General features: G+C 36.2%; 8 protein-coding genes, 3 long non-coding RNA genes and 1 other non-coding gene across 20 annotated transcripts; 8 read left to right on the plus strand and 4 right to left on the minus strand.

Annotated features, from left to right (window-relative positions):
- Nucleotides 1-4903: 4903 nt before the first annotated feature.
- LOC126692047 (DNA glycosylase/AP lyase ROS1) lies at nt 4904-16551 on the plus strand. 4 transcript variants are annotated; one of them, XM_050387463.1, is made up of 21 exons: nt 4905-5070; nt 5596-6159; nt 7231-8976; nt 9093-9503; nt 10323-10413; nt 10510-10778; nt 10869-11767; nt 11869-11948; nt 12165-12249; nt 12333-12424; nt 12495-12563; nt 12694-12730; nt 12814-12896; nt 13334-13765; nt 14090-14126; nt 14220-14277; nt 14450-14589; nt 14942-15007; nt 15107-15221; nt 15302-15340; nt 16108-16551. In XM_050387463.1, the coding sequence occupies exons 1-21, from the start codon at nt 5031-5033 to the stop codon at nt 16221-16223; spliced, it is 5469 nt and encodes a 1822-aa protein (XP_050243420.1). In that variant the 5' UTR covers nt 4905-5030; the 3' UTR covers nt 16224-16551. The 4 variants fall into 4 exon arrangements, with proteins under 4 accessions (XP_050243419.1, XP_050243420.1, XP_050243422.1 ...); XM_050387465.1 differs by having other exon boundaries at nt 10875-11767; XM_050387462.1 differs by having other exon boundaries at nt 4904-5070; nt 5422-6159; nt 10510-11767.
- On the minus strand, nt 16506-19127 carry LOC126692048 (uncharacterized). Its single transcript, XR_007644929.1, has 2 exons — nt 18975-19127; nt 16506-16625 (listed from the first exon to the last, which is right to left on the minus strand). It is a non-coding gene; the product is annotated as an uncharacterized LOC126692048 (long non-coding RNA).
- A 10782-nt stretch (nt 19128-29909) lies between these two features.
- On the minus strand, nt 29910-32863 carry LOC126692049 (uncharacterized). Its single transcript, XR_007644930.1, has 3 exons — nt 32559-32863; nt 31347-31407; nt 29910-30130 (listed from the first exon to the last, which is right to left on the minus strand). It is a non-coding gene; the product is annotated as an uncharacterized LOC126692049 (long non-coding RNA).
- A 6340-nt stretch (nt 32864-39203) lies between these two features.
- LOC126692050 (serine/threonine-protein kinase CTR1) lies at nt 39204-53314 on the plus strand. 2 transcript variants are annotated; one of them, XM_050387467.1, is made up of 16 exons: nt 39204-39998; nt 43445-43746; nt 43842-43986; nt 44621-44724; nt 45514-45722; nt 47761-48171; nt 48302-48342; nt 49242-49310; nt 49427-49527; nt 49612-49696; nt 49831-49929; nt 50279-50347; nt 50460-50591; nt 51862-51956; nt 52039-52394; nt 52988-53314. In XM_050387467.1, the coding sequence occupies exons 1-15, from the start codon at nt 39417-39419 to the stop codon at nt 52145-52147; spliced, it is 2553 nt and encodes an 850-aa protein (XP_050243424.1). In that variant the 5' UTR covers nt 39204-39416; the 3' UTR covers nt 52148-52394; nt 52988-53314. The 2 variants fall into 2 exon arrangements, with proteins under 2 accessions (XP_050243424.1, XP_050243423.1); XM_050387466.1 differs by having other exon boundaries at nt 39205-39998; nt 52039-52244.
- Nucleotides 53315-57206: 3892 nt separating this feature from the next.
- On the plus strand, nt 57207-60824 carry LOC126692051 (heat stress transcription factor A-6a). Of its 3 annotated transcripts, none has more exons than XM_050387469.1 (3): nt 57207-58099; nt 58972-60148; nt 60427-60824. In XM_050387469.1, exons 1-2 carry the CDS (start codon nt 57680-57682, stop codon nt 60103-60105), a joined length of 1554 nt encoding a protein of 517 aa, XP_050243426.1. In that variant the 5' UTR covers nt 57207-57679; the 3' UTR covers nt 60106-60148; nt 60427-60824. The 3 variants fall into 3 exon arrangements, with proteins under 3 accessions (XP_050243426.1, XP_050243427.1, XP_050243425.1); XM_050387470.1 differs by having other exon boundaries at nt 58972-60043; XM_050387468.1 differs by having other exon boundaries at nt 58972-60824.
- A 5490-nt stretch (nt 60825-66314) lies between these two features.
- Nucleotides 66315-69507, minus strand: LOC126692052 (ribosome production factor 2 homolog). The gene is made up of 5 exons (XM_050387471.1): nt 69189-69507; nt 67704-67949; nt 67374-67616; nt 67220-67285; nt 66315-66851 (listed from the first exon to the last, which is right to left on the minus strand). Exons 1-5 carry the CDS (start codon nt 69459-69461, stop codon nt 66732-66734), a joined length of 948 nt encoding a protein of 315 aa, XP_050243428.1. The 5' UTR covers nt 69462-69507; the 3' UTR covers nt 66315-66731.
- A 2162-nt stretch (nt 69508-71669) lies between these two features.
- Nucleotides 71670-72296, plus strand: LOC126690977 (uncharacterized). Its single transcript, XM_050386067.1, has one exon. The coding sequence runs from the start codon at nt 71670-71672 to the stop codon at nt 72294-72296; it is 627 nt and encodes a 208-aa protein (XP_050242024.1).
- Nucleotides 72297-77807: 5511 nt separating this feature from the next.
- Nucleotides 77808-86584, plus strand: LOC126692054 (polyadenylation and cleavage factor homolog 4). 3 transcript variants are annotated; one of them, XM_050387474.1, is made up of 8 exons: nt 77808-78717; nt 80983-81084; nt 81417-81677; nt 82420-82545; nt 82628-83113; nt 83434-84142; nt 84242-85578; nt 86117-86584. In XM_050387474.1, exons 1-8 carry the CDS (start codon nt 78292-78294, stop codon nt 86129-86131), a joined length of 3462 nt encoding a protein of 1153 aa, XP_050243431.1. In that variant the 5' UTR covers nt 77808-78291; the 3' UTR covers nt 86132-86584. The 3 variants fall into 3 exon arrangements, with proteins under 3 accessions (XP_050243431.1, XP_050243429.1, XP_050243430.1); XM_050387472.1 differs by having other exon boundaries at nt 83434-85578; XM_050387473.1 differs by having other exon boundaries at nt 83527-85578.
- A 2303-nt stretch (nt 86585-88887) lies between these two features.
- LOC126692055 (putative phytosulfokines 6) lies at nt 88888-89605 on the minus strand. The gene is made up of 3 exons (XM_050387475.1): nt 89441-89605; nt 89284-89357; nt 88888-89145 (listed from the first exon to the last, which is right to left on the minus strand). Exons 1-3 carry the CDS (start codon nt 89529-89531, stop codon nt 89038-89040), a joined length of 273 nt encoding a protein of 90 aa, XP_050243432.1. The 5' UTR covers nt 89532-89605; the 3' UTR covers nt 88888-89037.
- A 10246-nt stretch (nt 89606-99851) lies between these two features.
- Nucleotides 99852-99932, plus strand: TRNAL-AAG (transfer RNA leucine (anticodon AAG)). Its single transcript has one exon. It is a non-coding gene; the product is annotated as a tRNA-Leu (tRNA).
- A 30402-nt stretch (nt 99933-130334) lies between these two features.
- LOC126692056 (PAN domain-containing protein At5g03700) lies at nt 130335-132187 on the plus strand. The gene has a single exon (XM_050387477.1). It carries the CDS (start codon nt 130452-130454, stop codon nt 131913-131915), a length of 1464 nt encoding a protein of 487 aa, XP_050243434.1. The 5' UTR covers nt 130335-130451; the 3' UTR covers nt 131916-132187.
- Nucleotides 132188-133163: 976 nt separating this feature from the next.
- On the plus strand, nt 133164-138789 carry LOC126692057 (uncharacterized). Its single transcript, XR_007644931.1, has 2 exons — nt 133164-133683; nt 134298-138789. It is a non-coding gene; the product is annotated as an uncharacterized LOC126692057 (long non-coding RNA).
- The last annotated feature ends 5390 nt before the right edge of the window (nt 138790-144179 follow it).

Here is a 144179-nt window from a genome sequence, read left to right on the forward strand (position 1 = left end):
GTCCGTTTAAATTTTTGTGATAATTGACTACTCATCAAAAACTAATGAACTAGATGATATAATATTAGTTTCTTTGGGATGTGATTCTAAAAAAAAAAAAATATATATATATATATATATATCAATTGAAATAGTAGACAACTTAGTGTGTCCAACATCCCATGCTTAGGTCTATAATTAGAAATCCTAATTATCACGAGAACTTTTTTTTAGGGAAAAAACAAGTCTACATATTACTTTCTCTCTTAACATAAGAGTAACGTAATTGAGTAAAAGAATTAGAACATACTCGTACATCTTCAAGTAGTAAGCCATAATGGGTTAAGCTTTCATTACCGCTTCTTAAAGGTTGAATCAGCACCAGGGAATCTCCTTCTATGACAGTATTGGTAATACCTATCTCGGATGAAAATTGGAGAGCTTTTGCAATGGCCAAAGCTTCAACTTCCAAAGGGCAGTAGGCTTGTGGGAGTTGCTGCGAAAGGGAAGCCAGCACCAAACCTTGGTTATTCCAAATCACCACGTCAATCTCAGATTTATTAGCTTCAGAAAGGTGATGTTTGGATAACGCGTTGCGTTTGCTAGTTTGCACGTTTTGCGTTTTCCTCCTTTTTTCTTTTCTTTTTTTTGGGTTTTCACGCGTTTCAGGGAATGCGGTTACTGTTCATGCACTGTTTCATGAACCGTAACCGCAAATGTTGACTTTTCCACGGTGAACAGTGCATCTGTGCACTGTTCACGGACCCACAAATTCTACTTTTCAACAACTTTTTCATTAAAAATGGGTCCCACGGCACTAATCTGGTTTCGTTGGGTCCAAATAGACCACACCAACATAGCAAATAAATTTGGTCTATCCTGCTTCTGAAAAATCCATGCTGCCAAATCCTTGAAGGTCCCAAACTGTGAAGTCCCACAAAATCCAAATAATGCAGCACCCGACCAAACTTCATCGAGTTCTGAGCATGACCAAAGAGCATGAAGTTGATCCTCTAGGGCTAAATGACATTAGTCACATATAGGGTTAATTTGACAATTTACTATTAACATTAGTTTCATGATGTAATATGAACATAATATGTGTCTACCGAAATATATTTATATATCTCTACACAACATATGTATGGAATGAATTTCAAATAAACTAGCAAATAATTTTGTAAGTCAACTAAGATCTTCTAATATTTTTATTAACATGCAAGATTCAAATCCTTCATTCTCCAACTATTGAATAATAATAATAATTCAAGTCAAATTTATATAATTTTTTATATAATATACTATACATGATAGTAAGGTACTAGATTACTACCATGACATTTATATGTCACCTAAAAGCTGGTGCTTTATAATGGTAAGGAAAAGCTGCAAAAAAATGAAAATGAAACACATTTTGTTATCATGTAAACTATATACCCTCTATGTTTTGAGAAGGGGAAAACCATGGGCTCAAGCCAATCAAATAATCCACTAGTTTGTGGAAAAATATTATAGTTTTGTATGTATCTACAGTGGAAAAGGAAAAAAAGAAAGGAAGAATGTGGATAAGGCAATATATTCTATCGTTGCAAAGAGAGGGATTTAATGCCTTTCTTTGGGTCCTTCATCATCCTTTTACAGTGGTAGAGGTAGGCATGTGTTGCTTTCCACTTATTGGAGAATGACAATGTTTAGTCTTGACAAAATAATACATCATGCATATGATGCTTTATGCATGCATGCTTGGGCATGTATTGGTGCCTACTTTAACAGACTGGTATGCTGTTGGAATATGGGCAAAATCTACCTCTGCAATTGTAGTAGTTCCTACCTGTAGTTGACATTATTTGACCCACCATCTATTATGCCTAGTAACTAAGGAACATGATCCTTTTCATTTCAAAAATCTGTTGATTTCAAAAATCTGTTGATTTCAAAATCGATGTCTCTACTACCGACCCCATTGTGGTGTTGAATCCCAAGCGCCAAGTTGAGTCCATTCGCCAGAGGATCTTAGCGTTGATGATCAAGAACTCCAAACTCCAAAACCCCTGAGAAATCTGTTGAAACGGGTTCATCATGTCAATTCGGGTTAACGGGTCAGTTTCTTCTCAATCTCTCTCTCAGCCAAACCCTAAGATTTGTTTTTTTTTGGGGGCGTTGGACTGGGTCAATGCTGCTGCCGTGTCGGTTGGTTAAGGGAGTCCCAGTCTGCTATTTCGGGTTGTAAGGATCTGGTGGAGGGGTTTGAGTCGGGTCAATGCTGCTGCCGGGTCGAGTTAAGAGTGATCGGATCGGTTGGTTACAGGTGTCTCAGTCTCAAGTCTGTTATTTCAGGTTGTAACCAAGTGGATCTGGTGGAGGGGTTTGGGTTTGGACTGCTGGATAAATGAGTCTATATATGCGTCTTAAGTCGGGTCGGGTTGGAATCAGGGCCATTGGGTCGGGTCGGTAAACAGAATCAGCGTCCAAATCAAGATGGATTTGAAGAAAAGAAGGATCAATTTTAAGTCTTTATGAACCCTCATACACTTCCTGTGTGTACATGGATTGAGTTGTTTCTCTCTTCTTTATGAATTAGAATTTTCATTTAGTTATTTTTTTTTTTCAGTTGCAAATGATTTGAGTTAGATAAAAAAATTTTCAGTTATATTCTATCGTTGCAAAGAGAGGGATTTAATGCCTTTCTTTGGGTCCTTCATCATCCTTTTACAGTGGTAGAGGTAGGCATGTGTTGCTTTCCACTTATTGGAGAATGACAATGCTTAGTCTTGACAAAATAATACATCATGCATATGGTGCTTTATGCATGCATGCTTGGGCATGTATTGGTGCCTACTTTAACATACTGGTATGCTGTTGGAATATGGGCAAAATCTACCTCTGCAATTGTAGTAGTTCCTACCTGTAGCTGACATTATTTCACCCACCATCTATTATGCCTAGTAACCAAGGAACATGATCCTTTTCATTTCAAAAATCTGTTGATTTCAAAAATCTAATAATGTACAACTAGCCCATTTTCCCCTTATCTTTTTTTTTTTTTTTTTTTTGAAAGAGATTTTTCAACTTATGGCGTCTACTCCTGATGATAGCTCTTTATCATCAGACCAAGACATCAATTGGTTTTTGGTATATAGCTATTTATCATCAAACCAAGACACCAATCAGTTTTTGATGTAGGCGGGATTTAAACCTCAAATCTCTTATTCAACCATCAGAAACTTTACCAGTTGAGCTAAAGGTTAATGGCTATATGTCTTTGAATTCATACAAAATGCTATATACATATAACAAACTAAATTTGCCATATATAACCTATTAAGAGTCCACCAAATTTTCACATTCCTCTTTAGCTCATTAAGTCATATACAAGTTAACTCGACGAGTTGAAGCAAGCCTTTATTCCCCCCACCCCCACCCCCTCCTATCATTTCCCCCCATTTCATTTTTCTATTTTATCTTAGACATATGTCAATGACAAATTGGTCCATCATTTGCCAACATACATCATTTTTAAATCAAGATATATGCAATCCAAAATATACATAAATATTTGATGAACTGAAAAAATATTTAATAATTATGTAAAACTCATGGTGGGTGACACTTAATTTTACAAAATTTCTCATAAGTCTTAACGGTTTTGCTATAAATAAAAGGAGAGTACATATATATATATATATAACAAATCTTAATTGAAATTCGTGTCGTATTCATATCGTGTCTATTCACTCTCAGACAAGATAAAATCTGGAAACTATGGAAGCATCCAATCAACTAATAGAAAATATAATAATAAAAAATAAATTTTAGGACACCCATGGTAGGCCACATTCTCTTTTATAACTTTTTTCTTCATCAAATTGCACATATAATGCCACAGTTTTCAACTTTTTGCAATAACAATAAAGAATCCTCACCCACGTAAACACAATAAATGTTAAAAGATTGCATGGGCCATGCAGAGTTTTGAACGAAAGAATTAAGTACGTAACGCAGCCAAATGAATAATATAAGTGTTAGTAATATTTTATTCTCCATTCACTAATAACAAGATGCCCTGGTGGGCCACACCCACTTTTGTTGGATTTCATCTGTCAACTTTCAGATATGATAAACTATTATTCTAAATTTCCAATAAAGAATCTTGTTTTTACGTAGATACATACTCTTGACCTTGACCGACGTTGCATGATCCATGCAGAGTTTTGAACGAAGGATTTCACGTAAAGAGCATAAAAAAAAAGTATCACTTTCGGACACTGTTCTTTTACCAATAAGAAAAAAGTATCACTTTCGGACACTGTTTTTTTACCAATAATTTGCACCTAGTACGACTCTATTAGCACACAACAAACGTTTCCACAACCATCCGATGAGAAATCAATAAATTCTTTGTACCTCATTCACCAAATTCAATTAACACCACCAACTTACGAAGTAGATAAGCGTGCCCTCATTGAGAGGGGACCACAAACGGCGTTCTCTGACGTGGGGGCGATAACACGTTTTGTAGCTAACCGACGAATATATAAAAAAAATACACACACACAATACCCTCGAAGGCCCTCGAACACATCGCCAATCCTAACGGTCTCGCCGACGCCGTCAAAACTAGACCCATAATTGACTTTTCACTAGCTCACACGTGCCAAGCGTTGAGGCAAAGTTGCCACGCGAGCATCTTTGATTTTCAGGTCGTTCACGTGTTAAGGTCCAGCCTCGACGCCTCACACGCTGTGCCAATTGGCTAAGCCGATTTTACCATTTTGCCCCCCCATGGTGTACACTTTGTAGCAAAATACAAATAACTTTGACATACACACACATACACATACACGTAGGCCTCTCTCTCTCTCTAATAATTAATTAAACGAAAATTAAAATTACACTACTATACATTAATATGAAGAAAGACTGAGTTGCTTACCGGGAAAAGAAGTTATTCTTCAAAAGAGCACAAAATATATATATATTAAAAAAAAAAAAGCTCTTGCTTTTTGTGTTAGCTTTGATTTCCAAGCTTCATACTTTGTTTTCTTGGTCCCATGTGGTTGAGCCAGATCTCCGGCATTGACTCACTCTCAGGTAAGTCTGATGGCTTAAACTTTTTTTTTTCTTTTTTTTTTAATTTACATTCTGGTGAAGTTTTTAGCTTTTTTTTTTTAGCACAAAATTTCAATTTGTTAAATTGATTAGAAATTTGTTCTCTGGAGTTTATATAATCCTTTACCCATTTCTTGTTTTTTGTGATAAAATTCTTACTCACCTTATTCCCAATTGAGAAAGATCTAAAAAGGTGTTTCTGGGAAATTTATAAAGATTTTTTAGAAACTGGGTTTTTTTTTTTTTTTTTTTCCTTTTCCATTTTCTGACTCTGTTATTTCTCTGCCTCTTCTGACTCACTAATCCAAAATTTTCTATTTTTGTCTCCTCCAGGAGAATCCTTCAAAATGGGGCTAAATATTTTTCACAGTGAAGATAAAATCACCACAGAATTTTTTGGTGATGGGAAGGCTGTTATTTGTTGCAGTTTTTGCTTATAAAGTGTAGAAGAAATAAGGATAGAGAAATAAAGATTAAATTTTCAGCAAAATTTTTTTTTTTTTGAAGGAGAAATGGATGTTAAAGAAGGCCAAGATGGGTTACAAATTGAGGGTTCTTGGATTCCAAAGACCCCTGTTAAACCCATTCTGCCAAGAACAACCACGATCTACACAGACTCACAGGGAAACCCGCTTGACCAAGCAATTTGGTTGGGATCAGACACATTTTCTTCTAATTTTACTCAAGCCTCTCAAGCTAGTGAAATAGTTGCATGTTGCAATTCCTCAAATTGCAGCCAAGTACACAACTGTGTCAACAGTTCAGCTAATAAAAATATTGACAGTGTGGGAGCTTGCTGCATAGAGCCCTTACCCAGATGGAATAATCTCCGGTTCGCCGATCTCCTAGCCCTCGCAGATGCAGCCTCCGCGGCGGCCGGTAATGTAGCACCACCACCACCACCACCACCACAGGGTAATGACAGTGTTGCAACAAATTCTTTCTTGTCTGTCACAAATTGTCAGAATGGAAATTATGCGGCAGATCACAGCTCTGCAAGCCTGTTTGGAAACCATGACCTCCAATCAAAACCGTGGACAAATGGCCACTGCATGGCGGAAGAACCTAACTGTAAGTCTTACTAATTTTTGCTTCAAAAAAATCCCATATGTATACATCCCTTTGAAATGGATCCGTTTCATGTATTCAATTTTGGATTAATTATTATAAATCTAAAATTGTACTGTACTTAGTGCCATATCATTTAAAATAAAGTATATATTTTTAAAAATTTTAAATGACATAACACTATAATACCGTACTAACTCCGCTAATTCACTTTTTAGACATTCACATCTCTAGCAGCTTCTTTTAATTTTTAATTATTATTACGTTACGGTGGAAAAGTGTCATTTAAGTTAAAACTCATTATTTTAAATTAAATATTATAAATATAAAGTATATCTAGTGCCACGTCAATTAAAATTTATTTTAAATTACATGACACTTCTGTAATTTTAAATTTTAAATTACATGGCACTACTGTAATTTTAAATGACGTGGCACCCTACACTAACCGTAAATGAACTGTAACCGTAAAATACCTCTCTTCATTTTACTTTTAATTTTCACAACTCTAGCATCTCTTTTTTTTTCCCCTAAAATAAATAAATAATTAATTTGTTAGTAAGCTACGTTGTGTCATTTAAGCAAGAGCTTAGTACTTTACCTCTAATTACTTAATCACACAATCAAGGAGATAGGACTAGGAGAAAAGATCACAGAAACAATACTAAAGGTTAGTGAGCTAAGAGATTGGGGATATATTAGACAAACTACTGCCAGTATGAAAGGATAAAACATTCTTTTTATTGGTAACTATGGATATAAACATCAGTACTCTGGTAACAACACAATGACTGGGATGCAATTACAGCATGGGTTTTTAGGACAAGCAGCAGATTAACAGAATTGGATCTAACATGAACATTTAAACTAGTTTACTTTACTGCACTGCAGATTATGTGCATGCCCCAAATGTGTTATTCCCTGCGGACTTTAGGGACGACCACATTCCAATTACTCCTAGTACAAGGACAAATTGAATGAGAAATGAAAACTTATGCACACTGTAACAATACAAGTTAAAAATTTTTGTTTTGTCACCTTACTTGTCTGAAATAATTTAATGTTACTCTACAGATGAACTTTGTACCCCTCATCGGCAGTCCTATGATCTTAATTTGCCACCAAGGACAATGTCTGATGCGAACTCTAGCAAGACCAATCCCCAGTTGGCACCCATAACACCAGAGAAGGACATGAGAGTACCAAAGAAATCAGTTTCAGATGTTCAACATTTATGTGCAAACGAAAGAATGGATGAGGAAACAGAGAAGCAGAATGAAGTTGCTGCCACAAGAGTTGACACCAATGAGGTCCAACCCAATAAAGAACTCTCAACCCCTGTTACAGATTCATCACTTGCTGCTGTTTCCACTCCATTCAAGGAGAATGACTTCCCTGACAAGGGAAGCAGCCAAGATATTGACCTGAATAAAACACCGCAGCAGAAACCAAGGCGGAGAAAACACCGGCCCAAGGTGATCACGGAAGGAAAACCAAAAAGAAATCGCAAGCCAGTGACTCCAAAACCTGCCGGTTCCAAGGAAAATCCAACAGGGAAGAGGAAGTATGTACGAAGGAAAGGAATTGAAAAGCCCTCTACGACTCCTCCAGCAGAAGTAATTGGAGAATTTACTGATCTGAAAACACCCAAACGTGCTAGAAAGTCATGCAGGAGGGCTTTAAATTTTGATGTAGAAGGACAAGTGCAAGATGAAAGCTCTACATGCAAATCTTATATTGATTTAGATCCAGATTTACCAACCCAAGATTTTTGCAGTAATGAGGATGAATCGATATCAACAGTACAGCTCAGCAAAGGGGCTGTAAAACACACAGAAGCTGGCATTGCCTATGACCTCGCCCGCTCCATGAATCAGATGCTGAAAGATTACATATCATTGCCTGAAAGGCAAGCCCCAAGCACAACGCATCCTACAAAGACTGATTCCTCACAGGCAGAACTGAATGCTGATTCCCATAAGGATAACAATACAGAAGGGGAAGGTCAACTGATTGCTCATGATGGAAAGGAAAACACTGCAAAAGTCATCCTAAAAACTGACAATCAAATATCACCAAAAAGTCCAAATGATTCCAACTGCAGCACCAGTGCAATTTTTTCAAAAGGAGAACAAGCAAGGCAATCGAAGAGAAGGCATTCTCATGCTGCTGAACAAGCTGATGCCAGCACAACAAACCTAGCCGGGGCTCAGTTTAATATTTTAGACGCATACAATATGATGAATTGGATGCATTTTCCAAATATTCACAAGAAAAAGAGAACTGAAAAGGGACAGAATTCTACCACCTCTAGTTCATCATCTTGTGTTACTGCCACTAAAAATGTTGTGAGAATAGCGAAATGTCCCCTACAAGATGCTGAAGAAAATCCTTGTTCATCAAAAGCCAGCCAGTGGGTTTCTGGTCCCCAGTTTGATGCTGGTACAGTTTCCCTGACAGATGGAGGAAAAGATCTTCAGAATAGTCATCCAAGTTTTGAATGTATTCTAGCTTTAATTCAGACAGAGAGGTCAACAAGAAAGAGATCTAGAGGCCCTACTCGCGCTCGTAACTTGACTTCCCTGACCAATTTTCCAGAGTGCATAACTCACCCCACCAAACAACCTCTAGTGGAAGGTGATGGGCAAACAATTGAGATTCCACAAAATCCTCATACATGCATAGAGGCCCTGGTTGCAGAGATGAGCACAACATTGGCAAGAAAGAAGCGAACCAAGAAAAGAAACTCTGTTGTCGGTTCAGCTTCACACCAGAAATTAGTCTTGTATAATCACAACCTACCCTCTTTCAATTTATCAGGTACTTTTAACTATAACCTCATTTCACTTTTGGCTAGTCAAAAACTTTTAAGTTCTTGAAAACCCACAAAATCTGCCAAGGAGTTATTTCTAATTTCCATAAGCCACTTAATGCAGGTGCTTCTCATGAAGTAACATGGAAGCAGATGTTTTCTATTGATGCAATAGTCGAGCAATTTAAGCATCTAAACATCAATAGGGAAAGTAGTGATTTTTCACTACTACAGCATAATGCAGTTGTCCCCTACAGCATGCAAAATCAAGAGCACAATGCACTCGTCCTTTATAAAAGAGATGGTACAGTTGTACCCTTTGAAGGTTGGTTTGATCCTATCAAGAAACGACGTCCACGGCCTAAAGTTGACCTTGATGAAGAGACTAATAGAGTGTGGAAACTTTTGTTGGAGAATATAAACAGTCAAGGTATTGATGGAACTGATGAAGAGAAGGCAAAATGGTGGGAAGAAGAACGAAGAGTATTCCGTGGACGTGCAGATTCTTTTATTGCACGCATGCATCTTGTACAAGGTACCAATACTCGATCTTGTTCTAAAGCTCTTTCTAAGGGGTTATTTAATATATTTCTATTTAAGAATGTGCACAGTACATTGTTATTCAAGTAAAAGACTATTAATTTCTGATATTTATTCATATTATGACAGAGTGAGTTGGGCAACATGACAAGTGCCATTTTTTTAACAGCCCATTCTTCGAAGAGATGTTTTAGTGCCAACCAGATACCAAATTCTACCATAAATTGACTTGTAATATCCCTAAATGGACACTTCTTTACCTTTGAATTACCGCTAAGCAAATAACCATAATTGAGTCTTCCCAAAAGCAGTGTTAAAGATCCCCTAAGAGGTAAAAGTTTAATAGCAAAAGAAGTAGAGGAACATGTTTAATTTGTGGATAAATGAAGTTAAAAATGTGATAAGATATAGTCAGCCAAAATAATATAGTAACTGTCAACAAGGGAAGAAAAAGACAATGAAATTCGAAGCATAGGATAGACAGCAACCAAACACCAAACCTAGATCTTAAGCAATTTAACCTAGTGTATAAGAGTCTCAAGGAAAAGGAAATGTGCCTCCATTTAAATCAATACAATTAAAAGGATATAAACAATACCTACATGCACTATATCCTTGGAAAATTGCACCACTAGTTCAGAAGCTACTAAAACAAGTAAACGGGGGCAGATGCTTAACTTCCTCCATAATCCAACACAGCCTACTCAACTATGATTGCCAAGGAAACTTTGATGACGGTGATATAATAGAAAGCCTTCCCCTATTTTTTACCCATTGATATAATTCTAATTACAGCAGAATGCTATTTCCACAGGAGATAGACGCTTCTCACAATGGAAAGGATCAGTCTTGGACTCAGTTGTTGGAGTTTTTCTCACTCAGAATGTCTCTGACCATCTTTCTAGGTGAACTTTAGTTTCCAATATATACAAGGAAGTTGATGTTAATTAGCAAAAGTGCAAATGAAAGATCCTTTATTTTATTTCTTCAATCTGTTGCAGTTCTGCATTTATGTCACTTGCTGCACACTTCCCCCTCAAGTCAACCAGCAACCAAAAAGCATGCTATGAAGAAGGGTTGAGCTTTGTAGTCGATGAACCAGAACTGTACATACTGGATCCAGAAGACAGCATACAATGGAAACCAGTTTGTGACCAGAGTTCCATGACACTACATGACCCTGAACATAATGAAGAAAAAGAGGTAGTTAACAGCAACGAATCCCCTGGAGGCAGTACAGTGGCAGAAACAGCATGTTATACAGGAGGAGGTAGGCTAGCAAAAACCTATTCAGTTTCATCTCAAGATTCAGCCTTTTCATCTCAAAACTCTCCACCTGTTCTAACTGCTGAAAACATAGGATCAGGCCTAGAGAGGAACTCAGAAGCAGACTATCTATTAAATGGGTCTAAGCCCAACAGCTCAGATGGCTTGGCTTCTATTGTGGAGCTTCAACAGATGGCTGGATCTACACTGCTAGATGAATTTTACAGTCATGTAAGTGGCAATGCACCTTCTGATGAGAACCCAATGGATGCATGCAATGAATCCAAAGGTATGAATCATGACAACCAAAGACAAGATATAGACAAGATAAATGATCCTCAAAGCTCCCTAGGAGCATCCATGAGCCTTTCCAGTAATTATCATTTGCATCTGACCTCCACTTCAAGAGTGCCAGAAGTTGAGTGCTCTGAGATGTTCAAAGAAGAAACCCAATCTTCTGAGATTTCCCAGAACAAAGATGAAAATAGTGTGAGTGAACAAAGTGCAATAACAGTTGAATCTTCAAGTCAAGATACTGTTCAAAATAAGCCTACAATGAATGTTCCAAAAGCTCCTAGATCTTCAAGCAAATCAGGCAACAGCGTTCAAGTATATGAAAATGTGATCATTCCATCTCAAAGCCAGGTACTTGGGGACCCTAAAACTGTTGAATCACTAGCTCAGGGGCAAAACATTGAAGTGCAACAAAGCTTGCCAAGTCTTTCTGGAGAAACCCAAGATGTTACAGCAATCAGTGAGATGAATGCTGCTACTATAAAAGCAAAGAGAAGAAGAGCTGCAAAGGAGAAAAAAGAAAATGTTAACTGGGATAATCTTAGGAAACAGGTGGAAGCCAATGAAATTAAAAGAGAAAGAACAGCAAACACAATGGACTCACTGGACTGGGAAGCTGTAAGATGTGCAGATGTTAATGAGATCGCCAGCACCATCAAAGAACGGGGGATGAACAACATGCTTGCAGAGCGTATCAAGGTATAAATATAATTTATGAAATATAGTTCTCAACTGTCAATGTGCTCATTAGGGTAGAAGACTATACATACAAAAACGCTTTGACTGAGAAATTTGTGCAGGATTTCCTTAACCGACTGGTTAGAGAACATGGGAGTACTGATTTAGAATGGTTGAGAGATGTTCCACCTGACCAAGCAAAGTAAGCCCACAAAACTAATTCATTTCAATTCCTTACACGAGAAACTCTAATACTTCCAAACACTATTATCAGTATGTCACTTTCATGTTGGTGCAGTATACTATGTACTGAATGTGAATAATTTATTACCTCTTCAGCTTTTATACAAAGGAAAAAAAAATGAAAAACAGACACAGCTATTTACATCTATAAATCAACTCTGAATCATATGTGCAGAGAATATCTGCTAAGCATAAGGGGATTGGGGTTGAAAAGTGTAGAGTGCGTACGGCTTTTGACACTCCACCATCTTGCTTTCCCAGTAAGTTCATAATGAAAGCATAATTTCCCAGAATAGATTTCCAACTCTGTATGGATCTATACTTTTTTTTTTTTCCTTAACAGGTGGACACAAATGTTGGACGAATAGCTGTAAGATTGGGATGGGTGCCCCTTCAGCCACTGCCTGAGTCACTTCAGTTGCATCTTCTAGAACTGTCAGTGTCATTCCTCCTAAATATTACTAATTAAACAAACAGAAAAGATAATGTTATTGTGAACATATAGGTACCCAGTCTTGGAATCCATTCAAAAATATCTCTGGCCCCGATTATGCAAGCTCGACCAAAGAACATTGTAATGATTCCTTCCACTCTAATAATTTCAAATGCATGTCTTTCATATGTTTAGCAATAATAGTAAAGCAACTTCAATTCTTGATAAAGTTTCCGTTGACTGTCTGACTTATTACTATATCTGCCAACAGGTATGAACTTCATTACCAGATGATTACATTTGGAAAGGTCTGTTGAATTACATTTGTTCTCTTTGCTGACCTATCAAAAGCTAAGAATGAACTGGACAACATTCTTTGAAATTTATGCAGGTATTTTGTACAAAAAGCAAGCCAAATTGCAATGCTTGCCCAATGAGAGGAGAGTGTCGACACTTTGCTAGTGCATTTGCAAGGTTTGCATATAATTTGTTCCAAAATTTTGCATCTATATTGCAATATTATTTACACTTAATAGTTACAACAAAGAAGGAATCACTTTCATGCATCCACCACCATCTAGAACCCTCAACATATGTTCAATCTAATAAATTGATGAGATAACAATCAAAAATTAGATGGCCAAACAAACATTCAAGAGCAACAAACAGTTGTAGATACCAAATTTCAATATCTAAAGAGAACAAGTTCATAGATCATGTTTTTACAATAAACAGTGTCCCCCATCACATGAAAACCATCTAGTCAACTCTCTTTTCCAATTTTGTTAACATTGTATGTACTAGGGAAAACCAGAATTCCCCTTCTGCATACCTACCTAAACAACCCCATCACATGGTATGCACATATAGCTGGATTTGGTCAATTACATCACTAACCATGTTGGATGCAGTGCAAGGCTTGCCCTGCCTGGGCCAGAGGAGAAAAGTATAGTGACTGCAACTGAAAACAGACCAGCTGAAAACCCTACTTCGAACATCGATCGACTGGCGCTGCCTCTCCCTCAGGAGTGCAGACAATTAGAAGCAAAAACTGGAGTTAGTAACTGTGAACCTATTATTGAAGAGCCAGCAACACCAGAGCCAGAATGCACTCAAGCAGAAAATGACATTGAGGACACTATAAATGAGGACCCTAATGAAATTCCTATAATCAAACTTAACATTGAGGAGTTCTCTCAGAACTTACAGAATTATATGCAAAATAACATGGAACTTCAAGAAGGTGACGTGTCAAAGGCCTTGGTCGCTTTAACTCCAGAAGCTGCATCAATTCCAACAACCAAGCTTAAAAATGTGTCTCGACTACGAACAGAGCACCAAGTGTAAGTTGACATCACACCTCCAACTAATCATGAGATATTTCAAACTTGTTCATGCAAGATTTTAATTCAATGACAGAATGGATGGTATATGGTTCAAGTGAGGAAATATAACATCTGACCTTTCCAAAAAAAAAAAATTACCTATGTTCACACATATATACTAATAACTCATGAACACCCCTAGTGAAGCATGTGCTAAAAAATGACAAACAAATTAGCTGTACAATACAAGTTTCTCTATCTTTTATTCTAGATGATACAGAGCAACTATTGTATTGGTCAATTACTCACAGAATATACTGAAAGGTTTTTCACCTGATGCAGCTATGAACTTCCAGATTCACACCCTCTTCTGAATGGGGTTAGTTATTCCAACACTGACTTAACAAGGAACATCACTTACCTTGTATATCCATATTCATTCTCAGATTAATTGCTTTTGCTACAATTACAGCTAGATAAACGAGAACCTGATGATCCCTGCTCATACCTTCTTGCTATATGGACACCAGGTAAGCAGACAACACCTAGCCCTGCAATAGAAAACTCCTTTTACGTAGTTGAAGTTTATGTGCTACATTGATCAGAGATGGTTAGAAAGCATATCCCAAATAGGCAATTAGCTAGATACATATTCGCTCCAATTCTTATCATTTCCACTAAATGCTTTCATGTTTACCTCAGGTGAGACAGCAAATTCCATCCAACCACCTGAAAAAAGTTGCAGCTCCCAAGAATATGGCAGATTGTGTGACAAGAAGGAATGTTTCTCATGCAACAGCATACGTGAAGCAAATTCCCAGATGGTCCGAGGAACAATTTTGGTGAGGATATGACTATCAAATGTACCTATTGTGAATTGGTGATATCAAAGTACATCTCTTGAAAAATTATATAGTAATTACTACTAATAATAGCAGCAAACCCCCCCCCCCCCCCCAAAAAAAATATATTTACCATACATATATCTAATAAAAAGGGTCGTACTTGTTACACAAAACTCTCACTTTTGTAGCATTTAGAAGGGGTGATCGGTAGGCAACCTTACCCCAAATTTTTTTAGTAGAGGCCAGCTCCTGGACTTAAACCCACAGTCTATCACTTTTGGGCACTATTCATATATCTAATACCAAATAAAATCATAAGCTAACCAATATTTGAACAAATCATGAACAGATACCATGTCGAACAGCAATGAGGGGAAGCTTTCCACTCAATGGCACCTACTTTCAAGTTAACGAGGTCAAATCCCAATACCCAGATCATTCTGTTACTCTCTGCATTTTAAGCCATATGTCTCCATTTCAGGTGGTACAATTATTGGATATTATTTGTATGCAGGTATTTGCTGACCACGATTCAAGTCTCAACCCAATTGATGTTCCTAGAAATTGGATATGGAACCTGCGAAGGCGAACTGTGTACTTTGGAACCTCCATACCAACAATATTTAAAGGTAAAGATTGTATGCAGATGCTTTTGGTTATATAATAAAGGTCAACCAACGGCACTGAAAATATGTTTCTTGCCTACCAGGTTTAACAACACAAGAAATTCAACAATGCTTTTGGAAAGGTACACGTTAACTCTACCTTATTTAATGTCCAATTGCTTTAATTTGATTATATCTATTTGTCGCTATAATTACATGTACCTTTTCTAGAGTTTCGCACAAGCCTACTTCACTCAGAATTTTTTGTTTCCAAACGTCTTGCACTAAGGACACTAAAAGCAGTTGCATACCCCTCTATATGAATACTTATAAAATAAATAAATGAATAAAATGAACTCCAATTTTGCTGCACTATTTGACTAGCATGTTACATGATATCAAAGTGCTTTTGTGATTGATGACTCAGAGAATCAAAGAGCTTGCATATGTATAAGTCAAAAGCGTAGGTCTCCTATATGTCCTCAGTATATATAAGGTGAAATGGGCACTCAAGTACTTCAGATGTTGGCCAAGAAAAAAATAAAAATGAAATCCCTTCATTCATGCTATTAAACAGAGAGGATGAAAGCACATAGCCATCCTCAACTTCCCTGCTCTAGAAAAAAAAAATACTAGACATCTGAATTAGCAATATACTCTCCAAATGAACAAAGTGCAAGCTCAGTAGCACTAGCCAATACCACCTTACTATAACCTTCTATCTAGGCACAGTAATGTTTCCTACTGAGAAAGCATCTGCAAATGTGCCGAAAATTCTAACTAAACTTAGGCCCATAGGAAAGGCAACCTCTCTTAAGAGAGAAGTTTATCGAATTAGGTCAACGTGATAATTTTACCAGCAAAACTTATGATACTCAGTCGGCTCAAAAGTTACTGAAAATAATTGCAGGATTTGTTTGTGTGAGGGGATTTGACCAGAAATCAAGGGCACCTCGCCCTCTAATGGCAAGACTGCACTTCCCGGCTAGCAAGTTGACCAAGACAAAGGGTAAGACGGATGATTAGTAGATGGTGATAAGCTCAAATGGCTTGACACTAAATCCACAATGTGTAGACGAGTATTTAGCGGCGGAGCATGCAACAGTTCTGACTTGGTTCATTGGAGAAAAAAAAGTGAATTTACGGCAGAATTGTATGATCTCACAGTGACGTGAGCCTGTAACATGTGATTTTCAATGTTGTAATTACTTAATGTCTTGCTCAAATCTTGAGCCATTCTTCTAGAATCAGCAAACATGACAAGAATGTCATATTGTACTTGATAGGTACTTTTTCTTGCGCAAAAACACAAGAGGCATGTGATATAGGTAACTAGAGCGCATTTGCGAGAGCACATGAGAATAGCATAACAGTTAGAGCAGCTATATCAAAATACCCCATGGCCCAGACCATCTCAGTGGCATCCACCTACATATACAAACATACAGACATTTGTATAATAAGCGTCTAGGCAAAGAAAAAGTGTATGTATAGATAAAATTGGTTTAGTAAAATAAAAATAAACAAACAATTCAACACTGTTACCCTTACACCCATCTAATCAAGTGGATATATCATGTAACAAATATGTGCAACATTTCTTAACAACAGATACAGGCAAAAAAAAAAAAAAAAAAAGATACAGGCAAAATTATTTTCACATGCATGTAAAGGAAGTGTTTGTATCCCCCTGCTATGCATGCGAAGGAAGTGTTTGTTGCATCTATCTTATCATGTGCCTTCACATATATTATTTTTCTACATTTTAGTCTGAAGTTATACCCTCTGGTATGGATCTAGATCCGGTAATAGCTCAGACAATTGCACCGTGCAATAGTAATCAATTACGGAGATTGAAAATTTAAAAATTCACTTTTAATCTTAGTCATTGGATCATAAAATTTTTTAACCTTCCAAATTTTTCCTTTTTACCTTTTTTTTTAACTTTTACGTCTCTCAACAACACAACAATTAAACCCCAATGTTACATTATTAATTGACATGTCATTTTTACTACTTCTACTAATGTTATTTTCTATCTTCCTTCAATGATTGTTTGTTCTCTCAACTTAAATCAACTCAATCTTTTTTACTAAAGCATTACCAAACTATCTCAAGTGAAACTGGGACCACCCCTCTTTCAGTGCATTTCCGACCAAATTATACCACATCAAATAAAGGAGAAAGAGCCTGAATAGTTTTTCTGTATCTGGGCTTTCAATCATTCAAACCAGATGCTATAAACACAAGCAGATTTAAAGCAGATGATTGATCGGTTACAATTTTTAACATGATAAAAATTCATCATTCACGGACTAGTATGTTCTCCAGAAAAAAGAGCACTGGAAGCAGAAATTAACGGTGGTAAAGTTGGGATGTAAAGAAATAAAGAGTCTAAGATCGTGCCAACATCAGACCAACCAAAGACACCTCTCCGAAGCAACTCAAAGTAAGACATTAACTAGCGCTTCCATTTCAGAATACGCAATAACTGATTTGGCACATGAAGAATAGCTTGTAGACCCAAAAGCTTGAAGGTTCACAATGAAAAGAAAACTGATTGAAATTTGAAACGTATAGGCATAGTCTCTCTGGTTCAAGATCATACCCTCTAAAGTCATAGAATTCTACTCAAACACATTTCAACCAAGCATATTTTTTAAACCCTTCAAAACATTGGTTTGCCGCACAAATTACCCACTAAAAGATGAATAAAAATCATCAGTGACTGGTGAATATTACTGTTGAAGATATAATAGCTCAAGAGGCCCAAACTCATTGTAGGACTATATATCCATGTGTTCATGAACTTGTGCAACAACAAAACTAATCTTAATCCTATTTATAATGTCAAGTGCTACAAACATAGGTTGGCATATGGTTAGCTACTACATAAATCTTACATTAAGGACATTGTAACATGAAAAATTCAAATAGCAAAAAATTTAGTCAGCAACATCTTTTCCCTGTGGACATAGTCCCGCAACCACATTAATTCTTGCTTCGATTCTCTGTTTTCTCTGTCACTCTCAATTTTTTGAACGACATTTCTAACATGGTATCATAGTCATGTTTCAACAACTTTAACAACTACGAAACAATCAGTCATTTAGGCTGTATTTCTGCCTTGTTACAGATGAACCCCAAAACTTTCCAGACATTCAACTTTCACCCCTTATATTTAGCTAAAGTTTTCAAATATATCTATATAATTCCCCCAAACACCTCATACTTCTTATATTACATTCTTGCATTAGTTAAAATTTATATTTGTTATTACTTTGCCCCCTCATTCTTGAAATCCTAGTTCTAGACCCCGTTTGTAGTAAATGAAAAATCCTTATGGCGTGCTTGGATGGCAGAATTTGAGGACGTGAATTTGGATTTAGGTAATTCAAATCTAAATACTTTGTTTGGATGCTTAAAAAAAATTTAAGGATTTTGATTTGACATATCCACTAAAGATTTTTAAACCTTCAAATTCGAAATTATCGCATTTCAAATATATTGATTTAGAAATATGATCAACCTGATAAATCACCGCGATCATCAATCGTCATGCGAATAGACACAGCCATTCACAAACATTAACAAGCAAAGCAGGTTCAATCAATCACCAATTCAATTGACACAATAAACGACCAGAAATAACAAATAAATATATAAAAATCACAAGCCAGATTGGTTACAAGAATGCATCAAAAGTAAAGAACTGGATATCAAATCGATCGTCGATCGAGATTAATTTAGAGAATGATTGGAGATCAATAAGCGTACCTTATTAAATCTTTCTCTCGCTGAGGCGTTAGAGAGGAGAGCTTTTAGCCTATGTTTGGATAGAGAGAGAGAGAGAGATATGGAGGGAAAGAGAGATGGAGGGAAAATTTTGTAAAGAGAAATGGTGTGGAATTGGGGATCTGTGTGTGTTTGTTTGCGAGAGAAAACTAGAATTTTAGAAGTTTTAGGAATTTGCCGCCTTAGCGCCAATTTTCGTTTTATTTTCCCTCCTAATTTGATTTCTCGCGTCATACGTGGCGAATGCTGGGCTTTCAGTGGACTTGTGGGGAATTTATAAGATCTGTGATATGGTCCACCGTTCTACTAAAAAACTTTTACCTATTTAAAATTATTGGTTAGAAAATTTTTTTAAATAGAAATTAATTACTAACTCAATAATTTTAAATAAGTGAAAGTTTTTTAATGGAATGGTAGACAAGTGACGTGGTCCACCAGAGAACCCTATAATTTCTCGACTTGGCGGGTGGGTCTAGAGTCTATCAATGGCTACACATTTATATCCAATAAAATACATAGGAAAAATATATCATCAAAAAAAAACATAGACAATATAAATTTAATTACATGTTTACCAAAAAAAAAATTAATTACATATTACATCCTCTAAATTTTAATTTATTTTTATATTTTATATTTTAAATTAAATTAAATCAATTTTAATTTCATCCCTAAAATTTTCAAAATTTTGAGAATTTCAACATATGATGTTCGCTCTTAATGATAATTTTTTATCATTAGTTAAAGATATCAATCAGTTTTTGGTGTAGGCGGGAATTGAACCTCAAATATCTTATATAAACTATCAGAAATTTTACCAATTGAGTTAATTGGAACCTACTAAAATTTTCAAATTTTTGATTTATTTACTTTAAATTACTTTTCATTTCTTCTATTAAAAATAAAAACATTACTTTTTAATAGGTAGAAATTCTTGAAGTAAAATTGACGAGCCTATGGAAGCTGACGACTTTGCTTACATGCTCTCAAACGCCTCTAAAACATTAACGATCCATCTTAAAGACTGACGGGCGCACCTTAAGGTCGTCAAGGTAAATAGGAACAATTAGAAGGCATTGACGAACAACAAAGCTAATGAGATTAAGTTGACGGATCTAACATGACTTGTTCTACACACATAAATATATAAAAAAAATATCTTGTGCTTCACGTTTAACTCTAATCAAGGAGAGTACTATAAAGAAAGAACTTCGCAAAATACGCGACTTAAAGACCTATAAGGAAACATCTTCTTAACCAAGATACAGATGTCAACCCTACACTATTATAAAAACCCCAAAATCCTCATAAACTAAAATACGCATAATTCACCTCAGTTCTGGCACTCTAGAGTTATGAGAAGTTTTCTGACTTGACCTTCAAAGGGTCTTTAGCCGGCACCACACCGATGCTCTCCTTAAGGTCTTCTCTTTTTGGTTGCATAAGTACTGTTGCAAGCGCGTAAGGCTGTGCAGCTTACTGGTGATTTTTCGACATCATCACTTTTCATTTTGCTTGGGAGCTTTTTTGTCAATGTTTGTACTTATGTGTCTATTAAGGGACACCTAAGCTCAAAACGACACTTTTTTGATGGAGTTAAAACAACGTCGTCTTGAGCACCGCACTATAAGGTTTATTTAACATTTTATTTTATATATTGTTGTCTTTATTTTTTCTATATTTTTTCCCCTTTCTATTTTACTCTCTCGGCCTCCAAGATCTCACTCTCAACAAGAGCATCTTTCTGCCTAGAATGTCCAATAAGGGCTTCCAGAATGTTTGTGTAGATTACGAAATCCTATCCGATTTAAACCATCGTCTCTCTCGTAATGTTCACATAAATCTCACTCTCACGTTGAATCTAAAGGAGGCAAGGTTATAGTTAAGATACCTAGGACAAAAATATAATTTTATACCCAAGTAATCAGTATAAAGTGCACATGTATGTTTGACAAAGTACGAATTTTCTCTCTATTATTTGTTGTCTAAAACATAAATATGAAATTTGATAATTATGTCCATTATTAATAATTATTTATTATGATTGTATTTGTATATGAAACTAGTATTTAGTATGTTATATTACTATTTAAAGGAAATATAATGTGGCATAATTTTAATGAAATGTTCAAATATGAAATATAGGGTCCGTTTGTATATAACTTATTTTGTTGAAACTGAAAACTGAAAATACTGTAACAAAATAATTTTTAAATGTGTAAATAGTGCCGTAAGACCCATTTTTAATAAAAAAAAAAGTTGCTGAAAAGTGAAGTTTGTGGGTCCCGTGACTGAAAAGTTGATTAAAAGGTGTTGGAAAAGTTGCTGAGATGTGTACTATTCACACTATATTAAGTCAACAATCACGACACAGAGAAAAAAAAAAAAAAATGCTACAACACGTGAAAGTCCAGACATGGACGCAAAACGCATAAATAATCCTATCCAAACACATACATAATTTAAAATTAACACATATATGAATAGGGTTAAAGATACACTCAGTGTAACTCTAAGTGTAGGTTTGGATCCACGTTTGCGTTTTTTTTTTTTTAAAAAAAAAAAAAAACAGCGCCTGGTGCACTGTTCATGTCTCATGAACAGTGCACCAAGGCATATGAACAGTAAAAAAAAGTGAACATAACTTTTTTCATACATTTAAAAATTATTTTGCTACAATGTTTTCAGTTTTCAATTTCAGCAAAAACTAGTTGTATTTAAACGAACCCTAAGTAATATCACACCGCTCATTGACTTGTTATTGAATTTAAATTTTGAAAATTTCATAGTTGGATTGCATATTCTATATATTATTAGAGATGTGCTATGTCCACAACATTTTCACAACAAATCATAGGTGGTTAGTTGTTATTAATTCAATTTTGAACCTAACACTAAAATTACTTTTTTACCCCAACAATAACAACTAGTAACAACCTACCACTTAAGATTTGTTATAAAAATGTTGTGAAAATATTATGGACATATCATTTCTCATGTTATTAACATACACGCCAATTTTCACGTCAATCGAATGTTATTTATTATTATATCTATAAACTCATCCGCTACACATTATTTTAAATTACAAAAATTTAAATTTAAACAATTAATTGATGACATGACTATTGATCTTTGATCGCCTTTAAATTTTGCAAGCATGGAGAATATATAAAGATAAGGGATAATTACATTTTACCCACCTGTGATTTGCCTCTAATTTGGTTTGCCTACCCATGGTTTCATTTTTGACACTTTACCCACCTGTGATTCCCTCCGTTACTCCTCCGTAACCCACCTCTAATGCAGACATTACTCTAACACATAAACTCATCAAAAACAAAATCTAAAACAGATCAAACACTCCTCACTCCCAAAACACACTCTCATCCAACATGCTCACCAAACGAAGTTCACAATGCAACGTGCTTGAGATAATTGACTAAGAAACTCCTGGGTTTTGATCGTGCAAGCAAACCAAGCAAGAAGGAGACACAGTGTTCAGCATTTGAGCTGTTGCAAATAGTATTTTTTCTTATTTTTGGTGCTTGGTCTATTTGTTTTCTCTAAATTGGGTGAGTTCCTGACTTTGTCAGCTTCAAGTTTTGGTTTTCTTTTACTGTCATATGCTCTGTTCATCTGATTTTAGATAGATCCTTTTAATTTTTGAAACCTAGGGTTTTAAAATTTTTTTTCAAAATTGGGTTTTTGTTTGCTATGTCTTCATCAATGTGGAGCTATTGGACTATAGGATTAGGCTTCCTTCATCAATGTGGGGATCCATTGATTATTGCTTTTTTGCTTTCCCTTTCCATGGGTTTGTCTCCCAAAAACAGAACAAAAACTTTTAATAATATTGTCTATTTTTGTGTTGTGCTTTGTGTGGACCACAGGACCACATGATACATACCCAATTCCTGGTATATAGTTAATTACATTTATCAAGCCCATCTCATTTGCTGGTATATAATTAGGGAAATTGAAAGAGAAATTCGGCTGCCTAATAAAGCAATAATCTATAATAGACTATACTTTTCCACATGCAAGCCCATCTCATACTTTATTCTGTTGTACTTTATATGCAGATGGCTGACTTGACATTCAATTTTGAGATTTATCATGGTAGCCAGTTTGTGTGGAACCCAAATTTGGTATATTTAGGAGGTAGTACTTCTTTTTATGATGAGGTTTACCCAAATAGACTTAGTTGTTTTGAAATATAAGATATGTGTTGTGGTTTGGGGGCAAGTAGTACAAATAGATTTCATTATCTTATTCCTGAAGGTAATTTGGAGCAAAGGTTAAGGCTTATAAATGAAGATAATGATGTAGTTTATATGTATGAGATTCATGCTACATGGCCTATGGATAAGATAACACTATATATTGAAGGTGGTAAGGAGCCACTTGCAATTGAACAGCCATTTGCTAATGAGGAAGTGGTAAATGATGATAATGTGCATGAGGCACCTCAGAATGGTGATGATGTGCGTGAGATGCATAAGGGAGGTAGTGTGGATGCTGAAAGGGGTGGTGGAGAATATTTTGATTGGTTGGAGGAAGGGTTTGAGGGGCCGGATTTTGATGATGATATATTTAGAAATGTAGATGATAGGCCATCTACACATGATGGAGTTAGTGGCAGTGCAGCAACCCCACATAGGCCCTCTAAGGGAAATACTCTAGCTAACAATGACCCACATAGGCCCTCTGAGGGAGATACTCCAGCTAACAATGACCCACCTCTTGAAGATGACATGGAAAGTCTAGTAGATTCTGATGATGATCAGCCAGCACCAACTGCTGTAAAAGAACCTGAGTTTAATGTCCAAACTAACATGAGAAAACCAGTATTACATAAAGGAATGAAATTTCCAAACTCTAAGGTATTGAGGGAATATGCTATAAAGAAGCCAGTAAATATCAAGTTCAAGCTGAATGAGAAGAATAAGATATTAGTTTATTGCATAAATGAATGTGGATAGGGGTGTTATGCATCTCAGCTACCTGGGGAGTTGACATTCCAAATAAAAACATTAAATCCAGAGTACACCTGTCCTAGATCCTTCAAACACAGCCAAGTGACTTCAAGTTATATTGCAAAGAAATTTATGTAGAAGTTTGACAAAAATCCCAATTGGAAAGTGGCTGGTGTTTAACATCATGTGAAGCAAACACTTGAAGTTGACATAAGTTACAGTCAAGTGTATAGGGCAAAAAGGAAAGCTACTGACTTGATTACTGGGGATGAACAGCTGTAACATGGGAAGCTTAGAGATTATGCAGAGATGATAAGACTGAATGATAAAGGAAGTAGGGTTATTTTGTAAACTGAAATGGAAGATGAAAATACACAGCCCAAATTTAAGAGAATGTATATTAGGTATAATGCACAAAAAGTTGGTTTTTTGGGAGGTTGTAAACCAATCATTGGTTTAGATGGGTGCCACCTGAAAGGGAGATTTGGGGGGGGGGGGGCAAATACTTGCTGCCACAGCTAGAGATGCAAATGATAACATTTTCCCAGTTGCATCTGCTATTATTGAGTAAGAAAACAAATATTCATGGCTATAGTTTTTGCAGCAGTTTTCAGATGACATTGAGAATCCAGAACAGCGTAATCCAGTCTTCATCATTGATAGACAAAAGGTATGAACTATAATTGTACTAACATATTTAACCCACATATTTAAAGTTTAATAATACATGCCTTAGTTCAATTCAACATGTTTTACTAACATATTTACTTGATCTGTTTTGTTTAAGAATTAAGGCCTTATACTTGCACTTGAGATGTTGTTCCCAACTTGTGAGCATAGATATCATGTGAAGCATATCTATAATAATTTTAAAGTGGATCAGAAGGGCTTGGAGTTGAAGGATGCACTGTGGAGATGTGCTGGAGCCACAACAATTAGGGAGTTTGAGAGAATAATCCAGGAATTGAAGGATTTAGATGTCAAGGTATGAGAGTATCTTGCTGACATCAACCCTGCACAATGGTTTAAGTCTCACTTTAGTAGTAGAGCTTCGCATGAATGTTTAGCTAATAACTCGAGTGAATCTTTTAATGCCATGATCTTAAAAGTTAGGGATAAGCCAATTTTAGCAATGTTGGAGTGGATCAGAGTTAGGCTCATGACCAAATAATACAAAAAGATGAAAAGTATAGCAAAATACACTAGAAATGTTTGTCCTAATATTCAAGACAAATTAGAGAAGTTAAAACATGAATCTATACCTTTCAGTGCTACTCCATCAGGCAGGTTCATGTATGAGGTTGATAATGGTCGTAAGAGACATGTGATTGACTTGGTTAGGAAAGCATGCAGCTATAGGATTTGGGATTTGACAAGACTTCCTTGCAAATATGGGATTTCTACTATTGTTAAGAACCTGGAGAAAGTGGAGGACTATGTGCATCCTTGTTACTTGAAAGAGACATTTATTGAAACTTACAAAGAGATAATATAGTCAATGCTTGGCCAATTTGAGTGGGTTGAGACTAACCAACATGCTTCTGTTGCTCCTCATGTGTATGAACCACTTGACAAACCACCAAAACAAAGAAAAAGAGATTTTGAAGAGCCAAGGAACCCTTATAGAGTTTCTAGGGTGAACAAGACAATCAAGTGTGGGAAATGCCAGAAAGAAGGACATAATGCAAGAGGGTGCAAGGCAAGCATCACTGGTGAAACTCCATGGTAGAGAAGAGATAGACTTGCTAAAGTAAAAGCTGTAAGAATTTCCATGCTTTGAACTATAGTCATTTCCTCATATATTTCATGTGTATGTAACTTGTATAAACCCTATTTGTAGGCACAAGACAGTAGATCTACAACAACAAAGCAGACTGCAACACCTCAAACTGCATCTCAGCCACCAAGTACTAGATCTCAACCTGCATACAGAGTTTTTGGTCAAACTGCATCTCAACCTGCACCAAACAATAGATCTAAGGCAACAACTCAACCTCCAATTGCATTTAGGGCCAACTGGTTCTCTTCATCCTCACAACCAAGCAGCCATACCCCTAGAGAGACATGAGATTCTTTACCATCTCAGGCAACTCTACTAATATCTATTTTGTTTGTTTTTTTTCCTCTTACTTGCTATTGTTGGACCATCTTGCTAACTACTGGATTTTGGTTATGCAGCCAAGTGCATCTGGTGGTAATGGTGCTACTGCTATTGCTATAGGGTTTAAAGGCAGAAAGTTTGGTGTATCAAGGCCAACAAAGATTCAACCAGTTGGTGGAAAAGGCAAGAAGGTTGTTAGCAAGGGCATAAAAAACAATAAATAAAGATGGAATATGTTAAAGTTTCAACCACTTTTTTTTGTTATAATTCCCACAATTAATGTAACTAGTATTTAAATTGGTTAAGTGTCAAAAACAGTATTGGCAATTTTGGTTGAAAGATGTGTATGTCTGATGTGTGGTGGACTAGTAGTTGGGTTTTGATTGTAAATATGTCTGCATGTGACATAAAGTCACAATGGTTGTCTTCACTTTTGGCAGATTATGACATTATCAGGATTTTATTAATGTTAATGTGCATTGACTCAGGATAAAGTGTTTTGATGTCTTGTGCTTGTCTTTACTTTTGGTGGATTTACATAGGTGTATGTATTGATACAACAAATCATGTGTATGTCATGACCATAGGTCCATTTATGGGTAGATGTAGCATAGAACCAAAATCAATATATATGGATCCATTTATGGACAGGAAGTAAAAACAATAAATAAATTACAGAACATTTGCACAAAAACAACACTTTGTATTTCAAGAAATGGATACAATAATCAGGGACTTAATTCAATTACCCAACCACATTTTAACAACCCTCCAAGCATCATGGCAGATGAAGGGTCCTCACCCTTACATTATTGTTCATTGAGGCAAAACACAACGACAACATTACAAAAATGAAAAATAACCATGACAAACTAGTGCCAGCTTGTACAATCTCTCACTCTCTCTAATCCTCTTAAGTTCCTCCCTAGCTTCTACATAAAGCTCATGAGTTTCTCTTTCCCTCTGGTTAGATCTTTCTTCTATTTCCCTACTTCTCATTTCTCTTTGATTTGCAAGTTGTAGTTCATTCTCAAGCATACTTATCCTTTCACGGACAAGTGGGGTAGTTTCACTCCTACAAGTTTCATTATCCACCCACTGAAAGAAGTCACATTTGGGACCAATCTGATCATTAAAATTACAACAGTTAATTTCACAGTTCACAATCAATCGCAACTAATAATTCAATTCAATTCAAATGAAATACACCAATGGAATTGTTTATTACATTAAATTGACTACAATCAAAGAATCTTCTTTTATAGTTACCAGATTTTCAACTTGTTCATAGGGCACAATTCTCATGGGTACATAAATGGTCATCTAAGGCACGGTAGAAACCATTAGTTGTAGACCCATTGCCAATTGATGAAGACATAGCAAGCAAAAACCCAATTTTGAAAAATAATTTTAAAACCCTAGGTTTCAAAAATTAAAAGGATCTACCTATTATCAGATAAATAGAGCATATGATAGTAAAAGAAAACTAAAACTTGAAATTGACAAAGTCAGGAACTCAACCAATCAAGAGAAGACAAACGGACCAAGCACCAAAAATAAAAAATTCTATTTGTAACAGCTTAAATATTGAACACTGTGTCTCCTTTTTGCTTGGTTTGCTTGCACGATCAAAACCCAGGAGTTTCTCAGTCCATTATCTCAAGCATATTGCATTGTGATCTTCCTTTGGTGAGCACGTTGGATGAGAGTGTGTTTTGGGAGTGAGGAGTGTTTGATATGTTTTTGATGAGTTTATGTGTTAGAGTAATGTCTGCACTGGAGGTGGGTTATGGATGAGTAACGGAGGGAATCACAGGTGAGTAAAGTGTCAAAAATGAAGCCACGAGTAGGCAAACCAAAATAGAGACAAACCACAAGTCGGTAAAGTGCAATTATCCTAAAGATAATGTAGTCCAACAATGGGTTTTTCAAAATTCGCATCCAATTAAAAAATATTGAATTGTGTAATCTATACTATTATTTAAGAGGCTTCATTTGTTTGGATTCCTCAATTTTGATACCCAAAATACCCTTAAATTTACTAGTATGTAAAGCTTAAATAGTAGGGTTAGACATGTAAAATTACCAATTTAAAAAGTCCTAAATTTTAGATAAATTTGAAAAAATATTGCCTATAAAATAGGAACACTCCCACTAACCTACTATTTCTAACATAGTTTTCTAATATTTTATTCTAAAAAAAAAAAAAACACAACTAATGAAATACCCTTAATTTAATATAAACTTATCTTTATCTCTAAATCAAAAGAAATGGTTCAAAATCTTAAATGGATAAAAATTGAAAACAAAAAAACCTAATGAAAAAAGCCACGTTGTATAAAAAAAATTATCTTCCACGTTCCTATTTAGGAAAAAAAAATATATATATAACTATCCTACATTTTATAGAAAAAAAATACCCCAAACAACCCTTTTTTTTTTTTTTTTTTTCAAAGTTTAAAAATAGTACAAGTTTTAGATAACTTCACATTTAAAAACTCAAGTAAAATGTGCTAAAATTTCGGATAAAACTACCACTCTCCCACAATCACAAGTTAACAAAAAAATTTAATTGTTCAAAATTCTTTCTTCTTCCTTAACTAACCATCGATATTGCAAGCAAAAAAAAAAAAAAAAAAAAAAAAAAAAGGTTAACAATTGGATAAGATAAACTACGATGAACTTTCACTTAAAAAAAAAAAAATCCGCCTACAAATTCTCATGAACACAACTTCAAACTTCCATCCATTATCATTAAGTAGTTATAATGTTCTCCCTCCATCCCTATCCTTCATGGCAACAACTACTTTTGTATGTAGCCTTTGTAATGAACGTTGTTTTATGTTTTCAGGATAAAAGTTTGCAATCAATGGTAAGGGACATGAAGTCCGTGCTACAAATGATATGCCACCATTTTGAAGTTCCTTCATGTTGACAACCCGACTGCTAAAGTTCATTATAGAGTCTACATTCCTAACAAAGCAACATCATCTCTAGAGGTAATTATTTGATGTCATCTGGATCTAAATATATGTTAGAATGTATCATGGGAGTTGGATTTGGGAAGTGCCTTCCTAAGTTTAGTAAGCCCAGAGTTACGTGTTTAATATTTTAGTGGATTTTGTATAAGAGATCAAAAAATTATTAAAATTTACCAAAAAAATAGAAGAGCCTCTGAGCATGCGCATGAGCATGTGCTCAGAGGCTAATATTACTTAAAGTTATACAAGGTATAATTTGAACCCAACCTTATCTATATATATAAAAAAAAAATTAATAAAGTGTAAAATTGAAATAATTCAAAAGCTAATATGGCATGTGGCATGGTAGTATGAGGTAAACTAAAAGTCAAATGTCTTTAGTTTTGCCAAGAAACTTGTAGTTGAGCTAACACTTATTGATGATTCAAATAGAAATGTCCAAACTTCAATTTTATATGTATAATAGATTATAGGCAATGTCTCTTGCACACACGTATGTTATACATACTGTGGGAATAAATGAGCCGAGTAAGAGTATTGGGTCGTGGGCCATGCTCGAGGTTATAGGGTAGCCCAAGGAGGGTCGAACCATAAGATAAGCATGTGGGGTAATGGGACAAGGACAAAGACAAGTAATGACGAACGAAGGTTGTCTCTCGAGGATCCAAACTGTCACGCCCCAAACCCGATACCCGGATTTGTGACCATGACCGGCATGCTAATATCAAGCCTAAACCTGATATTAACAAGAACCAACTTAACTTTTTTCAAAACTTTTACAAAAGCTTTCCTCATTCTTTTCATTTTTGTTTCTTTACTTAAAATATATAACCTTTCACTTGACATTCAGAGTATCTACATTGTACTCCAAAGAGTAACATAATTCACTAATTGTTCAAATTCGGAATTTCACATAATACATCTCTTAATACTTTAAGGTATATCATTTCATTAGATCCTAAAATAAACAATGCTTCAAGTCTAAACATCATATTGCTAATTTAGGATCTATACATATAAAACTAATCCAGCTCCTTCCAAAACTCGACTAAGGCTCCCTCTGCTCCAAAATAAAACCTGCTAATTGAAATAGTGGAAGGGGTGAGCTACACAGCTCAGTAAAGGTAAGATATATGAGAATTCAATAAGGATGCATGTAACCAAATCATTTCATTCTATGAATATTCGAACAGGAGAACATCTTTTCATGCATAGTATTTTATACTATTCATAATAATAGCTTATACGCTCATCATAGAAAATAATTGTTCTCCTTTTCTTATCGGGTTAATATTACCAGAACCTTTCGGATTAAACTTCTTTCATTTCCTACAAAGTCACCGTATATATATATTCTCATTACAAAATAATTATTTTAACTTAAATCAGATAATCGGCAACTTTGTATTAAACTATAAACATCTTGACTAATAAGAAAACTTTTCTTTATAAACTTCTTCTCATAGAATACTATAACTTTCATGATAATAAAACTTAACGTTTCATAAAAACAGATATCTGATAACTTTTAAACATAACCTGCACTTTCATCAGAAACTTTATCTTTAATGAACAACTTTCTTTTCATCAGAAACTTCTTATTTTCATGAGAGCTTTTAACTTTTCATAATGCATTTAAACAAAATAATTCTCTCATGATTAATAACATAACATAGTTGTTCATATCATATTGGTTAGTTCATATCTGATAAGCTGTACAGAGAATACCTCATCACATTTGGGTGCCCCCGTGTGTATGATATTGTCCCCTTTGGGAGGCCTGATGGCACATCCCCTCCAAGTTTTGTTCCTCCCCGCCGTCCGTACACATTGGGGAGAAGGCCTTAATCAGATTAGAGTTACGGGCAACCCCATTTCCTCTACTTTAAATGGCCTAGAGTTACGGGTAGCCCCATTTCCTCTACTTTAAATGGCCAAACAGATAATATATTTCCATGGAAAGCCAATAATTAACCCCTACTGGCTGAGTTCAAATTATCAGAGGACATAACCCGAAAACATTTAATACTTTACATCATACTGAAATTTCTTCTTTTGCATAACATTTCATAATCATAGCACTTCCATTCTTTTCATTAAACATCATGTTCGTGAAATCAATAATAGCATCAATATGCTTAAATCATATACATAAGTCTTTCGAAAGCTCACGAACATATCTTTGTCAAAATAATGATTACATGCCATATCTCTAATCGAAAACATTTTAATGCATAATATACTTTAAAATAACCTCATGACTTATCAAATGCCCATATAACTTATCCCTTACCTGAAAGTAGAGAAACCGAGAGCCTAAAGTGAAGGAGCTTAGATTTGGATACTGGTAACACCTAAACCATAAATCAAAGCTTATTACTATCCATAATTCTTTACCATAAACTTCACATTCATCTCAAAGCCTATCTCTTAGAATCAAGGAAGTCCTAATCCCACCTCGACGAGGTTCCCACAAACAAAAATACATTCATCAACAACAAGTACAAAATCCTAGAGAAACCAATATTCTTATATTAATCCCATATCTCTAAAAGAGCTAACTTTATTTCAAAAGGTGCTTTAAGGTCAGGGCAATAATGCATGCATAATTATAAAATCTTTTAAGCATGATCATGTAACTATATACATTCATATGATAACATACAACACGCCGGGCAAAACAGCTTCATACATACAACTGTCTCATGGTTTAGAACCCCTTCCTTGAGTACTAAACCTCAAAACAAGTTACACAAAATTAATCTATGATCGAAACATACCAAAAGATAAGCATATCAAATTATAGCTCAAAACATTCACCCTAACTTGATAATTAAATCCACAAAGTTAGGCATGTCCCTTACTATTCACTGTTCTATTCCAGCAGCATAGGCTCCATTTGTAAAATACAAACGGGCTACTCAAACACATCCAATTGTCATGAAATTTTACATAACTACTCCCCTATATGTCCAGTATATACCATAAAAATTTCGGAGTCAAACCATAAACCCATGATTTACTAAAAATCACGCAAGACAGCATACTCAAATCTGTCCCGTCAGAAATTCATGCAACTTATAAATTAAACCATTAATTTTATGTTCATCCAAATGCTGTGAGACCAATTCAATAACAACCAAAAGTGTCTTAAGTTTCATAGGAATTATCCCTAGCATCCAAATTCACTATATAAAATTTAATACATAATTTAACATGCATGAACACAGAATCTGTCACAGTGATAGCTTCAGAACATATTCTTACAAAATCATCAACAAATAGCAATAAGCCTTAATTTCATTTGGGTATTTTTATACCTATAATTAACATACTAAAATATGTTATTAAACATTAAATAAACCATAATATCATTAAACCTTCAAATCACTAAAACAGAATCACCAATTCAACTTCCAAAAACAGAGCAGAGAACAAAGAGGGAAAGTAAGCAAACAATTATACCATCCAAATACACAAAATCAGATGAGGTTTAATTACTTACCCACAACAATTTGAAGCTGAAACCTTAGGGTTAATTTTTTAATTTCATCTTTAGAGAGGAATATATTGTGTTGGTGAGAAAGGGAGACCTGCCATGTAGAAGCAACAGAAGAAGAGAGAAAGAAGAACAAAGAAAGAGGAAAAGGAGTAGAGAGAGAGGGGCTGGACTTCTGATCTGATGCAGTCAAGAAAATGAGAAAAATGTGAAGACTTTTGGGGCAGCAAAAATCAGATAAGAGAGGTGGAAAAATTGGGGTGGATACGTGTATGGCTAGGGAAAGAAATATCCCACCCACTTTCAACTTTCTTGCATTCACACTTATATATATATATATATATATATATATTCTTTGCATTCACACTCATTTACAAATAATAATATCACTTTACACACACACATATATATATCCTTACCTTTATAAAGTTATATCCATCACATTAAAAGAGCATATATGTTCTATAATATCTCATGCATCATACATAGTTAAAACACCAACAACTATAAATATATATATATATATATATATCTCATAACTTAACCACTAAATATAGTTTTGCACATACTAAATATGTACTTATAATACAAATAGCCATTTTAATTATTTATAATCTTTAAAATTCTTATTCAATGACATTATAAAATAATATATTTATTAAATGCTTTGTAAGTAAGTGGCTTAAAATATTAATAACACTTAACCACTTAAACACATAGTTTAATTATAAAAATTGGGTCGGGGTGTTACACAAACTTCCTTAGGAAACGTTGTGGGGGATTGGAGCCCGGTCGCCCAAAGAATAACATGCAAGAGGGGTACCATACTTCTAAGGATAAGTTTCAGATAAAAGAGTCTACAGTGAATTAGGAAATATCTGAGAAAAATGTTCTACACCTAACCAACTGGCTGCATTTATGTGGAAATGATGCTTGAATAGTGATATTAAGTCTTACAGCTACACACAAAGGTTCTAGGAGGGCTCTGATGGAACAAGCATCCAGAAGATCACTTATACAATCAAAAGGTGGAAGACTAGGATTGAAAAGGAATATGACTATATAAAGAAAAGACCTCCGTGAGAAATGGGGCATGGAATCACTAGCAAAACAAATAAAACGGGGAGAGAACATCTTGTACTTGGACAAACTTGAGTGAATATAAAAACACTTCATCCTCGAACTTGACCGAGAAGTGTTATTCCCTTAAAACTGTGTTTTCTTATATTTCTGGCGTGAATCCAATCTATTGTGGCGCATACATGATTTGCTGAGTCTTACCTGTAAGATCTATTATCTAACAAATATATTGTTTTGGATTCGTTAAACCATTGTAGAGAGCCATTTATGGAAGCCTAGGCAGACAGAAAGAAAGCCCAATAATGAGGGCAACAAAGAATTGACAAAATAGATAGCAAAAACCCATTAGGCTCAAGCGGTAGGAATAATGGATCACAGGCCCAACAAATAAATAAATGGGTCTTGAAGAGGAAAACGGGCTCAAAGAAGCCAGGAAAGAAAGAAATAGCATCCCATGGGCAGTGTATGAGGTAGAAAAGTGAGAAAGGGCCACCGCAGGCCCAAGGTAATGCAAACTAAAAGAGTAAGAGGTTTATGACAGACCCATGAACCCCAAAGATAAGAATAAGGTTATTGGGTCGGGGAAGCCCAATGAAGTTAGTAAAAAGCCCATGTGAGTGTGGAATTAGCAAACGGGCCGAGAAAACCCAAAGAAAGCAATCGGGTCGTAGATGCCCAAAGGAAAGCCCAAAGGGACATAGGAACCCACAAATAAAAGTAAAACAGTGCCCATGACAAGCCACTGAGAAAAGGGATAAACGGCTGGCCCAAAAGATTTCCAACATGATTAAATTATTACGGCAGGAATAACAGTCCAACATTGCAAGAAATAAAGAAAATCAAGAGTGGACCAAAGAAATGTAAGGCCCATCATAAGAGAAAGCCTAGCTCTTGAATGAAGCGGGAAATCAAAGAAAAGCCCACATAAAAGATCAGAAAACACGGACGGAGAGCCTCCAGATCATGGTAGACGCATGAGCAGCAGGCAGACTCTTGGACATATCTGAAAGGAAAGCACGCACAAGGCCCAGGCACCACCAGCCTATACCCAGCCAATAAAGGACGTGGTAGGGCCATGGGCTAGAGGTAAGAGGTAAAGGGGGGTATGGTTTGGTGGTGGGGAGAGGGGAAAATATTTATTTTGCGGCTCCTGCCCAAGCCCTTTTAGGAGGTACGTCTTGCTGGGATGATAGACCACCCAAAAGAGGCAAGTTTGAGGGGGAACCGTTAGGTGCATGCCTTGAGAGTAGAGAAAGAAAACATTTATACCGTGGTAGGAAGAAGTGTTACGGTATATTGAGGAACGAAACAAACCTGCCTCTGTCTGGCAAGGGTGAAAGTCGCACAGACCTGGTGGTCGGCAAGTACGCCCAGACCAGACAAAGGCGGTTAAGGGGTAAAACGGTAAAACATTTATCACGACAGGCACTATAAAAGGGCCTTGCTGTGCCCTAAAAAGTGGATAGAAAAACAGAGCATTTACGGAGTAGAAAGAAAAACAGAGTAAAAGGAAGAGAAAAAAAGATAAGAAAGAAAACAGAGAAGAAAAGAGAGAAAAATTAAGGAAAAATGAGAGGTAATACAGTGGGCATGCACCAGTAGATCGATTTCCCTCTCTCCCCTTTCAAATCTTGCTATCTTCCAAAACGTAAACAAGGATTTCATTTTTGGGCAACAACCATTCAGGTCTGACTCCCTCAAAGCCATTAATCTCCACGGCAGAATCCTTTCCTGGGGAATTACTTGCATTGAGAAGAGGCATTCTCCTCTCTTTGGCTTTGCTTCGGCAGGCTAAACTTAAAACTTGATTTATGCCCATTTGATTAGTTCGTATTATTTTCTTTACTTTCTCTGTGATTGACATCATCATGACTGTAATCATACTTTATAAATAGGGATTACATAGCCATTTATTTTAATAGTCAGAATACTCTGTTTTGGTTATTATTATTATTATATCTGCTTGCCGTAACTCGTCTGAAATAGTTCTGCTTGCCGTAAGTTTACTCCTGGCAGACAAGGCATAAGTTTGTGCATAAACCGGTCTAAGTTGAGTTACAATTGGACCGGCCCTAACTCCCTTACTCATAAACATTCGGGCCCATCACCGCAAGAGGCAGCCTAGCCCAACACACCATACATAAAAAAAGCCCCCACAACCATCATCCATTTCTAGTGGGTTGAGGGTCAAAATCTAGTCCTTACCCATCCTATAGAGTTTATACCCCGTTATTTTTGCACATAAATCATGGCTGCAAAAGGTGTGTGACAGACATGCGTGAAAGAGACATTTCCGATAGATTATATATTAACCAAGCCTTTCGGAGGTGGTGGAAAAGGAGGGAAAGGAGTCCACAAAATAAAAACAATGAAGTCCATTTCAGATAAACTGACTCGAATCCATTGTACATTTGAAAAGAAGCCCAAGCCATATAGACCCATTAGAAATAAAAGCGCAAATCATAATATCCAATGCCATGTTTCGCGCACAAAATCCACTAGTCATTGCTCACTAACCTCCCGACAACGATGCCACTAATCCTGTTGTGTCAATGAACTTTAGTGCTTCTCCCCTATTATGACAAATCAAGCTGGCAAACTTCGGTCTAATCCCACTTGGACTATAGTACAGAAAGTTTATTCTTCATTTTCAAGCTTCAACTAGGATCCATCAACCTCCTTAATTATTGTTTTTTTAAGTTGTTCCAATCATTTTTAAATAAAATACTTTACTTAATTAGAATTATGGTTGTGAGTTCCAGTTAGCTAAACTGGTAAAGTATCTAATGGTTAAATAAGAAATTTTGAGTTTAATCTCCGCCTATACTAAAAAAATTAACTGATGTCTTAGTTTAGTGATAAATAACTATCATCAAGAGTGAACGTCGTAAATTGAAACTCTCTTTAAAAAATGGATAATTTCAAAGTGTTTAGCTTAAGTCTCACTGCAATATAGTCCCTAGTTTCCCACTAAGTCCCTAGTTTCCCACTAAGTGAAAATCTTTTGCTCGTCTTTTCCAAACCAAACAAGAAACTCTATTTGATTTAACATTACAATAATTTGTTTCCTATGGGGTACAGAGTATAAGGAGTCTACTTGTTCTTTTTTTAACACTGCAACTAGTAAAGCTTGGGATTTTATACTGTATGGAGATCATGACTTTATGAGTGACAATGATATTTATTGTTTTTTTGTTAAGTAAAAAAAAGAAGCCCATTGAGAAAGAGAGAGAGAAAACAGTAGAGAAGCCACATCAAATTTGCAATATCAGTTTTAATTGGACAATGTTAATTTATACTTGTCTGAACAAACCATGCAAGAAGAAAATGGAACCAGGGCCCGGCGCCAAGTTGGTGAAGTTTGTACTTGTTATGATTTTAATACAGACTACTAAAAGTTGTCATTATAAACTATTAAAGTTCTATCTCTCTACATCTTTAATTTTTTATATTCATTTGTTTGGTTGTTGCTGCCATGTTGGTATATTTCTTATTTTTTTAATTTCTAGATTTATCCTCATCCCTTTAGATTTAGTCTTCTTTTGTAGACTGACTAATATTAGTCAGTACCAATGTTAAATGATGGTTCCCATAAAGAAAAATTAAATTAAATGATGAAAACAATATTAAATGATGCAGTGGGTGGGGGAAGGGTCGGAATTTAAATATCTATAAATGAATTTCACACATATATACTTAGATTATGTTAGAATAACATTTCTATTTGATATTAAAAAAAATGAAGATAATACTAAAACTCAATAGCAAAAGAGTGAAATGCTAAGTACAAAACTAATAATAATTATCACCTATTTTAATTACTACTAAAAAGGGGAGGATTATAAGTGAATACCATTATGTATTAATCAATAGATGACAAATTTTTCTTCTTGGCGCCCTTGGTAGTTTTCATTAATATTACATTGAAATAGTGCATTGAATCTTGAACACTTCATTATAAACATTAAGAGACGTTTAATATAACTAAATTTCATTAGGAGTTAGTACAAAATTGAAGCATTAATAACACACGATTTTTTTTGAAAAAATAACACACGATTTAATTGGGTGCTATTTATTTATTTTGTTCGAAGTAAAGGTAGAAATTTTAAAGTACCAAAACCCAACAGCCGCTCTCTATTTAATTAGAAGTCCATTTAGCAATATTAAGTTTGCTTACAATGTTCCTCAAAAAAGAAAAGAAAAAGTTTGCTTACAAGTTTTTTTCCCCTCACATTTTACTTTAAAAAAACAAACAAACAAACAAACAAACAGACAAACTCTTTCTAAAAACAAACTAACATTTTTTTTTTGGTCTCGTTTTTAAGTTAAAAGGCCTTGAGAAATAAGATATTGAAAACTTTACCAAGAAAAAATAAAAGCTATAAAAAATTAGGGGATGCCAAACTCACTTTTTGATATGCATTAATTAAAGAAATTAGTAGCAGTTTAGTACATAGAACAGTACTTTAGAGGGAAAAAAGAAGAAGATATTTTATTGTTAAGAAGTTTTTCTTTCCTTTTATTAACGTTTGAAGGCCATTTTTTTAAAGCCTAAACTTACGTTGGTTTGTTTGTTTGTGTTTTTTTTTTAAACGTTGTCTAAGGTGTAACAAATTTGATATTATGAACCGCCTTTTAATTTTGTAAAGGCATAGTAGTTTAATAACTATGCTTATTTTAAGCCCATTGTATGGCATTAATTATTACTTATCAAGTAGAACAATTAACAATATTAAAGGGTTTCTTCAAAAAAAAAAAAAAAACTATATTAAAGGGTTTTTTTTTTTTTTTTTAAGATTTAAATAATAAAATACCAAGTCCTTCCATTTCATCTTCTAAAAAAAAAAAAAAAAAAAAAAAAAAAATCCTTCTATTTCAAAGATTTTACGAATTTATTTATTTGTTTGTATTTACTAGTTTTTGCCTAATAAAAAGCTTATGTGGTTTTTAGGGGTATTTTTGGAGTACAAAAAGTGGACACAAAAATTTGTATTATAATTTTATATAGTAATTGGATTCTCAAAAAAATAATTATATATAGAGATTAAAAATCATTCTTTCATTTTATTTTTTATTAAGCCATATTCTTTCCCCTATACTCAATTATGTACTACTATAGGTATTGGATAGATATTGTATTATCTATTTATCCATTCGTACATTTTTCTAAAATTGTAGCAGTACTATACTTAAATTTTATTTTATTATTATTATTTATTTTTTTTGGAGAATCATAGTACAATATATATACTTCAACAAGTACAATAAATAGAGTAAAAAAAAAAAATTAAAAAAAGAAAAAGAAGGAAAAAATTGCGGTGATATGGTCCCATATATGGAATATTATCACACATGTATATATTTCTTCCATATGCATAAATAGACCATTGTCTATAACAAAATCTAGCTGCGCACACGCATGCACATAGACAAACCAACCTAAACAGGAAAGTCCAACGGCCGCGTGACCGAAAAATCGGGCGTATCGGGCACCCGGTACGTACCGAAAAGCATTAAAAAATATAAATTGATTGTGTATTTAAAAAAGAAAAAGAAAAAACAAAAAGAATATTACGATTACGCCACCGAATAAAACCGCACCGCTTTCCTTTCTCTCGCTCCGACAATCGAATTCTAGAGAGAGAAACTTCGTCCACCAAAAATTCTAGAGAGAGAAAGAGACTTCAAAGACCTCCCAATTTCATTTTTCTCGCTCCTTCAACAATGGCGGATTCTAGGGTTTTGTGAGGGGGAAGGAGATTTTGGATTGTGAAGATCTAGATGGAAATGCCTGCTAGAAGATCGAACTACACGTTGCTAAGCCAAGTCCCCGACGACCAGTTCGTCACATCGTCTGCCGGAGCTCCGACGTCGTTTTACGAGTCTTCGTTGTCCGGCGAGTCGAAGAACAACAACAAGTTGAAGGCGGAGAGGCCGTTGGATTGGGACGCGGTTGGTGATCACAGAGGGAATCGGATCGGGAACCTGTACTCGTCGATAGGGCTTCAGAGGCAATCGAGTGGGAGTAGCTTCGGAGAGAGCTCGCTCTCCGGAGAGTACTACGCGCCGACGCTGTCCACGTCGGCGGCGAACGAGATCGACGGTTTGGGAACGTACACGCACGACGACGTCTTCAGAATCGGCGAGTTCAGAGCTAAGGCGGTGGGGAACACCGGCGGCGGGTCCTTTTCTCGGAAGAGCTGGGCCCAGCAGACGGAGGAGAGTTACCAATTGCAGCTTGCTTTGGCGTTGCGGCTCTCGTCGGAGGCAACTTGTGCCGATGACCCTAATTTCTTGGATCCCGTGCCTGACGAATCGGCGTCGAGGTCGGGTTCCGCTGAGACCATTTCTCATCGTTACTGGGTAATTTCCTTTAGTTTGATTTTTGTTTTATGATTACTAAGCGTAATTGTTTCTATAGTTACTGAATTGAATGCTTAGCAAAAGCTTTAGCCAAGTTAGATGTCTTTAACTTTGTGGGCGCATTGATATGGGAATTTTGAATCATGGGTTTAACATTAATGCTTGTTTTAACTGTTATGAGGTATTAGCATAAGGTTTTGTTTTGTGAAAAAGGGAATAAAAGTTGGAATTATGGAAACTAGAGGTGTGTAATTGGGTTGGCTTTAGTTTTGGAGCTTATTTAGCTTATGTACAATTCTTTAAAGCCTCGCCTTTTCTAGTTACAACTTAGTACTTTTGCCGACTTTTAGCAAAGAAAGCAAATCCAAACCAACAATAGCAAGATGGGAGGACTTTATTGAAAACATTGTTGTCGTGTGCAGTGAGAAATATTGACAGTACGAGTGTGTGTGAGGGAACTGTATGGAAAAAAACTACTTAGGTTAATGCAGTTGTAGAGATCATGGTCATTTACATTTTGATTTGAAAGATAGCATTGGATTTCAAGATTGAATTTAAGCAGTGGTAATCTAATCTAAGGCTTCTTCTGGGAAAGATAGCAAGTGCAAAATGGAGCAGCATAAACCATAGAAATATAAGTGTCTGCTCTAGGAAAACTAACCTGTCCTTCCATTATCTTTGAAGTGATCAGGAGTGGTTTTATTGTAAATTTGTACGGGGAAATCAACATCAGCAGCCTTAGAAAGTGAATTTTAATTTTTCTTCTTTTGGGAATTGTAGGCCCGAATTTGATACTCACTATGGTTAAAGGAGTTGGAAAACATAAAAGACTTTACCATTTATGATATGTATATCTATATTTTTATGTTTATCTTAAGTACTTGCAGGTTTTGGTAGGTGTTCTGTAGAGAGAGCAAATAGGAGCTTATAACTATATTAAACAAAGAGAGAGGCAGGGTTGGGGTGGAGGGTTTACTAAAGTGAACTAGTCTAGATAGAATTGTTTTGTGGATTCCTCACTGTAGATATCGAATACTTCACTAATGTAGAAGTTAACATTTTGTAGCGAATCCTGATTAAATACTTTAGATAAAACCTCAAAATAGAAACTGGACAATTGTTAGGAAGGGATAACTGAGAGAGTTATGGAAATTTGAACTGTGACACCGTTCAGATGCACCCCTTCACTAGTTGGGGGGTTGGGTTAATGTAATAATATAGATATTGGTTGTGTCTACTTATCAAAAAAAAGATATTGGTTGTGTCTATCGAATGAGGCTTATAAATCTGTTTGGGGTTGAAACAAAATTTTAAGCATCCATTTGGCATTGATGTAGGGATTAGAGTTTTAGCTGTAGAGCTTTTGATAAATAGCTTTAACTAAAAAGGGATTTAGCGTTTGAGGTATTTGGCAATTATAGTGATAAAGTGCTTTGAAGTTGTTACACTCGTTTGGTAACAAACTTGATAAAGAGCTTTTAGATGTAAGAATTAAGAAATAACAAAAGAAGACATAATAAGAGTGCTTTATTTTTTCATACTTAAACCCAATCAATTCAATTAATGGCCAATGTTCATTTAATTATTATTATTATTATTCTCTCTCTCTTTCATAATAGGTGGGCATCGAGTATCATTTTGGAAAATAAGCATAGTGATTTATGTTTATTCATTATTTTTATTGAAAGCTAAAGCAATTTGCGAAAGAACTTTGACACTAAATGGCTGGGATGTACGTTTCACTTAGGATCTAAATGACTGGAAGTTGGATTTAATGCTGGATTTCCTTCATATCGTGGAATTCAATACACCTTCTTTAGAAAGTGAGAATCGTATGAGATGGAAGTTGAAGAGGAATGGGGATTTTGATATCCGTTCGTTTTATAATGAGTTGAGAGGTCCCTTTTCAGTCGTCTTTCCTTGGAAAGGTGTTTGGAAAGTAGAGGCCCCTCAACGAGTTTCTCTTTTTGTTTGGACTGTAGCTTGGGATAAGATTCTTAAGGGTGACAACTTGAGGTGTAGGGGTTTTGATTTATGTTATGTGTCGTTGTTATGGGGATACTGTGGATCATTTGTTGCTTCATTGTGAGCAGGCTCATCGGCTGTGGAGCTTTGTTTTTAAATCATTTGGGGTTCCATGAGTCTTACCATGAACAGTTTCAAATATTCTCTTTGGTTGGTGGAATTGGCTTGGGAAGCACTCGTCAAGCATTTGGAATTCAATTCCGTTGTGCTTAATGTGGTGTATTTGGAGGGAGCGTAATTGGAGGACTTTTAATGACATGGATAGTTTGTGAGACCAGCTGCTTGCTTCTTTTAGTGGCTCTTTGTTTGACTGGTCTAGGGCTTGGGGACTCATATCTAGTGATTTTTTCCCTTTATTCCTTAATTCTCTTCTTCTTTTTAATTAATTTTCTTCTTTTTTCTCTTCCCTTGTAATTTTTCTGGTCTGCTTTGTGCTCTTTTTGCATAAAGCAGCTTTTTTCAATGTACATCTTTCTTACTTATCAAAAAAAAAAAATTAGCTTTAGCTTAAACCTGGTTTCCAGCTTTAAGTGGGGAGGGGATTATGTAGGATCTTTAAGAATTTAGCACAACAATAGATTTTTTGACAAGTTCTTGATGGATTCTTGAATAATGATTGATGTCCAACGGTTTTTGGTTATAAAAGATTGAATCTTGATGATAGTTTGGGGTTGAAACAGGGGATAGAATTAAAAAACAAGATAAATAAAACACTAGGCAATTGCACCTAGCTTTTCTAAGTAATCACACCCTCAAAGCTTAAAATAAGCTGCTGAAATCTTATTAGAATCAATTTCACTATGAATATCTTGACTACAATAGTCTACAATAAAGCCTTTATATAGGCTATTGTTAAATCCTTTCCTAGAATGACCACGATTACTAATAACAAACAAAAAAGGGCTTAATAACTTCTAAACCAAATAGGAAAATTACTAAAAACAGAAAATATGTCTCATGGGCCTTTGGTACAACTGAGGATAGCCGATTTCAGATTTCTGGAAATTACCAAATTGCCTTATTCTAGTAGAGCTTAATTAAAGCTGATCTGGCAGCAAATAAACAATAAAATAAGAAACGCCCTAAATTCATGCTTGAGCACTAGAACTGGCTTTCCCTCTCCTCTTATAGGTCTTTAAAGTGGCTTCCACTTACGTTCCCCATCAGGGGGTTCTTAAAGCTCTTTAGCAAAATTGCCAACGTGTGGGTGTGACAAATTTTGCTAAAGAGCTTCAAGAACTAGTAAAGTTCTTTCTCCCTCTGTAAATGCAATACCAGACAGGCTCTAAGTATTATTTTCTTTTCCTATGATATACACAACCAAATTATTGATTTTGTAGATGCATGTTATGTTTTGCAGACATAATACATGTATGCATCTAACACTGAGTATCCTGCTTTATTAATCTAACCTGCATCAGGTGAATGGCTGCCTGTCATACTTCGACAAAGTTCCTGATGGGTTTTATCTGATTCATGGGATGGACCCATATGTCTGGACTGTTTGCACTGATCTTCAAGAGTATGGTCGTATTCCATCAATTGAATCACTAAAGTCTGTTGATCCAACCACTGATTCTGCAATTGAAGTAGTTTTGATTGATCGACGTGGTGATCCAAGCTTAAAGGAACTCCAAAATAGGGTCCTCGGCATATCTGGTAGCTGCATAACCACAAAAGAGGTTGTTGATCAGCTTGCAAAGCTTATCTGCAACCGTATGGGGTGAGTTGTTTGAACTACACCTTTTGTCTTCAAATTCCCTGAACATATCTGTTCCCATCATACATTTGTAACCAACTTTTTATTGCTATCACAAGGGGTTCAGCTTCCACTAGAGAAGATGAATTTGTTCCCATCTGGAGAGAGTGCATTGATGAGCTAAGAGATTGCTTAGGATCTGTTGTTGTTCCAATAGGTAGCCTATCTGTTGGCCTCTGCACACATCGTGCTATATTGTTTAAAGTAAGCTCCCAATCTATATATTATTTATTCATTTTGCCTTGCTCTGGAAGTTTTAAGTGTTTTTATTGTTAGAGCTATGTATCTTGATTAAAGTTCAAAATTTGTTCTTCCCTTTGGTGAAACTGTGTGCAATTGATGCAGCCCGAATAAGGCAGCAAAGTTGATGTCTTTGTTGTAAAACAATAGAGAAAGCCTAGAAGGCAGAAAATGGAGTAATTCTAGGAATAATCTAAGTTTTCTATAATAGAATGACTAGTCAATCTTTTATAGAAAACTTTATAAGGGATACAGAGATTGACTAGTCAAAGATATGTAATAAATTCCAGATAGTTTCCAAGACAACTTATTATGTAGTCTCAGACATTCTAGGACACAACTTACTACATAATATTAATACTGCACATTCACATACTCCACACTTTACTTGGATGGTCAATTACAAATTTTCAAAACAAAACTTCTATAGCAATACTGACACAACAAAGGTTAACATATTATTTTTTTTCCTATGTAATCAAGGAATTTAGTTGTCAATTCACCATTTTAGCTACTGCATTAGCAACTCTTAGTGGCTTTTGGTGTTTGTTTATTTTTAATATAATTGAGGGGATCTGTGCAAATATGATCTTTGCAGGTGCTAGCTGACACAATTGATTTACCGTGTCGAATAGCCAAAGGCTGTAAATACTGCACAAGAGATGATGCTTCCTCTTGTCTTGTCCGGTTTGGGCTTGATAGGTATGATTTATTGGTATTCATGGTATCTATTATTGACTTAGTAATGCAATTTTTAACTGTGTTCCTTGGGTTTAAGTCATATGTTATGCAACTTCTCTTGGGACTGTAAGTTATCTATTTTTGTAGTGTTGCAGAATTTATTCCTTCTGTGACAGTGAGTCTGTTCCTGTGAGCACATGTTTGTGTTTCACAATTCACATGAATGTAAGATTAATCTGATCAAGTTGGGTTATGGTCTTATAGAATAATTTTAATGGTTTTGAATTTAGTATTACTTTCCTTTTTGGTCATGAAGTATGAGGTTGGAATTTCTGCTGAAAATGTCTTGTCATCTAATATCTTGAAATTATCTGGAGGAGCTATTGAGGGGACACTGTTCATGCATCGGGTGTCCTGCTTCAGTTTGTTTTAATCTTGCCCCCAAACAAAAGGGAAAAGGAAAAAAGATGCACCTGCCCTGGTTTATTTATGATATTAATAGCATATGTAAATTTACACACACACACACGCACACATATATAACTAAGGACAAAACTTATGTACAATTACTTAGGCATTATACCTTAGGTTCACCAATTAAATTCAATCATGTCACTTATTGGACAATGCAGCCACATTGTTGAACTTCAATGGGGAACTTAAGGTACAACACATAAGAAACTGTACCTAAGGTCCTTTATTAATTACATATTGTCCCCACACACATATTATATTTTTGTGGTCTCCATTTTATAGTTCAGTATTATCCTATTGTTAGAGACTTCATGAGGTATTTCTTGTATATTTCAGGGAATATTTGGTTGATTTGATTGGGAATCCAGGTTACTTATGTGAGCCTGATTCCATGCTCAATGGTCCTTCTTCCATCTCAATATCTTCACCATTGCGCTTTCCACGACTTAAACCAGTTGAACCCACCATTGATTTCAGGGCATTGGCCAAGCAGTATTTCTTGGACTGCCAATCACTTAATCTCGTATTTGATGATGCTTCCACAGGTTAGTGTTCTCAAAAGTAACAATGTAAGCTATATGTTCATATTATAGCAAGTTGTCCTTGAATTTTAATTTAATTTATCTTTTTCCCTAGAATGATCTGCTAATCCTTAGTGTTGTGGCTATTCATATCTGCTATATTGTAATTTGCCTTTTTGATCAATCTGTAGTAAGCCAGCTGTTTACAAAAGAATTCTCTAATGGGCATATATATGCTCACCTGGCAGTAAGAATTGAACTATTGTGGGTTGCTTTCATTTTAGTTTTTTATGCAGTATTCTTAAATCTGTTATTTGTCTGTTCTTCTCAACCTTTCACCGTGCTTCAGAACTTGTGTGCATTAGAGGCTCTAATGGGACAATCTACTGTATAAGGTGATTCTCGTTCATTGTTGTTGGGTTCTAGGCCCTGGATATGTGATCAATAGTTATGTTGGGTTCACTTACTTATCAAAAAAAAAAAAAAGTTACGAAGGGTTCACTTAGACTATAATATGTTGGACTCTTTGCCAGCTATACGTGGCGTGCCATATAAAAGGAATATGAGGAACAATTACATAGGGTTATGTAGTAAGCCAACTGTTTACAAAAGAATTCTCTAATGGGCATATATATGCTCACCTGGCAATAAGAATTGAACAATTGTGGGTAGCTTTTGTTGTAGTTTTTTATGCAGTTTTCTTAAATCTGTTATTTTTCTCTTCTTCTCAACCTTTCACTGTGCTTCAGAACTTGTGTGCATTAGAGGCTCTAATGGGTCAATCTACTGTATAAGGTGATTCTCAGTCGTTGTTCTTGGGTTCTAGGCCTTGGATGTGATCAATAGTTACGTACGGTTCACTTAGACAATAATATGTTGGACTCTTTACCAGCTATATGTGGCATGCCATACAAAAGGAATATGGGGAACAGTTACATAGGGTTATGTCCCATTTTACTTACTCTCGCAGCTCCTATTTATGTGTGTTTTATTTATCTTCAGGTTTTGTTTCCTCTATATATGTTCTACTTTTTTTAAATTTTTTTCGGTGTTTGTTATAGTGAAAACCAACTTTATTTTTGTTTTACACCTGAAAAGTCAAGGAAGATCTGAAATACCTAATGAAAAAGTTACTAATACTTGATGGGATGGGTATTTGGTTGCTTGAGGCCATTTATTTTTATGATGAGGAATTGATGGAAAATTATCTGCTTTTGGGTATAAATGTTTTGATATTCAATCCAGATGACAAGTTGCAGAGACACTGATGCTGGATGGGGTGCAAACTCAATTTGATGGTTGTTAGGGAACTCAAATTTGAACTCCGGGTTTTGGTAATTAGAGAGCATGCATTTGTTTATTAAATATAAATTAATAAATCCAAGGGGAAAAGAGTAGGTAGTATCCTTGTAATGTGACTCACGATACTTGGTTCAACACTAGTCTGTATTTCATTGATAAGTACTTTTGGCTTTCCGGATAATTAGTTTTTTTTTTTTTTTGCCCAAATGCCTATGGTGATAATTATTTGGTTCAAATTTTATTGATATTAATAACTTAATAAAATTTTTGTTGTGCCTTGTTAAAATTTAACTTTTGAAGTCCTAAGTGAATGTAAGTGAGCAAAGATGTTAGCTTATATCTCATCCTCTTTACCATAGAAGGACAAGTGAAAAGTTTGGGTGTGGATCACCTGCTCCTTTTGATAATTCTAGACTCATTCAACTTCTTCTGCAGTGGAAAAAGGATTGTTCATTATCTAGTAGCACATTTTTTTATCGGTAAGTTACATACGCACCCAGTAGGTCTTGAACCCACGTCCTCATCCTCCACCTAGCACTTTTAGGGGGAGGAGGTGCCAATTGAGCTTAAGCTCATTGGCTATCTAGCAGCACATTACAGCACATTTGTTATGCCTTTTTTTTTTCCCTCTTGTTGTTATGGTTTCTCATATAGCTGTGGTAATTACTATACTGTAGTGTAGTAAAGTTTAAAATGATTGTTCTTGTATTATGGTTTTGATCCTGTATAATAATTCTAATTCATTGACTAATTATCACAGGAATTGTTGTTAATGAAGATCCTGGGTTTTTCATGCATACTCAGCAGTATGAGAGGAAGTACACAGACAAAAACAACAATACTCTTATTTCAAGTGATAATGATGAAAATTCTCACTTAACTCTGCATCCAAAAGTTTCTCAACCAAGTGCTCAGGATCGAGATTCTGAAATGTTCCAATCGTGTAATCCTTCTCCAAATATTACACACTCAACAGCCATTGGCAAAGATACAACCCGTCTTAAACATATCCCACCTGTTGGGCATATGAGGGTGGATACTATTAAGGATTCAAGATTCAGTGAGGGAGCTCAGCTGGTTTCCGGTAAACCAAGTAAAGAGCTTTCTATTGAGGTAGAGGAATTCGACATTCCATGGAGTGATCTTGTTCTAAAAGAAAGAATTGGAGCAGGTATATATGTGAACATGATAATTGTCTAACAGAACAGAATAGAGAGGCCATATACCTCTTGTGTGCAATGCAATTTATTGCAATAATTTTGCACAAGGAAATACTTAGAATCAACTTGGTTCCTTTTCAGGTTCTTTTGGAACCGTTCATCGTGGTGACTGGCATGGTTCGGTAAGCAACTTATCCCTCAATTATAATGTTTCTATATATAATCTAGAGATCAAATGACCGTTGTTCAGCAATATCAAGCCTTATTTATATCCGAGAATATCAAACTGTATTTGCAAATGAAATGTGTAATATATGATTGACTTTTGGGGTTTAGAGGTAGGGTTGAGGATCAAAATACTACTTTTGATGAGAGAACTAATTATGTGCCTATGTAGGTGAGTGCTTCTACATACATGCACATACATGCATAGCTATCCAATGAAGTCCACAAAATTGTGAAATTTTTAGTATGTGTTACTAATGGATAGTAATTGGGGTGAAGAACATGATGCCGGATCTTAAGATTATTTGTTATATTAATTTTATCAGTGTTTATATCTACATTATGATAATAATAATATATAAGGCAATAATCTCCACCATGTCAAATTGATGCTGCTAACCAGACATTTAGGATGCCTGCGTAGTAGCATGATGTAGCATATGGAGGCACAAAACATTCTCAAATGAGTAGTTGTGTTATTAAGGCACATGCCTAATATTGCAGCTCTAAATTCTTGAGCTGTTTTCAATAATTTACAATATATAATGGCTATGCATCTACTGTTGCTGAGAGGCACATCCTAATATTGTATGTGCTTCTGGTTTTTTTTTGAGAGAGAATAATGCATTTTGTTTGCATCTCCAGTGTCTTTTTTCATGTATGGGGTTTAATGTTTGACATGAAATTCCCTTTCAATATTTTTTGTCAAAATTCGATTTTAAGCTAATGTTTGTGATGTGATCTGTTTTGTATCTTTATGTGTTTCTTGTGTTGTTTGTAATTTTTAATATATTGTTGTTATTATCCACTTATGCATTATATATATATATATATTAAATTTAAATCTATATTCCAGGAAGTTGCTGTGAAGATTCTCATGGAACAAGACTTTCATGCTGAAAGATATAAAGAATTTTTGAGGGAGGTATGTACTGGCTAAGAACTGGAACAAATTTTGCTCTAATGTTGAGAAAGCTAATCACGCTTTCTATGTTTATGAGCCTTGATTTGAGATGTGGTTGGACTTCTTTTGTTTGTTAGGTTGCAATAATGAAACGACTACGGCATCCGAATATTGTTCTCTTTATGGGCGCAGTCACTCAGCCCCCAAACTTATCCATAGTAACAGAATATTTATCAAGGTTTTGTAATTTTTTCTTAAACCTTAATATCTGCTTAAGGGGTTTAGATTGTTCAATGAATTAAAATATTGACTTAAAGTGCAGAGGTAGCTTGTATCGACTTTTGCATAAGGCTGGTGCAAGAGAGATGTTGGATGAGAGGCGTCGTTTGAACATGGCTTATGATGTGGTATGCGTTCAAAGACTTGCATTTGTTCATTCTTCTGTTTTCTCATTCAGATCATCATCGCTGTTTCTTTTGTCATCATTATCTCAACTGTCTTGGTTCTTCTGTTCTAAATGATATGTCATTGTTTTATACAGGCAAAGGGAATGAATTATCTTCATAAGCGCAACCCTCCCATTGTTCATCGAGATCTAAAATCTCCAAATCTTCTGGTTGACAAAAAATATACAGTGAAGGTAGGAGTGCAAAGTTTTCAAGTTTGTGAAGTACATTGTCAACTTTCATGTTAATGATTAATGAGCCAGGCACCATAATTTTGCTGCTGTTATTTTCCTTTGGCTCTCATAGAATTATTTTTTATTGATATGAACCTGTACAAGCGGCAAACTTTATGTCTTTCAATGGGAAACAGTATTATTCTGCACCCTCTTGTTATCTGCTCAGATTCTCCGTATAGTTTATAGTGACTATTTCTGGTGTTATCCATTAGAGTTGAAGCTGTAATTTGTAGAGGACTTCTTGTTTTTATATTTGGTGAGTGCTTCTACCTTTTTCCTCATACTGCTTGAATGGCTGTTCATTTAGGTTTGTGATTTTGGTCTTTCCCGACTAAAGGCAAGCACATTTCTGTCATCAAAGTCAGCTGCTGGTACGGTATGTTCTATTGAACTTGACAACAATACTTCAGCTGGTTATTATGTTAAGAAGGCATGAGCCATATTATTTTAACACAGGAAATGTAACTATTTCTCTTCTATGTAATTAGCCTGAGTGGATGGCCCCAGAAGTTCTTCGTGATGAGCCATCAAATGAGAAATCAGATGTTTATAGCTTTGGTGTAATCTTGTGGGAGCTTGCAACATTGCAACAGCCATGGAGTAATTTAAATCCAGCACAGGTATTTTTATTTTATTTTATTTTTATAAATTTTAAAGGGTAAAGATAAATTTATTAGAAAAGAGACTACTTCATGTACAATGCACACAAAGAAGCCTAAAGAATACGATGAGGTTCAAATCCAGCACAGGTTGTAGTTTGTTTTTGATAAGTCAAATCATGGAAAGTGAATGTAGGAGTGTATGAGTATGATTGTGCTCATATTTTGCTTCTATAACTTGGAATGGTTATCGGAAAAGGGAAAGTAATAAAGTATTGTTAAAGTAAAAAAAGGGAGATTCTAGTATAATATAAGGTCACTCTTTGTTCAAAAATACACAATGTATTTGATACAATAATAAAAAAAGATCAAAATCAAAATAGAAATGATTTTCCAATATTAAAGTGATTCAATTTCATTTTTTGAATGAAGTTACACAACACAGTTTTTATTATTTCTAATTTTGATTATTAATTATAATATATAATATTAGTATAGGAATATTAGTATAAGGTTTTAAGATTTGCACAACATCTTAGTAACTGATGATTGCAAAAATTTTGAAAGCCAGAGAGCACAATTTTGGTGCTAGGCTGGTCCAAGTTATAGAAGAACCTTAATTTGTAAAGGCATTTAGTAAACAGGAAGTCCAAAACATATGACAAGTATATTCTGGGGACACTAAAATCTGACCAATTCTTATTTCATTTCAAAAACTTCCATTTTAAGTATGCGAGACTATATGAGTATATTTTAAACATTTATACATATAGACATGTTATATTACATTAATCGAGCTTCAAACTCACAAGTTGTTCATGAGCACATTATCATGTTTGAGTTTAGCTTTTTTAATAGTCGAGACTGAACTTAGGCTTTAGCTTGGCTCATTTGTTGAATAAACAAACGTAAACAAGCTTTTTTCCAAGCCAAGCCCAAGTTGTTTAGTAACTGCTTGGTTCATTTACAGTTCTATGCACACATGTTAAGCTCTAGATAAACGTTGTCTATAAAGCTGATTAAATCTTCCCTAAACTAGATATTAAAGTAGGTTGGCTATAATACAGCAGCCCTGGATTAAGTTTTTATCTTGGTGCATTTCTAACTTCTTTACAAAGGATAACTATGTTATGGAATAAAAGCATAATGGGTCTACTGATCATGTAGATAACTTGTGTTACCTCATCCCTTTTCTCTTACTCTTTAATGTCTGTAGTGTGCACATATAGGCAAATATGTTTGCTAGCTCATTGGTTTGGTTAGACATAGTTTGATGTGTACTGTCTTTTAGGTCGTGGCAGCTGTTGGCTTTAAGGGAAAAAGGCTTGAGATTCCACGTGATTTGAATCCCCACATCGCTTCAATGATTGAGTCTTGCTGGGCCAAGTGAGTTTAAAGTTCTAATTCATTTATTCCTAGTCCACAAGTTTCCTTGGCTACCTTTTTTCATTAATAAATGGTTTTGCAGTGAGCCCTGGAAACGTCCTTCTTTTGCAAGTATAATGGAATCTTTGAGGCCATTGATTAAACCTTCCACACCTCAACCAGGTCGTTCAGACATGACTTTACTTACCTAAAGGGTTGGAAGACTGTCTTATTCATGCACATAATACAGCATTCTTATGAGTTTTGATGATGTCTGACATGAAACACAAGCTGTTCAGATTGCCTCAGGTGCGCCTAAAACTTCAGCTTCTGGTTACCAATATTTAGTGGTGCACAAATCATAGAGCTCCTTGTAGCGCCAGTTTTGTTGGGGGAAAAAAAGGAGGAAAGCCTTAATCTTAGGCAGCTTCAAAATTTCAACTTGCTTTGAGATTCCAGGTCTGCATTTCCTTTTATCTGTAAAGGTCTTGGCAGTTAATGAAGCAGAAAGGTATGCTTATGAGGAGCACCTGAACTTCAGGCTTCCTCTAGTGATGTGCATGGCACATCTATTGGGAACTGCCCATGCGTATGGGTAATTGTATGTTGCATATATAGCAGCTACCTGGTGGTGGCTGTGATGTTCAGTGAAATTGAGATATGATATTGTCTCATGTGTGAGCTGTGTATGGTAGGGGATTAATCTTGTGCTTATTTCTTGACGGTATATGATATCAATGTAGGAAGTCTTGAGATGTCCCAACCCTTTTCCTTTTTTGGGTGGTGCTGGGAACAGTCATGAGTGCACGAACATCCTACCCACAACAATATATGTAGTTTTCATTTTAGTTCTCTTTTTTTGGAAGGGGGGGAGAGGGGGGGGGGGGGGGTTTCAAATCTTCTTATATCTTTTCCAGATTCCTTTTTGGTGTAATGGAATTAGGATGAACACAATCTCAAGCAATTTCTACCCTGATTGGTCAATTTTTCTTGTCTCTGCTTAAGTTGCTTGTTCATATTTCTAATGATTGTATTTGTGTGATTGTTTGCAGAACCACTGTTGTACATGTCTCTTCTAATTGGTATTCAGAACCCTATTTTTTGCGCAAAGCAAGACTGCCTTCCTAGAATATTGTTTGTTAGGTCATTCTATTGCCATAAAGGGAAAATTGTACAATTCTTTTCATAATTTTGTGTGTAAAGAGTTAGAATCAGTTAATGGGAAGCAGCTTTGCCGGCATTGTACACCAGATGAGCAGTCTCCACATGTATATATACTTACCAATTGTGAAATGTAGTCAATTAGTTAGCAGGTCCATGTTTTTCCTCTCCACCTGTTAAAGTACAAACAGTAAAATTATCAAAGTCTTTGTCACTAAGAGTTATGCAATACTCTGGGAGTGATTGTTTCTCATCTCACATGAATAGTGAGGTTTTAGAAATGGTATAATACCAGTTAGTTCCATCGGTTCAATGGTGAACTGACTTGACTGGGTTGGCCTTGCATTAAAAACCAGAAAGAAAAAAAAAATGTCATAAGGGATCAAAACCAGCCCAACTGGCGATTCAACTGCCATTATCTGTTTTGACTTCTGGTTTTAACTTCTAACTGTTTGGACTAATAAAAATATTTTACTTGTTAAAAAAAGAAGCTTAAAAGTTAAGCCAACATAAAACTAACCAAACATTGAACTATTGAGTGTTATGCCCATACAAAAGCCAGTTCAACATTGGACTAATGAATGTTTTGCCTACAGTAAAGCCAGCCTGTATTGTTCATAACTAAAATTAAAATTCTTGGTGGAATATGGTATTTATAGATGAGGAAATATGTCGTTCTATTTCATTATTATGATGTGGGACTTTCAAGAAATCTTTCTCACAAAACAACTCAAAATAATGTAAAAAACATATACAAGGAATTACTTTACTTATAAATTAGTCATCATTGATTTCATTCTTTAAGGAGTAAAATCTCAAACTGAAAATGTATACGATAATTAACAAAATTAAGCCTTTATAAATCTCCCTTATAAGTTCGGAAGAAAAAAGTATTTTTGAACAATATTTGGCCAAAATAAAATAGAAAAACTTATAAGTTTATTATAATTATTTATATTAAATAATTTAACTAAATGATTTATAATATTTAGGAGTCGAACCAAAAAATAGTAAATCACTCTCCTTTTCGGTTTTTTGTACAATCCGATGTTTGAAACAATTCCATCATGAATTTTACTTATAAAATCTGTTATTAATTGAGATGGAGAAGTATTACTCCTAAAAATTGAATAATTACACTTTTTTCAGGATATTATATCTCAGAACATTAGCCTAATGCTTGTCATAGAAACTGTTTGCTGTATTTGCATTGTGAATACAAGTATGCTTAATTTCTTTTTTAAATGGGGATTAAAAGCTAGAAAATATTTCCTGAAAACAATTTTCCATGAGAAACAAACATTTTTTCACTGCTTGAGGAAAGGTTGTCTTGGGCTCGCAGGCCAGGTGCAAGGTTTAACCCTTCCTCTTAAGGGGGTTACGCCTCATGGGAAACCAAAAATGTTGAAGATATCTTTTGACTTTTGATTATTTTCATTATTTCAAATAAATTTTCCAGCAATATGCAAAAGATATTTTCATCAACTTTCAAGCTTTGGGTAAAGGAGGCTGGTTGCTTAAATCATTTCTAATTATTTTTATCTTGATAGTGCTAGATACTGTATTATGCAAATTTCACTTGTTAGGGTAATCAAATTTGTTAGGCATGCTGAATTAGCCTATATCTTCTTTAAAAAAACAAAAAGAACTAGCCTATAAACTAGTGAGATAGAGGATGAGATGATGAGTTCAATACTCGTAAGATGTGTGTGTAATTAGAAATTAGTCAAATTACCAATAAAAAAAGTTTGACATGTTGAATTATGAATCACATGCAGGCAAAAATTGACACTACCTGAGGGAGAAAAGAGAAATCTGAAATGCAGATTCTCTTTTTAGCTAAGGTAGGTGTTAAATAGTGACATAATTTTTGTAAATAGCCAATTAGCAATGATAATATGAATTAAATTGAACGAAATATCTAAAGTAAACAATGAAATTTTTGAAGATTTGGAAAATTTTCGACAATGTCTTCTATAGCAGGGCAAAGCTTCTGTGACAGTCTAGTGCAAGTTGTGCAACTACTAACTACTAAGAAATAGACAGTTAAAAAGACGAAGAACTATGAGCATTGGATTTGGCAGAACAAGACAAATTAGTTCTTTTGAAAGGTGGCTTAATAGCAGACAATTTAAGGGCTGAAAAGGGAACCAAATATTTTTCAGTCACGAGGAGATATATTGCAATACTTGTCTCAGTGTCTATAGGTCAAATGGTCCCCTGCCCGACCTTAATTAGAAAACCGAATCGAAATCAAGCGTAATTACTATGAATGATTGAGATTGATAGTTACAAAAAGCAACTTTTAATCTCAACCATTAATTAAAAAAGGTAACCAAATATTCATCAATCACAAGGAGACATATTGCAGTACTTGTCTCAGTGTTTGTAGGTCGAACAGTCCCCGCCCGACCTTAATCAAAAAACCAGATTAAGATCAAGTGTAATTACTATGAATGATTGAAATTGATATTTGCAAAAAGCAATTTTCAATCTCAACCATTGATTAAAAAAAGTTAAGAGAAGTAAAAAGTGAAAAAAATTTGTGAGGGAAAGTGTGTGAATTGCACCCGGTGCAATACCCTAGCAACAACAGCAGCCGTAGTTAATTTCACCATCCACCCAACTTTACCTGATCCACTTCAAACTAAGAACTAAACCAAGAACGGGCAAGGACAAACAAAACTTAGGGGCTGTTTGGATTTGCTGTTTCCATAACTCATAGTTCAAAAATTGTAGGACCTATGGCTAAGAAGTCCGTTTGAATTTTGTTTCTATCACTTAATTCTCTGATTTTTGAGTTATGAGTTATGGAAACTGAAAACACATTTTAGGTGTTTTTAATTTCTATAACTCAGTTTCTAATGGCATTTTCATAATTAAACTCTCAACTCTCTCACTGTTCAACTACAATGTTTGATTTTTTTTTTTTTTGTGAAACAAAGCTCTACTGCATATCTCTCACTGTTTAGCCACATATCTTGACTTTTCATTTTTTTTTTTTTGAAACAAAAAGTAACGGCAGAACTGAGTGATGAGTGCCAAACAGGTGGGTTTGGGGAAATTGGGGTATTTTTAGTTTCCATCACTCAATTATTTGATTTTTCAGTTATGAGTTATGGAAACTGAAAATACATTTTAGGTGTTTTCAGTTTCCATAACTCAGTTTCCAATGATATTTTCGTAATTAAACTCACAACTCTCTCACTATTCAACCGCAATATTTTAATTTTGGGTTTTTTTTTTTTTTTTTAAACAAAGCCCAGCCGCATATCTCTCACTGTTCAGCCGCATATCTTGACTTTTCAATTTTTTTTTTTTGGAAACAAAAAGTAACGGCAAAACTAAGTGATGAGTGCCAAATGGTTTGGGGAAATTGAGGTATTTTAAGTGATGAGTGATGAGTGACGAAAATTGAGTGAAGAGTAATGAGTGATGACAAAAAAAAAAAAATCCAAACAGCCCCTTACTTTCCTTTACTATTACTATGTAGTAATAGTGCAAAACAATTTAGCTCTAGACTTTAATACATTATAATTTGTCATGACTCACGATTGATGTATAATAAATGTTATATTCATTATAGGATTATAAGAAAAGAAAGAAAAAAAAAATAGTGGAGGTAGTAGTCTAGTGGTCATCAAGCTTACTCCCAACTGGTTTGAGAGGTGGAGCTTGAAAATACCTCACACATCCGCTCAATGCTTACTAACATTCTCGTGGGACTAGGATAATAATTATGATTCATCGATTCTCTTATATGCACGTTTAGAGACCCAACAGGTAGGATGTTAATATGGCAACAGATTCAGATCCTATAGTAACAGTTAACATTACTCTCTCGTTCCTAACCTTTTTCCCTTGGCCCAAAAAAAAAATAAAAAATCTAACCAAAAACTTAAAATTTTTATTAAAAAAAAAAGGTGCAATATTTTGTTGGGTACTACTAGTATTTGATTAATACTATTCCAAAATTTTTAATTATCCTTTACCATTGATGTAATACTGACGTGGCAACAGAGGGAGTCCCAAATCTGGAATGCACTAGCGCCCCAAATCTCCCATTGGGCAGAGAAGTTAGCTTCGTCCCCAAGTATTACGACCAAGCACCTGAAGCAGACAAAAAAACAAACAAAAAAAAAATCCAAAGTGACAAAAATATCTAGCCTATTAGTGGTCCCCAACTGTCTCCAAAACCACACGAATTCATTTCAACGAGAGCGAAGCTGCCCAGAACCTGCAAATCCTCCTTAACTCCAAGGTCGGCGATACTCTCATCTCTCTCAAAATCTCAAAACCTTAATATATAAGTAAAAATGTCTCAGCAAAATCTCCAACACAACAACAACAACAGTAGCCATCGAATCATCAGAAGACAGACGAGCAGAGGTGAACCTCCACCGACTTAAAATCTCTTTCGATTCTTTCTAGATTTTTCTTAAATTGAACCCAGGTTGTCGGCAAATTAATCCTCTATATATATATAAATCCCACCCTTGACTCTTTAACTCTCTCATTTCATTTCTCTCATATCCATTCGACCAAAACCAAAACCAAAGCAAAAACCTTGACAACAACCTTATATGATTATGGGTCCTAAAGATGAACCACCCAAAACTTCGACTAGTTCAATACAACCCGAAACGTCGTCGTCTTTTTCCACAGCTAGTTTTTCCAACTTTGATGATTCTCTAATGGGGTTCGAATACATGGCTGGTCAAGCAGCAGGTACTACTACTGTACCGTCGAGTAGTGGAGGAGAGGCTGAGAATAATATCGGTGTTCCTCAACCGCTTGGGTGGTTACAGGAAATTTCAATTCCGCCATTTCTGACCAAGACTTTCGAGCTCGTGGATGATCCGGTGCTCGACCCGATTATATCGTGGGGTTCGAGGGGAGAGAGCTTCGTGGTGTGGGACCCAGTGGAGTTTTCGAGCGTCGTGTTGCCTAGGAATTTCAAGCACAGCAATTTCTCCAGTTTTGTTCGCCAGCTTAATACTTATGTGGGTATTTTTTTGCAGTCACACCACCTGTAATGGCTGGTGTCATCTGTATGTAAATGTTTTGCTTTATCTCTCTCACCTTTTTTTTGTTTCTGTGTATTTCTTGGTTTTAGATTGATCATTGATGTTAAGTCTGTAATTGACTAATTGTTCTTTGAATTGTAGCTGAGAGGCCAAATTTGTATATAATCTTTGTATATGTGGGCCTTTTGAACTTTTAAAGGATTTGCTGATGAATTTTATAAATTCTCAATTTATGTTGTTCCGGAATTATAAAAAATGTTGTACTCAGTTCATAAAACTCTCACTTCTAAGTCTGGGAGAGGTAATTGGTAATCGGGTTCTGGAATTATTTGTAAAATTTTACCTTGAGGTCTACTTTCTCAGGATCATGTTCATGTTAGGCTTGACTTTCTATTCATGAAACGTACGATGAATGTTTTATAAGTGGATATTCCTTCATCGGCTTATAATTAGGGCTAAGGGATGCATGTTTTAATCTTCACATCGCCGAAGAAAGGAACATCTTCCCCTCTGATTGTGTACCGGATGAGTAGGGAGTTCATCGTCTGCAGGTAGAATTTTTAAGTTCATTAAAAAAAAAAAAAAAAAAAAAAAAAAAAAAAAAAAAAAAAAAAAACATCTGTATTTGTGCTATACATGTTATCATCTGACACCTCCTTTTATGTTTAAGGAAGTTTTATGATTTTACAGATTGTATAGTGCGATCCAGCTTCTTCTAGGCGTGAAAATTGACGGCTTCAAATTGTATTATGGATGAACTATTTATGATGTCAATCATCATATTTATATTTTGTTTTCTTGAGTTTTAGGTCATCCTTATTCATTGTTGAATCACTTTGTTTATTCAGGGGTTCCGCAAGATTGATACTGATAGGTGGGAATTTGCCAATGAAGCTTTCCAGCGAGGGAAGAGACATCTCTTGAAGAACATTCAGAGGCGCAAATCACATCAATCCCAACAGATTGGGGTCTATAATGGGCCTTCTACTGAAGCAGGGAAGCCTGGTTTGGACAATGAGATAGAGAGATTGAAGAAGGAAAAGAGTACAATGATGCAGGAGGTTGTTGAATTGCAGCAGCAGCACCGAGGGACGATGCACCATATGGAAGCAGTGAATGAGAGGCTCCAGTCTGCAGAGCAGAGACAGCAGCAGATGATTTCTTTCTTGACAAAGATGCTGCAGAACCCAGCATTCTTAGAACTTCTTAGGCAAAAGAAGGAACAGAGAAAAATAGATTCTCCCCGAGTGAGGAGGAAGTTTGTAAAGCAGCATCAACATGAAATTGGTAAGGCAGATTCTTCCATGGATGGGCAGATTGTGAAGTACCAAGCAGATTGGGGACTCCCCTTTGTACCTTCTTCAGGCCTAGATTTAAATCCACCCGTTGAACATTCTCAGGATTACCTCTCACCAGGTATGGTTACTACACTAGAAGAAATGGGCTTAGGTGCTGAAAGCATACCATTTCAATTTGAGAATGTTGAATCGGTTGAATTAGCCATGCCAGATGAATTTGCAGTATTGCAGGGATTTGCCAAAACTCCTGAGCAGGTGGGAGAAGGGTCATCGAGGTTCAGGACTGAAGATCTGAAAGGAAAGAATGTCGTAAGCCCGCCAGAAGAGATTAATACTGAGTATTTGGTGTCTTATCCTGAAGAAATAATGGAGGAGAAGGCTCTTTCTCAGTTATCTCCAGGGATTAAAAGCATCACTAAACAAGAGGAAATATGGAGCATGGGTTTTGATGCCAGTACTGTCACGCCTAGCTCTCGTAGTGAGTTATGGGGTACTCCAATCAACTATGAAATTCCAGATTTGGAAGTGACTGGTGGATTATCAGACATGTGGGATTTAGGTTCCTTGCAAGTGGCAGGAGGTTTAGGCATTGATAAGTGGACTGCTGATGAATCCTCTTTTGGTGAGCCTCAGAGTCAGGATGACCAGCCCAAAGATGATATATCTAAAAATAGGGATCCATAGGGCTTCAATTGCTTCTGCACTTGCTCTGCCCTTATGGATCTGAGTTAGTTTTAGTTGAACATATCAACCAACATTGAAAAATTATATATAAATAGAATTCAATCGATTTCAGCATTCTTTTTCTTTTTCTTCTTGATTCTCTGCTTCCACCCAAATTGAATTTTAGTACTCCTATTATGCTGATTAATTGTTGAACTTTCCACCTAGTTTGTGCCGATTTATTTTCTTTCATTAAGTAGATTATGTTATTTAACAAGTTGCATTAGTATTGCAGGTTTTGCTTGCTGGCAAATTAAGTTTTTTAAGTTATGAACGATGCAGGTCTGTGACACTTGGGATAGAGTACATGCTTCTACGGGCTTGGTTGCATTCTGCTAAGATATCTTGCTCATAAAAGTGGGTGATTCTTGTCCTCTAGTTGTATACTCACTCACAAGTTCACGTGCGTGATCCTAGAATGATCCTAGAACTTGGGGCTATGTAAATCCATCTTCATGGCTTTTTGGGGGGAATTTGGGTTTTACTAATTTGACTTATGTTCATTTCAAGGACTTCCCTCCCCCCAACTCCTTAAACTCTAGCTGTACTCAGTAGCTTTGAATCTTAGTTTTATGAAAGTAGTGAAACAAGCTGAGGAAATCACAGTAGTCTGTTTTTATGTTCAGACTTCAGAGATTATCAAAGAGAACTTTTGTTAAGCATATTTTGTTTCTCCATAAGTCTAAGGCCATAACATTTTTCACAATTTTTTTTACAACTGACATGACATGCTGTGATTGGTGAATAAAAGTGGTGTTAATAATGAATTGATGTATAAGTGATGTTGTTCTAATCATGTCAACAGAAAGTGAAAAATGTTGTTTCCTGATCTTTAGGACCATACGTATGTTTAAATAACAGTTTTCAGTTTTTTTGAAAATATATAGGTGAAAAAGTGCGAAAATACGTGTAATATTATTTAAAAATTAAAAATATGTGTTTATACATATGTACCAAACACCCTTATTCTTTACTATTGTCTCTCTTTCCCTTGTAAACTTGACCAGAGTAAACATTTAATTACTACACTAAACATCGAACTTAAAATATAGTAGCCTGTGATGGTCCTGGTTAGCTAACTTGAAATTGCCTACACTTGCGAGCAGAATTTTTTTTTTTTTTTTTTAATGGGAAACTTGGAAGAAATATCATTCCACACTGAAATTGAAATACAACAGAGCCAAGAAGGAAGAGATTACAACAGATCATCTCTAAGAATATTCAGAATACAAGGGGGAGGGATTCCTTTCCAAATTTTGGATTGGCCTGAAGATTTAGCTTCTTTTGCCAGAATGTGAGCTGACTTGCGTGCAGAATTTAACAACTTCTAGGTGCTCTGGGATAATCATTGTGAATATCAATTCTTGGAGCAAGGTTTTTTTGGGTCTGACAAATCTGCTTGACTGAGGATACTGATGGGTTAATTATTAAGCAGCATATCTTGTGATAATCATGGGTACTTCCTTATCTGATTGATGAAGGAAAATGCTAATAGATGTTTTTAGGGTAATAGCTAATAATTTATTTAAAGAAAGTTTTTATGAGAAAATAAGAAAAAACAATTAATGTTTTGATAGTTTTTTATATTTTTTATAAAAGTGGTGTTAAAAACTTTCTTAAAATAAATTGTTAACTATTATATTAAGGGTTATACTAACAAGTGCCTTTAGGGCACTCGTTAACCATTCATATCACTCGTTAGCATTACTCATAGTTGAATTTTTTGCGTATGATATGCATTGATGTCTTAGCATTACACATAGTTGAATTTTCCGCATATGAAATGGATTGATGTCTTAAATTTCAGTACCTCAAAACTTTTAAGGAGTAATATTTTTGGTGCCAACGTCGCATACTTCAATTTTGGTTGCTAATGTATGAGCTAAAGATTTTTGGTCCAAGAGAGACTTTTAGATAAATTGGACACGTAAACTTACATGTCGGCCAAGGTTGATTGATTAGCTTGGCCATCTCCAATTGAAAACCTATTTGATTTATTAAAGTGGGAGTGTGTGGGACAGGAGGGGGAAACATTCTTTAATTCTAAAGATGTGTGATCTAGTGAGAGTCAATGACCAATCGCTCTGGTGCTTCTATTAGGTTATTAATTTAGTACAGACAGATGTTGGTCTCTTTGACGAGGGCCAAGTAGAGGTAGGATATGCTTTGCTTCGGCAGGAAATATCTGCAAAAGATTCTCAAAAAAAAAAAAAACCTGTAAAAAGAAATAGAAAAAAGTTTGAATACGCTTGAGTTCCCATCCACCTACTCAGAAAAGGAAAAAAAGATAATCCATCGGCACAAAATTGTAAATATTAAATTTCCATTGTTCTTTTATTTTATTATTACTAGTTGCCGACCTACATGATGCGTGAGAATAAATAATTATTTTGTAATTGTAATATAATATATAATGTTTTTTTCTAAAATTTATTGAAGATCATTTTTTCTCCCTAAAAATGAAACCATTTTTATTTGGTCCAATTAGATCTATTTCAGTCCCATTCGATCTAATTTGGTCCACTTATTCAATTTCAGTCCATTTTGGACTAATTGGGTCTTAATTGATTCTTTATATAGGTTGCCTTTTTAAGTTTAGCTCAAAAATTCAATTTATTTTTCTTAATTTTTGGGTAGAAAAGTATGAAATTTTATTATATTTAGGCTAAACTTTTTTAATTTTGAGTAAAACAATACAAATAAAAAAGAGATTAGAAATTAGAAATATGAGTCCTAAAAATGCAATAAAATAATAAATATTCAAAAGTTATATTCGGTCTATTTTGTCCTCTTCGGTCTACTTTGGTTCTATTTTGTCCATTTTGATCATATTCGGTCTATTCTGTCCACTCTGGTCATATTCAGTTGGCATTGGTCCTATTTAGTTAACTTCGGTCCTATTTGTCCCTATTCGGTCCAACATGTCCACTTTGGTCCTAATCTATCTATTCGCTTTTATTTGGTCCCTTTAAATCCTATTTGGTCCGTTTCAGTCCACCTTGTTCCCATTTGATCTTATTCTGTCAATTTGATCCATTTGTATCCACTTCAGTCCATTCGGACTATGCTTCAGCTTTTTTATATATATATATATATATATATATATAAATATAGATTAAAATAGAAATTAAAGTGGAGTGCACGATCAAACAAAATTCTATCAAAGTAAAGTGTCAAGAGTCTTGTAGATTAATGCTATTGTAAAATGCCAAGAGTCTTCTAAATCCATAGCGTTGTCCAAATCTACTAATGAGAAAAAAAACTAAGTTCAATTCCCTTCCTCACTGGGGAAAAAAGAAAAAGAAAAAACCAACTAAACACTAATATGGCTTGAGTCAGTTTACAATTTCATGTCCTATATTGACAGATAAAACATGCAAATCCGCATCCTTTCAACATGGCTTATTAGCCCAAACATTTAGCATAACAATCTTTGAACTTAAAGTCACTCATAGCATTTTTTTTTTTTGATACCAGCAAAGGAAGATACAGAGTTTATCAAATTACAAAAGACTAGGATGAACCCAAGTATGATGTAGTGGCATTCGGATTGCCATTTTTGCAGCAACATTAACAAAATCAAGAACACAAATGGGGACAACTAACAGATTACAAACAAAACCACTTTGACACAAAATATCCAAATCAGCCATCAAGGACCTCTCATGCCAAGCTAGAGTCTTAGCCCTGTGAACAAGTTGGATTAGATTCTTGTTGTTTGTCAAAAAGAGAATCCTATTAAATCCGTAGTTGTTGGCTGTGATGACTGCTTCCATTAAAGCCTCCTGTACAGCCCCATTTGTTGAACTTGCATTGCTGCTAGCTACACCACACAATTTGATAACTCCTTGCATATCCTTAGCTTCATAAGCCCAAGCACTTCTATTACATCTTGAGCTTCTTACCCCTGCAATCTTGACTAGCAGCTGCCAGTGTTCTGCTTCTGTGTTGTGTTCGACTCTTGATCTGGAATAGCTTCTGCTTGGCTCGTAACTGATGGAGTATGCTTCTTTGTACCTTCATTGGGGCAATATACATGGGTAAGTCACTCATAGCTTAACATGGGTAATATACATGCACCCTCCACATCAATATACAAAATGAGGAGTCTTTTGGCTGAATATTGCAAAAAATCAAGTTTATTTGTGATATGGGTACTTTTTAAAGTTATTTGGCAAAATGAGAAGAGAATCAAATTTCGTTAACGGTATTGCTGAAATTCTAAGAAAAAGCATGAGAGAGAGAGAGAAATGATGTGATGGAGGGAGAGAGAGAAAATTGAATTTTGGTAACTACATTACTGAAATTTCTGCCCAAAATCCAAAGCTGGCTAGATGATTAGAGGAGTGCCCGAAGGAGGAGTGGCCGAGAGGGAAAAAGCAATTGTGGCAACCAAGTTGCTGATATTGTAAGGGAGGAGAGAGAAAAAATTTAATGGGAATTGATGTAAAGAAGAGAAAAGAAAAGAGAAAAAAAAATTGATTTGTGGCAATGAAGTTGCCGAAAATTGGAAGAGAAAAAAAAAATTGTGGCAATGGAGTTGCTGAAAAATGGAGGAGAGAAAAAAAAGAATTGTGGAGTTGGCAAAATTGTAGGGGAAAAGAAGAGCAAAAAAAATAATAGGAATTGTTGTGGCAGTTGCCGAAAATTGAAGGAGAAAAAAAAAGTGGCAATAGAGTTGCAGAAATTGGAGGAAAGAGGAGAGAGGAAAAATTGATTTGTGGCAACGGAGTTGCCAAAATTGGAGGAGAGGACAGTTGGTCAATCAGGTTTGAACAACTTTTACTAGAGATCCATGCAATAAAAATTATTCTTATTCTTTGCCATATAAAGATTCTTATTCTATGCTAATAATATTGCAGAACCTATTCATGCATGCCGAAGAGAGAAAATTATGGAAGAAAAAGAGGATTGATGTTCTTATACACTTAAAAAAAAAAAAAAAAAAAAAAAACCAAGAATAATCATAATCATTATCATAGTCATGCAACAATATCAACTCTAATATAACAATGCATAATATTTACAATGTATTAGCTTCTAATATTTACAAAGCATATATTTATATAATAATAATAAATCTGTTAGTTTCTAGTGTTGTAAATTAATAAAGCAAAGCAAAAAAACTCACATTAATCCAAAACTTACAATCCTAAGTTGTGCACAATAAAGCAAAGTAGAAGAATGATAAAGCAATGAACAATCAGAAGTAAGTGAAATAATACGTAAAATTTTAACACTTTCTGTGAGGAGATGCAAAAACTGATGCTGCCTTTTATAATAGTGAGGAGAAATAAAAAGACAAAAAAAAGACCATAGAAGTGACAATGCACAACTAGGACATATAATTACTACTTTTACCGGATGAAATGAAGTTGAAATGAAATTACATGAAATAGACATTTGGCACAAATTTTTTTCAGAAGCACCAAATTTGTTTCAGTCAAAAAATTCACTGGCACCTATCTATTTGGTGTGATATCCAGGCTATGCATGGTAGGTTTTATACGGAAGGAATAAAAATCTATGTATTTCTTTTTGTTTTTCGAATCTATGTAACTGTTTTGCATAGATTTTGGTAAATTTTTTTTTTTTTTTACATTGCAGAAACCTAATCGCCTCTCTCTCTCTCTCTCCAATTTTCGGCAATTCCATTGCCACAAATTTTTTTTCTCCTTCAATTTTCGACAACTTCATTGCCACAAATTTTTTTTTCTCTACTCCAACTTCGACTACTTGGCTACCACAGTTCCCATTAAATTTTTTCTCTCTCCTCCCCAACAATTTTGGCAACTTGGTTGTCACAATTACTTTTTTCCTCTCGGCCACTCCTCCTTCGAGCACTCCTTTAATCATCTGGGCAACTTTGGATTTTGATCAGGAATTTCGATGATGTAATTACCAAAATTCAATTTTCTCTCTCTCCCTCCATCTCATTATTTCTCTCCTCTCATACTTTTTCTTAGAATTTCAGTAACACTGTTACCAAAATTTGTTTATTTCCTATTTTGTCAAATAACTTTGAACAATACCTATATTACAAATAAACTTGATTTTTTCCAATATTCAGCAAAAAGAATCCAAAATGAGGGCATAAAATTTTGATGAATACAGTACAAAAGATTGGGTGTGTCGGGCTTTTTAAGAAGGAAAATTATAAGACGTCAACATTATGAGAAACAAATTAAAACAGTCCTATCCAAAAGATAAACCAAAAATAATACACACAGTTATGAACTCCACTTGTGAAGCCACATTTAGCAGCTAAGACATGCTTGGCATCAAAGCTTTATCCGGCACCTGGACCAAGTAAAGTACAAAATTGTAATCATGCCATGTAGGCCACCATTACCTATTTTTCCGTTTCATCGATTATAATATAATTTAGATTTGGTAGGGAAAAAAAAAATACAAATAAGCGGTATAAAGCATCCTAGATTAAACACCAAAATAGACAACAAAAGAAAATAAGCTAAGAAACAATGGAAGGAGAGATATCTCATGCCCCTTATATCTGCTTCACCCTTGGACACCCTCTCAATCAAAAAGAACATTGGCCAAAAAGCAAAGCTACAGCTGCAGGAGCTCTATGTTGAATCTTCTTTCTGCTTTTTTGACACATGCCCGTGATCACCTTTTTTCAACTTAGCTTCACGGCGCTCTCTCTTCACACCTTTGGATTTGTCAATTACAGCCATTTCACCAACCTAAATGGCAAAAGGGGGAAAAAATTATATGAACAGTACAACAAATAATTACCAAATTGTAGTAATACATATGAGGATCTTAATTTAAGTAATCTAGTGCAGAATTTACACATAATGGGGTATATACTTTAGAAAATAAAAGTTTTGCTCATGCAGCCAAGGGTGGAAAGAAGCTGTCTCTCCCACAAATTACCCAAATCTTTCCAAATGAGAAGAGATTAGAGAGGAGAACAAGACAGTGGCTATCAAGTGCTGCTAACTTCTCTAAACTACACAATCTCTGACTCTCTCACATTTCACTTCTGAACTAGTTGAGTATCTGATAGTTGATGCAATAACACTGCTAAATGAATAAATTTTCTACTTACCTTCTGATCTGGAATGTATATCTTTCCAATCTTGCCCTCTACTGCATCATCACCAACATTTTTCACCTGCCAAAAAGGGACCACATACAAACATGTTACTTTTTTCTTCCTAGAAAACGAAATAAGAAAGGTTTATGAGAGTAGTTTAGTCAACCTTCTTCTTAGGCTGGTCCCTGGCTGTTTTCATGGCTGCTTTCTTAAGGCTGTCATTAGGAAGACGATGTCGACGAACTACCAGATCCATGGAGGGGCCAACCTCTACCAATTCCATCCTCGGTACTTTCGTGCCAGACTTTTTTAGCCGCAGTCCACAGTGAGAAAGAAATACCCTATTTGAAGATATAGCTGTACAGACATACACACGGTCTAACCCAACAAGATTTAAATTCTCCACAACCTGCATGTATCAAACCCATGCTTTTATTAATATGCTTAGTTCATAAATTATAGATGTGCAAACTACAAGGGCGGCAGAAAAATGCACCTCTCCCCGCAAAAGATCAAGCAAAACTTCTTTAAAATGTTTGAGCTCCTCTACATTCTCAAATCCCTCTCCAACGAAAGCAATCATAGGTTTTGATCCAATCAGTGGAGCTAATTTCTTATCGTATTTGAATGACTCCATTGGTTTGAAATTTTCAACCCCAACCTCCACGAGATCATAGATGTGGTGGTCATAAGTTCTACCTATAACAAGATTATCGGGCCGCTTCTTTGAGTGAGAACCATACTGCAAGTCACCAGAGATTAGATACATCAAAAAAGATGCTGCAGTAACAATACAAGAAATTGATCAACAGAAGCAAAAATAACCATTATAGCATTTCAACATTGGACTTCTTATTTTGATAGGCGCAATGGTCAGCTTTTAAAGAGGGTGAGGGTGAAATTCCATATGATTTCATTCTGAATTACTAAGGATCAATAGAGGGAAAATAAAAGGTTCTACAAGAAAAAAGCACATAGATACTTCAATATCTCCATTTAACAAACACAAAAGCTTCACACTGTCAACCAAAACAGAGGTGAATCACACAGCTCAAAACTGCCAATATAAACACATCACTTTAAATGCAAGGCTGTTAATGGGGTACGATAAACAAATTCAATCGATGACAGAAAAGGACACAATTGACTCCACCAGTTTTAGCTCTCCATGTTAAACAACACACCAGCAATTTCAACATAGAAATACTCTCTCTTACAGCACAATATCCCACTCCAAACTAAACTATAGAAAAACAGTCATTTTCTGTACATACATTTGCTGATCACATTTAAAATAAAGCAAAAGACAATGTTAACCCTTTTTCACTACATCCAGCATCTTGAGGTATGCATTTAAGCACATTATGACTCGGGTTACAGAGTCTTTCATGTGAATCATGTGATTAGCATATGTGCATTAAAATTCAGTTTTTCACTTTTTCTATAGTCAATGAAGTCTAGCTCAAAAAGCACTTATTAACACATAACAAATGAAGAGCGAAGTTGTGTACATTCAAGACTGGCAAGGTGCATGTATAAATCACCAATGATTTGTACAGCTATAAGCTTAAATCTTTCTATAAACCGATCAAAAAATTTCAAGCAAAAAAGCCTCGTAACACTATCTCAATCCTCAATGACCAACTATTTAAACCCAACCACATACTTAAAATCCCAAAATATACAAGACCAGTGACCTCGCATAGGAACAAAGTCACCAACACAAACTTGCAAACGGAATCTCAAAAGTCAAAATCAATTGTTAACAAATCCAAAACAGCATAGAATGCTCCTAAAATTCTATTTTCACCACCAAAAAAAAAATTAAAGCAATTGATTAATACCCAGTATTAAAAAAATTCCCACATAACAAATATTAAAAAAAAACATAGCTAGAAAGATGAAAATCTTATGCTACAATCGGTTTTGCGAGAAAATAATAAATGGCCACATAACAAATATTCAAAAACTAAGCTCTTACCACGAAAATGCTACAATCGGTTTTCATAGAGAAGAATTCCAAAGAGGTCTCGCCACCGTTTTCAAAAGGCTTGATGTTCTCGTTCTTGCGGCTGAACTTGACGGCTTTTCCTTTCTTCAAATGGTATATTTCCTTCAAAACCTCGTTCAATACACCACTCGTCTTTGTACCGTGAAGTATCAGCGTCTTCTTCCCATTCTCGACGAGCTTGGGGGCTCGCTTCTCGAGCTCACGCCTAACCCTATGATTTCTCGGAGTTTTTACTTTCAACATGGTGAGCAAAGCAAAGCAAGAAGAGCAAGAGGTTTGGTTTGGTACCAGGATTTAGGTATATGAAAGCTAGGGTTTTTGGTCAGAGGATGCGTCGTATGATTGTTGGGCCGGTGATTTTGATGGGCTTTTGGGCAAAGAGTGAAATTAGCCCAATTGGAAATTATGTATATGAAAAAATAGAACAATACGACAGAAGTCAAACAAAGAGAAAATCTTGCAATATACAACACAGATTATTCAATTTTTAATCCATATATGTAAACGCCAAGACAACCAAATTAAATTTTTGAGAAATAAGTTAGTACATATATATATATAAAATTAAGTTGTCAATTCTTCTTCTTCAATTAATCTCTTGGAAACTAAACAAAAAAATAACTAAAATAAGAAACTCATCATGAGTAATACTAAGGACACACCTTAATCCACACCCAAATTCACATACAGTTTATATGTTAACTTTTGATTGGATTTTAACATTTTTACATGGGTCTACCACATGTACATGAAAAAGCAGAAATATAATTAAGAGTTTACATAAGCTAAGTGTGGATTTGGGTCTGAATTGAGCTGTATTTTTAACATTACTCAAAAATCAAATGCAAAAAAAGTGTGTGTACTATGTAAGAGAGAGTAGTTGTTGAATCTAATTAACTGCACCTAAGGGTGTACATAAGATTTGAGAGAGAGAGAGAGAGAGAACTAGTGAAGTGTAAATGTTGTAAGAAACGTTCCAATATTGGTGAGCTCTCTCATGATGAATGCTCATCCTTTCTCTCGTGAAAAGGAAGCAGAACTTGTCTGAAGCAACAAAAAGATTAAAGATCTCCACCATGTGAGTTTCAATAATGAGTATGATCCAGAGAAGGAGCCTAGCTCTTCTCAAGGTCTTCAAGGCCATCAGGTTTTGTCATTCAAAGAAAAGCTTATGGGGGATATTCCTGGCTCTTATACTCATGCTTTTGACTTCTTTGAGGCATTGGACTCCGACATTGAGTCCGATGATGAAATGGCTGACCTCAGGGAAGGGTGGCAGTTGTGAAGCTTTCCAGTACCGCCAAGCAGCGTATTAGAGCCCCATGGATAAAGCTTTCATTGTGAAGGTATTTGGGCGTAAGGTAGGGTTCAACTATCTCCATTCGAAGCTTTTATTTATGTGGAAACCAGTAGGGAAGATGGACTGTGTTGATTTGGAGGAGGGGTATTTCTTAACTTGCTTTTCTTTAAAAAAAAGAGCATGACTATGTGCTAAGGAAAGGCATGTGGTTTATAGGTGACCATTTCTTATCTATTGGACCATGGGAGCCTAACTTTAAAACTGATTTATCCAATGTAGCTTCAGTAGCGGTCTAGGTAAGATTAAATCGTCTTCCTATTGAATATTATGAAACTGAAGTTTTAAAACAGATTGGGCAAGTGATTGGGATTGTCTTAAGGATTGATACACATATGGCGACGAAATCTAGAGGGAGGTATGCAAGACTAGTATTTCCAAAAAACCTTTGGGCCAAGCTGGGCCATCTAGATCAAAGGGAGCAACCTCAAGGAATTCTTTGCCTAGGCCTTCGGTAAAAAGGAAGAAGTCTTATAACCTGAGGAAGGGTAATTCCTAATCTAGTCGAGAACATTCTAAGGATGGGAAGCACCAGCCTTTTTAGACTAAATCCCAGATTTCTTTTTTACAAACCACTGATCATAAAACTTCCTTCAATCCTAAATTCTGATTTTCATGCTCAGTGTAACCTGAGATGAAGGTTGCCACCAAAGGTGATGTACCTAATAAAGTGGAAAAGGAAAGTAGGAATGGGTGTTCCTCAAATTGCCCTATTTCCTTAGATTGCCATAAGGATTTGGAGAAGCAAATCAGTCCGGCTAAAGGTAGTATTGATAAGCAAGTCCAAGGTATTCAGAACCTAGTTGGGGGATCAAACAAAGGGGAATTATAGCCTATGGAAGAATTTAAGCAGGCAGAAGGTAGGGGTTGTGGGACCGGGTATGATCTTGAGGTCAAGGATCAAAACGAAGCAATTCATATGGAGGTTGATGGAGATGGGGGCAGTTGTACCTCTTAGTGAGGTTGGTGCATCTCCTTTCCTGTATTTAGCAATGAATATCATCATCTGGAATATTAGGGGCACTCTGAAGCCCAATTTTTAGAGTCATGTTCGTGATCTTGTAAATATCCATCACCCAGCTATTATAGTAATAATGGAGACCAAGGTTGGTGGTGACAAAGCTAAAGAAATTATAGGGAGGCTCCCTTTTGATGAAGCCATTTGCACAGAGACCAGAGGCCTTTTTGGAGGATTGTGGTTATTGTGGAATTTGGATATTGTGGAGGTGTCCCTGCTTGCAAAGACAGAGAAGGAAATTCATGTGCTGGTTAAGGTTAGACCTTTTGATCTGAATTGGCTTTTTTCTACTGTGTATGCTAGTCTTAGATTTGAGGAAATGTGCATTTTGTGGAAGAACCTTGCTACAGTTTCTGAGCTTAATAATTTGCCTTGGGTGTTGGCTGGAGGTTTTAATGAACCTCTTATTAATGAGAATAAGTTTGGAGGGAGGGCTATAAGTATTAATAAATCCTTGTTGTTCAAGGAGTTCCTAGACAAATGCAACATGGTTGATCTGGCGTTTTCAGGACCAAGGTTTACTTGGACGAACAAAAGAGGCATCAGTGATCTCACTCAAGAGCGCATAGATAGGGTCTTCGTTAATTCGGAGTGGTGGAATCTGTTTCTGGAAGCTAGAGTCACACATCTCACTCGGTGCCATTCAGATCATTGCCCAGTACTTCTTGAATCTAGTGCCAAAGACTCACTCTATTTAGAGTGACCTTTTAAGTTCCAAACTTTTTGGCTTTTTTATGTTACCTTTCCTCGGGTTGTTTCGGGTGCCTGGAGTCATACCACTAAGTTATCTGAGGCCATTAGGAGATTCACCAGGGATGCGAAGGTTTGGAACAAATCCCATTTTGGTAATGTGTTTGATAAGAAAAAGAGGTTAATGGCTAGGCTCAATGGCATCCAAAGAGCTATGGCCATTATTCCATTGGCATCTCTTATGGATTTGGAGAAAAAAAAAAATCTTCTATTAGTACTTGATAATGTTCTCAGCTAGGAAGGGGAGTTGTGGGCACTTAAATCTCGAGTTAATTGGTCGATCCAAGGTGATCGCAACACGCCTTTTTTCCACATGTCTACCCTTGTTAGAAGGAAGCGCAATAAGATCACAACCATTAAAAACTCAGTGGGTGATTGGTTAAATGAGGAGCAGTAGGTTATTGGAGTTTGTGAAAAGAGGATTTAGTGAGATTTACACCTCATCTCAAGAAGTCTCTCTTAGGGTTCCTTCCTTTAGTTGTCGTTGGCAGGCCAGGTTCTTTGATACTGTTCGAGATATTATGGATCACAAAGTAACTGTAGAAGAGATCAAAGATGGCATTTGGTCCATGAAAGCTTATAAGGCACTAAGTCCGGATGGCCTCCATGCAGGATTTTACCAGCGCTTTTGGTTGATTGTAGGTGAGTCAGTTATCAAAGAAGTGAAAAAAAGTTTCCCTGAAAGAAAAGTACTTGATTACCTGAATAGGACCCATATAGCGCTTATTCCTAAGATCCAAGGTCCTGAGACTCTCAGCAACTTTAGATCGATAAGTTTATGTAATATAGTGTATAAAATTGTTACAAAGATCATTGTGGCAAGGCTGAGACCCTTCCTAAGTTCAGTATTTAGTCCGCTGCAAACAACATTTGTTCTAGGAAGGTGAGGCATTGATAATGCCATTATAGCTTAGGAAATTAGTCACACTATTAATTGCTCCAAGGGTAAAGAGGGATACATGGCAATAAAGATTGATCTTGAGAAGGCCTACGATAAGTTAGAGTGGAGTTATATAGGGGAAATTCTTATTAGAATTAACACCCCGTGTAGTTTGGTTGATCTTATCATGAGCTGTGTGTCGTCAGTGTCTACTTCCATCTTTTTCAATGGAGGGTGCCTTCAACCATTGTACCCTTCCAGAAGAATCAGGCAAGGTGATCTGCTCTTGCCTTACCTCTTCATCATTTGCATGGATTATTTAGGATAGCTCATTGAGGAGAAATGTAGTGAAAACCTGTGGAAGTCAGTGAGATCTTCCAAAAGTGGACTAGCTTTCTCACATTTAATGTTTGCTGATGATTTAGTGCTTTTTGCCAAAGTTGATCAGATTAATTGCTCCACAATCAAAGGTGTGTTGGATGCTTTTTGTAGCAAATCGAGTCAAACGGTGAGTGAAGTTAAGTCTTGGGTCTATTTCTCTCTTAATGTAGACAGTGATCTTAAAGAGACTTTCAGTAACATTCTTGGCTTCTAGTCCACTTCCACCATTGGAAAATATCTTGGAATTCCCATTAAACACCTGGGATCTTCCAATCGAGATTTTAATTTTGTGGTGGACCGTGTGAAACAAAAATTGTCAGGTTGAAAGGCAAATCTTCTATCTATGGTTGGGAGAACAATGCTGATACAGTCTTCTTCGTCAACGATCCCATCATATACTGTGCAATATGCGTATCTCCCTGGCAAAGTTCTTGACAGCATGGACAGAGTTAATAGGAACTTCCTTTGGGGTTCCTTGGATTCTGATAAAAAGATACATTGGGTAGGATGGGATAAGTGACAAGGCCAAAAAAAGAAGGAGGTTTGGGCTTCAGTTAGCTAAAGGGAGAAACATAGCTTTAGTAGCTAAGCTTAATTGGCGTTTCCATACTAAGGCTAGTGCTCTGTGGGCTACTGTATTAAGGATGAAATATTGCTCGCCTCAAAGATTGAGGTCTAGAAATGGTGATAAGCTCCCTTGTTCTCGGGTTTGGTCAGCTATGAAAAAAGGGAATGACACCTTTCAAAAAGGTATTATCTGGAACATTGGGAGGGATAATAACCTAAACTTCTGGTTTGATAAGTGGACAAGCTTAGGCCCTTTAAGAAAGCTAATTCATGGCCTTTTTCGTTGGAGGAGTCTAACAGGAAAGTTAAAGAAGCCATTTCAGCAGAAGGTTGGAATTGGTCAAGTATTTCGATTCAATTGCCCCAAGATATTGTAGGTGGAATACAAACAACTCCGTATACTATTGCGGCAAGAAGCCAAGACACATTAGCATGGGCCGGATCCTACAACGGCAATTTTGATCTTAAAAGCGCTTATAGGATAGCCTCAGGTAATGAGAACACCTAGGCTTTTAAAGGGCAGTGGATATGGAAGCTTAATATCCTTCCTCAGATTCAAGTTTTTCTTTGGAAGTGCTATCACAAGAGCTTAGGAGTAAAAGCTTGCTTAGCTTCTAGAGGAATCTGTTTGGATATCACTTGCCCTCTTTGTCTCTAATAGCCAAAAACAATTATGCATGCTTTTAAGGGATTGCTAGGTAATTAAAGCTATTTGGTTTCAGCTAGGGAGAGATAAGCTTGGTGATAGATTCTTTGTTAGTGACTTGGAGGACTGGCTGGCAGATACCGGTATGTTTAATTATCCCTACTCTCCTAATCAACCCCCCTGGAAGTTTATTTTCCTGTTCACCATTTGGTCTATTTGGTTAAAAAGGAACTTGTTGGTGTTTCAAAATAAATCAGCCCATCATAGTCTGGTCCTTGAAATATTGAGCAAATCCTCGGAGTTTTTTCACTATACTCTGTCTCTTAGAAATGCTCCTAGAATGACCACCAAATTCATTAAGTGGGAAAACCCTACTAGTGTGTGGGTGAAGCTCAACATTGACGGCTCTGCTCTAGGGAACCCCGGGATCACTGGGTGTGGGGGTTTAGTCCGGGATGAGGATGGCAATTGGGTGATCGAATTTACTAGAAAAATCGGGAAATCGTCAAGCTTCATAGCTGAGATTTGGGCTTTAAGAGATGGTCTGAATGTGTGTCTACAAAAGAACTTATTATTGGTTGAAGTCGAGTTAGATGCCAAGGCTGTTGTTGATATTCTTGCAAGGATTTATAACTCAAGCGAAGCAAACTCCCCACTTGTAGATGACTGCAGGCACTTGATTGCTCAATTCCATCAGATTCGCATCAACCACTATTACTAGGAAGCTAATAGATGTGTGGACACCCTAGCTAGGATGATCACTAACCAAGCTCAAGAGTTTGAGCTATTCCATAATCCGCCTATGGACCTAGAATTTGCTCTTCTTTCTGATGTTAATGGGTTGTATTACCCCAGACTTTGTCCTAAATTCTTTGTTTCAGTTTAGTTAATTGTGATTTCCTTTTTACCAGAGAGAGAGAGAGAGAGAGAGAGAGAGTCATACAAGTATTGAGAGTTTTGAGCTTCTTACGGTGTTGTATTCTGTTTGGTTGCTCAAAATTTCTTTAATTAATTAATTAATTATTATTACTATTTTATTTGTTGTGGAGGAGTGGGGGAAGAAATTATTAGGTCCACTAGGAGGAATGTTGATGTGGTTCTCCCAACCAATAAGACGATGTCATTTATGTAAATATGTAAGTGAGTTTCCTGATTAGCACAAGAAATAAAAAATAAAAAATTGCCAAGTACTGTCACATTTGCATAAATAACAACATTTTCTTGGTTTGGAGGTTAGAAAGGACTATGTCTGCAATCTTTCTAGTAGACCTAATAATTTCTCGAGGGGGGTGTTGGGTTTAGAAAATATAGGGAAATAAGCAAACTGGTAGAAAGTAGGGAGTTTACGGTTTGGAATGTTATGCTTAATTTGTTTGCTTAAACTGAAAATTTTGCTAACTTTGGTTCAATTGCTTACTTAGGTCTCCTGAATCCTAATTATGAGATATTCCAATCAAACAAATCCTCGTATCCACATCCTTATCCTTATGTAACCAAAACCCATCAAGAATCTTCTTCTCAAGCTTAGCACTCTTATTAGCCGAAAGGTTTAAAGGTAAGCTGGCCCACGTATTATATAGGTATATAACCTTAACAGCCCACTTATTAATATTATTTGTCCACAGTACTCTCTCTATACCATCGTTTGACGGTCATAGACATCCAATGGTTGATGCGCCACATATGACATACATGATACACCAGTGTGTTGCTTATGAGACATCTAAGGTGATGAGCTCAAGTAGGAGTGTGCATCAAACCAACCAACCCAACAAAATCGACTCAACTCAACTCAAATCAATGCCAAGGATTCAGATTTATTTTTGTAGGTTGTGTTTGAATTTTGTTTTGAGTTTTGAATTGGTTCACATTGATAGTTTTTTTAAATCCATTTGAACCAACCTGACCTACTATCTATATCAATTTTTTTTTTTATTACTGTTATTTATATATTTTTTAATTTGATTAATTTTGCTATTTCGAGATTCAGTTTTGATGACTTTCAAACTTTTAAGCATATTATATGAATCATAATAATATATATTGAAAAAAGTGTTTAGATAACTAACGAAAACCCACTTTTTTTATAAGACATAAAACATTTATGCACAATCTATTGACCCAACTTGATCCATGTGGGTTTGGTCAAGTCAGTTTCTATACATATGATAGGCTAGGTTGGGTTGGGAATATAACTTTATTTTGCTATTTTCGAGAATTAGTTTTGATGACTTTAAAATTTTAAGCATATTATATGAATTGTACTAATTTGTTGAAAAAAAAAAGTTTAGATAACTAATGAAGATTCAATTCTTTTACAAGACATAAAATACGTATGCACAACATACCAACCCAACTCAATCCATGTGAAGTGGGTCAAGTTAGTTTTTACATATGTGATGGATTGGGTTAAGTTAGGAAGTTCTCAACCTGACGTAACATATGTACACCCCCGTTCAATGGATTTGAAAAACAAGCCATAAATCAGGAAGTCTCAAGTTTCATCTACCAAACTATTGGTCCATGGGTTTTCAAAAACATCTCATGAACAAGGAGTAGAATAGTGTACAATCCCCGCCTAAACAAAAAATTAATTGGTGCATTAACTTGATAATAATGACCAATTATCATAGAGCATGCTTTATAGATTTGAAATATTATCGTATCAATTTTTTTTTTAAATAATTAAAAATAACGTAGCATGATAAAAATGACTTGACATTATTTTATTGAAAAAATTAAATTCGCATGAAAAGTTGATGTGACAAATGAAATATAACTTCAGAGACAAAATATAAATCCTAAATTTTAGATTATAAAATTTAAACAACCTCATATTTTATTTTAGGGGAGTAGCATGCACTTTACCATTTTAAAACAAAAAAATTCACCAGCATCAACCTCATTTTATGTATATATAAAATAAAATTAAAAAAAAAAGAGAGGAAAAACCATACCGAATATAAAAATGGAAAGCCCTTGTTTAGTCGATTCCTGAAACTTAAATAGAGCTGTCCCAACGGAGCTTCACTATCTATTAATGTAATATCTCTCTCTTTCTCGCTCGCTCTCACACACTTCGTTCTTTATAACCGTTACTAATTCTCAATCAAACCCTCACCCAATTCCCCAATCACCCTTTTAACCTCACATACTCCAGTCCAATCCAATCCCCATTCAATTCCTTCATACCTCAGTTTCCCTCATATTCCTCACGGTCACAATTTTTTGTATTCCCTTAAATCCTGTACAATTTAGGTCTAGAATCTTTTAATTTTTTTTTTTTATTAATTTGAAATTTTCGTAGTCATACATACATGACCGCCTTGTTGGTATAAAATCAAAATGTTTGGATGTTCTTCATTATTAATGATGTTTTAATTTTTTTTGGATTATGATTATGTAATTAAATAAATAGTGGATTTAGCTAGGGTTAGGGTTTTTGGGATTTTTTAATTTTTTGGTTATACGGTAATGGAGATGGAGAGCTCGCGTAGATCCTTCGATAGATCGAGAGAGCCAGGGTTGAAGAAACCCCGATTGGCCGAAGAGTTCCAGAATCCGAACCCGAACGGCCGGGCTTTTCCGCCGCAGCAGCAGAGGCCGGTGGCGGCGAATCCGGTGGTGCTGTCGAGGTACCGATTGGGCGATAGGGATTCGGAGAACAATGATTCGAGCCGAGGCGGAGGGGGTTATCAGCCACAGCTACCGTCACAGTCACAGACACAGCCACAGACGCAGTCGCAGCAGCATCAGGAGCTGGTGAGTCAGTACAAGACCGCGCTCGCCGAGCTCACTTTCAATTCGAAACCGATAATTACCAACTTGACTATAATCGCCGGCGAGAATCTCCACGCCGCGAAGGCCGTCGCCGCCACTGTCTGCAACAACATTCTCGAGGTGAACTCCGAATTTTCCTTTTGGTTATGGCGCCAATTGTTGTTTGAATTGAATTGTAAGAAATCTTTGGATATAACAAGGAAAAGAAAAAGAAAGAGAAAAAAAAAAAAAAAAAAACTTTATAGTAAATATAGTTATAGAGTACTAAAGTGTTGTGATGTGTGTTATTTTTCGATGTGGTTTAGTGAAATGAAGATGATAGTGATATTTAGTATTGTAACTGTAAGATGGGTTTAATGGAATGCTTATGGTTTTTTTATTTTTTATAAGTAAATTGCAGTGTGTGTTGTTCTTGAATGTTTACGCGCTCACAAAGTTGTGGTTTTGACCCCAAAATCAACTTAATCTAGCCTGAACCCTTTTTGTTCATTTATTTATTTTTTAAAATGTGTTTGGATGGGTATCCGTAAAGCTTGTATTTATCGGTGATGAGTAGTGAATGGGATGAGAATGATGTATTGTTTCATTCGAGGCTTTTTGTTTGCAATTAACGTGCGATGTGGGATTGTAAGTTGTATCTCGTGTAATTTTCTTTGGGGTACAATTTTTTCTCCAATTCAAGCAGTTGCGATGCGTTCCATTTTATGATGTTTTGGTTGTGTCTGCCAACTCTTAAAGTTAAAGGCCACGTGTGTAGCATCTGATAAGCTGCACGAGAGTAGAGTGGATGGTGAGCAGTTTTCAGGAACTTCTTAAATAAGATGCTAAGCAAAGAAGGCCAACATTCTACGAGAACATGGTTATTGTTGAATATAAGTTGTATAAGGTTTGGCCAGCAATTTATTCCATCCTTGAGAGTTTTGCGTGGAATAATGCTGTCTTGTTTATTTTATGATTGCTTTTACCAAAAATATTACAGCATTGCTTGACAAGCATAGAACCATTACAGCTGCCAGAGACATTTTTGTCACTTTCTAGTTGTTGCTCTTCTTCTTTGTCATTTGTGTTCCTTGTCCTGATTATGGGAACTATATGTGTGAAAGGTTTAGTGTCTCTTTTGAATTATGATGTTATGTACCCTGCAAGAGATTTAATGTGGAACAGGTTGAATTATCTTTGGCTAGCATTACTTCTGTTATGAGCAGTAATCTTGTTAAGGTAAATAAAGATAGTGTTGTAAAAAAAAAAAAAGTAGAAGAGATTATCATTAATCTGATGAAGATGTACTTGGATTGGTGGGTGTTGCATATTTTCATTCATATTCTGATTATTCAAAAGATTGAGGCAATATATTGAATCTATTTGGGGAGTCATGATCAAGCGTAAGACGTACTGTGTTCCATTATGATGCCTAGGCCAACATTCTGTGAAATAAATCTATTGCTTAAAGGTTCTCATATTCAGAGTTTATACTTGGTCAATTAGTCCAGTAAGGCCAACATCCTACAAAGTCCTTAAATGTAACTTTTTTCAAGCACACAACCACTCCCCCCCCCCCCCCCCCCCCCCCCCAAACCCATGGTGCAGCATAGATTATATGCTCAAGTACAGATTTCTAGGTCTGCTGTTGAGGATCTGCTTCAGTTGCTACGTTATGTGGTTGTGGCAGAGGACAAGATGTATGGGTACTTCTTACTATTACATAAAGGAGCAGGTAGAAACTTTACTTGTTTCTTTGTGATAGGGAGATTAGAATGGGATTACTTAGTCTTTGTAAGGTACAGAGATACGGGGAAAGCAAAAATATATATCAGATGAAGTTAGTGGAACTGAAAATTTTCAGCGGTAGTGATATGAATTATTCATTGTTGACATGCTAAATCAGCATGGGGAGACTATAGTTGGGAATTTACAAGATTTTTTTTCAGGAAATATTCATACTTAAATTGGTATCTGCTAAGGATTTCCATTTGCGATCCTGATTCTTGGTGAAAGTTAAAAGGGTTTGGTTGTTTCTTCTAATTGCTCTTATAGGTTTCCTTATTGTTGAACTTCTTTACTTCTATGTTTGTTTAATTAATATTTACATGAGTTAACTATCATTGTAGCTGCACCAATGGTTTCAATGAACAGTGGGTTTAGGGAGATGTGATGTTACCTGCTGTGTGTTCGTTGTTGATCTAGCTTTCCCTTGGCTTTAATGGATTCAGATAGCTAGATGTTTCAAGTCTCTTTTCTTCCTTTTACTTTTCTTATTTTCTTTTGTGTGTGGGGGGGGGGGGGGGGGGGGTGGAGAGGGAATTAGGCACTATGTTATTGTAGCCACTTAATTGTTTCAAGGAATTTGTCTTGTATATTGTAACTAATCTAAATTAAAACTTGCAGGTTCCTAGTGATCAAAAGCTGCCATCGCTCTATCTTTTAGACAGTATTGTAAAGAATATTGGGAGGGATTACATAAAATACTTCGCTGCCAGACTGCCCGAGGTATTATTCTGTTTGTAGCCTTTCTATTTAGGTGTTATGCTTATCAAAAGGAATGCTGCGTGTGTATTATGTATAAAGCATAGGCGTTTCTCAAGCTTGACCATGCTATGTTATGAGTTTCAATATTGGATTTTATAAATGTCAATAACATATTTTCAGAGAATGAGATTTTAACTTCCCTTTCGTTTCTCTTTTCAAGCGATCATCCAATAATTCGATTGTGCCTTTCATCAAATAAAAAATAGTTCTTTGTCTTTAAGATGCAAGATTTTATACTTGCTTTTTTTTATTATATATTACTTGGTAATTTCCAATTCTTTCTGCACTTCTAGGTTTTCTGCAAGGCATATAGGCAAGTAGACCCTCCTGTACACTCAAGTATGCGACATCTTTTTGGAACTTGGAAAGGTGTCTTCCCTCTTCAGGCACTTCAGATGATTGAGAAAGAACTTGGCTTCACTCCCGTGATCAACGGTTCATCTTCAGCAGCTACCACAACATCCAAGCCTGATTCGCAGTCTCAGCGCCCACCACATAGCATTCATGTAAATCCTAAGTATTTAGAAAGGCAGCGCCTTCAGCAGTCCAGCAGGGTATGTGGAGTCATGTTTTAAGTTTAGACTTTGGAGTTAACCATCATAATTCTGTCTTGCTTTTCCAATGCATGTATTTCATTGCTGTAACTTTATGTTCTATCGTTGCGTGGAAGGTTATCCTATGCATGCATTGATTAGACTTTGTAAGGCCATATCCTATGTTAAATTTGAATATGGCCTTCTGCATCTGACATGTAAGGTTGCATTTCTGTTTTTTTGCAAACAAGTAGCCCTCTTGCACTTTGATGAGATTTGTTTGGATCTTTGGCATGCATCTATTGCTTTTTCGGTAATGCTGGAGTTTACATCATAATGATTTCCTTTCAGTCAGGGACTCGTGACAGACTTATTCATGATACTCCACAAAAGCCTTTGTCCTGTGATTGACATATCTGTAAATTTAAATGTCAAGTGATTTTTCTTTTTATAAGTAATGATATTATTGAAAGAACTACGTCACGTACGCAAAAGTACGAAAGCTAGTCATTTTTGTAGAAATACCTTCATTTTTAACAATATAATAACATAACATAAGATATGATTAAGGATGAGAGATTTTATAGCATGGTTTGTGACTTCACTTGCTTATGCTCATCCTAAAATGCTTCATGAGGGCACCTACCAAATCAATTCTCCTGCTCTCTATACTCTCATTTTCCTTCTCCTTTGTTACTGTTATTCACTAATTAACTTGAGGGGATGGATCTAGTAATTACTTTTCCTGTTTTGTGTGATGAAGGCTAAAGGAATGCCTAATGACTTGAGTGGGGGTGTAGCAAACTCACCTGAGGATGCAGAAAGGCTAGACAGAACAGCCACTATGAGTGCAGGACGCCCATGGATGGATCCTTCTGTTAGAGTACCTGTATGTAAATTTTTTATATTTTATATTTTAATGTGCTATAAGTTTTGTCATTTGTGATTTCATGATGTCATAAATTTTGCAGAATGTTCAGCGTCCTAATAGAGATGCACTAAGTGGACCTCTTCATGAGAAGAATGTTAGTGCTGCATATGGAGACTACGAATATAGTTCTGATCTTTCAAGGACTTTGGGCTCAGCAACTGGAAGAACTGGTGGGAGAATTGCTGAGCAAGGACACGACAAACCTTGGTATGGAGCTGCAAGCAGTGTTGTGGAGACAATATCTAGCCAAAAGAATGGTTTCAATATCAAACATGGGCTTCCGAATTACCGAGCATCCAAATCTGCATATGCTGATCTTCAGCTAAAGCCAACACAGAGTATTACAAATAGAAGCAGCAGTGCTATTTCTAGTAGCTGGAAAAATTCTGAGGAAGAGGAATTTATGTGGGATGATGTGAACTCCAGATTGCCAGATCATGGTGCACCCACTATCTCTAATGACTCAAGGAAAGATCCTAATGACTTGAGGAAAAATCGTTGGACCCCTGATGATTCAGAAAAATTGGTAAGTTAGCAAGAATGGGACCACCCTGAAAATGAGTTTTGATTCTATTATTGCTTTGATTTGAGAAATGTTTTGTAAGGCCAACAAAAAAAAAAGGTAAGAAAAGTAAAAAGAATATGGAAACTTGCATAAAAGCCCTATCACTTCACCAATTACAGCTCAGACAAGTCCTTGTCTGGTTATCAGAAGAAATAAAGATCTGTTTGTATTAATATATAGATACACGCACACACACACACACACACACACAGAGTTCTTTACAACGCTGCAACTCTGGACCATTTGGGATCGGTATGACTGATTTCATTGGTCACATGCAGGCATTTGAGTATGACCTTCGGAAACCACATAGTTTTGATGATGTTGCATCAAAGGTTAGTGAAGCTTCCATTGATTTGTTATACAATGAACAGAAGGAGTTAACCTCATTTGGTCACCGATCGTCATCATCATTTCCATTGCAATCACACTCCATTGATGGGCTGACCCGTAATTCCAGCCAATCAGAAGGCTATGCTGCTACTGTCAGTGGAGTGTCAACAAGCGTTCCTTCTTCACTATCAAGGATGGGAGGTCGACAGCAGATAGGGTCATCACATATTGGAGCCTCAGGCCTTGCGGTCCTTACAAATGCTGTGTCGGGTTCCAGTGGATCTGTAGGGCAGCAACAGTTTCAATCTCTGGGAGTAGCATCACCATCTGCACATTCACCCATGCACCAGCATCCTCCATCGCCTTCGTTAACAGTGAACCCTTTGCATCATCATTCGCTAAATTTGACTGAGCAGGATCATCCACAGACTCAGTCCCTGCCTCGGCCTGATTTAAAAGCTTCTCAACTTCTTGGGCGGGTGAATATGGGGCCTCGCAACAAATATACTCAGGACTCCTCACCTTTCCAGTCTCCAAATGTTCAGCCAGGACAATTGCAAAGGTTACAGCCCCGAGGCTTACAACCTTCAGTAACTTCTTTTCAATCAAGGCATCATGATCGACAACAAGCAGACTCCACACTGTCTGAACCTCCTGGTGAGATTCGAAAGCCATTCCTGCCTCCAGTATCTGATTTTGGAACTCCCTCAACAATGGAAAATTCTGAATCAGATCATTCAAATACTCTTGCTGCAGAATCTTCAGGTCAATCAAGCAGAGCTAATTTGTTGGCTGCTGTTTTGAAGACTGGAATTTTGTCTAACAATTCAATTACTGGTAGCCTACCTAATCTGAGTGCCCAGGACAAGGGGCAAATGACATCACAGTCAGGTGTTCAGCCTCCCCTTCCAAATGGACCTCCGCCAACCCAGTTTACATCCTCAGGGCCCGGTGTTGTGTCAGCTATTTCATTAGGTTCTTCCCATAAAAAGTTACCAGCTCCTGCAGATGTATCTCAAAGAAAGGTAGGACAACCACCTCTGCCACCTGGTCCACCACCTTCATCTCTTGTTGATAGTGCATCTGCACAAACCTCAAGTGCTGTGAATAATGATCCAATTCCAATTTCAAACCTTTTGAGCTCATTAGTTGCGAAGGGTTTGATATCAGCATCTAAGACCGATTCACAAACTCTGGTCCCAACTCAGATGCCTAATCAATCACAAAACAAGAGCCCAGACAGTACTACCACTAGCTCTGTGTCGGTTTCTTCAGTACCTGATTCCTTGGCCATCCCTGCTTCAACTACCAGGGATGAGGTATCATTTTCAGAACCTGCCAATAAAAGCTCTGTTGCCTTGCCTCAACCCACCACAATGGAAATCGAAAATCTCAGTACTACCACTAGCTGTGTGTCGGTTTCTTCATTACCTGATTCCTCAGCCATCCCTGCTTCAACTACCAGGGATGAGGTATCATTTTCAGAACCTGCCAATAAAAGCTCTGTTGCCTTGCCTCAATCCACCACAATGGAAATCGAAAATCTCATAGGTTTTGAGTTTAAGTCAGATGTAATCCGAGAATTCCATCCATCTGTGATCAGTGGACTATATGATGGCCTTCCTCATCGGTGCAGTGTTTGTGGTCTTCGACTTAAGCTTCAACAATGTCTTGATAGACACTTGGATTGGCATGCGTTGAAAATATCTGAGGCAAATGGTTTGATTGGCCCATCAAGGAGATGGTATACAAACTCAAGTGGCTGGGTTGCTGGGAAGGCAGGACTTCCACCTGGCAATGAGTCTGCTGGTTCTGTAGATGAGTCTAGTAAGACAACGGTCATGGATGAGCCGATGGTTCTTGCAGATGAAAGTCAATGTGCGTGTGTTTTGTGTGGGGAGGTTTTTGAAGATTTTTACAGCCAAGAAAGAGAGGAATGGATGTTCAAAGCTGCAGTGTACATGACTATGTCATCTAGGGAGGGTGAGATTGGAACTTCAAATGAGAGTGCTGTTAAAGGCCCCATTGTGCATGCAAACTGTATATCAGAAAGTTCAATTCATGACCTGGAACTGGCTAGTAGTATCAAAATGGTAAGGCTTGATGTTTATTTAGGATGGACCGAAAGGATGCCATCAAGTATAGCATCCTAGATGTCTCTTGACATTGTGAAGGATCAGACCCACCATTGTTTCCTCTTTTTACAAATTTTGGGAGACTTTTCTATAAATTCCACGCCCCCCCCCCCCCCCCCCCCCTCCCCCTATTTGGTGCCAATGAGCTCTTGTTCAAATTGCATAAGCCCTTGTATGAGCAAGGTGGTGGGGAGTGAGGTTGTGGCCTGTGGGTTCCAGACTCACCAGACTGTATGTTACTTAACTGTATTAAAAATGTCTCTAATTGGCAGAAGGATGTAACAGACTAGATGTGTTGATCTTGCACCTGAGATCAGTGCAAATGGTGGGCCTGATCCTCTATATGTTTTAAAATGGTCAAAATGCCATGACTGCATTTTGAGCTTTTTACATGACCTCTCATGGCTTATAAAAAAAGAAAAAAGAACTTGCTTCATTAGAAATGGAATAGCTTATTTATGATGTATGGCTGATGGAACTTATTATATTTTGACAGGAAAAGGGTGTATAAACACTTCGAAACGAGTTAGAGGCCGTCTTATAGCAGAGATTCTATCAGTAGAAGCTGACAGTGGAAATCCAGGTGTATTATACATAGCTTAAACATGCATGGTCCTTGCATGATAATTTTGTTGTGCCTCAAAATGGTACTGAGAGCTGTTGAATTCTTGTTCCTGCTCTCATTTCTTTTTCTCTTTTTTGTTTTTCCATTTAATTTATAGTTTGAAAAAAATACATATAATTGGCTGATAATGCATTGCACCTCAGCTTTCTTCACTAATGTGGTTGATGTGTTCCTCTATTTTTCTATTTCTGATTTTGTTCAAGCACCGGGTGGCTTTTCACTTAATACCAGCTTCTGATAGCAACACTAGTATCGAATTTCAATCCATGTCCATGAATTTCAACGCTGGCAGATGGCCTCTGTATCATTAAAATAGTAATGAAGTTGCCTATTTTTGTACTCTTGTTTCAAGGTGTGGTTTTGAGCATTGTTTGTTGAATTACATTATTTCTCGGACAGTAATGGATAATGTTATTTTACTTCCCCAATTTTAAGAATAATTCTTTATTGGCCTCCTTAAAAAAAAAAAAAAAAAAAAAAACGCTATGTTGGTGTTGGATTGCTCTTACTTTGTTATCTCTTGGATAGTCTTTGCATTTCCCTCTTTGGGTGCTTAGGTCAACTCTATATAATTCATTACCACAAATTCATGCGTGTGGAGTTGTTTTCTTATAGATGTCAATTCTAAGTGTGCATGATCCTCCTTTGAAGTTTATTCAAGGTTTTGTTGTGGTTATGGAATTGCCCCTGCCAAATACTCAAGTTACTGGTATATATTTAGGATTTTTAATTTGACTCCTTGATTATCTTCAGAATGGTTTGGTTTAACTGACTAAGGTCGCTTCACTGGGTGCCCGATACGGCCTAGTGTTGTGTTAAAAAATGGCCCTGATTCTTTAGACATACACATAACCACAGGGTACTGAGTTTGGATAAAAGGTTGGTCTGGGAGGAGTTGGGGTGTAGGCGAGTTTGGCCTTTGTTATGGCTATACTATAATTTGTAACCCAAGACGCACTGATCGTAATAACCTTATAGTTTGCCATATCATGTATCAAAATATTCTGAGATCAATTATAGTTTTGCTATATCATGTATCAAAATATTATAAAATCAATCACTATTTGGATTTTATATGTATTTTATTTATAAATAAAACCGATGATTTCTTATGGATTTGCCGCTTAGCTTTTGAGGTTTCAAAATTATACACTGTCGTTCTTTTCTTATATATTTGATTAATTGAGCTTAAATTATATTTTACATTTAATCTCTCTACTTGAACCCGTATTATTATGTCATCATATGTAAGAAAATATGGACTATCTCCATTGGAAACACTTTACTGTTATTGATTTTGCCCAAACGATTTTTTGTGAGACCAAGGCTTTGGCTATTTTTGATCTGGTGGGCCCTTATAATGTTAGGTTTTTTTTTTGTGCAAATCCATTTGCAAATTTGTAGCGATCATAGTCATTACACCGTTGGATGCATGTAAAGGGGAATTTTTTAATTATATTTTTGAGTAATGCTAAGCTTACCATTTTTGCCATTACTTATACACATGATAAGTTTTTTTTTTTTTTTTTTTGATAGGACATGATAAGTTTTGAGTGGTGGAATTTTCGGCCGACTACGAGTTGTGATATAACATTTTCCTATTTTTCCTTACTTTTGGGACAGCACGATAAGATTCTTTAATGGGGGACAGTCTTAACTGTGTAGCATTGGTAATTTCGAAACGAAAATGAAAGCTGAAATTGATTTCTCACTCTTGGGGTGATGTATTTCTGTAGGCTTAGGAATGAGAGCCCAATAATTGTAACACATCAGTGGGTCAAGGTTGAGAGAATCACGTGATCAATAGGGTTTCCGTAGGGGAATTTATCTATCAAAATCAAATACTTCTTAACTTGGAAAAAAAAAAAAACAGTTTGATAATATTATTTGTATTTTTAAAAAATATATATGAATAAAAAATTGTGTAAAAATATTAAAATATTATTTAAAAACCGAAAAATAAGCTTAAAATCACATACTAAAACGGCTCCAAATAGTTATCTATATGTGTTCTTCCAATTTGTCACACCTACTTTATAGACCCAGTCAACTTTAGCGAGATCATTCTCCTAGAATAATTAGATCATTATATCATAATTTGTAGGGTCATACGTTAGTAAAGACCTTAAAGAATTATAATGATGAATTTTTTTTTGGATAAACTAAGAATTATAATGATGATAGAATGTAATACTAATACACACTACAAATTATAGAGGAACGAGGTCTTGAGCCAAGTGTAGAAAATTGACTGGGTCTATGAAGTAGGTATTGGAAAATTGAGTTAAAGTATGTTTTAGTCATCAATGTATCAATGTTTTTGTCTCTAGACACTTTTTTGGTATTTGCTACCAACATGATGTAATCTCGATCTTCGATATAAAAATCTGCGCATGTCAATTTTTTATCACTGTATCACAAGACCAGGTCTTTCCCTTTCCTCCACTCCAACCAGAGTCAAGAGCTCTGTCTCTGTCTTTCTTTTCTTTCACACACTCTCTCGCTATAGGAAGCAAAACATTTTATTTTGGTAGTAACTGGTTAAATATCTTTTGAAGTTGCGGAAGATTAAGTCTGTCTATAAATACAATTTTCTCCAAATCAAGCTATTTGTTACATAAACATTTAAAAAAACACAGAACTCGACACAAACTTAGTTTGTTCTATATAGTAATTACTATAAGATGTAATAGTTACACGGGATTACATGGGAATTCTTATCAAAACTCAACTTCTTTGATGGAGCTAAATTATTACACATATATATTATTTATATATATATATATATATATCTAAGGCTTATGGTGCTGGGTATAGATGTAATCCAAGTGAGCCTCAGCAATCATCCTTCTCTGCAAACATTCTTCATCATTGTCACCACACTTCTCTAACCCCATCAGCTGTAGGCAAGCACACAAGCCAATAAACAAAAAATCAACCAGCCAAACTAAGACTATATTTTTCAAAGCCTAAAAATTAGAAGATATTTTTAGAGAGAGAGAGAGAGAGAGAGAGAGAGAAGGATAAAGTAATTTTACATCGGAAATATCTTTCAAGTCTGTGAGTGACCCAGCAGCATGAGATATCCCATTAGCTTTCACCTCCTCATAACCTATTAAGCCAAAAATAACAATCAAAAGATGTACATATAACTTATAGAGAGGAAAATTAAGTAAGAAAAGAAGCTTTAGCTACCTTGTTTTGGTGGTAGGAGACGAGCAGATGCTAAGAAAGAGCAAAAAAGAAAAAGAAAGATGACAGAGACTTGAACATTTTGTGGCTTCATTGTTTCACACTTTCACCAAGTGTTTTTGTGTAGGTGTAAGGAAGGGTAGTATGCTTGGGCTATAAATAAGATGAAAAACGTATGCTGCAATTATGTCACGTGGACGACCCAAGCATGGCAGTTACAAAGTTACAAACAAGTGAAACAACTTTACATAACAGTTGGTGGTCCTATCCCTTTCATGCCCTAAGAATTCTTCCGATTACAATTTTTTTTGTCACAACTTTTCAATGTAACAGCCAGTAAATATATCAATCCATTATTTTTTTTTTCTTTTATATTTACAATTTGCTATGTTAGAAACGTGACAAAATTACGACAAAAAATAGTTGATGGTACTAGATTTTCTTATGTTATACTATTTTGTAATAAAAAGCATCATCATATTATGGTGTTAGATTTTCTTTACTATTCACCATTTTTTACATCAGAATTGTGCAAGAATTACGACAAAATTAAAAAGTTTAACAGTGTTAAAATTTTTCGCCTTATACTCATTTGTTAATAAAGATCATCATCATATCACTTCATGGCTTATACCGTGGTATACAAGTCCAAGAGAGATCAACGAAGAGGCATGAGGTATGTGCATATGTGCGCTTGTCATTGTCAATTTGTCATAGCGGTCCAAATCCAATGAATGCAAAAAAACAAAATACAAAAGAAGAATGTGAACTTGGGAAAGAAAGAAGCTTTACGCACCATCCCTTATTTTCTAGTTTTGCCACCCCATTAATTTTCTACTAGGAAAACGAAAGAGAATACGGTGGGACATGTTTACTTTCCAAGTCAACCTGTGGACTGCCATGGCCAACAGCTGTTTCCCATTTCCGTATTTTAGTTTGCTCCTCTCATACTTTCCACGAGTTCCGCAAGTGTCTACCACTGATTTTCTATTCTAATTGCCAGTTGCAGCCACTGATTTGTTTTCCTTCCACGATTGTTAGAAATATAGAATTTTACCTTAAGATAATGAAATAGTTTTTACTTTTTAATTAAAGCTTTTCATAACAGTAATCTTTTTTTTTTTTTTTTTTTTGAGAAACGATGAGTATAATCTTTAGTTGTAAAAGTTTCAAAGCTATGTAAATTCCGTTGTATAGACATAACGCTGTCTTACAAGATCGCTGTCCCCACTACTGGATTCTCATACTTACATATCTATTCTCATTGCTCACGCAAGTCTACACATGACAGTGAACCCCGCAAGACTTTCTATGACTGAAAGGATCTTGAAATGACAAGTTAAGGACCATTTGGATGTAAAAAAAAAGACCACTCCTCACTTATCACTTAAATATGATCATTCATCACTTTATAACTCATTTTCTATCACTCAATAATTTTCAATTATCTCCAAAACCTGTTTTGGCTCCTAAAATTCAGTTTTGTTTTCAACTTTATGTTGGAAAGATAGTATGAAGTGAATAAGAAATCGATGTTTTCTATATTCACTTGAAAATATTGTTATAAGTGGTGAAAATTTTTGAGTCCCACATTGAAAATGATAGAGAATATGAGTTTGGGCTAGATATTGGGTTGGGTTTTAGGCAGGTGTGGACTAGGCTAGCTTATCCAGTTACTAATAATATTTTATTATTTTAATTATTGAGTCAGTTAGTCTGTGCACAGCAGTTATTACTAAAACAGAGTGTCTATTCAGTAACGTATAAGTTTTCATAATCCCTCATTCATAAAAACAACTTTTCAAAAAAAAAAAAAACTCTCAAAGTGAGAAATTTTTTGTTCATTCATTTGGTATCAAAGAGAGAGAAATAGGCATTAAGTAGTTCGCAGAGCACGATCTTGTATGCTTCGTTTTCGTGTTATATATTATTTTATCCTGAGAGGCAGACGTCCGTGAGTCTTAAAGCACCACAGTGATTGTGTGAGGAGCAAAATCTGCTTTAAGGAAATTGTGTCAAACACAAGACTTGATCTCAATTGTTTATCCTTTCACGCATTTAGTATGTGAGTCTTTAATTATTTGCATATTTCTATTTATATATATTCAGTATTTATTAATTGTATTTACCTTTCACATCTATTTGTGTTATTGCTTATTCTTAAATATGCGTATTGTTCTTTTTACTTTATCACAAAAGTAAATTATTGAATTATATCAAACACTTTAAAAACTAAAAAACGTGGGACCCACCCTCTGACCTTGCTAACATTGTCCTTTGTGGGTATGCCTTCTTCTTTAATCATTTTTTTTAATAAATAAAATAATCGACACTTTCTCTCTGTCAGTCAGTGTGTCTTCTTCTTTGTTCCTTGTAGCTTTTAGTGTTTGATAGCCATCAAACTTTATCACTTTAGACAACAACTATTTTTTCCATTGATGAGAAGAAGGCTTTGTGCTTGAGAACGACTAAAACCAGATGTGAAGAAAGGAAGGAAAAAAAAGGATGAAAAAAGAAGCAATTGATGTGAAGAAAGGAAGAAGAAGAAGAAGAAAAAAAAAAAAAGAATCCAGATCTGAACCTGCAACGGGTGGAAATAAAGGAGGAGGAGAAAATGTGAAAAAGAAAGAGAAGTGAAAAAGCTTTTGGTGTTTGATGTGAAAACACAAAGTATTGGATTTCATAGATTCCATTTAATTATTAAATTCCCATGTAACTCATAACTCAAGTATCTGAAAATACCATAAACTTGTTTTCAATTTTCATAACTCATTACTCACTTTGGTGAGAATTGAGGGATGAAAACAAAATTTAAAAACACATCCAAACAAGCAATTGCTCCGTGGGATTCACTATTTTTTAGTGATGAGTGATGAAAATAGAGTGATGGGTGATGAAAACACCAAAATCTAAACAGCTCCTAAGCGTCCACTTTCAGCATAGTCGGAGAAAATTTATTAGGTATCTTATACATGTATTCATCCTCTTATATGGGGTGGATGGTTCATCCTATGTAAGAGGATGAATATATGTAATATCAACTCATCTAGTATGAAAGCTCAATAGTGCAAAACACAATAACTTATTTAGATTCTTAATTTTAAATTTACGGCTAAATTGTTTTTACTCTACTTAACTAAGTACGGAGTAAGAGTAAATGAAACGCAATAAACCAGAACTACTTTATAGTGCATAAGCATATATAATAAATAATAAATGTAAATCACAAAGAGTAAGGGAAGAGATATGCAAACACAAGATAACATCAAGACGTGTTATCGAAGAGGAAATCAAAGTATTCAACGAAAAACCTCTCTGCGGCCCTCCAAGCTGAAATGATCCACTAGTGAATAAAGTTGGAGTACAAGGATATCAAAAAGACCCTCCAAGCCTAATCTACCCACTGTACTTGAACCCTCTAAGTTCTAGCTCCCAATGGACTTCACCGAGTCATGTCTTCACTAGTTATCCGAATCCCATAATTAACTCCAAATGGCATCCACCATAGCACCATAGAATGACTTCTTCCAATGCTTCCCACATGCACCAAAACAATTCTTAACACTCAAATTGGGTGAGGTATGTGTTTGGGCTAAAAACCTCTCAAGGATTTGTAATCAGAGAGGAAAGAGTAGAGGAAAACTAAGAGAAATGTGTAAATGATTGTGGGTTTACAATCTTTAACTCTCAAGTGTATTATTTCTAGGGTTTTCTCTTTGAAAATCTCCTTACAATTTTGTGGGTAATGTGAGCTTTTATAGTGTGGGTAAAGAAATTAGAAAAGCACATTAAAATAGCCTGTCAGTGCATCTCATTAGTCATCTCGCAAGTTGGCCTAGTTGCGAGATGAGTTGCGAGATGCCTTCTAGCACTTGACTTTTTAGCTTCCAGCATGTGCTTTTTACGTGGCATTTCGCGGGTTGTCCACTTGCGAGCTAGTCGTGAAGTTCTTTGTTCTTCACAATTCTTCACTAAACGCTCACACTCAACCCTTACATTAAATCAAGGGAGTCAATCTTGTACTGGTTTAGCTAGTGGAATGATATATTTTGGTACCGATCAATACAAGTGTACCGTTTTGGGTTTACCGCTATTTTTTATATTTACAATAATAATAATAATAATAAAAGTTTACCATAAAACAATACAGAAAAAAATAATATAAAACATAGAAACCTTAATTGTTCATTGCATATTAAGAAAACAAATAATACAAATAAGTTATCATTCTACCTTTACAAAAATTTGAAAATTACAAAACTAAAAAAAAAAAAAAGGTTTTTTTTTTTTTTTTTTTTGGTATTGGCTGGTATAATCGAAATTGGCTGGTACGATTGGTACACGGCTGGTACAGTCGGTATTTAAATTAGTACGAAATAGCCGCATTTCGGTACCTGTGCACGTATCAGAACAGTAAATACTGGCCGTACCAGCGGGGACAATACTGTATCGACCACCTTGCATTAAATCCCACAAACATAAAAGAAATGATTGACTAAATACAATCAAATTTGACATGGAATTAAAAAAAAAAAACAAAACATAATTGAAAATTACAACTTTGCACAGTATAACACCGCTCTTGAGTTACATTTTCCACTAATAAAATGGAAAAAAATAAAAAAGAGAGAAGAAAAACAATCAATTTGTTAGTAATATAATAACTAAGAGCTTTGAAGCTGAATTGCACTTTTTATTTTTATTTTATAGAAATCTCCAAGATTCAAACTCCTCCTTCAAATTATAATTATCAAATGAAAAAAAAAATTATAAGTAATAATAACTTCTTCAGTTGATGAATTTGTTTACTTTTTTTGTTGACTCGATTTGACCAAATCCATGAGTGTCGTTGCCTCTTGTCACTTGTTTCGGTTAGATCCATAATTGTCACTACCTTTTGCCGCTCATTCCAACCAAATCCATTACTGCCATTATCCATCGCTACTCTTTCTATGTAGATCATAGCCAATGTTGACACACACATCTACCACAAGTGGAATTTTAGATGATGGAGTGGTCATTTCTTAGCAATCAACAATGGGTTTCTTCCTTCCTCGCATGACTTTGTGCTCAACCCTAGTTGTTTCGAAGTTGGAGCTAGGAAGGTTGTTATGCGGCCCTGAGATGGGAAATTTGTGTTACAGGGCTGAAGAAGAAAAGGGAAAGGAAATAAGATATTAACAAAAATAGATAAATTTTAATCTAAAATGAATTTAAAATGATTACAAGTGTTAGGTTTTAGATTGGTAAATGTTGTGACATTGTAATGGTCAAACATGTTTGTAATGAGTTCATTCAAGTTATACCACGTTCAAGACAGTTTTTTTAAGAAATAGCTCAAGTTAGCAAGAAAGCAAGGCTTGACTGCTTTTTTGTCGATCGAAACTCGACTACCACTCAATCTAGAAATAGGGCTGATGTGCCATTGATTATTGAAGTCGGCTGTTAAGTGTTAACTCAAAATTTTGTGCCCTACCTGCATCAAGTATAAAAAGCTCTGTTATCACTCGACTTCATATGGCTGGAGATGCACTTTTCTATGAACCCTAGAGAGAAACATCATCCAAGCCTATTTCCATATAACCTGTGAGTTCAAAGAGAGGTTAGTCAAGATAGATTTGAAGTCATTGTGTGATCAAGTTGAAATTACAAGCGCCCAATCGTTACTACAATCCATCAAATCTTTAAAAGGGTTATTGGAGTGCCCGATCATGATGCGCTAGTGCATCATCCATGGAGGGACTGTATACTTGAAGAGTTCATAGGTTTTGAAGATATAGAAGGTTTTTGCAATAAGTCCATCTACTGGATAGAGTAACTTTTATACTTGATTGTAGACTTCTCTTATTGTAGTGAATTGCTTGTTTGGGGTAAGTTACCTTGCAGTGGTTCTTCTCTTGGAAAAGTTTTCATTGAGTTTTTCACTTTGTCACCACATATCGTATCTCCTATTTATTTTGTTTAAATTCTTTCCAATTGGTGACTATGTATTTATATTTATTTATTTATTTTTTATAAAAAAAATACAAGATAGAAATTCTATTATAGCCTAATTTAAGTGTATATGTGTGTAAAACTCCTTCCTAGAGACTTGAACCCCGATTTTTCCTCCCCCACCTCACAAGAACTTTATACTTATAGAGTGATTATCACGCCAAGGATGCGTGGTGGGTTGATGTATGTTTAAATTGTCATGATTGTTTAAAACTTAATTGACGGGATGATTGGACTTAATTTTGATAGCCACCGGTGCCCCATAATATAAATTGAATAATGCTAAAGATACAAATTATTTTACAAAATATTTTACAAACTGCTGATGTGGTGAGTGATTATTGGTAATGAAAAAATGATATTAATGGTGGGTTCAGATGAAAACTAATAAGATATTGGCCATATCAACATTTTGTAAAAATATTGTAAAATAGTTTGTAACTGTAGTATTACTTGTATAAATTTGGGTTCTAAATTTCCTTTCAATGAGGGTGACACATACTCACTTCTGTGACCCATTACAACAGATGGAAGTGAGGACTGAGGTCTTCGGAGTAATTTGGACATATCTCAAGAGATCTGTCTGCAAGTGATCCCAGCTATAAGATCTTATATATATATATATATATATATATATATATATATATTATATTGGTTGAACGCTTTACTTACATTCCTCAAGCGCTGGGAGGTGGGAATAGCTCCATAATGGGGGTTTGATATTTTGGTGCTGAGTGGAGCTTTTGTAATGAAAGGGAAAAGGAGAACACTTGATGAATACAACCCACTTCTCATTCTTCTTTGCTTTATGCTTGTTACATGTGCATGACTGGATAATTATATGTGAAGTTTCTTTCAACCTTCTCTTTCTTTTTTTGTATTTTTTTCAATAATAGACAATTTTTACTATTTTAAATTGTTATTTTAATCAACAACTCGGAACCATCCAAAGGATTTCTCCTTGTAATTAATTATTGTGTACGAAATGAGAGATTATACGTTAACAAAAAAAGAAGTTCCAGTATTTTTTTATGGGTCATGTTAATAAGTGTTCTTAGGACAATTGTTAATAAATTAAATTAGGAAATTTTTAACCCCACTTTTATGAGAAATATAAAAAGCTATTAGAAAAATTAATTGCTTTATCAATTTCAAATAAAATATTTCTGAAAATGATTTCTAAACCAATACCTTTAGGACATTCGTTAACATTCTATTTTATTGCACAAAGTATCCCATATTTAAACTCTGATTGTATGCATATAAAAGAAATTCAGGCCAAATATGAAACACAACCACATATGTTTTGTACTTTAATTTCACGTAAAGATTTTTTTTTTTGCGCACTGCCCAAATCTTTAAGATTGAAGTAGTTTAATTTTTTGTTGACCTCATAATATTATACTACATCAACTATTGACCTCATATATATATATATATATATGGAATTTAAATTACATTCTATATTTAAGTCTCATTAAAATCTTGGCACATCAAATTTGTATGTTTTTTTACGTTCACATGTCAAATTTTGTGTCTATTGAATATTATTTACTATATGATCTATAAGTTTATATTTTATACAAAATTTTAAATACCAAAACTTATAATTTAAACAATTTATTGATGACATAACAATTGATCTTTAATTTTGTAAAATTTTTGCAAGCATGAAGGATATTATTAAAAGATTTAGTACAATGGTGGATTTGTCAATATTCACTTCCAATAAAAAGATATTGAGTAAAGTTATTACCTAAGGTTACAACTAATTTTGTAACTAAACTTTGTCCTTGTAGAATATTGAATTTTTTTTTTTATAGGTAAGATAAGATATCAATAAAAAAGACTACTCCATGGAAAACACATGAGATAGCCAGAAAAATATAGAAGAGACACGAAACTATGTACAAGTCAGAATATAGAATTCCATATACTAAATTACTAATGCTAGAATAAGTATATAGTTTCCTATATAAAATTAATAAATGCCTATTAATAATTATTATAATGAGATGATCAAATTTCATAGTTAGACCCCTAAAAAAAATCATATTATATACTTTTTATTGTGCATTATGCGGGTTACCAATTAGTTAAATAACAAACTTTCCCTACCCTTTATCTTTCAACATTTTTTTCCCATCAAATTTGTCACCGATAAATCCTAGAATGGATTGCAGTGATTGAGAGAACGAATTAAGAACCTACAAAAAAAAAAGGATGTGGATTGAATGCCTCATGAGTTTTTGGATCATTACCTCTTAAAAAAATAAGCAAGCTATAGTTACCTTTCCCTACCATAGGGATTGGGGTCAAACTTTTGCCTCAAATTGCTGTAATTAATAGTTTAGACATGAACTTTTGAGAAAGCAGACAGATTTGCATCATGTTTTTTCAAAACATCTTTTTCCCCGTATGAATAAGAGGACCCTTTTCATTTGGAATAGACGTGCATCAATAGCTATCTTTCCACCACCTCAGACATCACATTCTTATCCTGTTAGGTTTGAAAAAAAAAAAAAAAAAAAACTATATGTATAAGTGATAATCCACCTTCTAGTAAAGAAAGGAAAGCATTCACGGCATGTTTCACACAATAAAGTGTTGAATGCATTTATTCCTTGGCAACCAGAATCACAATCTCAAAATTAACCACAAATTTTATCAATGAATGAAGTTTCATGAAATCAATTTTATCAATGAATCATTAGAAATGATGTAATTTAAAAAAAAATGGTAAAAATCAATCATATACAGGTGCTTTTGAAAATCACTTTGGATTCTACTAATAATTGATCTAATTTTAAATATCGCGTAAAATATCATACCAACCATGTCAAAAGTTTTACAGTAGGTACAATGTCTTACATGCATACTAATATGTGGTTGAGACTATTGAGAAGTGCAATTTAAAGGTGTTAGGTTTATAAAATAATAGAAAACCGTTTTAAGATCATTTCATAATAAGTGGGACAGCATGACGATATAGGTGGTGATATCATGAGGTCATTATAGCTCTGAAATCTAGATGTTATTTATTACGATAGAGTGCTTTTAATGAAAAATTTTAAATGGAAGATTTTAGGGCAATGGTTAATCAACAATTTAAGAAAGTTTTAACATAATTTTTATAAGAAATATAAAAAGTTGTCAAATTTTTTTTTTCTTTTTGCATAAAAAAGCTTTTAAAAATGTATCTTAAACAAATAAAAAAAATTGTACTTTACTATCCTAAATTATACATCTTATTACACTTTGCATCCTAAAATTTTCAAATGCATATTTTGTACCTTGAACTATGATCTTTGTTAAACTTTGCAATTTGACATCAAGTTTGCTGTTAATTTGGACGGAAAAATATGGTACCATATGAAAAATCTTAATTACCCATTTTCTCAATCCTTTAAAAACAAAAGATAAATTCTATTTTACCATCTTAAACCATACTCCTGATTACACTTTGCTTCCTAAACTTTGAATTTCAGTTTTAGTTAATAGCAAATTTAATGTCGAGATGCAAAGTGTAAGAAGGGTTATAGTTTAAAGTGCGAAACGTACATTCAAAAAGTTTAGAGTGCTAAGTATAATATGAAGTATAGTTTAAGGTAATAAAGTGTAATTTTCCCAAACCAATATCCTTAGGGCATCAATTAACTTTCCCCATTATGATATGATCCCATGGTGGAGGTTTGACAATGGTAGACTCGAATGTCGACTGTTTCCTTTTTTTAGGTTTGAAAGTTGGATTGAAGTTTTAGGAAAATCAAAAGGTATACATAGGATGCATTGCATTGGTTACGAATTTAAAGATCATTAAAGTGCTAATCCCCAGCTTTACCACTTCAAAAAGATGTGATTCTTGTTATCTAGGATCTTGCTTCTTAATTCAAATAAAGCTTGATTAGAATAGGTTTAACAATGAAATTAGGGAACGTGTATGTTTTCAGATTACATGTCATTGAAAATAGAAGAAAGCCTTGGGAACGTATCTTACATCAACTGAAATATAATTTTTTGAATAATCAATTTGAAAAAAGTTCATTATGAGATAAAATCATTGACTTGCTAGTTCTTAATTTCTTATTTAATATTGCCTTTATTGTGACACGAGAACATATACCATTGGATACACATTTTCTAGGAAAAAGTGGTCTATGACTTGGATTGATTTGTGTTTGGAACTGTTACTCAGATACCATTTCAGAATAGATAAAATTATAATCTAAATACCATTCCTGAAGAAAAGCTAAAGTTCTTATTTTAGATACCTTGCTGATGGAGGAATAAACTTATCATCAGGTCCTCTCCCACTTAAGCAATCTTTAGATACCCTTCGTAAAGAGCTAAAATTCTAATCTTGTTAAAGGACGTACGGAAATTTCATATAACATATAACATTTGAGGTTTCCAGCATAAGGTTGAGATGGCCGAGTTGGTCTAAGGCGCCAGATTAAGGTTCTGGTCCGAAAGGGCGTGGGTTCAAATCCCACTCTCAACAGAAATTTTTATTTTTTTTATTTTTTAGTACAATGGAAAGAGAGAGATCTGTTTTTCATTCAAAATCAGTTCACACTTCACAGTCTTTTTTGGATACTATTGGAGACAACATGATAAACAAAGTACAAGTGTGAGGCTCAAAATTTTTTTGTAGCTGGAACATATATAGTATAATGGAGGAGTTAATCATACACACAGGCTTCTAGTCAATTCTAGAATGAGAAAAGTTCAACCTCAAACACTGAATAAGAGGTAGTCCTGGAAATTAATTGCGACATATAGCTAGAGGCCAAAAAAAGCTTCAAAAAGTCATATCTTTGAAGGACAAGAGTCGGTTTACAAGTATTTAATGTGACATGACACTGGCAATACTCCAATAATATATATATATTTTCCTTTTCCTTTAGAGTTTTGGTCATACGGTTTCAATCTTTTAAGTTGTTTCATAGTGGAATGTATTGCTTTCAACTCTTCCATCAATGTCTCGACCGGGACCTAACTGTTGTCGGTTGGACAAGAATTTCTTAATGTGTTTGTCACTTGTTGATAATGGGCCAAGCTTGGGGAAAAACACTGTAGTGGCCCATGTTTCCATTGATATTTTCTTGAATTCACACCGCCCAATGCGATTTAAGGTTCAAGAATGGAATATACACAGTGAAGGAGTCAAAATCAGAGACAGAGAGAGAGAGAAATCAGATTGAGAATGATCTGTTGCATATCTGATTAGGCTATATGTGTTTATTTACAACTCTAATCTTGTACTAACTCTCAAATTAGTTGTGACAATCATAATAGCTCTTTAAACAGAATACTAAATCAACTGAGCTTAACTGAATACAATCTGTAACAACAAGCCTGATGCCCAGAGACACGACTTGCAGTATTTGCTACTGAAGTAAGATGAATGATATGTGGTCTTTCGAAGCAGTATTGAACACTTTCATGAACGACAGGACGTTGTGGGCTTCCTTTACAGAACGACTTGTCGTCAGGGTTATCAGCTTTGTTGCTTGAAATGAACTGGCCTGTTCTGCATGTCGTCTAACAGTATCATTTTATTGTCAGGTGACTCAGGTTAAGTGTGTACTGGAACTACTTGGTAAAAGATTGGATGCAATTATATCCTCTAAGTAGGAGAAGATATCTCATGCATCATTCTTCTCATAGTGTGTGTATCCTCAGTACTCACACACTGTGGGAGAGCATGATGCATATATATGATGCATAAGATAATTTTGGAGTATCAAAGCCAATGTTTTGAATTTTGTTTTTCTCTAATTGTATTGGTCAGTATTTACCTCATAGGTACATTATTCAATGCATAACAATAATCCATGTTTCGTATTGACTTAAATGTATATTAGGCTGCCAAATAGTTGGGTCCGAGTGTCAAACTATCGGACTGCTAGTGACCTAGCCACTAAATGAGGGGTGAAAGGAGCCATTATGTGTTTCTATAAAAAAATTTACTAAAATTTTTTTAGATAAAACGTTTTACAATATTTTACAAAAGATTTTATGGTCAACAGAAAGAATTTGAAATTTTAACTAAATTTTATAATGATACAAACACAATAAAATGTTAAAAATGTTTTTCCTAAAATATTCTACAATGAAACAAATGAAGCAAAATATAGGTATGGAGTAATTCTTAGGTACTCTTGGAACACAGTGAATGGTACTCCTTTCTTTTACATTCATGGTGGGGTCCACTCATTAAATTTATGGTGGGATCCATCATGAATATGAGAGAAAGCACATTTTCTTCGTGTTCCGGGAGTACCTAAGAATTTTCCATGGATATGAAACAAAAATCATGCCTAACAATGCATGCATTTAATGAAGGAATGAAAATTTAAGCTAACATATGACAAATCTCACTTGGCTTGAATTGTATCAAACCTCATAAATGAAATTTATTTGTCAAATCCATCAAAGCCCTTAAGAAATTGCAATTCAAATAAAGTCGAATTAGAAATAAATAAAATGAACCTTTTAATTATGCTATTATCATTTAACCAGATTTGTTGGAATTGTTGACTCTAGCATCACTTGGACAAAAACTGTTTTGAATGTTTTTTTTTTGTTGGATATACATGTGTGAGTAGAAAATTTCTCATGAAGAAAAAAATGTAAAGGAGTTGAGGAGTTAATATCATATACTTAGATCCAAACTCATATACCTAAACTTTTGAATTATGTGTTATCCTTATATGTCATATAGTGTCAATACAAATTTTCCTAAGATCTTATCCCTTGGTATACTAATATATATCACCCAAAAACTTCTCTCTTGAAAAAACCTAATAAATGCGATAATAATATTTAGAGAATAGTTTTCATGCAATTTTCCCCCTTTTTGCTATAAAAAAAACACAATAATATCTCGCTAATACAATATAGTTTTCATTACCGATGTATCTTTTTCTTAGGGATAAAATATTGTTTTTGTCCCTAAAGTTTAAAAAAATTGATTTGTCATCCGTAGACATTTTAAAGGAATAGTTTCAACAAGGACGAAAACTTTATAACCAAAATAGAGTTTTATTTTTTATTTTTTTTGTATAATAGTTTAGGGATGAAAAATGTACTTTTAAAATTAGAAATTAATATTTATTAAAGGTTAGAAATGAAAAAAATAAATTCATGTAATATTTAGGAATGAAAATAATATTTTATTATTATAATTATTATTATTTTGTTCCCAGAGATTTTTTTGGGTAATCGATTCCCATAGAAATTTAGAGCATTCCCATCAAGTGTGTCAAATGCCAAATATTTGGCATTTGACACACCAAATTTTAAAAAACCACTTCCATCAAGAGTTGTAAATGCCATAATATTTGGCATTGATGAACAGTGCAATCTCAAATTTGAGATCGCACTGTTCACCAATTGTAAAACTTATATTATTTTTTATTCAGTGGGGCCCGCTTTCTTTTCTTATTATTTTTTTCTTTCTCATTTCCTTGTCTTTCTTCTGTCTCTCATTCTTGCTTTGAGAGCCTCCAACCATTTCTTTGCTCTTTCTCTCTCTCTCTACTCGACGTCTCTTCCTCCCTTTACGTCTCGATAGTGGTTGTGTGGGTTATGGATTTGATTGGCGTGGGCATCGGCGTGGGTCTCTGACCGGCGTGGGTTCATGGGTCTCTGACTAGCGTGGGCATCCCGTTGAGGGTTGTTGAGGCTCATTTTTGACAAGCCCAGTAAGAGAAAAGGCCCAGCAACACGAGCAAACCAAAGTTAGTAAGCGAGAAAAAACCATTAAGCCCAAGTGGTAGGAATGAATGGCTCATGGGCTCATAAAGTGGGTCCTGAGGAAGCAAACAGGCTTGAATGGGCCCGAAAAGAGAAAAGAAGCAAACCCATAGGCAGTATGTAGAAAAGCGAGAAGGGGCCACAACAGGTCCAAAGTAATGCAAGTAAAGAAAGTAAGGGGGCTAATGGAAGACCCATCAACCTTAAGGATGAGGTATAAAGTAATTGGGTCAGGGAAGCTCACGAGAGTTAGTAAAGGCCTATGGGAAAGCAGGACTGGAAAAGGGCCGAGGAAGCCTAAGGAAAGCAAATGGGCCAAGGATGCCCAAGAGGAAAATGGGACACAGGAGCCCGCAAACAATGTAAGAAAAGGCCTAGCGAACACACTGAATCACTGGGAAGGAAATAAACAGCAGACCCAAAGAGGCCCAGCAGGATTGAGTCAAACAATATTACAGCAGGAATAACAGAGTGATACGGTAGGAAAATGCTAACAAGGCCACGAAGTGAACACAGAGCAGGCCGGGGGAAGGAAGGCCCATGATCCAACAAGGCCCAACCCCTAAAAGAAGCAAGTCATAAAGAATGGCAGATCGGAAAACAACCCACGCCATAAGAAGCCAAAAGCGCACGATAGAACGTACAAACCAATCCCCAGATCACGACAAATGCATGAGCAGCAGGCGAAGAAAGTGAAGCATGCGCAAGACCCAAGAACCACTAGTCTGTACCCAGCCAATATAGGAAGTGGTGGGTCATGGTTTAGAGGGCATGGTTTGGCGGTGGGGAGAGGGAAAAAATCTATTCTGGGGTTCTTGCTCAGGCTCTTTTGGGGGAAATGTCCTATTAGAATGACATGCCACCCAAAAGAAGTAAGGATGAGTTGGAACCACCAGGTGCATGCCATGAGGGATAGAGAGAGAGAGAGAGAGCACACACACTGTAATGGGTAGAAAAGTCATAGCAAGTAAACAAACAAAATAGTCTTCTTTGTCTGGTAGAGGAGGGTGGCATAGCTAGCACGGGTAAGTGGTGGTGTCTGAACCACTGATGACCAATAAGTGGTTGGCAAGGACATTCACACCAGACAAAGGCAGTTAAGGGCTAAAACAGTAAATACCAGTCACGACAGGCTCTATAAAGGACCCCTTATTGTGCACTGAGAAGGGGATTTGAAAAATCACAGTAATAGGAATTTCTAGGAAAAAACATAACCCAGAAGTAAGCATTGAGAAGGAAAGGAAGTAAAAGAAAAGAAAATGAAAACTAAGAAGTAGTAATGAGAGGAAAAGAAAAACAGAGAGTTTAGAATGACAGGCATGCACCAATAGGTTGATCTCTTCTCTCCCTCAATAGCCTTGCTCTCTATAAAAGGCAAAAGATCTGTATTTGGGCATAGACCATTTAGGCTTGTTCTCTCAAAACAATTAATTTTTCCTCTGAGATTACTCGTGTTGAGGGAACGGTTGTCCCTTTCTTGGTTTCAATCCCGTGTATTGCTTGACATGGCAGACTAACACTTTGATTTTTGCTAACTTTGTTTATCCTTCACTTAGCTTATTATGTGTACGGATAGCCTTTTGTTGCTTACTTTTATTTATTGTGGCTGAAAGTAGTGACTATATTCTCTTGTGTTATCCATATTATATTTGTTTGCCATAACTTCTTTATAGTGGCTTTGCTTGCCATGGGCATGTAACCAAAGCCTGGTAGACGTGGTGTAGTTTGTGCACAAGCCGGACCAAGTTGAGTTCCAGTTGGGCCGGTCCTAACTCCCTTATCCAGAAAACTTGGGCCTAGTGTAGCAGGAAGCAGCCCAACATTACAAACAAGGCCCACCACCTTACAAGGGTAGATCGGCGTGGGTCATCGGCTAAGAGTTCGGCATGGGTCTCTGATTGCGTGGGTCTCTCTTGGTGGTTGTTTTTCTTTTTCCTTTTCCGATTGTTGGTGATGATGAGGTTGTGGGTTTGTGATTTGGTTGTGATTTTGGAGGGTTGTTTTTCTTTTTCTTTTTCCGGTTGTTGGTGGTGAATGGTGTTGAGGTTGTGGGTTTGGGTTTGCGATTTGGTTATGATTTTGGTGGTTGGTGGTCATGGTTGTGGGTGGTGGTGATAGTGGCAATTGTTGTAGTTGTGGTGGCACCAACAGATGGTTTTATTTTTATTTTTGTTTTCGATGGTGGTGGCCAGCAGTGGCTAGCTGTGGGTGTGGGTTTGCAAAGAAAGGGGTGGGTTTTTAGAGAAAGGGAGAGATAGAGAGAAAGAAACAGAGAATAAAAAAACAATATTTAAAAAAATTAGAATCTTTGATGTATGATGTATTATAAAGTGAGATGTTAAAAGCTAAAATTTTGGGTTCTGAGGTGGTATATGCTAAAAATTTGACTTCCCTTTATGGGAATGCTCTTAGAATTATTATTTATTAATAATACCTGGCTAAAAGACGGGGATTGAAATTGAAGGCGATAGGCTCCCTCAAATGATGAAGTTATGGAACAATAACAATTGAATTAAAGTGTGAACATACACAGCCTAGGATCTAGTAGACAAGTTGCATTATAGATATAATGAATATAGGGTTATTATGCTACTCATTATTATATAAACATCCACGGGTGCTGCGAACATTCTGGGATTCCCGTTGAAGATGAATAGATAAAATCCTATAAATAATAAATATAATCATTATAAGATTATACGTCTTGAAGGAAATAGGAGGGAAAGTGATCACTGAGTTGGATCTCTCTGTGAAAAAATAATATAACCTCTCTTTTTCAAAAAAAAGAAAAAGAAAAGATATCATCTCATTTTGTCCTATCACCTGTAGGAAGTTGGATTTACCTGTTTAGATGCAATAAAAAGTCCCCATCCCAATTATTGATTTGAAGAATTTTTTTTTGAAAAAAAATTAATAAAATTCTTTTTAAATTGATTGAATTAACTATAGATATTATCAATTGAAAATGAGATGTTAGAAAAATCTAAATACAAAAATTTAATTAATAATTTTGTATTTCAAGAAGTGAGAAACATTTAAATACTGTATGGATATGTGATGATGCAAGGAACCAAAGATTAGTGGGCCATTTATCTTGAGCTATGAAAGGCCTATAAGAAGAAAACAATAAAATCAGAAGACATTGATATGGTGTCCCCAAAGAGGCTCTAATATTTTAAGTTAAGTTAGGGACTAAAAGAAAAATCCAAACTAACACAAAGTTGGATTCTATGACTGTTTTCTAGGCACTTGTGAATGATACTATGTCTTTGGCAGGTTTTGGTACGTTCATTAGGGATGTGAATTGTGTTGAGGATCCTCTGCCCTAACCTAAGGCTTTCCATATGTGCAACCTTTGACCCTCAATTATAGGAGTTTGTTTAGCTAATTCTTTCCACTTATTTTGTAATCAACATTTATGTGTCTAAAGCTGAGAGTTTTGGACTTTTTCAAAAATCTCTAGAGACTCCGGCGCCCTCAACTGCAGCGTTCACCGCTACTCGAACCTTTTCTCATCACGGGGGTGGCTTTTCTCGCCATAAACGAGGCTGCGGAAATGGTTCCAGCAGCGACTCTCCCAGTCACGGACAGGGCCGTGCCAACATTAACCAAGGTTGCCGTCCACCACGCTGCCATATTTGTCGCTTGGAAGGACACTATGCAGATCGGTGTAGGCAACGCTATGATCGGCATGAACCCACGGCGCAACTTGCAGAAGCTTTCACCTCTTCGTGCTCTGTGTTTGGAAATGAAGCATCCGACTGGTTCTTGGACACAGGGGCCTCGACCCACATGACTCCAGCCCACTCAACTTTGGATCACTCCACCACTTACATGGGTAAGGATTGTGTGATTGTAGGGAATGGTGCGTCCCTACCTATTACCCACATTGGTAAACTTTCCCCTTCCCCAGATCTTCAATTGTTAGATGTTTTGGTTGTTCCCCACCTTACTAAAAACCTTTTGTCCATTAGTAAATTAATGAATGACTTTCCTTTATCTGTTACGTTTACTAATAATTTTCTCACTGTTTAGAATCGCCAAATGGGAAAGGTGGTGGCAACCGGTAAACGTGATGGAGGCTTATATGTGCTAGAGCACGGCAATTATGCTTTTATTTCTGTCCTTAAAAATAAATATCTTCATGCTTCGTGTGATTTATGGCATGCATGCCTTGGCCATGTAAATCATTCTATTATTTCTTTATTAAATAAAAAATGACAGCTTTATCTTACCTCCTTATTGCCATCTCCTAAGTTATGTGATACATGCCAACTTGCAAAAAGTCATCGTTTGCCTTATTCTCGTAATGAACATAGGTCGTCTAATGTGTTAGATCTTATTCATTGCGATATATGGGGTCCCTCACCCGTAAAATCAACTTTGGGTTTTGTCTACTATGTTTTGTTTATTGATGATTATTCTCGCTTTACTTGGCTTTATTCCTTGAAATTAAAATCTGACTTCTATGATACCTTTATTCAATTTCAAAATTTTGTGGAAAATCAATATTCTACTCGTATCAAAATTTTTCAAAGTGACGGTGGTGCAGAATTTACTAGCAACTGCTTTAAAGCTCACCTTCGTACCTCTGGCATTCATCATCAACTATCTTGTCCATGTACTCCCGCCCAAAACGGTCGCGCTGAAAGAAAGCATCGTCATGTAACTGAAACCGGTTTGGCTTTACTTTTCCATTCCCACACTTCTCCTCGCTTTTGGGTTGATGCCTTTAGCACTGCAGCTTACATCATCAATTGCTTGGCCACACCACTTCTCGGAGGTAAGTCCCCTTTTGAGCTTCTATATGGTTCCCTTCCAAATTATGAAAATTTTCATCCCTTTGGTTGTCATGTTTATCCCTGTTTACGTGATTATATGCCTACTAAATTTTCCCCCCGTACTATTCCTTGCATTTTTATGGGATATAGCTCATCTTATAAAGGGTTCCGTTGTCTTGATCCCACTACCTCTAGGCTTTGTATCACCCGACAAGCTCAATTTGACGAGAATTATTTTCCCTTCCTAGATACCTCCCAGGCTCAACCCATATCCTCCCTCCAATTTTCAAATTTTCTAGAACCAAGTCTTCCCCATACAAACATGCCCCCATCCTCCCTTGCGCCACATTCCCTGCACATTGCTCAATCCGGATCTAGCCCGTGTGTTCTTTGTACTAATCCCATGGATGAGTCTTTGTAGGCTAGTGATTCTCTTGCAGGTCCTTCTTTGCTGCACTCGGATCCTAGTCCAGCTTCTCTTGTGCCCATTGAACTGCCCCCTCCTGCTCCTGTTGCTGCCTTTTCGACGGGTTCTCATCATATGCTCACATAAGCCAAGGCTGGTATTTTCAAAACTCGCCACCCGGCGAATCTTGTTGTCTTGGGATCCTCTGGTCTTTTCTCTGCTCTCCTCGCATCCACTGAGCCCAAAGGGTTCAAATTTGCTGCTAAGAATCCTGCTTGGCTCGCTGCCATGGATGAAGAAGTTCAAGCCCTGCAAAATAATCGTACTTGGATTTTGGTCCCTCGACCTGCCAACACCAACATTGTAGGTTCCAAATGGGTGTTTCGGACCAAGTATTTGCCCAATGGATCTATCGAGCGTCTCAAAGCTCGCCTTGTTACCAAGGGCTATACACAAGTACTTGGTCTTGACTACACTGACACTTTTAGCCCTGTCATCCAGGCTACCACTGTTCATGTTGTCCTTTCTCTTGCTATGACCAACCACTGGCCTTTTCGCCAACTTGATGTCAAGAATGCATTCCTCAATGGTCATCTTACTGAACAAGTCTATATGGAACATCCTCCTGGGTACATTGATCCTCGCTTCCCTAATCATATTTGTCTGTTGAAGAAAGCTCTTTATGACCTTAAACAAGCACCTCGTGCCTGGTTTCAACGGTTAAGCTCTTTCCTCATTCACCTTGGTTTTTATTGCAGTCGTGTAAACACATCACTTTTTGTCTTTCACAGGCAGTTTGACATTATTTATTTGCTTCTTTATGTTGACGATATCATTATTACTAGAAACAACTCCTCTCTTCTTGCTCGCTTTACTTGTAAGCTTCATCCTGAGTTTGCTACTAAGGATTTAGGTTCTCTTAGTTACTTCCTTGGTCTCGAAGCTACACCAACCACTGATGGTCTCTTTATCAGTTAGCTGAAATATGCGCATGACATTCTCACTCACGCTCAATTACTTGACAGCAAGCCTATTCACACCCCTATGGTTGTTTCTCAGCACCTATCTTCTGATGGTCCTCTGTTTTTGGATCCCATTTTTTACCGATCTCTTGTAGGTGCTCTTCAATATTTGACCATCACACATCCCGATATTGCTCATGCCGTCAACTCTATCAGTCAGTTTCTACATGAAAGTTCAATAAGTGTAAAAAACACCCTGAACGTTTAGACCCCCAATTAACAAATTACCAATTCAAGCTTCATATCAAACAATTAATGTGCAAAAAATGAACGTAAGCTTAATACAGAATTGATAAACAATCTAAACCAAATAAATTCACATCCATAACAGAAATTAAATGGAAAAGATTAAGGGAAGAGAGATGCAAACACAAGGACAACACTCGATGTGTTATCGAAGAGGAAACCGAAGCTCTCGGCATAAAACCTCTCCGCCGCCCCCTAAGCGGTAAACAATCCACTAAAGAATGTAGTTGGGATACATGAATAGCAGAAGACCCTCCAAGCCTAATCTACCTAATATACCTAAGCCCTCCAAGCTCCTACTCCAACGAGGTTACACCGAACCTATTTCTTCTTTAACTTGCCGGATTCTACTACTTGACCATAGCATCTACCAATATGAAATTGGTCCCTTCTTAATTGCTTCCCGAACACCAAATGACCTCCTCACAGATATGGGTATGGTGAGAAAATGTTTTGGTAATGTACCTCTCAAGGATTAGACAATGGATGAGAGGAAGAGAGTAGAGGAATTTGAAGAGTCTCTATGTTAAGATTGTGGATGAATCAATCTTGTTTTTCTCTAGGGTTTCTCTCTCAAAATTCTTTTTGGAAGCTCTCTCAATATCGTGGGTATAAGGGTATATATATAGTAGGGTGAGAAGGAATGTGAAAAGTCAGTTTTTCCCAAACAGGGTGTTTTGGCGACTTGACCTCGCGACTGGGTTGAGTTGCGAGTTCAAATCGTGAGCTAACGGCCTAGCCAGCCTGGGACTTTTGTCCTGTAGTGCAACAGCTGGCGCGACTCTTTAGCTTTTGGCATGCTTGACACGTGTGCACTTTTTTGACGGTTTGCAAGCCGCGAGTCACCCGCGAGATCTAGTCGTGAGTCCCTATTTCTTTGCACAATCTTAAGCATTTCTGCACAATCTTAAGCATTTCTTCACACTCTTTCACACACTATCCTTACATGATTCTCATCTAAATATAGGGTTACTAATTGCTAAAATACAAGCAAATTTGGTACGGAATAAAGCCAACAGGATGGTTGATAAAATTCAACCTTACACTACACTTTCCGACTGAAGACCACTTTCTTGCTGTAAAGCGCATTCTTCGCTATGTCAAGGGTACACTGCAATTTGGCCTCACTTTCCGTCCATTCGCTGCTCCTGGTACTTTAGTTGCTTACTCTGATGCCGACTGAGCAGAATGTCCTGACATTCGTCGCTCTACCCTTAGTTATTCCATTTACCTTGGAAGCAATTTGGTTTCCTGGAGTGCCAAGAAGCAACCTACCGTTTCTCGTTCAAGCTGTGAGTCTGAGTATCGTGCCCTTGCTTTCACTGCCGTCGAACTTCTTTGGCTCATGCATCTCCTTCGTGACCTCAAAGTTTCTCTTCCACGGTGGCCTCTTCTATTATGCGACAACAAAAGTGCCATTTTTTTTAGCTCCAACCCTGTTTCTTCCAAGCGGGCCAAGCATGTTGAGTTAGACTACCACTTCCTTCGCGAACTCGTTGCCGTTGGCAAACTTCGCACACAGTACGTGCCCTCTCACTTACAGGGTGTCGATATCTTCACCAAAATTGTGCCTAGGCCTCTCTTTCAATTTTTCCGATCCAAGCTCCACGTTTGTCCCAATCCGACGCTTTGCTTGCGGGGGGGGGGGGTGGTGTTGAGGATCCTCTGCCCTAACCTAAGGCTTTCCATATGTGCAACCTTTGACCCTCAATTATAGGAGCTTGTTTAGCTAATTCTTTCCACTTATTTTGTAATCAACATTTATGTGTAATTACGTTATACAATCTGTAAATGACTATATACATGCAAAACTCTCACCACTCAAAAGTGTGGTGGTTTTCCTTAAAATTCTCAAAGTGGTTCTTGAATTCTTTTCTATTGTCGAATTTTTCTTGTACTAAGAGGGAAGGTTTGCTCTTAATATGGCAAGACATATGTCTTAAACCTTATGGTATAGATAGAGGATATTCCACCACAGTTTCAAAGTATTTTTTGGGTTGATAACACCGGTTTATCAATCTTAATAAAAGATTGACAATCTTTCTTCTCCAAAAAGAAAAAAAACCTTACACAAAGTTACTAGTGAACTAAGAATTTTTGTCTTATACCTTGGCAAATGAGGTGGTTTGACATTTTTACAAGCGCCTTAAATGATTGATTTATGTGATCTGCTTCCTAAAATAACCCACCTACTCATGTAAATATTTTACACATTGATTTTACCTTCAAATCATATATTTACACTAGTTCTAAAATTTTTTGTTCTCCTCACTCTCACTCTCATTACTCACGAGTCACACCAAGCCCAACCTGAAGAACAGAGAGATTGGTTGCCGGTGAAGACCAGATCATCATCTGTGACCCATAGCCCCATCAATGAAGCTTAGATCGTCGTCCCTGACCTATAGCCCTGCTGTCGTGCATGCAAGCCCCACCATTGGTGAAGGTAGTTTGGGCAAATTGTCATCCACCAACCCATCCATTTTCCTCCACTGACTCACCTCCACACCACCGATCCATCCCTCTTCCTCCCCCAACCCACCTCGCATCGACCCATCAATTTTCCTCCACTGAACCACCTCCACCTCCACTGATGCATCCCTCTCCCCGTCCCACCTCCACCGACCCATCCATTTTCCTCCACCAAACCCATCTTCCTCCTTTCTTTTCACTCAAGACCCACATTCTCTAATAGAGATTTGGGTTTTTATGGGGTCGTTCCCATTAATAGTGTAGTATTTTTTTTTTCATGATTTGGTTGAGGTAATAACAATGATTTGTTCTTGGTTGCAATTGATTTGTTTTTGTATGTCAAAAATTGAAAATTATAACTGATCCATTGATTTGATCAATCAATCCATTGAAAATTATAATCCAATTGTATTATAGGTATTTTTTGACATTTTCTCTAGAAAATGTTTTACATTGGAGAACCAAACACCAGAAATACTTTTCCGGCGTATTTCCTAGAACACAACCAAACAAATGAATTTTTTTTCCTTTTCGTAAAATATTTTCAATTGAAAATATTTTACACTCGGAAATTATTTTACATGTTGCCAAACGCAGATTAAGTCTCAAATTCAATATTATATTGAAGAGTTGACAATGTTAGACTGAGTCTGTGACAATTATTTTTTCTTCTTTGGGGCAAGGTTGGGTAATGTGCTTTGATGAGTCCATAAAAACTATTAAGGCCGTCCATCTTAATGGACGGTCATTGCGTCATTAGTAGGCCATCAAAGATTTATGAGTAACCGCCCAACACATTCAATAACGATCATCAAAGGCCTTAAACCCTTCCATCAAGACAAAGAACGTTACAATTAGGGTAATAATCACCCTCATTTATGTCCAATAGCTACCTAAGTCACCTATAAAAGGGACAATCTGTTCATTTGCTAAGGTACGTCAAAAAACTACTACAAAACACTATCTATATATGAAATATATGGGTTGGTACTAATTTAAGCATCGGAGGCTCCCCCACCGGGCACAACCCGGTGGTCTTTTTGATCTATCTCTCTTTTATCTTGCAGGTTCTATAAGGTCGTCTAATGCTCCGGATTGAATGAGGGACCCAACTGATGATTTTGGCATCCTCAGTTTGGCGCCGTTTATGGGAAAAAGACAAGTCATTGTTCTCTTCCCATGACAAAGGGTCACTTAGTTCATTTGAAAGATATAAACACCATAATACCGTAGTCAGTCTCGGTCAACTAGATGGAATGTGGTGTAAAGATCCTCTGATAGAAGCAGATCTACCTGCGACAAAGCAGTCTTGCAATCTTCCAACCCAAAGGGACGAGCACATGCAATTTGGAGGCCAAATCAAATCACCTCGATGTGATTTCGCAAAAAATGTCATCATGTTACTGTGGGTCGATGATCCTGGGCACAAACGAGATGGTTCGCGTCATGAACCCAAGGTAACTCTTATACCTTTATTCAAAATAAATAAATAAATAAATAAGAAGCAAGAGCAAAGATAAAATTGCCCCAAAGATACATAGCCTACCCCACTGAGCCATTCTATGAGCATCATTGCTCAGGTATGTCTATGGGTTTATTCTCCCAAAAGTTATTTTTCTACCTGATACTATTACGTTTTGCATAAGATTTTACATTCCTAGATTACTCCAAATAAGTCAACCATAATAATGGTAGTCCCAAATCACAGCTTTGTCTTTCTATATTTGTTTTAAATCTCAATTTAATCATACTGAAGTTGCTATATATAGTGATATATAAATGGAAGGAATGGGAATCATAGCTTCAGCTAAAGGCTTTATAAAATAACAAAAAAAAAAGGTGGTATATAATTTAACATCTACGTGAGATTTGGAAATACAATGAATATGCATTTGTGAAATTCCTAATTTGGTGTTAAAGAAATATGGGAAGTAATTGGTCAGCTATATACTTGCAATTTCCATTACAGTTTGCTATGTGGTTTAATGGAAAATTTTAAACCTTTTGTAATGTCCAAATTTCCCATTAAAACTTTTGTTTTAATGTCAGTAGTTTCTTACCAATTTTAGTTTGTAGTGTTGGCTAAATTTGGAATTTTCTTTAATGCCTAGTATTTGGTTGAATATAAACATAAGATTAATGGAATCTTAAAAACTACTAATCAATTGCTGCATTATGATGCCTGCTGTAAAAAAACGTTTTCCTTACTGACTTTTATTGACAAATGTGTCGATATACATGTATAAATAGTTATACGTTTCTACAGCTATGTCTTGAATTCCATGTGAAATTTGGAATAATTGAAAATGCTCATGTTTCATACAAGAAAAAATTTGATGGGATTTATGAGTATTTAAAAAATATATATCATGAATTTTTATGAACCCCATAAATTATGGTGTTTCTATTTTCAAGAACCTTATATTGAGAAGAGTTCATGTGCCTTTAAATAATTTAGAATTTTATGTGCCACGTTTTTCATTTGAATTTTGTCAAATAGTAGGGGTATTGAAATTGAGGAACAAGAAAAAAAAAAATTAAGCTACAATTGATGAGACTTATTGTGCATATATATATATATATATATATGAATATATACATCAATACATGCTTTTTAAGATAAATACAGTCAACCCAATGTGGAACAAATCCCATTTTGATCATTCACAATTTCACATGTACTATTCAGTTGCATGTTTGATGTTAGACATACTCGTTTGGCACATAATTCACCAATGTTGGTATTGACATGTATGGTGCCACTTACCAGTTCATCACCCCTTTTCTTTCCTAAACGTATCTAGCTTAAATAGGATAGATGGAGTAAACATGTTATTTCCTTGCAATAGGTAATAAAACTCAATGCTTGAATATTAGAAAATATCTATTATCTTACCAAAATTAAAATTTTGGACATTAAATGGCAAGGTCAAAATTTATTGTCGTTTCAAGTTATAAAAATAAAAACCCATTTCAAGCATTAAAACCAGAATTCATTGTATTGTCTTTTTAGAGTTTAGAATTATTTTTAAGGACTTCAAAGATGTTTAAAAAAAAATAAAAGACAATAACTATGTACATCTTTTTACACCTCTAGTTTCTCAACGGAAATTAATGATGGACCATGTTTAAAGCAGTCAGTACTCAAACGTATGACCTGAAAGGTATACACTTATTAAAGTCATTATTTGAGAGCAATCAAGATTATTAATTTGTTAATATTTTTTGGAGCAAAATGAAGCTAGTAAAGCTCGAAAAAAAGAAAAGAAAAGCTTGACATGAAATAAATCATCCAGCAGAAAAAGGTCATGGACATGGACCTGCAATAATTGTTGAGAATATTGCAGATGTTTTCCTAGCAGATAATTTCTATGTTAAGGGCCAAATACAAGAAGAGGCAAAAGAGATCAACTTTCGTGGTTATATGTGTTTAAGCTGGAGAGCCCTTATTTCAGGGAAGGTAACTAAGAAGCAATTTGTTTTCTATGAAAGATGGGAATTTTCTCTTCAAAGATCAAACCAACATGATGCCAGGTATGTTATCTGATAATTTCAACTCAATATATTGTTTACGATTAACAAGTCTAGGCCGTCCATCTGCTAGAAGATGGGAAACCCTAAAGCCTGTGTGTCATGATTCATGACTCATAAGTTATAAGTCATGAGGCTAGATGGGTAATAAGATGAGATAGGTGTAAACCACCTTTTATTCAGCTTAACTGTCTACCCACGAGGCCAAGCCTTTTGTTATCCACTAGTAGCATGTGTCGTCATGCGCCTTTCATGTTTATCATATTCACCAATTTCATGTTATTGTTTCTTATGTCATTTGAAATGAATCATTAAACAAGCTTTTGAATAACTAATTATAGGCTGAATCCAAACAAAGAAATAATTAGGGGATATTATTTCGGTTATGAATTAAAACCCTTGGATTATCTTCCTTACACGGTGAATAAGTTTATGGTACTTAAGTTTTGCAATTAAGGACCACTTAAGGTAAAGGCTCTACCAAATTTAAAGAAACTAATTTTGAATATTAAAGAAAAATGAAGCCAAAAATATACCATCTTACCAAAATTATATATTGTAATTTTAGACACTAAATATGTGAAGTCAAACCTTAATGTCTTTCAAGATTTAGAAAGCATTAAAACCAGAAGTTATTGGGTTGCCATTTTAGAATTTTGAAATTAAGTTTAAGAATTTCAAAGAATTTTTGGATAAAGAAAGTTAGTAAATATATGTTTCTACTTTCTACAATTACTTTCCTAATGAAAGTTAATTCTATAAATGTTCCTTAGAGCAATCAGTCAACTATGTTAGTTATTCTCAAGAGTACTATAGTAGATATCAGACAAAGTCGAAACCTTCATATTGGGTAGTAAAGAAAAATACAGAGATGCTCTATCACCGCTCTTCTTTCCTAATATGTCATGCTAAAATAGGAAAGGTGAAACCTAGTATTACTGCCTTGCCAAAGTGTTTTTGTCTTTCCAAAATTATATCATGATTTTAGAGTTTAGACACTAAAGAGGCTAATGTCAGATTTTACTATCTTACCAAATTTAAAAAGACTATTTTTGGACATAAAAGAAAGTCCAATGAGCCTGGCCAAACCTAATCAATATTAGGTAGGTGGAAGCCAATGACAATAAATATTCTAGTTTTCTGCTACAACTGCACCTTGTGAAAACTTTCATGATTTATGTATGATTTACGTAGGTTTAAATAGATCGATTATACCTGAAATACAAGTTTGGCAAGAGCATTATATATAATGTCCAAAAAAGCTAATATAGGAACAGTCACCATAACAATTATAAAATAATAATGTTGCCTGCAACACCATGGATTTTCTATGTTGATGACATACGGTCTAAGAAAATGACCAACCGATAAAGAGACCAGTAGAATTATACATTTATGTAAAAAAGCAAAATTTACATCACGATGTATTAGAAACAAAAAATTGTGATATTTGGGCAATATCAAATCTGAATCTTAATAGGAAATTGCAATTTCTCTTTTTCTAAGAGATATTTTTATTGCTTAGATGACTCCATTTGAAAAGTCATAATGCCTCTAGGCTCAAGCCACAACAAATTTTATGCATTTGTCTTAATGTTATTTATGATTTCTTGCTTGGCAATGTTGCTCCAAGCCTAATGTTTTACGCAGCAAGAATATAGATAGTACAACCACCGAGCTAGTTTAACTAGACTGTACATATACTCTCAAGTCCACTAGATCAAGAATGAGAATCTATCAAGAAGAACCTACTAAGAAGGAGATCAAAGGTATGTGACATGATAGCATCATATCACCCTATATCTCTATCTATATATAATTGATTGACACTGCTATAAGGTAATTTTGTACCAAGGCCAAAAATCATGGAAAAGCCTAGAGTCTTTCCATAGTATCATGAATATTTCTTTCTTTAAAAAAAAAAAAAATGCTATATCAGTCCGCTATATGTCTAATACATAATGGCTCACACAATAATATGTATGAGACATGGTGTTAAAACCTTAGCTTGAATATATATTGAATGTGAAAGTATGATGATAGATCATGTATCAAGTATAAGTACTCTTTTTAAATTGTATTATATGCGTAACCAATTAGGCATGTGTTCGGAAGAATCTTATCCTATGCACATGCCAATCTTGACCTTAATGGGATCACCCCTTAAAACAAACTGGAACAAAGGCTAAACGCCCTATAAAATCTTACCAGTGGTCTCTTTATTCATATAACATGTGTTTAATGAAACACTTTGCAAGTACATGTATAAATTGCAGAATGACAGGACTTTCGACAATCGATCATAATAGTCAAGTGAATAGCTCAAGAAGAATTTGGCCAACTAGGCCACTGTCTCAACAAAGAGACAAAAAGCGAAGGGTCATTTCATTGGTCGTGATCAAATGATAAAGGAAGTAATAATAGAAGCTTGTGGTATTGTTTTCGTCCCTAAAGGAGGGAAATATAACCTTGAATGGTCAACATGCCCTAGTCCTTGCACCTTCAAAAGAATGAAGCAAAAGAGATCTAAGCTTTAAACATGGAATATCATGTTATGCTTAACAAAAGAGATCTTAACGGCAGGGGAACTTGTCAAGAAGAATACAACAGTGAGAAGATCGAAGTACATACAAAATAGTATCATGATTTAGGGTCTCTTGTTAAGGTAACTCATTTATTTATTTCTTTCTAATTAACCATGCTAGATATGATCTTTTTAGAATTAAGTGGATATCAAGCTTGCATGATTATTACAAATGTGTATGTGGAATATGTTGAAAATAGTGCTATGAAATTGTTACAATTATCACAATTAGTATGACTATATTATTAGTAACATATGTTTCATCCTTATGAATCTGAGAATATCTATTAAGTCTCCTAGACTTAAAATGATAAGATGATCGTGTTCACAATATAGTCATGAGTTTAAATCTCAATAAATTTCCAATATCTTCGTCAACTCACCAAAATCTTTTTAAATTTCTTTTAAAATTATTTATTGTGCAAGCACCTAACAAAGATCAATTTAAAGAAGCATATAGTCAAGAAGCTTTACTTTTTATATATCATGGAATAATTCTATATGATTCATATAGAATGCACTTCATCAAATGACAACCTTAATTGTATATCATGCAGTTGCATATTTGTACATTGTCATTCCTAACAAAATGCAGCTAGCACTATTGAAGTGACTTAAGCATACAACTAAAGAAGAAGGAAGAGGGAATTGCTATTACAAACAGCAATGACCATAATCATCAAAAAAAAAAAAAAATCTAATCATGATAGAGCATTCCTCTAGTCGTCAATAAACGAGAATTACATTCTTCATGTTTGAATGGAGGCAACAACATGGCCTAGTTTTTACGCCTTCGAAAAATCGAAGGCAAAAGAGATCTAGGCCTTAGACATGAAGTATCATGTTAAGCTTAAAAAATCTTGAAAAGAGGAGCTCGTCGTCTTGAAAAGAGAAGAGTTTGTCAAGAAAGTCCCAACAATAAAAAGATTGAGGTATGTGACAAAATAATGTTGTCATTTAAGGTAACACAGTTATTTCTGTCTTTTTTATATTCGTCTATAAAAATTTACACCTAGTAAGGTTTTGCACAAAAATGTATGCATTACTAGATAGATCACAAAAGAGGTAAAACTCTAGAATTACAAGGAAATAAGAAAAATGTCCACCTAGGCTATTGGTAACTTATTATTTATATATGAATTGTTCTGAAATTCTTGTCTAACCAAGTCTTGGCAAGTGCATGTGCAACTTAATGCAGATATCAACATGGCCTAAAGAAGGTCCAAAACGACATAGCGTTAAGGTATCTTTCTAGCAATAAGTGACAAGATTCCTTAAATGGATGTAAGTCACCAAAAAAATGGTTAAGTGATAAGATTCCGCCAAGATGGATGTAAATCACTGACGAAGCCTAAGTGACAAGATTCTTTAAATGGATGTAAGTTACCAAAAAAAACGGTTAAGTGATAAGATTCCGCCAAGACGGATGTAAATCACTAACGAAGCCTAAGTGACAAGATTCCTTAAATGGATGTAAGTCACCAAAAAATGGCTAAGTGATAAGATTCTGCCAAGACGGATGTAAATCACTGACGAAACCTAAGTGACAAGATTCCTTAAATAGATGTAAGTCACAAAAAAAAAGGACAAGATTTCGCTAGACTGATGTAAATCGCCGACGAAGTCTAAATGATGAAGCTCTGTAACTGGATATAAGTCACCTAAAAGTGGCTAAGTGACTAAATACCCTTAGACGAGTGTAAGCAGACAAGGATTCTTACACAAACAAAAGTCACACACAAATCAAGAATATCAAAACATGACAACCAGAAAATGAAGGAAAGAAGAAGCATCGAAGTGATAAAAAATGGTCGTCCAAAGAAATCATCTCGCTCCTCAACAGTGATAAAAAATGGTCGTCCAAAGAAATTACCTTACTCTTCAGCAGAAATAAAAAATGATCGTCTAAAGAAATTAGCTCATTTTCAAGATCAAGCTATGATCCCTTGAATGCCCAAAAAGACTTTCAAAAGGCAGATACTAAGAAGTCGTCGCAAAAATACCATCATTCTTGAAGAAAAAAGTAGTTGAAGATAAAAAAGTCTGAATCTAAACAAGTCAAGAATATTCCCAAAGCCTGACTAGCATAAAGCAAAATCAGACTTGGGAATGGGGGGCAACTGATGAGTCCATAAAAACTATTAAGGTCGTCCATCTTAATGGACGGTCATTGCGTCATTAGTAGGCCATCAAAGATTTATGAGTAACTGCCCAACACATTCAATAACAATTATCAAAGGCCTTAAATCCTTTCATCAAGACAAAGAATGTTACAATTAGGGTAATAATCACCCTCATTTATGTCCAACAGCTACCTAAGTCACCTATAAAAGGGACAATCTGTCCATTTGCTAAGGTAAGTCAAAAAACTACTACAAAACACTATCTATAAATGAAATATATGGGTTGGTACTAATTTAAGCATCGGAGGCTCCTCCACCAGGCACAACCCAGTGGTCTTTTTGATCTATCTCTCCTTTATCTTGCAAGTTCTATAAGGTCGTCTAATGCTTCGGATTAAACAAGGGACCCAACTGACGATTTTGGCATCATCATGCTTTGTCAAAGATGCCTTAACCCTTAATATGGAATCAAAGGTACTGGCGAATCAAATGTCAAACTATAGAGAGTATACGGGTTTGATGGATAGAGAGATCACTAGGTTAGAAGATATATATATATATATATATGTAGGGTCACGTTCCAGAACGAACCGAAATTGTAGTTGGGTCAGGACGTGAGTGTGCCCATACAATATCATTTGTAGAGAGTGGGATCGAAAGGCTAAATCGTGTTCACCCGGTGGTGGTTTTGTTAAGCTTTTTCTCCCTGGTTCAGGTGTATTCACCTTTTGAACCCCTCCTCTTTTTTCCGTGGGACTCTCCCCTTTTAGGTTACATATTTTTTCTTTTATACTAGCATGCATTCAATTTCCTTCATCCACGTGTAGGGTCGATCTTTCCAAGACTGATACTTGTCCCATCAGTCCCAGACCTAAGTCGTTGAGAGTTGTTGATAAAGTTAATGGATAAGGCTCTGTTAGGCGCAGAGATATGCCTGGGGAAGGTGGCAAAGGAAGCCTTTCTTAGATATTTTAGATTTCCCTTCAAGCACGTCCCTTTACCTTTCTGCCCTTGTTCTTCGGTCAGCCGAGGACTGCACTGTCCTCGGCCGCTTCTCCGGGCCAATTGGGCCATACTATTCTTGAGCTCTAGCCATGACCTTTTTCGGCTTAGGCCTTTGGACCCTTCATCAGCAAATGGGCCTGGCCCGTCAATTATTGGACCCCACAATAGCCCCTCAAAACCCTGCTGTCTGGCCTCTTGGTTGGAGAGGGGGGTTTTGGTAACTCCGAGCCTTTATTACGGCTCATTTAATTCGACCCTTCCCTGGCGTTGGCAGTTATCCGAATGCCCAGGAAACGCTCCTATCTACGAGATATCCTTTTTGATTTAGCCTTTATCCATTCTGTCCGTTTGGCTACCCGAAGTAGGTCTTTAATGTTTTTCCTTCACGAGACCTCTCGAATTCAATGGCTACTGATAACGTGGGGGAGCGGAACAGTCGCCTTCTTGCTGGCAGATTTCCTTAAAGATCAGAACATGTTTAATGCCATCCTCCTCGTCCCTTATATAAAGAGGGTGGACATGAGTTGTTTCTTTCATATGTGAATCATTTAATCCCCCAAAAAACTGAAATCCTTGGATTCCTCCCAGAATTTACATTTACCCTCCGATTATGCCTTGATTCATAATACGTTCACCACAGTCATAGGTGATGAAGAAACCTTCTCCGTCCCAAAAATACCTTGTTCTGGCTAAGCTCGAGATGGCTCGATCGGGGCAAGAGTGTCGGAGACTCAAGATTTGTCTCGCCTACCTTTCAGCCAAAATCCGAAGCAGGAACTCGTCACGTCGCATCTTCGACGTGACTGAGCCGAGAACACACAGCATCATCACCACCCGCTCTCTCATGAGCATATCTAATGTGGTTCCGGTGTGCTAGGAGTCAGGACTGGGGCAGGGACTAAATGTCCCTGCTTCTTCCTCTCTTTGTTCACTGGTGCCACCTTCTACTTTTCTTTCTTCTTCTTTCCACCACCAGTTCCATCCTGGGGCTTTTCCTTCTCCCTCTTTTGCTCCTTTTACTTTCTTTTCATTGCTTCCCTCTTCTTCTCCTCCTTCTCTTGCTCATGTCCTCCATCTTCCTCATTCATCTCCTCTATCTTCTACTCATGTCCTCCATCTTCTTCTTCCTCGGCACTCTTCGGTGACAAGAGCTTGCTGAAGTGCTTCCATGTGTTCCAATTTTTCTTCCTTTTCCTTTATCTTTTTCTAAAAAGGTTCGTCTCCTGATATGAGTAGCACTGAGGCAGAGATTGGAAAAGCTTTGAAGGCGAGTTTAAAAGGCGGCTGATTATTTACTTATCTGTACTGCGGATGCTAGTGTTACTTTGACAGTTCATTTTTTGTATAGGCTTGTTTAAGCCATTCTTTGTACGTTGTAACAATTTTCCATATTAATAAAAGTTACTATTCATTTATTTCACATGTTCTATCTTTATGTTTTATAAGTTTATACATGCTGCTTGGCACAATAACATAGCATTTGACTTAATGGCAACTAAGGCTGAAATATTTGTTAATAAAAAGGCGCCACCACAACTTTAATAAAATTATTATTATTCGACATAACAATCCGACCAGTGAGTAACGAGGCTTACCTTAAATTAGCCGAGATGGGGGCTAAGTGCTAGATAAGGTGTAAGAAGTAGCTATCCGAGGATATGTCACCTTCCCAATGAGTAGTTTCCTTAGGCTGACGATCATCAGGCCGTTTCGTCATCTCCTGAGCATACTGGCCTTAACCCTTTCCAGTATTTAAGCCGAGAAACTTCTCCATCCGAGCAGTTGATTTCCCAAAAGGCTTGAGTTCGAGGACTTCGTAGTGCCTAGGTTCGGTCTTAAACTTAGATTTTTTCTCATTACTTGGTTTCCCCATAGGCTTGGATCCGAGAACCACACAAGGCTTAGGCTCTGTCCAAGATTCTTTGAGTTTAGTTTCTCCTTTTCCTTAGGTATTTCACGAGGTGCCGAGCAGCAAGTTGTCCTCGGCAACAGTTATTCCTTGGTGGGGGCCATTGCCCCTGGGCCCCTATGCAGAACAGGCCTGGACCGCAAATTTACCTGGCCCATAATTTTAAGGGCATTTACGTAGTTTATGGTTACGTGGTGCTTTCTGGCGTCCCAATGCTCGAGGTGCACCTTCCAGAGACTCCTTTAATCCCATGGTTACAAGTGGCATTGGAGATTGAGCCTAAGCCATCTTGTTCGTAGCGTTCCTTGGGGCGCTGCGTGCATTAAATGCCACCACCTTATTTCTTTAAATAAATAAATAGGAGAGAAAATTACTTCACCCTCGCACCAACTCTTTAGTTTTCTCCCAAATCACAGCTCCTATACTCAGTGCTGTCCTCCCTTAGCATAACATGTTTGAGGCGAGAGTTGGGAAGAAAGAATTCCCTCCGCCACAGGAGCGCCGTGCCCTTATGAGACTAAAAATGGTGAGGTATGGGCACAGGAAGCATAAGTTCAAGAGAGTGCTCCATTTCAATCGAGGGGAAAGGATGTCTTTCCCTCTTTTAGTCAAAATCCGAAGCAGGTTCTGTTCATGCCAGAACTTTGGTGTGTCAGAAGAAAGATTCTCCGCCATCACCGTCTCTGCCTTGTGGCGGGCGAATATTTAGAGAAAGTCCCTTAGCTTCCAACTCCCTGCACCTTTCCTTCAGCGTTGTCAGGCTCAAGTTGGGTCTCTTTTGCTGTTTGAGTTGTGGGCAAGTGAAAGCATTGAGGAAGAGCAAGGTCTTGGAGCTGTAGCCAACCTCTCCTCTGATCTACTTCCTCGGCTTTTATTTATTCTCTTGTATCTTCCTTTTTTTTGGTCGTGTAGTGAGTTTTGACATAAACTGATTCTAGCTTTTCATTGTACACTGTACTATCTCTTTGCTTTAGTAAAAAATGGCGATTTCTTTACTTGTTTTGAATGTTGTTCCTTTGATAAAACCACTTGGTGAGTTGGTGTGCTCCATGTGTGTGTTTCTCCTCGGCAGTATTTAAAGCAAGAACTTTTGAAACACGATCCAACTAATTCTAATCTATCGACACTATCAGGCAGAATAATAACAATTCATAGCAAGTTAAACTTAGGAAACTAACCGAGATGACGGTTGGACGTTCCATAGTAAGCACGAGAATATTGTATGAGGACGACAAATTCTAAATAACTCATCCGAGGGAGTGACCGAGCATTGCATGACTTCAGTTATGCTTTCAGAAACACATTACTCCATTCCATACTGGTCCCTTTAGTGTGGAGGATCCGAGGGCAAACTAGAGAATCCATGTAACACAGTTTTTCCTTTTAAGTAGTTGGTTTCCCCAGAGGCTTGGGTCCGAGGACCATACAAGGCCTTGGTTCTGTCCAAAACTTGTATTCTTCTTTTTAAGTAGTTGGTTTCCCCAGAGGCTTGGGTCCGAGGACCATACAAGGCCTTGGTTCTGTCCAAAACTTGTATTCTCTTTTTAAGTAGTTGGTTTCCCCAGAGGCTTGGGTTCGAGGACCATACAAGGCCTTGGTTCTGTCCAAAACTTGTATTCTCTTTTTAAGTAGTTGGTTTCCCCAGAGGCTTGGGTCCGAGGACCATACAAGGCCTTGGTTCTGTCCAAAACTTGTATTCTTCTTTTTAAGTAGTTGGTTTCCCCAGAGGCTTGGGTTCGAGGACCATACAAGGCCTTGGTTCTGTCCAAAACTTGTATTCTCTTTTTAAGTAGTTGGTTTCCCCAGAGGCTTGGGTCCGAGGACCATACAAGGCCTTGGTTCTGTCCAAAACTTGTATTCTCTTTTTAAGTAGTTGGTTTCCCCAGAGGCTTGGGTCCGAGGACCATACAAGGCCTTGGTTCTGTCCAAAACTTATATTCTTCTTTTTAAGTAGTTGGTTTCCCTAGAGGCTTGGGTCCGAGGACCATACAAGGCCTTGGTTCTGTCCAAAACTTGTATTCTCTTTTTAAGTAGTTGGTTTCCCCAGAGGCTTGGGTCCGAGGACCATACAAGGCCTTGGTTCTGTCAAAAACTTGTATTCTTCTTTTTAAGTAGTTGGTTTCCCCAGAGGCTTGGGTTCGAGGACCATACAAGGCCTTGGTTCTGTCCAAAACTTGTATTCTCTTTTTAAGTAGTTGGTTTCCCCAGAGGCTTGGGTCCGAGGACCATACAAGGCCTTGGTTCTGTCCAAAACTTGTATTCTCTTTTTAAGTAGTTGGTTTCCCCAGAGGCTTGGGTCCGAGGACCATGCAAGGCCTTGGTTCTGTCCAAAACTTATATTCTTCTTTTTAAGTAGTTGGTTTCCCCAGAGGCTTGGGTCCGAGGACCATACAAGGCCTTGGTTCTGTCCAAAACTTGTATTCTCTTTTTAAGTAGTTGGTTTCCCCAGAGGCTTGGGTCCGAGGACCATACAAGGTCTTGGTTCTGTCCAAAACTTGTATTTTCTTTTTAAGTAGTTGGTTTCCCCAGAGGCTTGGGTCCGAGGACCATACAAGGCCTTGGTTCTGTCCAAAACTTGTATTCTCTTTTTAAGTAGTTGGTTTCCCCAGAGGCTTGGGTCTGAGGACCATACAAGACCTTGGTTCTGTCCAAAACTTGTATTCTTCTTTTTAAGTAGTTGGTTTCCCCAGAGGCTTGGGTCCGAGGACCATACAAGGCCTTGGTTCTGTCCAAAACTTGTATTCTTCTTTTTAAGTAGTTGGTTTTCCCAGAGGCTTGGGTCCGAGGACCATACAAGGCCTTGGTTCTGTCCAAAACTTGTATTCTTCTTTTTAAGTAGTTGGTTTCCCCAGAGGCTTGGGTCCGAGGACCATACAAGGCCTTGGTTCTGTCCAAAACTTGTATTCTTCTTTTTAAGTAGTTGGTTTCCCCAGAGGCTTGGGTCCGAGGATCATACAAGGCCTTGGTTCTGTCAAAAACTTGTATTCTCTTTTTAAGTAGTTGGTTTCCCCAGAGGCTTGGGTCCGAGGACCATACAAGGCCTTGGTTCTGTCCAAAACTTGTATTCTTCTTTTTAAGTAGTTGGTTTCCCCAGAGGCTTGGGTCCGAGGACCATACAAGGCCTTGGTTCTGTCCAAAACTTGTATTGTTCTTTATTTGCTTATCTTCCGAAGGTTTAACTCCTCGAATAAGATGGGGGAAGCTGGCCTGATGTTTGAAGCCCCTAGGCTTGCCCATGTCGTTGACACCGTGGAACGTAGCCCCTAGTGAGAGCTTATGTTGGAATAGCAACCATGTGTCGCCGGTGATACAGGCACCCTCGTAATCCCTTGTTCGACAGAAGCTCAACTTCGCCACCGCTCGAGCTAACACGCAAGCCTTCCCACAGACGGCGCCAATTGTAGGGTCACGTTCCAGAACGAACTGAAATTGTAGTTGGGTCAGGACGTGAGTGTGCCCATACAATATCATTTGTAGAGAGTGGGATCGAAAGGCTAAATCGTGTTCACCCGATGGTGGTTTTGTTAAGCTTTTTCTCCCTGGTTCAGGTGTATTCACCTTTTGAACCCCTCCTCTTTTTTCCGTGGGACTCTCCCCTTTTAGGTTACATATTTTTTCTTTTATACTAGCATGCATTCAATTTCCTTCGTCCACGTGTAGGGTCGATCTTTCCAAGACTGATACTTGTCCCATCAGTCCCAGACCTAAGTCGTTGAGAGTTGTTGATAAAGTTAATGGATAAGACTCTGTTAGGCGCAGAGATATGCCTGGGGAAGGTGGCAAAGGAAGCCTTTCTTAGATATTTTAGATTTCCCTTCAAGCACGTCCCTTTACCTTTCTGCCCTTGTTCTTGGGTCAGCCGAGGACTGCACTGTCCTCGGCCGCTTCTCCGGGCCAATTGGGCCATACTATTCTTGAGCTCTGGCCATGACCTTTTTCGGCTTAGGCCTTTGGACCCTTCATCAGCAAATGGGCCTGGCCCGTCAATTATTGGACCCCACAATATATATATAGAAACAAATGACTCTGTGGAGAGAAAAAAAAAGGCTCTAACATGTGAAGGTTATATCTTAGAATTGCTTGTCTAGTTAACGAGTGTTCTTAGGATATTTGATAATAAGTTATTTAAAAAAAAAAAATTTGATATGATATTTTCTAAATAAATATCCTTACAATATCTGTTAATAAAATCTTATATATAAATATGATCCACCCTAGGTAAAATTGAAGTAAAATAAATCAAATATACATGAAAATTTGTTGAAAAGCCTGTGGAAATATTGATAGTAGTAATGAGAAAGAGTTTTATCAAAGGAAAATTCAGTGCCTCAACATCCACCACAACTTTAATTTTGCCACAACTCACCTTTATTGACATGATGAGTTGTAAATGATAGAGTTAAAATGATTGATTAACGTGAGTCAACGAATCCATTCAAAACTCGCTGTGTACAAGTTGAAAACAGATGTTGTGGCACTAGACTTTTTGGGTTTCAATAGATTACGATCAAGGTGTTCTTTGTTTTGGGCAGAAGCATCAGGGGCAGAAGGGAAGAGAAAGTATGACTTAAATGGCAGGTTGGACCTTGCAGATTGGATTATTTCTTAAAAAAGTCGACCAACGTGCACTTGTCTGTATATGAATTAATTACGCAATTCACAAACTACCGAGTAATGAGATGACAATTACAAAAGGTTACAGATATGATCGTATGAATTGAATTCACTTTAAATTTCCCACCTTCCTCTCACTTTGTCAACCTTTCACTTATATGTATTGTTCTAAGATCATTCTAGCTTCCACTAATTTCGAAGAATCACTCCACTATATTGTCTATAATTGGTACTTCAATTAATTTTTTTTTTTAAATTTACACAGTAAGAATTGAATCAGAATTGTATTTATTTTTTTGAAAATACCTTAATTCTTTATTATCAAGTCAGGGTCTAAATGACCGAATAATAAATTAATACTAATACCTAACAACGTTTTCATTTCCAGGGGAAGGGTTTGATTTGTATGCTCCATTTAATTAGAAAGCAATTCGCATGGATTCTTGGAAAAAAAAAATCAATACGTATAAACAATGACTAGAGCGTAGTTGGTATTTGGTAGGTTGCACTTACATGTCATGAATTTTTTAGCTTATATATATTGGATATGAATCTATTTTTTTAACTTATATATATATATATATATTTTTTTTTTTTTATTTGGTCTAAGGTTGCGGTACTAATTAATTCATACTTGACTATCATTGAAAATGCATTTCATTAGGCATCATCCGGATTAATAACTTCATGAATTTTCTTATATAAAATAGGAAAAAAAATAATTCACGATTTTTGATATTTTCTTCTTTAGGATAAAATTTAGCTTCAAATCGGTTTAAAATTATCTTCCTTTAATTCATCATCTGAGTACCGAAGAAACTATTAATGTTTTTAGTGATATAATTTTTTACATAAGTTATATGACTTATTTAAGTAATATATATTAATTACACATAAATAATTTTATAAAAATTGTCGTATAAAGAATTTAATAATATAATTTCAAATTAGTTTTGTAGCGAGCTTTATCCTTCTTTAAATTTCATAAAATAAAAGAGAAAAAAATAGAAGCTAGTCTTACTTGCTGTCGGTAAAAAACACCAGCGCCTACATATTGCTGGGGAAAGGTCTTGGGTTGTTGATGAAGTACTGGTTTGACTTCTACTAGTGGCCATTGGATTATTGGACTGGATCTCTGTAATATATATTACTATTCGAAGGTACCAGCTTGCCAAACCCCAACCAACCTTTCTAGAATCTCAACCATATTTAAATGCTCTATCTCCTCCTCAAAAAATGGTCCACCCGAACTCCAACTAGTGAATTCATTCATTGATTTCATTATATCGAATTAAAAAAGTCAAAGCAGAGCTCTCTAGTGGAATACAAAAGTCATCTTCGCCATTTATGTCGAAGATAGCTTATTAAACACAAAAAATTTCATACTTTGATGTTATGGTATTATTAGTAGTTGGTAACAAAATTATGTGGCAGTAGTAAGTTTAAATAAAAATCAATAAAAATTTCCTAACTTAACTAATGTGATTGATGTTGTGAAATTTTTTTATGTAAGTGAAATATTACTACTCTATGAGGAAATATTTGCTTGGAGATACTGTTATTAAATATTTTTCACAAGGTCTTAAAAATGCAATAATAATGCATAGTAGTGGGAATCAAATTTGTGTTACTGCATTAGCATTGTAAATAAATCAAGTCGTTTACTAACATCTCGGACTTAACTCCATAAAAATCTCATTCATGTTTTTATTTATATCTTTTTTTTAAAAAAAAAAAATTGTATTTATAAGAATAAGCCTAACTTGAGGCTTACACTTTATTTGGGATGAGTAAAAGGAACCGAATAAAAAGAACTATTTTGAAATATTCCTTAAATTCTTGTGTTTGATAGTTTTAATGGATTGTAGAAAAAAGACCCTTTCCCTGTTTAATATATGAGAAGAAAAAAATGTTCATGAACAAGCTTGTAGCTAGACAAATAGAATTCAATTAAAATTTAAAAACCAACTAAATCTAGACTTGGTATTAAATTGTTAACTGTTGTTTGAGAGTTGGAAAGACTATTTTCCCACCTCTATGCCTAATTCAGCGAAGAACGTTACAATATGTTAAATATTAGGTGCACACTGGGAAATATATGGCAGCCACTTGTTAATCAATTAATGAATATCTACGTGTTTTTACTTTCAAAACAATGAACTACTAGTATGTTAAAAAATTAGGAAACCCTACATTTTATCTTTCATTACCATCGAAGAAACCTTAATTTATGAATTTGCTTTGAGATCATGTAGTTTCAACCTCTGTGACAGTCAACTGAGCAAGCCTAAAATTTCGTTTACATTAATGTATGTCTAATATTTCGCTTTCGGCGATCCACCAACATGTTATTTTAAAAATATTTGAATATATTATATTACATAAAATATCTTTCGAATATTATAATTTAAAATGATTATCTTTTGGTTCATCTGATCTACCTGTAACCAATCGAAAAAAATTGTTATATATGTTGCTCATGAAATGATATCATGATGAACCTTCTCATGGCTGCTTTTGAAAATTGAACTCCACAGTGAGTCAACATTATCCATCGTTTCTAACAATGGACAGACTCATCAACTCGCTGACTCGTCTACGTGCGACTCAGCTCCTCTTTCTCACATGGGTGTTAACGTGTATAGCTGGAACAACAACCCCAGAATCCATTCTCCCAGGCTTCAAAGCCACACCAAATCCTTCAGTCTCATCGTTCCAACCTCTCCTAAACGATCCAACAGGCAACTTCTCACTCGGGTTCCTCCGAGTCGAACAAACCCAACTCGCCCTCGCTGTCCTCCACGTGGCTTCCTCACAACCACTCTGGCTTGCCAACCCAACTCAGTTGGCCACCTGGTCCGACCGTACTCAGTTCCTCTTCAATGGCAGTCTCGTTATTTCCGATCCCAACACTAGGGTATTTTGGTCAACTCAAACCAATGGTGACACGGTTGTGCTCCTCAACTCCTCAAATCTCCAAATACAAAAACTCGACGACCCAGCCTCAGTTCTCTGGCAAAGTTTCGACTTTCCCACAAATACCCTCATGGAGAACCAAAATTTCACAGCCAACATGTCCTTGATTTCATCCAATGGGCTTTACTCTATGCGCTTAGGGTACAACTTTTATGCTTTGTACGCAAAATTCCAAGACAACTCCGCAGATCACATGTATTGGAAACACACAGCTTTAGAAGCACGGGCAGCGATAGTTCAAGGTCAAGGACCAATTCACGCTTTAGTCAACTCTGATGGGTATTTGGGGTTGTACCAAAATAGCACAGCCAATCCGGTGGACGTACAACCCTTCAACAGCTACAACAGGCCCATCGACTTGTTCCTTTTGGTCCGGTTAGAACCGGACGGAAACCTCAAAGCTTATTACTGGGACGGGTCGAACTGGGTCGAGGATTTCAAAGCAATCTCGGACACGTGTCAGCTCCCCAGTCCGTGCGGTTCGTACGGTTTGTGCACACCACAAAGTTGTTCTTGTTTGGACAACCGGACAGAGTTTCGGTCCGGTTCGGATTGTGTTCCCGTGGAAACCGGCGACTTTTGCGGGGAACAGTTGGTTAAAGACAAGTACGAGGTTTTAACGAGGAACGGGGTCGAGGTGCCGTTTAAGGAACTAATGCAGTACGAAACGACGTCGTCTTTGGGAGAGTGTGAGGGTCTATGTGAAAACAATTGTAGCTGTTGGGGGGCAGTGTATAATAACGCTTCCGGGTTTTGTTTCATGTTGGACTATCCGATCCAAACGTTGGTGTCTGTTGGGGATGAGAGTAACGTGGGTTATTTTAAAGTGAGGGAAGGTGCAGGGAAAAAGAAAAACAAGGCTGTTGCTATAGTTGGACTTGTAGCGGGTGGTGGGGCAATTTTGATTTTGATTGGGATTGGTGGGTTTTGGGCGTACAGGTTTTGGAGAAAGAAAACCCGAGAAAATGATGATGATGAGGTATCACCCGGCCCGTATAAGAATCTCGGGTCGGAAAGCTCCAAGTCCATTGAGGTAGAGATGTGTAATAGATAAACTGATAGTAAAGATGACGCAAGGGATGACGTTTTTTGGGTTTGACTTACAGTGATGTTTACTGCTAACTTTAGTTCAGTTTGCTTTATACTAATATTGGGTGTGGGGCCCAGGGGTTAATCTTTGTTTGAGCCTTTTTGGTGTTTCTTGAGGAATAGGTGTGGCCTGCGTGCCCATTGTAATTGGATGGATGTATCATTGTATCTGACTATCTGTGACTGTACAGGACCTACAGGGTCCACCCAATTTAATGACATTGGCATCTTATTTCCTCCGGTTTCTGAAAGAGAAGGCATATTCTGGTTATTTTTTCCCCCTTGTCCCCACACACAAAACAAAAAAAAAAAAGCTCTGTTGACATCTTTTTTGAGGTTTAATTGTATATAGATTCCACTATTTATAGCAATCTAAACATGTGCCTCACATTTCTGTTTGGAATGACTGGAAATGTGCAGTCAAGCATAATGGCAAAAACTAGTTTGTTGTCTAAAGATTTTGGCAATAATTCTGTTGATGTTTATGGTGTAGGGGAGATAATATTTTAGGAACACTGCTTAATTCAATGTTTAAACCAATGAATTTAGGTCTAATTATGAATTTTTATTTTATTGGTTATAATTTAATGTGGGATTTTATCATATAACTAATCACACTACTTACATGTAAATATTTTAACGTGTAGATTGTTAAGTGTGGAGATTCAAACTAATTTTAATTTCAAGATAACGAGCATGACATTTTTCCAATACTCTGGACATGAGATAAGATTGGTATATAATCAATTTGAACATGTATCATTACCTTGTCATGTCTATTGCGTTCTTCCAATACTCCAATATGCTGCTCTAGTCTCATTGCCTATATAGTTGCCATACGTACAGAGCCTAAAAGGACCTCATATGACAGCAAATTAATAATTCTACTGAAAACTCCTGGAGTCAAAACTGTATGGATCTTAATTGGGGTGACATATTTTTATGAAATGGGGGCACCTGTTGGTTAGGCAATTGTATTTCTTGTTGGGGTGGTTGGGCTTGAAAGTTAAAACTTGTGGTTCGATCACTGGTTTTAATTTTGGAGGATGTTGGGGGAGAGTCTTGTGCTCCATATACCATACCAAACTTGGGAGTTGGGGCCTGCAAATTAATGACGCAAGGGATGACACATTGGATTGGCTAACAATCTCAAACGTTGTCAATAAGTTGGAAGAAAATGTGTATCATACGGACAAATTGCATTCCATAAGGTCATCCTCTCATTTTCTAATTTTACTTTATCGAATACATGTGCCCAAATCTCCATTTTGATCCATTTATCCCTTATAAAAGTAGGTAAGCCGACTTCTAGTAGCTAGTATCTTATTCTATATTACAACTTGTGCCTATGTTCCCCTCTCTCTCTCTCTCTTTCTCTCTCCTTTTTGGGTAAGTCTTCATATTCCCATAGCCATAGGGAACATTCTATAAAGTTTGTATGCTGAAATGTTGAATTTCTTGGCCCTAAGATGACTTCCACTATCTTTAGGATAGGTTTGCTCTTCTTTTTAGAGCATTCCAAGCCAATCTTTTACGACATGGACTCCACTCTCTCTCTCTCCATATAATCTATTTCTCTTTATAATTTTTTTTTTTTCCAAAACAAATCTTCAAGGATAGGATGAATATATAGAAGTTGCTCATCCTATGGTTTCTGATAAAGTGACAAGGGTATTAAAGGACATTTTAGATGAAGGAAGAGGGCATCATCAATTTTCATAAATGTTCAATCCGTGAGTTCCACTCCCTTGTGTATTCAAATTTTGACTATCTAATACGATTGTTGAAAATTTCATGTACGAGAGACAGTAATCTTGATAGCACTTCCTCTATGTCTGCTTGATTTGATTTTATTTTTTGAATAATCTCCAAGTTGATACATAGCTCTGGAGTATTATATTATATATTATTAAGTTGACATAATTGCATTGTATAATACAGTATTAAATAGCAAATACAAATGTTTATGTGCACAGAATAAGTCCATGGGCCAAGACAAAAGTCAAGTTAGAACACAGGCAGCAACAAAACAAAAACCTAAATTTCCTCTTCCAAAGTCTCAGAACAAATGCTTTGTCTAATCATTTACTCGAAGGTGCCGTCTTCACGTCATCTGGTTTCTGCGCCCAGTCCCATACTTTGAGGATAACCCAAAATTTGGGTCAAATATTTCAATCTTACACAAAATTGGGCTTTAAACTGCTTTACCCGCCTTTGAAAAGCCCAAATTTTGCATCGCAATTCCTTTAAAAGCTTTATTACATTTTTTTTTTCTTTTTTGGCTGGGTAAAACGTGAGAAACTTCTTTACAGTGAATTTTCATCAGTAATCTTTCTTTCTCTCACAGGTTGTGAAGGGAATTGATAAGCTTGAACACGCTTCTGCCAGTTCACGGTGCAAAACTTCCTCTGACGATCAAGTTAGTGAAGGTATTTTAGAAAATATCATAGTTTTTGGAATCTTTTCTGGCAGGAAATGGGGGTTAAAACTAAAAATAAGAACACTAATCACAAAATTATTGGTTTTGAGACATGTAGAATCATTATTTTTAAGACAATAGTTGCCACCACTCTAAGCAAAGTTTGCAAATAAACTGTTATTAGCCATTAGAAACAGTCAAATGTCACTTAAGGCATACGTTTCTGCACAATTCTACAAAGCCTTAAAGTCTCAAATAATTTGGTAGATTTATGTCAAAGGAATTGTCTTTCGCTCGACCGAACCATCAAACAAACCTAAATTGCCTCACACAGAAAGTTTGATTGACCTTCAAACAACATTCTTTCGAGCGATCGTAAAGCTGTAACTTCACTTGACCTTGCACAACATGTCACTCAAGTGAATAATAAAGAATTTGCTCTACTCTTGCTCGAGTGAACTTTTAAAAACGATCATTATACTTTGTATCATTCGTTATTTCACTTCCAAAGTGGGATTAACATATATATGATAACCTACAACCTATAACATTTTATACATATATACCTCTCTCTCTCTCTCTCTCTCTCCAACATTATTTGAAAATTTTATTAATATAAAAATTACGGTTTTTTTTTAAAATTTTTTAATTACTCAATTATATATTTCAACTTCAAATTTATGTTGAATAAAAATTACATTTTTTTATATGAGTTAAAGAAAATTTCAAACAAGTCAACTTAATTATCTTGACACGAATCTTTACACAAATAATAAATCAGATTATTTTGAATTAATTGCAAGTTAAGCAAATCAACACAGAATTGACATATTTATTAATTGTATCAAAGTAAATTAATCTATTTTAACCAGAACTCATTTATACTAAATATTAATTCGCAAAAAACTTGACATGTTAATTACAAGTTGTGTCAAATATTGTGACCATTGTCTCAAAAGTCGTCCCTTGAACCCTAGCTAAAGTAGGCTGCCTTCAATGAAGGGTTTGCCCGTTTTGAAAGTTGTTCGGCCATACTTGCGACTGTTCTAATTGAAGAGTCATGTCTGGGACTTGGTCGGTCGGTTGGCCTCGAGCTTGGCTGGACTCCTTTTGGGTCTGCCATGGATCACAGATTCATGGTTCTTGGTCACACTCATTGGGCTCGGCCTGGTTTTGTGTCTGCTCATTCTGGGCTCAGAGGTACATTGGTATGGTGATAGTGTCCCCCAAATCAGATTCGTGATTCCTTTCAGCGTAAACTGTTTAAGGAATTGGTAGTTGGTGTACATGTTATGCTTAAAGTGGAAGTAGTTTACTAAATAATGAAACCTATAGGCAAGTGGAATGCATCTAATTAATACAGAAAGAGACAACCCCACATAATTCTCTTTATTTTATTTATTTATTTATTTATTTCTGAATCCCACGTAATTCTCTTTTGAAATGTTAATACTTTGCCTTTGTATATTATCTTACCAAACCTTCTCAAATTCTCAATGCATAGCGGGTCTCTCACAAGCTTAGGAGATATTGTTTGGTCACAATGGGGCTTCACATTTTGCATGCTCATCTTAATAATGCTTTTTCTGAGGCTGTCAACCCCAGTAAGAGCATCCACAGCAGTGGAGCTAAATTTTTAGCAATTTAGCTCCACCAAAAGTTACTTTATCTATTTTAGCTACACATATAATACAGCAGTGGATCAATTTTAGCTTTCAACACAATAAAATAATATATTCATCACAATAAAATAATATTTTTACTACAATAAAATAATAATATTTTTACTACAATAAAATAATATATCATCACCATCACCACCACAGCCCAAACATCCTCCTCTACCACCACCACCGGCCACCAGTCCACAGCAGGAAAGAAGGAAAAAAAAAAAACCACCAACCCAAATCGAACCCACAAATCCACAACCACCACCGGCCACCAGTCCACAGCAGGAAAAAAAAAAAAAAAAAACTCAACCCAAATTGAACCCACAAATCCACAACCACCACCACCACCACCGGCCACCAGTCCACAGCAGGAAAAAAAAAAAAAAACCAAATCTCCGATCGGCAACGTGATACAACCATTGACGGCGTGAAAGAACCAAATCCACATGCAAGCACTCCGCAGCAGTCCACAGCAGGAAAAAAAAAAAAAGCCCAAATCTCCGATCGGCGGCATGATACAACCATTGGCGGCGTGAAAGAACCAATATCCACATGCAAGCACTCCGATCAGCGGCGAGCTCCATGGGTTTCCCAGTCAGGCACTCCGATCAGCGGCGAGCTTCGTGGGTCGGTGATCGGAGTTGAGAGAGTGAGACCGGAGTTGAGAGAGTGAGCTTGAGTCGAGCTTCATGGATCGGTGACCGGAGTTGAGAGAGTGAGACCGGAGTTGCAGAGTGAACTTGAGAGATGAGAGTGAAAGAGAGAGAGAGAGAGAGAGAGGCATGAAAGAATGAAAAAAAAAAAACGGAAAGTGTATTATTTTAATAATCCAACCGAATAAAAAAAAATATATTTTTTTGCTCTCGGCTACAGTGCACATCTATATATAGATGTGCACTGTAGCAAATCATCTAAAATTTTAGCTTTTGCCTCCACTGTTGCAGCGTGAGTTTTGGGTGTGTGGAGCTAAATTTTAGCAATATAGCTTTATACCTCCTCTGCTGTGAGTGCTCTAAGCAGTAACTCTTTTCTTCAGGAGCATCAAACTTGAGATGAACATCTTGATGAATTAAAGATGCTGGGGCTTTTTGTTATTAATGGGCTGACAATATATATTCATGATGTGACATGCTATATGATATAGGTAGCTAGGGTTATTAATTACATCAGTCTCATCTAATGGAGAATGCTTCTAAGGATGCTTTACTCTGAAGAAATTAATCAGATTATGTCCTTTTGACATTTGTCTGTTGTTTGCGTCACTGCCTCAAAATGTCCTACAAAGTCAAGAATAAATACGGATAGCAGTTCTAGTTGTAGAGTTACAATGGTTGGGCGATCCTCTCAGATATCTAGCTAGTTCTATCTAATTACCGTACATCTAATTCTAATTATAGTGGATTTTTTTCCATGGAAAATTTGGGTTATGGGAGTAATGCATGTTTCCAAGTTGTGTTGCTAGGACTCCACTTTATATATTACTTTTTGAAATTTATGCCTTCAATTTTCAGATAAGATGCCTAGCCGCATCTAATAATAATTAAAAATAAAAAAGATTGTTTGTCTAGAAAAAGTATTCACTTTTACGAGAAGAGTCCTCCTTAATCCCTCATTTTATAACAAACTTAAATGTGAAAGGAGGGAAAAATCTTTTCGTAAGAGTAAATAAATTCACGTCTGCATGGTTGAACTTTTCACATGATTAATGTATTTCGATCAATATCAATAAGTTTATAAGCATAACTTCTTTCTTATTTTTATTTACAATTATTGGTGTGATAAGTGTCATAATAAACAATAAAATGATGTTAGTGATAGACTCATGTGAAAATTAATAACAACCTACCATCATAATTAACAAATGGTGAAAATATTTTGTTTGTAGCATTCTTCGTTATTTATAGTTTGGTTTTTATGGTATTTATAGTTTGGTTTTCATGGTAAATTCTAATTTTGTTCAAACTCCTACAATTGAATTCATATTATAAGATTAAGGTTAATCAAGACCCCAATAAAATTTCATAGGTCCATCATGGAATCACCACATGTTAGATCAATATAATATTGAAATTTTTTATGGGATTAGACCTATCAATATTAAAGGTGAAGTCTGTCTAATATCTTGTAGAAGAAAAGAGTCTTTTCTTTTGCTTGCAATGGAATGAGATAAAACCCACGAGCCACATAAGGAATGGTTTCTTTGTCACCTTTGGGGGAGGAAAGTAAAACTTTACCGTAAGTAAAGAATATTCTTGGTTGGCTTTTATATCTTTTCATTTCATGATTATTCAATGATGAAATATGTACTAGTTTATTAGGTGAGAGTTTGTCTTTCTCCTTATATGGGTATTAGGTGTTAGTACACGTACGTCCACCTTTCCCCTTTAAGTTCCCTCAATCAAAAAGAGAGAGATAGCAGAGAGGAATGCTTTCTTTCAAGATGGAAAAGTGTCAGTCATAATAAAACTGAAATTGTTGAGTACTGAGTATGCCCAGCCTTCCACTACATCACATTAATCCCATCAACCTAAACTGAAATTGTTGTACCTTTTCGAAAGTATCTACATTATGTTAAAACGTGTATATGGTTTTAAATTTTTCTTTGAATTTCATCTACTTATGTTTTACTCCATTAGTCACTTAAATGGTTGGTGATTAAATGAATGTGAAACTACAATGTTAGTTTCTAAAGTTTATTTACCGAGCGCTATTAATTCCTGAAGTTTGAAATGAGCACTATTATTACTTAATGTTTCAAAAATGAGCATTATTTGTTCTTATGTTAACTTATGTTAACTTGTTAATTATGTGTCTAACAGAATAATGATGTGACAATTTTTAAATAGCAAGTTATCTTATTTTAGATTTAAAAATTACTCATTATCAAACTTTGACCTAAGCTTGTTTAAAGTGTTTTTGTCCATCCAATTCAACCAAATTAACCCTTCACACCCAAATCTAAACCCAATAAATAATAAATTTGAGAGAGAGAGAGAGAACACGATATGAGAATCTCTAGGCGCTCCACCTCCCTTCATTGATTTAACAAAGCTTTGCCCACCCATTTTTTCGATGCAATTTCTAGTGGTGACTCTTTAACGGATACATCTGCAAAACCATTCATCAATCATTTATTTGTGGAATAAAGAATTCGACATCAAATACATTTGCAAAACCACAGAGGCAAAACCAAATGATTATGAAAATTGAAAGGATACTGTTTTGTAGAAAGAAATTTTTTAAAAGATATAAAAAAATAAATTAAATGAAGAAGAAGAAACAACAGTGCTATTGTTGCTTTTGTAAACCTTTTAGCCATTGACAGTTTGACACATGATATCATACAAATAGAGCATTTTATATTATTAATCTGTAGAACAAAGAAGTCTTATTCTATTCGGTTCATCCATTTTTAACTTACATTTTGAAAACGATTGGAGATTTCAGAGGGGGGAGGGTGGACGGAGCTCTAAAGAATCAGCAATGGGAGGCAGAGATCGAGATTCTCAAATCGTGTTCTCTCTCTCTCTCTCAAATCTTCTTTGGTTTGTTTTGTTTGGATCTAGGTGTCATGGGTAATTTTGTTTGAATTGGATCGGGTCAAAGTGTAATGTTGTGTAATCTTATAAAATAAGGTGCCACACCATTTAAAACTGATATTTCATTAGACACATAAGCAAGAAAGCTAACAAAAGTTAAAAAAAGGACCAATAGTGTTCATTTATGAAACTTTAGAGACTAATTGCACTCATTTTAAACTTCAGGAATTAATAGAGTTCAGTAACTAAACTCTAGGACCCAATAGCGTAATTTCACCTTAAATGGACTTCATAGACAGACAACCTAAATATACCTCAATAAAGATCTATTAAACACTCGTTGTAATTGAAACTGAAGCTCTATTTTTTTCTATCTCCAGAACATGGCTGCAGGGAAAGAAGTGGGTGAGTCTAGTTAATACTCTAAAAATAAAATAACGTTTTGGTACTTTTCATTTACATATTGCATGTGAGTTTTGAGTACTCATCATCTAGTTGTAGACCAGTAGTCCTCTTTACTCACACAAGTGGAGTGATGAGGAGACAAATTTTATAATTGACACAATCATACAGATTTGATATATATTAAAATAATGTTACACCACTTAAAATTTTTTTTATTAGATATGAAATTTGAAAATTTTACTATTTGCTTACATTTCATTATTCTGCCCTTCATGTTTGCAATTTTTTTACGTGTAATAAAAGATATAATAAGGGGTAGAGTGGCGGAGAGGTGGGGTTCAAATTACAAAATATGAGGAATTACAAAAGATACCATTACCAGTTGGCTATTACTTGAACCTAATTATATGATCTTTAAAATGTTTGAATTTCTAATCTTTATATTTTAAGATTATACATTAAAGATGAGTTTATAAACCAAATAGTAGTTAACATCGTATTGACATAAAATTTGACATGTATGTTAATTAAGAACATTAATAACATGTCCCAACATGCTGATTTTCAAAATATTAGTTCAATAAAAAGTACTAGATAGATTAAGTTTTTGTTTTTTCTTTGGTTTTGTATATACTATGTATGTAGTACTATAAAAAAGTTATGTAAAACAATTTAAAAAGTAATTAAATTAAATATTTTATTACCTGATATGCGTATTGTGGGGACCAGCCCATAATAATAAGTTGGTTGGGCCCTAAGCCTGTCCGAGGACCAGTTCTTCCGAGGAGACATCGTGGCCCAGACAATCCTTATTTAGGCCCACTGGGGCAAAGAGAACATGACCGAGGAGTAATTCCTCCTCGGACACTGCAAAATCCAGATCAAAGATGCGTCCAAGCCACTGTAGCCTATCCCCCAAATACGTAAAAAGGAAGGAAACATAAAATATCTCAGTAAAGGCTGCCACCTCCACATTAAATGCATCACAACTACTCTCCTGGCCGCATTAATGAAGAGAAGACCCCTGAACAGTGCTACCTTGGCCACTGCAACTCACAAAGAATTGATATGGGTGTCTGATGGGACAGGTGTTTAAGTAGGGGTTTGGATGATCAACAAGTGTAAAACCCAGATGATAGGAGAGGGCCTATATAATATGTAAAAGTCCCCCAAGAGAGGGGGACGGAAAAAAAGAGGAGAGGAGGAACACAGAAGAGAAATTTTACTGTATTAATATATGCCTAGGAATGAAGTTTCGGGCCTGATCACTTAAGAGGAATCTCTCTTCATGTCCATCTTTTTCGTTCTTCTTTCTGTATTTTCTTAACCCATGCAACAAACCGTTTAAACTAACTGAAACCAAGTTCTTTAGCCCATACTCTACAAAAAATTCATTGTGTAGGACTTTTTTAGACCAAGACTTGACCAACAAGGATTGGGCCACTAGAATTGTGCCCCTACAATTGGCGCCGTCTGTGGGAAGAACTAAAGTGTCAGTAAGCACAATGGTTGAGCATGGCAGGACTAGGTCCACACCAGGAGAATCCTCACCAGGCTAACCCTCAACAGACAGAACCCATTGAGTCTCAGCGGCAAAATGATCCTGCCAACCCAGGCAACAGAAGGAATCATGAGGGAAGCGTATATACTACCCAAACGAGCCAAAGTCATACCCAAATAGGTAGTCACGTATCCTAAAGGTGAAACAATCATCAGGCCATGCAGCGAGAGATAGATGACCTGAAAAGAAAGTTGCGACATGCGCAGCGAAAGCGATCTCCATCCAGCTCAGATGCATCCTCTAACGAGGAGGACGTGAGTTATCGACGGAGGTCGAGAACACCCCCAAGTGAGACCTTTTCTTACGAGAAGGAGTCTCACCTTGTGCGAAGGTATGAGAGCCCATCTAGCAAGGGTTTGAGAAATGACGCTATGAACAAGGCATTAGATCAGATCTCCAGATCACCTTTCGCGCATAGAATCGAAGGGGCTAAGTTACCTCGACGCTTTAATCAACCAACGTTTGCCATCTACAACAGTCGAGTAGATCCGGTGGAGCACGTAAGTCAGTTTAACCAAAGAATGGCCATCCACTCCCAAAATGAGGCTCTGATGTGCAAAGTCTTCCCGTCGGGCTTGGGGCCAATGGCGATGAGATGGTTCAACAGCCTAGAGACAAATTCCATAGGCTCCTATAAGCAACTCACTCAGGCTTTTTGTTCTCGCTTTATTACGAATAGCAGGGTCCCTCGACACCTAAGTTTGTTATTGTCCTTATCCATGCACGAAGGAGAGACCCTAAAGGCGTACTCGGATAGATATTGGGAGATGTATAACGAGTTGGATGAGAGCCACGATAACGTCGCTATCAGCACATTCAAAAGCGGTCTCCCCACCAAGCATGGCTTAAGAAAATCTCTCACTGGTAAACCCGTTGCCAATGTTCATCAGTTAATGGATAGGATTGACAAGTACAAAAGGGTGGAAGAAGATCAGCTACAAGGAAAGGGAAAGGAGAAGATCGTTCCCCCCAAAGGGAATGATTTCAGGTCGGAACGATATAACCATAACTAGCCGAAGAGAGATTTTTCGAGACAGGTTGGATAAAGTAACATGTAAACGGTTAATGTCGCGTTTAGAGAGCCAGTACAACAAGTTTTAGAGAAAGTCAATAACGAACCCTTCTTCAGATGGCCAGGAAAAATGGCTGGGGATCCTTCGAAATGCAACCAGAACCTATATTGTCACTATCATCAAGACCATGGACATGCCACTGAGGATTGCAGAAATCTATGGAATCACCTAGATCAGTTGGTCCAAGAAGGAAAGTTATGTCACATTTTACACCCCTCAAGCGGTCATCTGGGCCAGGCAATGCAAGAACCTCGAAAAGATATATCATTAAGACCCACATAGGGACGATACATGTCATCCTCGCCGCTCCAGGAAGAACCGAGTCATTTCCTTCCAGGGTGCTGTCTGTGGCTCAGCTCTCCGCCGAGGACAGGAAAAGAGAATCTAAAAGGTCTAAAAAGGGAAGCTCTTTGATATTAGCATTCTCGGACGAGGATAAGAAGGGAACTATCCAACCTCACGACGATGCTTTAGTGGTTACGTTGAGAATCGGAGGCTTCGATGTGAGAAGGGTGCTGGTAGACCCGGGTAGCGCAGTAGAGATAATGTACCCTGATCTGTACAAGGGGCTGAACCTGAGGCCGGAGGATTTCACGGCTTATGACTCTCCCCTTATCAGCTTCGAAGGGAAGACCGTTACACCAAAAGGGCAGATCAGACTACCCATACAGATTACAGACCGAGTCAGAGGTGGTGGAGGTGAACTTTATTGTGGTCGATGCCTACTCGCCCTACATAGCGATAGTAGCCAAGCCATGGATCCATGCCTTAGAAGCAGTATCTTCCACACTTCACCAAAAGGTAAAATACCCGTCCAGAGGCCAAGTAGAAGAGATTCGTGGAGATTAGGCCATGGCCTGGCAGTGCATGGTGGCCGCCATCTCACGTCAGTCTAATGTCGAGTCCTTGGCCTCTAAGAACTTATAGCAACCAGCCACCTCGGCGGGGCAAGTCAGTGAGCCAGTCGAGAAGATAAGGTGTGAAAGTTTGGAAAAGTTTATCGTTGACAATGACCCGGAGAGATTTTTCCAAGTCGGCTCTGAGTTGCCTCCTCAAGAAAAAGAGGAACTGGTCGGGTTTCTGAGAAGAAATGTTGATGTGTTTGCATGGGACGCTTACAATGCCCCGGGGGTTGACCTTAGCCTTATTTGTCACCACTTGAATGTTAACCCATCTTCCATTCCAAAGAAGCAACCACCCCAACGTCCCTTAAAGGAACATGCTAGTGCCGTTAGAGACGAAGTGACAAAACTGAAAAAGGTCGGGGCTATCAAAGAAGTCTTTTATCCCGAATGGCTGGCAAATACAGTGGTGGTAAGATAGAAAACGGGGAAGTGGCGAGTCTGTGTGGACTTCACAGACTTGAACAAGGCATGCCCGAAAGACCCATTCCTGTTACCTCGAATAGACCGATTGGTAGATGCGACTATAGGCCACCCTCGAATGAGCTTCCTGGATGCCTTCCAGGGCTATCATTTGATACCTCTGGCATTAGAGGATCAGGAGAAAACGGCGTTCATGACACCCGTTGGAAACTACCACTATAAGGTGATGCCTTTCGG

Source organism: Quercus robur, chromosome 7 (assembly GCF_932294415.1).
Source record: "Quercus robur chromosome 7, dhQueRobu3.1, whole genome shotgun sequence".
In the NCBI taxonomy this organism is placed as follows: Eukaryota; Viridiplantae; Streptophyta; class Magnoliopsida; order Fagales; family Fagaceae; genus Quercus; species Quercus robur.

Coding starts and splice junctions, on each gene's coding strand:
- LOC126692056 (XM_050387477.1), top strand. CDS start 130,452: ATGGACAGACTCATCAACTCGCTGACTCGTCTACGTGCGACTCAGCTC.
- LOC126692054 (XM_050387472.1), top strand. CDS start 78,292: ATGGAGATGGAGAGCTCGCGTAGATCCTTCGATAGATCGAGAGAGCCA. Junction 81,678..82,419: donor GCCTTCAGCAGTCCAGCAGG/GTATGTGGAGTC, acceptor TGTGTGATGAAG/GCTAAAGGAATGCCTAATGA. Junction 82,546..82,627: donor ATCCTTCTGTTAGAGTACCT/GTATGTAAATTT, acceptor TAAATTTTGCAG/AATGTTCAGCGTCCTAATAG.
- LOC126692055 (XM_050387475.1), bottom strand. CDS start 89,531: ATGAAGCCACAAAATGTTCAAGTCTCTGTCATCTTTCTTTTTCTTTTT. Junction 89,358..89,440: donor TCTCCTACCACCAAAACAAG/GTAGCTAAAGCT, acceptor TTGGCTTAATAG/GTTATGAGGAGGTGAAAGCT. Junction 89,146..89,283: donor ACTTGAAAGATATTTCCGAT/GTAAAATTACTT, acceptor GCTTGCCTACAG/CTGATGGGGTTAGAGAAGTG.
- LOC126692052 (XM_050387471.1), bottom strand. CDS start 69,461: ATGTTGAAAGTAAAAACTCCGAGAAATCATAGGGTTAGGCGTGAGCTC. Junction 67,617..67,703: donor TTGATCTTTTGCGGGGAGAG/GTGCATTTTTCT, acceptor TGATACATGCAG/GTTGTGGAGAATTTAAATCT. Junction 67,286..67,373: donor GGGACCAGCCTAAGAAGAAG/GTTGACTAAACT, acceptor CCTTTTTGGCAG/GTGAAAAATGTTGGTGATGA.
- LOC126692050 (XM_050387467.1), top strand. CDS start 39,417: ATGGAAATGCCTGCTAGAAGATCGAACTACACGTTGCTAAGCCAAGTC. Junction 43,987..44,620: donor ATCGTGCTATATTGTTTAAA/GTAAGCTCCCAA, acceptor TGATCTTTGCAG/GTGCTAGCTGACACAATTGA. Junction 49,311..49,426: donor ATAAAGAATTTTTGAGGGAG/GTATGTACTGGC, acceptor TTTGTTTGTTAG/GTTGCAATAATGAAACGACT.
- LOC126692051 (XM_050387468.1), top strand. CDS start 57,680: ATGATTATGGGTCCTAAAGATGAACCACCCAAAACTTCGACTAGTTCA. Junction 58,100..58,971: donor TTCGCCAGCTTAATACTTAT/GTGGGTATTTTT, acceptor TTGTTTATTCAG/GGGTTCCGCAAGATTGATAC.
- LOC126690977 (XM_050386067.1), top strand. CDS start 71,670: ATGGAGACCAAGGTTGGTGGTGACAAAGCTAAAGAAATTATAGGGAGG.
- LOC126692047 (XM_050387461.1), top strand. CDS start 5,031: ATGTGGTTGAGCCAGATCTCCGGCATTGACTCACTCTCAG. Junction 8,977..9,092: donor ACCCTCTTTCAATTTATCAG/GTACTTTTAACT, acceptor CACTTAATGCAG/GTGCTTCTCATGAAGTAACA. Junction 12,250..12,332: donor TCCACCATCTTGCTTTCCCA/GTAAGTTCATAA, acceptor TTTCCTTAACAG/GTGGACACAAATGTTGGACG.